We start from the raw sequence: 133,552 nt of genomic DNA on the forward strand, positions 1-133,552 counted from the left end.
ACAGAGCTTTGCCGATCTGCCAAGCATCCTGGAAAGGTTGACGACTGGTCAAGCAGGCAATGAACCCACGGGCATGCCTTTGAGTGTTCTGGCGGTGATCAAAAACGGCATGTGGTTAGCCGCCAATCATAATGCGAGCTATGAAAAGTCACTAAATGTGACTATGGACATGCTACAAAGCTTTAAATATTTAATTTCCCAAAGTATCCCACAAGAATATACTCAGTATCCACTTCTGATAATTGATCTGATCTTCACGTACTTCGAATCCGTCGCCACTGTTTCTGGTCCGGATGGCTTGAATCATTTGTAAGTTCTGGTTAAGGGTACAATTACATTTACTGTATGTATGATGGTACCTATTAAAACGTTTTTCATTGTTTTTATTGTAGACTTTTGAATGCGATGAAAACACTTGAAAGCAGCCTACCGCCAAACATCACAGAACAGCTCTACATTCCTACTTTTATCAACATCGCCAAAGCCATCCTGCAACCCGGTCAAGGTAAGGCCAACTAACTTGACGTCATTAATTTACTCATTTGCATTTTCTTGTTCAATGTATCATTGGTTGCAAAATGTGTTTTAATGATAAGACTTGTGTCAATCTTATTTTCAGGCAACCGAAGTCTCTTGTCCCTCGGTCCATCAGAAGAAAACATACCGTACATATTTGCCGAGGTAAAATATGAAGTTTAATTTAACCACGAAAAAACTGTAGAAATCAAGATTGGGTGTTTTAAATTGAGCTGTGTGGCTAAAAATCAATATGTGTTTTTTTTTACTATTTGTGCAGTATATTAATGAGAGAGATTACAGGAAAGGCTATGCTTAAAAGTTCATTTTTGTTACAACAGTAAAAAAAACGCAATGAGAAAAGGCTGTGTATTCTGTAGCAAATCCAACATTTTTGAGTGTCCAGACTGGTAGCGCATTTACTTTTTCGTCTCAGGAGGAACTGTCTTTAGAAATAATAATAATCTTTGGAGCCAGGATTTTAAGTTGTTTTTGTCAGGTGTATAATCCCCATACGATTCCAAATTATGCGTAATGATTTTTCTAGTGTCGCCTTCAGCCACTAGGGGGTGGTGTCACAGCCCTTAGGTCACAATCTTTTATCTCTTTTTGTCCAGGTTGTCAAAGTATTAGACATGTTATGCCCGCTCTTCATGTCCTGTAAACCGTTGGGGGGCTTTGCCGATCTGCCACATGTCCTGGAGTTGTTGATGACTGGTCAAGCAAGCAACGAAACTTGGAGAAGGTATTTACGCACCAAGCCCTTTATTATATATATTCTAACTGAAAAAAAAACAAAAATTCAGTGGTCTTTATATTTCTTCAAAGGCTTCAAGAATTTGTTGAAGTCCTGCTGTCATTCCTGGAGCAAGAGATTTCACACAACGACCTTGCATGTTTTGTCGAAATGTTCGAGAAGTTGATTGGTGATCAAGTCAACAGAACTAAAGCGCAGACTGGTGAGAGCAGCTAAACAATACCTATGTTATTTTACACTGGTGTGAAAGTATAGTTGAGTGACATCTACCTTGTTCATGCATTGTACAATCCATAACACACATACGACAGCCAGTCAGCCTTATACAATAACACAACTGCTTATTTTTAGCCATGTGAATCATAATAGGGCTGTACAATATATACAGTACATTTGTTTTCATTATGTTATCACATTTAGCTACAAGTCTTCTTTAAAAACAACATTCTTAGTGACAGTGGTCGATTATCTAAATGTCTCTCACACTGTGCTGCCCTCATTCACATATTTTCTTGCACTTTCTGTCTTTGTCCAGGTTTGATTGTAAGCCTTCAAACTCCAGTCATGATGCTGATTACGAACATGACACGGTCTTTGAATAGTAGCCATTTCAACATGTCTGAGGTCTCCGAAAGAGTGGAGGTGGCCATTGAGCACACGATCAGGAAGTGTGAAGAGGTAAAACATGCAGACAGTTTAAGTTTATAATCTTTGATGCCACTTGGGCTATCGATTAGGATGAGATGGGTCCCTTGCCACTGCATTGTGTTGCCCACAGCTCTTGACAGCAATGAAAGATGGGTCAAATTCACGGGATGTACATTGTGCATTGTGTACGTTTTTCAACAGGGACGGCTGATGTAAATGTATACCTGGGACCCCGCATTATGGAAAAAAACAAAACAGCATTCTCTTTTGTCCCTCTTATTGACCAATCTTATGTATTTTTTGACAAATTTTGTGTTTTAATGTAAAAAATAATAATAATGATGAATAATTGAATGAGATTTTTACTCATTTGGTTCATGAGAAAAAAAAAGCTCCGCACTGTCTCACTCTTTTTTTAAAATCTTTTTTTGCTTCAACGTTTCGGTCTCTCTGACCTTCATCAAAGCTGAAAAAGTGTGAGACAGTGTGCGGGAGCTTTTTTCTCAAGTTAAGTATTCTCTTACGCACCTGTCGCCTTCTTAGGTGTGCAGAGCTTCCACTTATCACCTTTCTCAAGTAGCCACAGCTTGTAAACGTCAGCTTGTTACTTTCCACTCAAGTATCATTTAACAGAAAAAAAAAGATTCCAGTTTATATTTCAGACTACACTCCAAAACAATGAGCTGTTACTGCCACAGGCCTGCCATCACAGGCTGTAGACCGGTCTATTAAAAAGCACTGTGCTCATAATTGAGATTGGCCACTGAAATAATAAATTCAGTTCATTTACGATTCGATTACTTGCTCAGGACTAGCTCGACCTTGGAAGCAAAGACGAACAGAATACCAGGAAGAGGATGTATGTGGATCATAATTGCTGTTGACAATAGTGTACTACCGTTCCATATTGAAATCTACTTGTGCTTATATGTTGTTGTAGAATACCAAGATAGCTTGTGTTATAACAAAAGCTTAAGTAGTTCTTTGTATGTGTAAGTATGCAGGAGGTTATTGTTGTTCCTTTGGGCGTGGACGAGTAATGATGCAGTGATACTTGTGTGAGACTAGTGCCCTTTTCTTTGAACTTTACAAACAACATGATAAAGGCTCTTGTGCCTTATCCACAGGGTTATCTTTGTCTAACCAGCAGAGCAGGTTTTATGTTTAACGTGAGTGAAAAGCAATATGACGTCTTTTTTTCTTTCTGTCTTTCTTTTAGACTAATGGCACCATGACCTGCCAGGATGTGCTGATTTTATGGGAACCAGTGAGAGAGGCAGCGGGATTAAGTCCGTCCTTTATGGCCATGTGGTGCAGCATCGGCCTGCCGCCTGTCATAGATGGCTATGCCAATGATGTTGCACAATACACTCAACAAAACTGGACTGTAAGTATTAGAGCATGTACTGTATATGTTTTTACACAGTCACTTAAGAAAAACGCATGAAAAAAGGTAAGAGAAAATAACAATCTCAAGAATGAATTGTGATCACATTTGAAATGTAATTATGACAATTCATATAAAGTATCTCAGAAAAAAGATAAGAAAACTGCTGTACAAAAAAAGGCAAATTGTAATGAAATGTAAAGATAAAAAGTGACAATAATATGGAAGTTAAATAAGAAACTAAAAATAAGAAAGTATATAAAAAGCATATGAAGACTTTTAATTGAAACAATATTTAAAAAAAGGCAACAAAATGAACAAATTAATAAAAAATATTTGTATGTTCTCTATTGACAAAAAAGCTTAAATATATGCCTACTACATACATTATGTTTATTTTTATTGATGAGATCCCATTGAACACAGCAGGGCTGTTGCTATTCTTCCTAGGGTCCAATACATTGAAATACAAAAAGACATATAACAGTGTATATTTACAACATAATTACACCAAATACTTGTTTGCAGTATCTTTATGATAGACCTGTCAACTTCCAAAATACTTTTATATATTTATTATTATTAAAGTCAACCATCAGTGTCCTGTTGCAGTTTGTAGACCAGCCACTTGATGGCAGCGTTGACACACTATGATTCAAAGCTCAAACTAACAGCCTCCTCTTTGTTACTCAACAGTGCGCAGAAAAGGGACCATTGAGCGCAGAGGCTGTGGCGGCGAGGATGGTCATGACTCTTCGCTCTTTGTACCACAATGAGATGAAACAATCACATGTGACTGATCAGTTCATCCAAGCCTTGATCGCACAGTTCTCTGCCCTGGTCCAGCAGCCCCTAAGCCTCGAGGCACAACTCAATCTGTCCAAGCAGCTCCAGCAGTGGCAGACTCAAAGCAGGTGACTTGCTTAGTGTTGTGACGTTTATGACCGAATTCAACATGAATGGTTGAAACAAGATCTCATTCAAAGCATTGTTTTCTTCCTTTTTTATATCAGGGTTTCTGTGAGGCATTCAAGAGAATCAGAAGTCATAGAATTAATTGTGCCTAAATTAAGACCTTAGATGCAATTGAAAAACATACAATTTGAGCAGGCATCAAATCTCAATTTCTTTGAAAATTTTGATTTATTATGATTCGATTTTTTACAATATCTGTGGATCAAAATATTAAAATGGTATTGTAAAGAATCAAGTATGCATTACTGAGACAAATTACACACAGATGTGAATTTAAAGAAAACATGTATTATTATTTTTTTTGCTGCACATTTCAATGTTTACAAAGCAGTGCAGCTGAAAACTTAGATAATTTTGAAAATGAAATAATGTTTGATTCATGTAGATAAGTGCATAAATGTAATAAAAGATAAAGATTACTGAATATACCAGACTGAATAGCATTCTGTCAGGCTTAAATGCATCATGATGGTTAATTTGTTGAACTTCATTTGACAACATGGAAACATAGTCAATAATACATAAGTAAAACAAAAACTGCAAATGTTGTTAATGTCCACAGTATCATCAAATTGAAATCAACATTAAAGCTACACCAAAACATAACCAGTAACTCATGTCTGTTGTTTTTCAGTCTGCAGTCCATTAGACTCCTCTCAAAAGAGCTGGATAATGAGTTCCCGTTCCTCAAACCATACATGGACGCTGTCGAGAAAATGGTCACCCACATTTTGAATAACAGCCAGCTAATAAAGGGGTCTGACGATATTTTCAATGAGGTGGCAATGATTCTACTCTCTTCACTAAACATCCCATCAAATGACACCAACCAGATCATGTCAGGGACCTTCTCCAGCAAAGCATGGGTCGACATGGCGCTAAAAATAATGAAGTCAGTGATTGACATGAAAGTATTTGGGGACAATCCGACGTTGTACCACACATTGGAGCAAATTCTGGCATCCAACGACACAAGAATGGTCATGCACAAAGTCGCTGAGATGGTGTCTTGGCTCACATCGACACAGGCGAAAGGACGTGACTTTGTTGCCCAAACTTTGACTAAAGTACAAGATGTGCTTGACTCGCTGTTGTCAGTTTTAACTAACATGGCTGATGACCTTCCGCCATACTTGAAGGTTCTTCACAACTTAGTCAGCGATGCAATTTCCTTCATACAACAGCTGTTAACCTCTGGCAGCAGCCCAATGGCCAACAACTACAACATGACACAAGCAATGTTAAGTCACAACGGCAGCAAAACACGCCACAGACGGGAAGCCTCATTTATGCCCGAATCCCCACATTTACCAAAGAGGAGTACAGTGGATGACTACATTGATCTTATCTACATCAACTATCCCACCCTGCTGATTAGTATGGGAAAGACACCCACTTCCTTTGATGTCTTAGAGATGTTCCACGTGCTCTTTGCCAATCCGGACCTCGAAACGGTTTTGAATGTAGCAACAAAAGACTTGGATTGGGGCCTAAACAACTCAAAGGAGACGGTTGATGCAGTTCTCAAGATGGCCTCACTCCTCACAACCCCGGGAATGGATTAGTAAGTTATTTTAACGGTTGATTTTTAATTTTGATACCTAATGTTGAGATTAATGTCTGATCAGTATCTCCACTCTTTACCTAGTTCATCTTTGGCTCTCTGGGAGGATATTGTTAACCTCCTTCCCGATGGCTTCCCGTATGCATCACTGCTGACAAACTTCACCAGAGCAATTATCAGGGAAAGCCCAGGTATATATATCGCAACACCAACCGCGCATAATTCATTATTAAAAATTATCTAGTTCTCTCAACTTTTGAAGTTATTTAAAGCAGCTTGCGCTTCCATTCCCGTTGATTGACACAATGCAGTTGTTTTAAAGTTTGCAAGCTACAATCAAAGCTACACAAACTTGGACTAGGGCCATCTTTTCAGTTGACCTTTATAAATATTACTCGACAATGGCCAGTCTATAAATTGTTTTGCCAATGCTGTTGTTTTTGTGCATGTGATTAAAGTGGGCCATAACTCTCTGTGTAGATATGAGCAGTAAGACTTCACACTGGCTTAGCTTGCGCTCCCAAAGAGCCCAAGGCCATATGGCCCATCTCCAGCAGAAAGCCACTCAGCACCTTTTTAAATCTCATTAGCAAAGTAGAATTCAATCATTTATCCTGTCCGCCCTCTCTAAACATTCCCTTCGCTCAGACAAGTGCACATCCATGACCCCTGTTTAATTGGCGTCTGTGCTTGTGTGATAATGTTTTAATGCATGGGATTCATTTTATAAGCAGTTGCACTTCTATATAACCTCACATACAGTCTTCAGCCCTCACTCAGTTCCTTGTAATTGCAAATGCCTCTTGCTGTTGAGCAGCCCTGCATTAAATTTTCTGTCGTAATTAGTTATTTAGTCATGTATACTAAGGGGCTTGTCACCTGCCTATGTTTTTGTCACATCTCTGTCACTTTTGCACTGGGTTTTATTTGAAGCACATCGTTTGCTGCTGGGATCCTTGTAATGGTGCGAGTCATAATGAAGCCCAGTGGGAAGTCACGATATTATGTCACCTTGCAGCGCCCGGATGTGATGCCGTCCCACCTCATCGTCCTGTTGAACTCTAATAACCTTCGCTCGCCCTTATCTCCTCTGCCTGTTGTGACTCCACAGAGAATCTGCGGCTGATGCAGGAGACATTAGACACAGTCAGTGCGCTGTTCCTGACCGACTGGACAGACCCACAGATCCTCGAACAACTCAAGCAGCTGAGAAAACAGGTCTCTGTGACAATCCATGGTTTCTATTTGTAACTTTTATTTCAATGTCTGCAATGCAGATCAATATGCCTTAGTGGCATCTTGCAACACTGTCATACAATGTCCAGTGCAAAGCAAAATTACATTATACAAATATGTCCAAATGTTGTTTTAACTTTCTCTCACATAAATTCTCAGGCATCAAAGTACAATATAAAAAAATATATATTTCATTTACCACTATTTTATCTTACAGGTGTGCTATTTGGAGAAAACAGACACCCTTCGAACCTTGATGTTGGGCTTGTCGCTGAAACCGGGCATACTCTGTGACGAGATTGTCCCAGTAGTGTATGTTATGACTGAAGGTTTATTTCGCAACATGTCCACTCTCTCTGAAGACCTCTTCGCGGTGCTTGTGGGAGACCCAAAGCAGTACAAGATCCAAACAGACTGGTATGTTATTTATTGCACATCCATTTATGTTTTTTTTCTTTTTAAAACTAATATACATTTGTTTACTGATTTAAAACACATCTATATTTTATCTTTTTTTTAATCCAAGGACATCTCAAATCTCTAAATTTTTGGGATTCAATATCAGCAGTCTGAATGCTCTCAACTTCACACGTGCTGCCCCAGGTGATTTACACTGTTTGATATTAAACAAAATGTGTATGGTTAAATCTTATCACATTATCACGTTGGAGGTCTTGGTGCTTCATATTCAGTGATGTAATGCTATTTTTTGTTTCAGTTGTGACCTTGGGTGAGATGGTGAGGAATAAAACAGCATTCATGCTGGACATGCTGGAGTTGGGCTTTGACCCGGCGGTAGTCGCACTGCTGACAGAGAGTACTTTGCCTGACAACAATTTAGTGGTAAATCACGCAGACATTTACATTGTTTGTCATGTTTTGTAATGTATTGTACTGTATTTTAGATGTATTTCAAGCGCAATATTTTATAAGTTTAGTTGATCAACTTCTGAATAAACAGGGAAAGAGTTTTTGAAAGTTTCGTGGGGTTAGCTACATGAGACAAAAAAGTTGGGGATTACTCATTTAAGCGCAAACACATTCGATCTCTCTGTGTCAAGAATAATCCCAGTTAATTTGGTTTTGTTTTGTTTTTCATTTTGTATGGATAGCTTTTGTCATGGTTGGTCGACTTGCGCAAATGTGGCTCTAAAGGCCATAACATGATGGGACCAGGTGAAAAATCCCTCAGGAAGGCTTTCTGCTCGATGAATACTACAGAGTGGTACAGCTTCAGTGTCCTCATGGCTCAACATCTGAATACAGAGAAGTTCATCTACAGAGTAAGACAATCTTTTATTAAGTCAAATTTTCTCAATGGTTGACAAAAAACAAAAAACTAAAATATGCTGAAAATAGTCTTTGATTGAGCTAAAGCTTTGGAACAGCAAGAAACACATTTTCCCACCCCAAGAAAGTGTTTTCAAATGCTACCCAACTCAAAACCTGCTCCGGTTTGAAAGTTACATTTCTATTATAGTATTAAAGCAGTACTAAGTAACTTGTTTACCTTGATAAATCCTTTTCGTGGTCCCTCTGGGGGTAATACAAGTGTTAACGGGATGATTTCATCTTTCATCTCCCCCTGGTGTGTCTGGCTAGAAAACCACAATTGCAATTTCGCCCCCACCAGGTCGGAGGTGCAATACACACTAATCGAATCACGAAGAAGAAGCTAACAGGCTACCGGGCAAAGCTAACTGTGGGCTATCGCCACTTTAGCAGTATTTACAGCCAAGTTTGAGTGGAAAAAATTGTCTCCATTGTGTAATTGCATGTACAATATCCCCTTGTCCCTTTGTCTTTTCCGTCAGCGTTGTATTTACTCTCACGGACAATTAATGAGTAAAAAAAACGCACATGCTACCACACCTGCAGTGACGCTTATGGCCTCTACGGGCATGAGTTACTTAGTTCTGCTTTAAAACAACGGAGGCTACTTGGGAACTACTGACCATTGTGTGGATATTTAATCAAAAGAAAAAAACAAACAAAATATAAGAAGAAAGTTAGCATTTTGTTTTTTCCACTTTAGATGGCATTGCCGACTGAGGTCCAGAGCTTAGTGCAGTCCATGCTTGAAATGGCGAGCTCCATGATGAACATAATGCAAACGATGACGCCGTTTATTCGTAAGCTTGCTGATTACCTACCCACTATTGAAGATCTCGACCTCGAAGCCAACAATCAGTTTCACCAGGTGCGCTTTACGCTTTCATTTGATGTAGATGCTTGTTTCTTTTGATCATTATTGTTCAATCAGAGCACATTTAAAACATGCATATTTTTTGACAGATGTCCAGGCGCCAGAGAACTGCCATTTCCGGCGGGGCCACATTTGTCACCATTTCCCGAGCGCTGTGCAGTAACGGCATCTTCGCTCTGTTTGGAGTTGCCAAATATCCCCACGTGTCAATGGCTCCTCCAACATTCGATAATAACCCCAAGAGGGAAGAGATGATTGAACGATTCAAGATACCGAAAAATGCCAGTAAGTATGAAATAATTGACAAAGTGTAAGATACTAATAAAGATGTGTTTGAGATCATTAGCAAATACCTGCAAAAAGTATAATACCCCCCTTTAACCTCTTAACCTCCACCTGAACCAAGCATGTTTTCTCCATTTTGGCTTTAATCTTAAAACGTCTTGAACAAAGCATCAAAACAGCGATGAAAACAAGGATGAAAATACAACAAAAAAAAGGGCCAAAAAAGCCATAAAAGAGCGACAAAAACGTTTCTGATATGCAACAAAGAAAGCGACAAAGAAGCAACAAAAGATCAACAAAAAACGAGCTGGAAGGCATCAATAACGCAATAAAAAAGGGACAAAAACACAACTAAAAAACACAACTACAAAGTAAAACTAGAAATGCAATGGCTGCGCCATTGCGATTGACTGCGGAAATGCGGGAAGCGAATGCAGAAATTGCATAAACTCTTCAACTTGCATAATCAAATTTGCATAAACTGGTAAGAATTCCGCAGTCAATCAAAAAAGCGACAAAAGAATGACAAAAGACACAACAACAAACCTCAGAAAATAAGACAAAGAAAACTACGAAAACAAGACAAAAGAAGATGAAAACATGACAAAAATGTGACAAAAATGTGGTGACAACGAAACAAAAAAGTCACCATCAGTTTTGTAGGTCTTAGCTTTCAAATGAGGCATTACTCTGGCCCATAAGGCTGAAAGCTCCAGTCGAGAAGCTTTTAGATTAGGGTGGTAAGAGGTTAAGAATGACAACAATTACAACAATGCTGATGTTCTACAGTGACCGATGCTGAATGAATGTAATTGAACTCTCTCTTGCACTTTCCCTGTAGCTCACTTTTGCACCAACATGTACCTGGATATGGTCAACACCACTGGGGGAGCCATCGCCTGGGCCTTCCTTAAACCGATGCTCATGGGACAGATCCTCTTCACCCCGAACACGCCCCAGACCCGAGCTATAATGAATAAGGTGAAATGTACTGTTCAGTCGTACCGTATCCCTCGTCCTGCTCAAGCTATGGAGGCAATCCCTGAAGAGTCATATTATTTGCTCGGTTATTTACTATAATATTATCTTTCACCCCCAAGATGCATGCATTTTAGGTTAAATAAAGCCAGTATATACTTTTCATTGTGTTAAGCGTATTTGAAAAAGCTCAAAAGATCCTAAATCTACTAACAATTGTAATAAAAACAAACCTTTCTTGAGTCTATAGGAAATGCTTGGTAGAAGAAAGAGTATTTTTCAGAAGAAGAAGCATGTGTTAAAAGTACACTAAAAAGGATAAATGAAGTGAATTAGATAAATGAGACATGAGTATACATTATAGTATTTAATGAAAAACACACGGTCTATTCTGCGTGCGACGTGTGTAATAAAGTGTAGAGACCAGAGCACAGGACTAAAATGATTGTATAACTAAATACACTTAGAACAAACAATTGGTGACGATGCTGTGACAATTTACAAAACTGACAGAGACTTTGATGCGTTACTTCAAATTGATCAGGGTTCATTATGGTTTTGGACTTATAAAGACTGATTGAGAGCTACCTGAGTATTCAATTCAATTCAACTTTATTCTGGACATGTAGTCCATTCAAAATAAAGTATAAATTAAGATGGCATTTTAAAAAGACAATCATGCCAATGTCTCCACAAGTCAGATTGATAGCGTGTCGCACTCCATGTTATTTTTGTGAGGGACACAATTATTTAATTTTCTACGGAAACTCATTGCTGCCAGTGTGAGTGAAACATTTTTGACTGCGCTTTCTCGTTCGAACGTAATACCATCTCGTTCTAACCAGTTGCCAATGTTGTTTTAACGAGTTGCCAATGTCGTTTTAACGAGTTGCCAATGTCGTTCTAACGAGTTGCCAAAGTCGTGTGAACGACTTTTTAAGCCCAACGCAGACTCTTGACGGTGCGGCAAAAGAGCCGCCTCCTGTGATCCAGACGCGGTGCCGCGGGGTAAACACATAGCCTACGTTTTTGACCTGCTGCAGAGGCACAGACGGGTCTCGGATGTAATAAACAGGGAGACCGCCGTACACTTTGTTTAAGGGGATGATAGAAGCAGCGGAGACAGAACCATCATCAGGGCTCAGGTGGAGCATGTTAAACTCGCCAGCCCCCTATTAACCTGCAAAAGAGAGCCACGTTTTCTCTCTCTCTCTCTCGCAACACGGACATACGTGTCTTATTTTATTAATGATAAATGTATGAATTACGAGTTTAAAGCACCACATGGTTTGAGGAAAAGCCTCTGAACTGAAGTGCCCTGACGCGCCGCCTGTGCCGAAATGGACGCGCGTCAGATGATGTGGCGCTGCGCTCTGGTGTGCGTTGGGCTTTTGGCAACTTGTTAAAACGACATTGACAACTCGTTAGAACGACATTGGCAACTCGTTAAAACGAGATGGTATTACGTTAGAATGAGATGGTATTACGTTAGAACGACATTGGCAACTCGTTAGAACGAGATGGTATTACGTTAGAACGAGATGGTATTACGTTAGAACGAGATGGTATTACGTTAGAACGATATGGTATTACGTTAGAACGAGATGGTATTACGTTAGAACGATATGGTATTACGTTAGAATGAGATGGTATTACGTTAGAATGATATGGTATTACGTTAGAACGACATTGGCAACTCGTTAGAACGAGATGGTATTACGTTAGAATGAGATGGTATTACGTTAGAATGAGATGGTATTACGTTAGAACGACATTGGCAACTCGTTAGAACGAGATGGTATTACGTTAGAATGAGATGTTATTACGTTAGAACGATATGGTATTACGTTAGAACGACATTGGCAACTCGTTAGAACGAGATGGTATTACGTTAGAATGAGATGTTATTACGTTAGAACGATATGGTATTACGTTAGAACGACATTGGCAACTCGTTAGAACGAGATGGTATTACGTTAGAATGAGATGGTATTACGTTAGAACGATATGGTATTACGTTAGAACGACATTGGCAACTCGTTAGAACGAGATGGTATTACGTTCGAACGAGAAAGCGCAGTCAAAAATGTTTCACTCACACTGGCAGCAATGAGTTTCCGTAAATTTTCAGACATGTTCAGTCTACACATAAAGCTGTACATCAAAGTTCGTAGTACGGCCAGTGTTCACTCTGGCATTGACTGACATTTCTGTGGCACTTGACTGTATCGGCTTCTTCAAAATAACATGCAGAGCATCATCATAGGCCACCTGCAGCCAGGGCATGCTGGCTTTCTTATAATGAGTCCAGAGATGAGCTGTGTACAAGGGAGTGCAGTACGCTTTAAACATAGTCAGCTTTACTCTCTCTGTACAACAGCCAAACATCTGTGCCAGAGTATTAGCCTGGGCATTGTCTGAACATGTCTTTATCATCTGACATGTCCTCAGTGATGATGTGTCCATACAAAACATCATTGCACAGACACAAGTTCGGAAATGTTCATGTTATTGTCTTCCTTGGTTTTACAAATCATAACCATAACCATGTAGTTAACGTATTACCTCAAATACTATTACTGAGTATAGTTTGTTGCATTGTCTAGAGTCTAGAGCCAATACTAAATGATCCCTTTGCACTGCTCTTTCACAGGCCAACAGCACCTTGCAGCAGCTTGCAGATCTGAGACATTACTCCAGGGACTGGATTAAATCTTCTAACTACATTGTCGAGTCCTCTGAAATGCTCACCCAGACATTGCCGATGCTGCAGGTATGAAAACTGTCTCGATAAATTCTGTGAATGTTGATCCGTTTTCGCAATACAGTTTTGGTGCAAGAGCCTGTTTTAATTCCTTCCTTTTTTTCTCCCAACAGAATTCCCTCGGCAATTCCTTTGTGAAGAATTTCATTAAAATGCAGACAGGCATGGATGTTGACTCAATGCAGGAAACGCTCAACAACTTCTGTAAGTGTGAAATTGAGTTGGGTAAAGCCTTATAATTTTATATACTTACCCCTATGCTTCCTGCAAATTCACAGTCTCTATAAAGGCATTGCACACAATTCTATCACACATTTCCAATGCCACCTTTCCTTCATATGATTATTTATGTCTGTCATACACCCTTCAAGGTCTGGCTGTGTAATGCAGATTTTAATTAGATTACCTTGATCTGCCAGGCCATATTTTATCCCTGAGACAATTTACCTTACCAGGGTATGACCGACTAATGTGTAAAATCCTTAATATTCACTCCATTGCAATTTGTTTATTTCTACAGCAAATATGACCGAGTTGCTGGAGAAAAACAAAGATCTTTTAGCTCAGATCACGACGCTGTCCACTTTGATGGTCGACCTCTCTTCCTGCATCACTTTTGATCGTCACCGAGGTTACGACACAGAAGACGAACTCAACAGAGTGGCCCAGGAGCTCGCCAAAAACCGTGATCTCTATGCAAGTGAGTAATGGATGCATATTCCACACAAAGGTTGACGCGGATATGACTTCTTACCAGCCTAACCCCATTCAAACAAGACTAAGCATTGAGTGAGAGATCAGCCAAATCATAGCACTTGTTAGGATGATTAACATGCTATGTAAAACTGTTAACTCTGTAATTATGGAACCTGTATGTAAACAGCAGGGCATACACAGCTTGTTTCATGGTAATGTTTGAAGGTCTGATATGGTTTTGACATGTATTGTATTAAAGTGAATTGTCTTCCATTTTTCAGGTGTCATCTTTAAGCTGCCAAAAGACACAGACTCCTCTAGAAAGCGCCGTTCTGCCTCCAGCGAGATCACGCTGCCCCCCAAAGTGCGCTACACCATCCGCATGCACATGGACAATGTGATGAGGACTGACCGTGCCCGACAGCCCTTTTACTCAAAGGAGACTCACATCTCGGCCGCGATGACCCTACGTTACAACCGAGGCTTTATTTACCTCCAGGAGACAATCGACAGGGCAATTATCGATATCCAGGCCAACAAGACAGTCACTGACACAGCTGTGCAGATACAACCATTCCCATATCCCTGCCATCACCGAGACGAGTGAGTTTTCTTGGATATTACTCACATAAGACATGAACATACAGTTAAAATACGCATGGTTTGTCGCAAGTGCTGGTGTGGAACAATCTGTCAAATCTCTCATTTGCCACTTGGGACCGTCAGTAAGTACTGTCTCTCACTGTTTCACACAGTAATTGGCTCCACGCTTTAACATTGAGTAGAGTATTTTTGATCAGAGGTGCACATACTGAACAGCCTGTTACAGGGCTGCAGAGGCAATCACAATATAATTAAAATTGCTCTTATAATTATTGCAATAAGCAAAAAGCATAGATTGCAATTATTTCGTTCATTGGTTCTCAAACTTTTGAGCGCAAGTTTCACCTCATAAAATATTTGACGTTTCAAGTTCATAGCAAGAATGTCACAGGTTCAATTTTCAGGCCTGGTGTGGACTTTCTTTGTGGAGTTTGCATGTTCTCCCTGTGTCTGCATAGGTTTCCTCCAGTCTCCGGTTTTCCCTACCACTAAAAATATGTACATTATGTTTCCCTCTAGGGCCAGGACTTCCTTGAAAAAGAGATTCTTAATCTCATTGGGAGTTTCCTGGTTAAAAAATGTGTCTTATGTGCCTGCCCTGCAGTGCATTTTAAGTCAGCGCTCTGATACCTCATCTACAGTATGAAGTCTATCTCCTGCTCCCTTCTGACCAACTGAGTCAGAAGGGAATGAGATATGTTATCCCTGCCTTTCTATCGTTTTGATTTATTACTCAGCAACACCATTTCTGAAATGTGAGCTAAAATATGACTGTGTAGCCAAATCACACCTGAAATTCTATGCATCACAGTCTCAGGCGACAAAGTATGGGCATTTATTTTACCGTAATGATAGATGGATCAAAACATAGCTGTCAGAGAGGCCCAAATCTCCTTTCAGTATTGTACTCTGAATCACGGGTGTGTGTCATGGTGCAATAGGAGCGTCTCATCTGCCACTTGTCGACAGCGATTTGGTGCTTTGCAGAAATGTAATTGACAGTTTGCCTCTCTTGTCTCCCCAGGTACCTAGAGGCCATCTCCTTTGTCTTTCCACTGCTGCTGATGATAGCCTGGGTGCTGTTTGTGGCTGATTTTATAAAGAAACTGGTTCATGAGAGAGAAATTAAGCTGCATGAGGTGATTGTTCCGCTAAAATGTTTGTCTCCATTTACAAGGTTGTGGCCAAATACTTCCATAATTGGCAAATTCATTTTTTCTGTCAATGCCAAGATCATGTGTTTCAAAACATTTCTGCATAGTAGTAGGAAAAAGGCTTCAGCTACACTTGGTCTGTTAAAGCCTTTTGTAATAGATTAGGTAGGTGGGAAGGTAGGTAAGTTGGTAGGTAGACACTGTAAAGTATGTTCGTGTTTTTTTTAATTTTTTTATGTTGGCTAACTGAGCTGAATTTGTGTTCGACACTGAAATATTTCACTTTTGCATATTTTTCTTGACCATAGTACATGAAGATGATGGGCGTGACTCCTTTCAGCCACTTCTTCGCCTGGTTCCTGGAATCAGCCTTCTTCCTTGTGCTCACCATCTGCATCCTGACTTTGGTGCTGAAATGCGGAAACATCTTACCCCACAGTGACGGCTTCCTGCTCTTCCTATATCTGTGCGACTATGGCCTGAGCATCCTGGCCTTCTCGTACCTCATCAGTACCTTTTTTGAAAAAACCTACATCGCGGCTCTGAGCGGCAGCCTCCTCTACGTCCTCTCCTTCTTCCCCTTCATTGCCGTCATGGCGTTGGAGACCCATATCAGCTTCTCACTGAAGACCCTTCTGGTGAGAGTCCTGTAAAATCATTAATAGAATAAACCTTTATTGATCGTAATGTGGTGAAATTTTATTTCAAAATCAGTGTGCCCTCTGCTGATGTTTTGTATCACTGCACACTTAATATATATATATATATATATATATATATATATATATATATATATACATATATAATTTTTTTGACAAAAAAAGAAAATAGTGACGGACATAAATAAATATTGAATAACAAAAATAAAGATGACATAGTAAAAACTATTTTGTAAGCAGCTTTCCCGGCTCTGCTCTGCTCTTTAAAGTAAACTATTTTGATGATTTTAGTAGACCAACTACGTTTTATTATCATTCTATTAATATTGTTATTATTATTTATTACATTTAATGATCCTTGACTTCTTTATTATTCATTTTATTAATATTGATTTATTTAATATTGATTCTGCTTGAATAAAGACATAAAATGAAAATTGTTTGCTTTAAAAACAGTTTTTGTAGATATTTGTAGATTACAACAAAATAACAATCACATAAAGAATGTGACGCATGCTTTACCGATAGTTCTTTGACTATCTGCTTGTTTTTGTGCCTTGTGTCTAACTGTGCCGTCCTTATACCGTTGCAGGGTTTGTTTTCCCCGACCGCCTTCAGTTATGCCAGTCAATACATCTCGCGGTACGAGACCCAAGGAGAAGGTATAAGCCTGAGCATCTGGCATGCATCAGATAATGCCAGACAGAAAAGAGACAGAGTTTGTGGGAATCTATCACAATCTTTTATCTGGTTTGTCTCCTTTAGGGATTCAGTGGAGCAACTCGTACTCCTCACCCATCGCCGGAGACACGGCTTCGTTTGGCTGGCTCTGCTGGCTCATGCTCATCGACACCTTCCTCTATTTCATTATTGGGGCTTACATCCGTGCCGTCTTCCCAGGTAAAATAGTTACTAGAGTTGTGAGCATGTTGTTGCAGAAAACAAAGCTGAAGTAGGAGATAGCAGTAATTGTAGAAATATTACGGCTTTTGATATAAATTGAGAATGAGCATAATAACAAGAATAAACATCGTAAATGCAAAGATCGCATGCATTTCAGAACATGTTTATAGAGATTTAAACTACTTGGCAAACAGAGTGTATACATAATAGATCTCATAAACACAGGATACTTTGTTGTTTGCAGAAGTTGATATGCGACTTGAAAAGGCACTGAGCCTGGAAGATTTAAAATTAGAAAATCAGAAAACATAAACATTGCAATCACTTTAGAACATTCGGATACCTCTGTTCTTATAAAACAGTGATTATGCCAAATAATTCTTTCTTTCTTTTATAGGAAAGTCTGGCATACCGTCTCCGTGGTACTTCCCATTCAAAGCTTCATTTTGGAAAGATTTATGCGGTTGCAGAAAATCAAAAAGCACTGGCCGTGGGCTCTTTCTTACCAACATCTTGCAGACACAACCGCCTGTGTTCCCAGACAGCGATGGAAAAGGAAAAGGTATTATTTTTTCCTGACGCAAGGCTCAATTCATGACCCATTTATTTGTTTGTGTAACCCAAGCACCTCTTCATACACACGTCTCCTGATAATAATATTTTGTTACCTGAAAGCTTGATATAGTGTTTTCCTGTCCTTGTTTCTCAGGCAAAGGCGATCTCTCCTCTAAGGCCAGTCAAAATTTCTCAGACCTGCCGGTGGGTGTTGCTCTCTATGGCCTCACTAAAGTCTATGGGCGGAAGGCAGCGATCGAAAACCTTAACGTTGCTTTTTACGAAGGGCACGTTACTTCGCTGCTTGGACACAATGGAGCTGGCAAAACCACCACCATGTATGTGCATCTATTCTCTGTTTTCTCAGGATCAGCATGTGCTAAACTGAAAACTAATGCATTTTGATCATTCATTTAGTGCATGTGGCTTTTTTGTATTTGAATTGTGCCTCACTTTAATCATCTTGAGAGCACACTGCTGACAGGGAGTTTGTTTTGTCCAAACCTGGCACAGTGTCTGTATATTCACTATGATAGAGCGGGCCTTCATCAGAGGAAGCACTTGCATTTACATTATTAATGTAATTCATTTGCTGATGCTTTCATCTTTTTAGTGTAATGGCATTAGCAGAGTAAGAAAACAATGGTTTTATTTATCTATATTGTGGTGAATAGGTATTGTAAATTTATAAAGATTAGAACAAAATCATTTGTGAAAAGAGCCAATATATCTGTGTGTCATTTTTATGTTTTTAATGTCATACCTATTGTGACCCGACACATTACTGAGACTAAAGTGGGCAATGGGGAATAACAATCTTACCAAGGTGAGCACAGTATGTGTTAAAGTTGGGTTTACGATTCCTATATGAATGCTTACACTGTTGCTGTAGTGCTGCCCCAGAGCTAAACGTAATGTCATAAAACCTTTTATGACTGCTCCTTTTGTGTTATGCTTCTGCTGATCATATACATTGACATAAATTATGTTTTTCAATAAGAACGTATGGGTCACTTAAGAGTGGTCAGATTTTTTTTTAAAGAATAAACCTGGTCCAGTGCTAGTTTAGCTTTCTAAAGGCTTTCCAAAGAAGATATTTTTTTTGTTTGTTCTTGAGGTGAATGCCCAGCTGAAAACAACTGCTGCTAATAATAAATACTTAAGCTGAAAATTAACCTCGCACAATATCCAATCCACTTTATTTAAGTAACACATGTTGTAAAAAAGTGCTGCACATAACATCAACAGTATAGCAATAAAAGCATAAAATAAAGAAAAACAAATGACACTGTGAAACAATTTTCATATTTTTTCACAGGTCAATTCTCACTGGTCTGTTCCCTCCATCATCTGGCATTGTGGAGGTCTATGGCAAAGACATGCAAGCCAACCTGGAGGAAGTCCGCCAAGATCTGGGAGTGTGCATGCAGTATGATGTCCTGTTTGACCACATGACCGCCAAAGAGCACCTGCTGCTTTACGGGCAGATCAAAGCTCCACACTGGTCCAAGAGGGAGCTCCAGGAACAAGTCCGCATGTAAGCACGCTATAAGCTGAACATAACAATTCATAATGGTTCAATATTCGGCCCATAAGAGTTTCAGCTGGGATATCAACTGGATGTGGATGTTTTTGCATTTAAATTCAGCAGTCTGACCTCCTTTTTGAAACAATGCCTTTTGAATGCACATAGCCAGAAGGGTTCACATAAATTTATTATATTCTGAGCTATAATTGAGCGGAAGAATGAGTGAGCACCCAGTTGCATCATGGGGCTGTTTCCAAAGAAGAAAAATAACTTAAAAGCAACGTAACTACGCCCTTTGTGTGGGTTGTGCAGCTCAGACCCCCTTCTTTTTAACAGATGCGAGTGAATGAACTATTACTTGGGGTTGTATGCACAGAAATAGTTTGTTAACATGAGAACCTTGTCAAATGCATCTCATTGATTCCCGCCAGGATCCTGGAGGAGACTGGCATGTACGCTCACAGGCACAAGCGGGTAGGAACCCTGTCGGGCGGCATGAAGCGCAAGCTGTCAATCTCCATTGCCTTCATAGGAGGCTCCCGCCTGGTGGTGCTGGATGAACCCACCACAGGAGTCGATCCCTGCTCCAGGCGCAGCATCTGGGACATCGTTATCCAGCATAAGAAAGGTGAACCTAAAAAAAAAAAATACGCCATGGATCATTATTGCAAGTATAGGCTTAAATGAGTGCAGTACAGGGTGGCACGGTAGCACAGCGGTTAGCGCTCGTGCTTCACAGCTAGAAGGTCCAGGTTTGATTCCCACCAGGGACGGGGCCTTTCTGTGTGGAGTTTGCATGTTCTCCTCGTGCCTGCGTAGGTTTCCTCCGGGTACTCCGGTTTCCCCTACCACTAAAAACATGTACAATAGGCCAGGATGAATGTGAGTGTGTTTGTGAGTGCGCATGGATCCAAGGCTACAATCCGGTGTGGCTTGTTTACATGCATGTGACCCATGTATGTTCATTAACATGCACTGTCCTGACCAAATAAACCAATAAAACAAACACATAAATAAATGAATTAAAAGTTCTTGAATTTTCATAGTGAGATAATATATGCAACGTAACTCAGTGGTTCTTAAACTGTGGCCTCTTCAGGTGGTCCTCAAGGTACTCTGCAATAGGGCTCGACCTACGTATCGGCCAATATAGGCACCCAGAGGAATATCCGCTATCAGCTTTTGCAAATATTTCCGGTACAAAAAGTGCACCAGAAAGAGGAGGTTGTTTGTCTAGGTTTAGCTACATGTAAAAAAGTATTCAAGTTCACTGGCGCCACTTTGTTATGTGAATGCCGTGTGAAAACAAGGTGTGAATGTGCACATTTTTGTGCACACTTAATTAACCACTGAATGAGCAAACAATTGAAAACAATGTTTGCCTATAATACCTTGGGCCTTCTTGAATTCTGCTACTCAGATCAATGTTTTAAATACAACTTAAAAATGCTCACAGTTTAACCCAAAGTAAAAAGTGACAATGAGACCAAAAAACCTAAATGCTCAGAGCCAAAATGAACTTAACAGATTTATTTCTTTGTTTGGACCTTATAGTATAACAAAACCCCTGCTTGACAAAAACAACCTTGGCAGGTTAAAGATACATACGCTTGGACATGAATCTAATTTCACCTCATGTGCCACAGCAAATATTAGCAAGTCAAACTACTGAATATATAATCGCTGCAGCAAATCATTATGTTTTGGGGGTCTTTGGTAAACGGTTTCGAAAGTTGTGATGATTCTGTTTGTGCACCTCCAACTTTAAGCAGATCTCTACAGTTCATTCCTTTAATAATGTCTTTGTATGCACGTCCTGTTAGGTCGCACTATTATCATGTCCACCCACCATCTGGATGAGGCCGAGGTGCTGAGTGACCGCATTGCCTTCTTGGAAAGAGGAGGACTGAAATGCTGTGGCACACCGTACTACCTAAAAGACCAGCTTGGTCAAGGATACAAACTCACACTCACCAAGAAGGTATTTAGACATAAATAAATGCAATTTTGTGCACTATGCAGCAATTTTTTTTTTCTTACTTTGCATAACTGCTAAAATGTCTTCACTCTATAAAACCACATAATATGCAACTAGAGTGAAAGGATTTATTTTTAAGTCAGCAATAACGTTATGTTTTGCCCGGGCGACACTGTGATAGATCTTAGCATTATGCCCAGCCAGCAAATTGCACCATTTCAAACCACACAGCTACTGAGGAGCTGGAGCACCCATGTGTGAATAAATCCTATGTTTTATCTCCGCCACATTGGGCACACAATTTGTCGTAAAAGAGTGATTTGCATCAGACAGATTGAAAACTGGAAAATGGACTAAATCCGTACAACAGTGATGCTCTGCTGCTGAATACTCACTGCTGGCTCACACCCATTTGTTTTTATACAGCCTAGTAGTCATTGAAAGTTTGAAGAGGAAACAGGGTACAGAGAAAGAAATTTTACATCCAAATCTAATCACACAGATCCACTAACTCTGTTGGTTTGTATTCCTGCAAGTATTTTAATCTGTCAGGATTTGTCATTTGCATAAACTTGAGGCAGTTCTCCCAAGGCAATGTTACACACAGTGTTTTCCACTTTCCTGCTTTACAAGTCAATGTCGAGATAATTTTGGGGAGGGAGTACAAGGCTGCAGGCAGATGTTTTGCAATGGAAAGTTAAATTGTGCAATTCTGAATAACAAATGCTGTTATCTCCTAAAATATAGATGCACAATGGGGAATCTAAACAGATAGACAAAGCTGATCTAAAGGCGTTTGTCCAAGCCCATGTACCTGAGGCCAGGCTGAAGGAGGCCCAGGGCAGTGACCTGGTGTATCTGCTCCCGCCGTTCAGCTCCAACAACGCCTCCTCATACCGCTCGCTGCTCACTGCCCTCGACTCCAACCTTGACTCCCTGCAGCTCGGCTGCTACGGCATCTCTGACACCACCTTGGAAGAGGTAGGTCAACCCTGAACACTACATTACAAGGTATACTCCTCAGGAAAGGCTCTAGGAATATGATAACCTTTCTGAAAAGTTTCCCATCTTGTATCAGTAAAGACTTTAACTCAAGTATCAACAATGTTTTTTGTTTTGTTTTTTTCATAAAACTCTATTGTTTATGTATATTGTCTATTGCTTATTTGCTGACCTTTTTTGCCTGGAGTTCAAATGTGCTGTTTTACAAGTATAAAGACTGTGCTTCAAATCTCCATACAAATACCAGACCAAAAAGTGATTTGTTATCTTTTGGGATAAGTAACAAATGTACTGCAAAGGTTGCCTACTTAAAAATAAGATAATGGTGCTTGTGAATTAAACGTGTCACTTAAATGTAAATGGAGGGGATGACCCCCACCATTTTACAGTAAAAGGTTTGACAAGCCCAGATGTTCAGCGTTGTTCTGCTCTGTAGGTGTTTCTTCATTTGACACATGGCAGCACTGACGCAGCAGGAGACGAACTCCCTACAATATCAGATACAGTGTCTGATACAGAGTCCATCAACAGCTACCCAGAGTCTGAAGGAGGCAACGAAGGCGACACAGTCTGTATGTTATTTTCTTTATCACTGGATTTCATTCTGCTTTCCCAGTATAATAATAATGACTATAATGATAATGATAATGATTAAAATGATAATAATGATGATAATAATACAACCTACTTTAATTTGCCCTTCGCTTTGTTTTTGTTTTGTTTTTTGCTCTCCAGGTTTCACTGGAGCGCCGACTGCGACCGGTGTGAAGTTGGCCTGGCAGCAAATGACAGCGATCCTAATCAAGAGGTTCCACCACAGCCGCAGAGACTGGAAAGGCCTTCTCTCTCAAATCCTGCTCCCCGTTCTCTTTGTGGTGTTTGCAATGGGACTTGGCGTCATCAAGAGCGACCTCAGGCACTATCCCGAACTGGAGCTCACCCCGGCGATTTACAAAATTGGACAAAGCTATTCATTCTTCAGGTCAGTGAGACACAACACACTCAATTTGCACGGAGGTGAATTTGAAAGAACTATGATCATTGGCATGGAACAAACATGAGAGATCTTTTTACTCAACACTTTTTATAATCATTTCTAGCTAGGATTTACGCTCACATGACTTACATGATTTAAGACAAGCATGGTTTTGCACTGGGGACCAATGCGCTGTGATAGAATCTTTATTCAACCCACACACACATTTTCATCATTATTTCTGTGGCACATCAGTGTACAGCACAGTAATAGCATGATAATAGAATGTGTATAGCTTAAGTAATACAGTGCTTAAAAGAATATTTCAGGATTTTTGACATAGGGCCTCATTTGCAGTGTTATTCATCCTCATTCATCCAGTGTTAAGAGTTTAGTGGTGCTAGGCTAGTGCATATCTATGGTATCTCGTAGCCTGCATTAAAAACAGTCTGACCCAAGCACAGTGCACGTGAAATCACTTAGAACACCAGACTACCCATATAAATGTCTGTGTTGACTGATTTTTTTTTTTTTAAATATAACCATTTTGCATTTAAAAGAACTTATATTTGAGCAGCATCAGTTTCCTGGTTGGAATGTGATGTCCAGTGTTGCCACAGATGACTTGGAAAAGGTAACAAAGTTACTTTACTGATTACTTGATTTTAAAAGTAAGTAAGTTAGATTTTAAGTTACTTTATTAGTTACATTCAGCTGCGGCCGACAACATCTCCACCGTCACAGCCCACTGACAAACCCTTTTACCAACACTCAAGTGCATTTTAACGTTAACATCAACAAAGCTGACGCACACTCAGAAAAGTGACGTATTTCCATCTCTCTCCCCGACCAGTGTGTGTGTAATGTTCTCAGGCTGAAAACATGACTTACAAAAAGGAATGTATTTTTTTCCGAAGCAAAATGACAAAATAGTAACTCACAGTAATTTGGAAAAGTAACTTAAATCTGATCACTTGTTTGGAAATAGTAACGTGTTAGATTACTAGTTACTAAAAAAAGTAATCAGATTACAGTAATCTGTTACTAAGTAATTTGTTACTGGCATCACTGGTGATAGCATTATGGGATTAGCAGCAATTGTAGACTAATGGAGATTTTAAAAATATAAATCAATACTGGAGTTATTGTTCACACTAAAACCCTTGGCCACCACAGTGTGTTAGATGTATTTACCAGCAGTAACTCAGCAGCTAACGGAGTTGTTCCACAGCTATTTTCTCACCTTTTTATGCTGTTTTAGCTACTGTTAGTCAATGGAAATGTATGCTAACAGCTGCAAAAATGGCGGATCTCCATGGTAACTCGAACTCTATAGTTTGTCTACCTGCTTTACTACACGTGGAAATCACAAAGGAGCTTTCTACAAATCAAATATGGCAACATATAGAGGACTACCCAATGATTTTGAAGAGGTTTTTAATGCAGGCTGCGAGTTACCATAGATATGCGCTAGCCTAGCACTAGCCTAGCACCACCAAACTCTTCAGATATAAGGACTGCATGAATTTTAAAAAGTAAAGAAATCTCCAGAAATCAACAACACTCTGGATAACTAGGAAATGAGGCCCTTTGTAACAATCCTGAAATATCCCTTTAAGCTTTGTTTTATTTACTGGTGATATGATTAACCCAAACCCTAACACATTTTCTAAGTCGCTTTTTGTTTTTTTATTTTCTATTTTAGACGTTCTAACTTTTCCCTGAATAGAGTTTGTAATTGTAAAAACTCTAAGTGTGTCCCTTGAGCCCCGGTAAATGGATGTATTTTTCTGCTTTTATGAGGGTCTTGCTTGCATGCTGCTTTGGGTTGCAATGTTTGGCCTTCTCCAAAATTACACTCTCCGTCCCGAGGGAGATGGCAAACCCCAAAGATCAAACAGTTTTCAAACAGTTTAATCATGAAGGTGATTACTGCACCACAGCTGTCTGATTCTGATGAAACTTTAATGAAGGCCTGATGCATCTCGATTTGCCCGGTGGGTTCGGAGCACGCGGCTGTAGTTTGTTGAAGGGCAGACAACCCTTAAGGAGAAGGAGAAACAGCCAGTAAGAGTTAGGAGATGATTGTGATGAGGACGGCCCAGGAGCGAGATCAAAGACGCTGAAATTAGGAGCGTCAGGAGGTTGTGAGATGTCTTCATTCTTAAGATGCGCAGTGCATGATCAAGGACAAATTTAGCAAAACAGAGAAAGCGGCACGGCTAATTTGTATGAGAAAGGAACCGTTATTTTCTCTCTAGACTACTATTAAGCCACGTTTGGGCAAAAATGTGTTCAAACCACAGAGTTAAAAAATACAAGGTTTATTTTCCAAAAGTTAAGTTAAGTTCCAGTTTTTCTTTTCCCCCATTTTAAATAGAAATATAGACTATGCTCGTGTGTTGAAAAATCTGTAGCCATTTGTATTCATCGTATCAAAACAGGTCTTTAAGGGACAGTGTTATTCAAATTGTACTTTTATTAGCTTTTTACCATGTTATAATGTTGTTCCCACATGAAAAAACATACTAGGTCCAATTTACGGCAGCCATACGTTAACATGAAAAGGATCTCTGTACCTCACGTCCAGCAGCTTCTCTGTAGCACAGCTTATTCCTCCTTCAGAGCACCAAGAAGCAAAAGCAACACCAAAGCTTTACTCCTAAACAGTGAGGAGTAAAGCTGTGAGGAGACGGAGGCTAGAGACAGTGACAATTTGCACGCCTGCCAACGTGGAAGCAATGCCATCTTTGAATAAGCCATTTTGAATCAATATAGCATTTTCTATCCAACTAAATTGAAGGTGATGTGCTTGAAATTAATACTATTTACCTGTAAAAAGCAGAATAACCCAGCTTTAAAAAATACTAAATCAGGACCACAGCAAGCAGTCCCCCTTTTCAGAGAACATTCACACACAGTTACTCATATTCAGCTCTTTGTTGCTTTGTATTTGCAGTAACCCGAACTCTAGCAAGCTGGCGGACGCCATGGTGTCTTTCCCTGGCCTTGACAATGCCTGTCTTCAGAAATCCAATGACCAGTAAGTATCCACCAAACAGCGGCATACTTGTATCATCTCCACACCTCTCTCTGAGGGCATTTTAGACTATTTATTTTATTCACCACTATTTTGCCCCATCAGCCCTATCTCTTTATTCCTCATCCTTACATGTGTATTGAACCCCCACAGCAAAGCATCATTGGTATTCCTTTAACAGCTTGTGTAGGTAAGGGAGATTTCCCCGTCTTACCCGACTCAAATCAATGTTGGCACTCAGGAAGCAGACCTTGGGGTGTTTTGAAATACTCATTTCTACCAAAACCAAAGGAAAATATGAGCAGGATAAAAACGGGATTTGCTGCGAAGATCTCACGATGTTTTTTTTTATTTTTTATCAGGGCTCCACCAATATTGAAAGGAAGGAGCAGTGTAAGAGGTTTTAGCCATTATTTGGAATAGCTTAAAACTTCTCTGAATATTGCTGTATTTTATATTTAGTAAATGATATATCCCACATAGTTTGGACATACTCACTTTCCTTTGTATCATCAACAAGCTAATCCTAAGTAATTATATTTTGGGTTGCACTTTACTTTACAATCTAAGTAATAGGAAGTTGAATGGGGGTAACGAGGGTAACGATGTTGCTGTTTACACCATATTACCACGCTATTACTGCGCTGTTAAATGAAGTCTTTTTTTCTCGTAGGGTCTGCACTCGAAGCACAGGAGCTTGGACCGCCGTGAATGGCACTAAAAAGTTCAGCACCTGTAAATGTGTCCACGAGACGGAGGTAAGATTGAGGCACTTGACTTTGTGTGCCTCTGCTGTAGCATCTGTGTTTGCATTTTAATGTGCCCGTCCGCCGCCGTTTTTATTGTGTCGTAAGTTGCTGTCGTCTCTCCACTCCAGACTTGTGGCGCGAGAGGTTACATCCCTCCTCATAAGCAGATCCCATCGTCTCAGATTGTTTACAACGTAACCGACCTTAACGTGGAGAACTACCTGGTGGCCACAGCAGACGACTACATCAGGAACAGGTGATCAACACGTTTTATTGCATAGTTATATTGAATTTCATTGCTTATAAAGGAATTTACAAATCGCCCCGACAACAGATCCTATTTAGTTTACACTTAATTTGACCTTGAAAACTCGTAAACGCTGGTTTAAGGCCTAGGCAAGAGACTGGATTTCTTGGACATGATTGATATCTTTCAGAGCATTATCTGCAACGATTTATGCTTTTTGACTATGTGTATTTGTTATTGGTTTTAGGTATGGCGGCTATGATTTCGGCTTGCCACTTCCACAAAACCTAAAAATGGATGTGAAAACTGTGCCCCAAAATCGCACTCTATCTAAGGTGAATTTAATGACCTGTTTTGTTTTTCTATGTCATGATCATATGTTGCGTTATACTGACAATTCAGCTCTTGCACTTTTTGTTTTGTTCATGCAACTTGACATTGATTTGGTTACTGTTTTCTTGGATGCAGGTTTGGTTCAATCCTGAGGGCCATCACACGATGCCAGCATACTTGAGCAGCATGAACAACTTTATCCTACGCTCCAATCTACCTGCAGACAAAGATCCAAGTCAATACGGTATGTTTACCAAAGAATAAAACTAGAGATGCACCGATCCAGCTTTTTTGCTACCAATACGATACCAATACTGGGTTTCTTAAAAGTGTCTTTCTTTGAGTGAACAAATTGAATTGACTGTTTTCTCCATTTTAAGATCAATAAAGTCAGATTAAATATCAATTATATCTATTCATAAACTCTTGGATAAACATTTAACAAGGATGACTTTTCTACACTAATTATCCTTGGGTATATTATGACAGGCTTTATGTTACATTAATTAATATAAACAACTCAGGTTATGCGATCAGATCATTACAAATATGTTACATCAGTTATTTCTTAAACTAAAATACAAACACTTGGCTTCAGCAGTAGCCGATTTTATTTTATTAGGCTACTTTAGGTTCTATCACTGATTAGCATGCTCCCGCTAGCTTCAGCATACGGATGTTCACCACAGCATTTTGTGCAGTATTTAAAAATACATTAGCGGAGCGTAAAACTAAACTCAGCGATTTAATTCCTAGGTTCTGTGATTATTTAAAATGATACAGCATACCCATATTCACTGAGATTTAGGTGATAAAAGTTATGTTTTTAAGGCTTTGAGAGCCACACTGGTATCGATCCATCGCAAATTTGTAGCTGATATTGTATTTTTTGTAGTATCGGCTCCAATGCATCTCTATATAAAACACTATCTAATACAAATAAGCCCAAGATAATGTTTATTTGGTGCACGCAAAGTTTATTCTCTCTTGTTTAAATGCTAATCAGCATAGCAGAATTTGCGTGGAGTAAATAGTCAGTGTTTAGGATACAGAGGACAGTTCTTTAATACTGCCTTCGTATTTGCAAGAGATTGGCCTAATAAAAGCTGATGCAGTTGCGGGAGTAGTTGTTGACTGAATCCTAAGCATGTTTACTCACGGTTCACTTCACTGCTTTAAAGCCAGGGGGTGCTGTGCGTCCTCCGAGCCCGTCTCTATGCACGGAGAATACTGATGTATGCTTATCTCTGGGGAGTGTTGCTAAAGAGAATGAGGCTGGCCCACGTTTTCAGTACAGTTTCAGCTCTGTGTATCACCCTGACCATCTGCCTTTAGGCATTTAGCACACACATACACAGACTCACACACTGACATACCGGCTAAAATAAATAGCCACTGCATGAAAATAGTTGATGCTAACAAGTGCTTCAGGGCGGGGTGTAAAAAAATTATTTGTATGTTACCTCTGAACTTTCCAGAGGGACTTGAAAAACGGGGGTGGAGGTCCAGCGAGATAATGTTTTTGTGGCTGTGGTTTATCTTTACTCCCTTTAACGTGGAGTATGTAGAAGCCTCCTATGGGATCCTTTCTTTTTTGCTCTCTGTGTACAAACTGCGTTACCTGCCCACTGCTACAAAGGCTTCTGTGCCAATGTTTTTTATTGAAAATAATGCGACTCAAGGGATTTTCAGTTTGTTTAATTAGTGGCTATTCAAAAAGTTACTTAGACAAAAATAACACTTATATTCTTGGAGAATTGAATCTTGTGTCATCATAACATCCAAAAGCAAGCATAGTAGTTTTTAAGGTTATAAGGATATTATGGTATTTAATGTTATGAGCATCATGGTGGCACAGCAGTTAGAAATCTCGCCTCACACCACCTGGAGTTGCATGCTTTATTTGTGTCTATGTGGGCTGTTTTCCCCATACACCCTCTAAATCATGCACAGAAGGCTAATATCTCCAGGTAGGTACTCCTTAGCTCAAGTTCTGGAGATGGTTCCTGGCCAGCTCCTGACAATGAGCATTATTTCTCGCTGGCCTACATTTGACATAAACATAGAAATAAATGTGATTGGGTTAGAGTTTCTTCATAGTTCCTAATAGTCTAAATGACATTACCTCACACGCGTGTAGGAGTTAGCATGTAGTGTTATAAATTGCTTTATATTTAGGTACACCCAATAATCTATGCTACATGGCGGTTTCAAATCATCAAATAGATTTCCAGCTATTGATTAAACCTATTTCTCTGTGAGGCATCAGTTTCACTGAAATAACATTGAGTTGTGAGTCTGTTCAGAGCTGCTAGCCGTGGGTGATCTCACACAGAGAGCAGAAACATGCAGGGTAGCTAAGCATCGCCAGGACCCTGGATGTGAGCAGAAATGATAAAGAAAATTCAATTTCCTTTGTGTGCACTGGCAAATGAAATCATCTTGTTCTTTATTTTTCAATTGACTGTGTCCCGGGCTAAAAGAGCATCATTGCTCATTTGGTTTGTCTGTTGAAAAATTACCTGCTTACTTTCTTTCCAGCTAAACACTGTGTTTTTGTTACAGCCATTTCTGTTTCCAGTCATCCCTATTTTGGACGACCAGATGATGAAGATTCAATGTAAGTATAATCTATTTATTAACTGTAGCAACAATAAACATCTCTGTGTTTACAATGCTTTCCAAACAGAGCAGGCCGTATCACCAAAGTCAAAATACTTCAAGGGCTGAGCATTATTTACCCCAAATCTGACACGCCCAATGGATCTTTCTGAGCTCACACTATTGATTAGTTTCTCAATAATGCGTGTTTGTCCTGAAGGTGGCAGGGCGCTAGATTGATTGCACCCAACTTCCTACAATTAGATTCAAATATACTGAAACAGGCTAAACGTCGGCACTGATATATTTTGGGTGTATATTATGCATAAAAATATCACAGTCAGACATAGTAACGTATTATGAAGTTATGAAATGTGTTATATTTAATCTGTTCTGTTTAGAATGCAAACTTTGTTAAGTGCATGCCCCCCACAAATACACTAGCACTACTGTCCTTGGTTGCCATTGTACATAGTTAATATATTCACAAATGTTTGCTATTCTGGTGCAATGTTGTGTTTACCCTGCAATTGCGCTACATCCTCTTTTCTCTGGTGGCATTGTGCTTTCTAGTTAATGTATCGATCTGGCTGCTGCTAAATCTATAGTTTGCTTATTGCTGTAAATCTCACAATGTGGTAGCTATGCCCCGGAGACTTGAGGTATTGTGGCTAAAAGCTTCCTCAGTACCTGCGTTGTCTGCTATCCTTTGCAGTCGCTCTCTAATGCCCACCACATGTCTGTGCTTTTCCTACCTTCGCGCTAAACCCGAGCATTAATGCATTTTACTTTGCAGGCCTCCTCAATGACAGGAAGCCATTCGCATTGTAAATGTTGTACACAAGCTGCTTGTTATTTGGAGGCCAGGATGCAATGATGAATTGAAGTCTGACTCTTTGTCTGGGCTCCCCCAATGGACTGTGTTTTGTAAGCCTAGCAGCTCACTACAGGCTTACCCACCACACAAGGAAAATCCGGTGTGAATGTTGTCTCTCTGTATGAGCTAAAGGCAATTATCTAGTAAAAGCTGGGGTAAATGCTACTCTTATGGCCCTGCTACATAATTATTAATGAAATTCTGTTTATTGCGATCCACATGAATAGTTCAAATGGGTTGGATCTCAGCAGGGGGTGAAATCATATACAGTAGCTATAGCTGGTTGAAATGTTTTAAAACATTTTATTGCATTTAATTGCCTCATCTAGTGAATCAGCTGTACACTGTAAAAAACACAAGAATTATAAAGAGGCATACACATTTTCCCGAAAAGTTTTAAATGGATTTCGAACATCATTAAACAGGAAAAACTATAAAAAGCATCACCGACATTATATGAATCGATGAAGAGACTGGGGCATTTTCTCCAACTTTAAGAGCAAGCGGCTTATTAAAAATGTAGCAGCTTGTATCACAAATTGGACATGGCAGGTGAAAAGGGAGTGGACCCTAATTGCGTGTCCCTTGTGTTTACAATAATTTCTTCAGCTGTACATCTAAAACTTTCATCTTGTTTCCTCACAGCGTCCAAGGGATGCTCCAGATCATGGTGGCTCTGTGTATCCTGGCAGGCTACTCCATCACCATGGCGAGCTTTGCCATCTACGAGGTCAGCGAATACCACAGCGGCTCCAAGAGGCTGCAGCACATCGCCGGCATCAGTGAGCCGTTCTACTGGATTGTAAACTTCTTCTACGACATGGTAATATGTCTTTATGTGTCATTTTGGTTCTGGTCTATTTTATGTAGCGCTATTTTTCTCTTCAGTTATAGTTTCATACATGTTATTTTGCGAAGTAATATGTGTGACAATAGAGTAAAGAAAGTGCTTTATTCAATTACCGGTATTTAGCGGAAAGCAATATCTTTTGTCATTTTAATTAGCTTTATCATAAAACAGCAGATATCTGCTAAAAGATATTTTTCCCTAGCGTCTTCATTGTGCCCTTTTCTTTTGACAGGTCATGTATCTGATCCCTGTGGCTCTGACAGTGGGGGTAATTGCAGCCTTCCAAGTACCAGCATTTACAGATCGGCAAAATCTGGGAGCTGTTGCCATGCTTCTGGTTCTTTTTGGGTACGTTTTGCATCAATAAACTGTTATGGAGTTGGTTGCTAAATACAATATATTTTTGTAGTTATGTATAGAATCACACAGATTGATGTAACCATGACTACTAACAACTAAGTAACTTGTTTACCTTGATAAATCCTTTTCGTAGTCCCGCTGGGGGTAATACAAGTGTTAATGGGATGATTGCGGGGTCTTTCATCTCCCCCTGGTGTCTGTGGCCAAAAAAACACACTTGCAACTTTCCCTGCCTCCGTGTTGGAAGCGCAATACACACTAATGGAATCACGAAGAAGAAGCTAACAGGCTAGCGGGCAAAGCTAACTACAGGCTAGCGCCACTTTAGCAGTGTTTACAGCCAAGTTTGGATGAAAAAAATTATCTACATTGTGTAATTGGGCTGTGGCACAATGTACAATATCCCTCTCTCCATTTGTCTTTTCTGTCAGCGTAGTATGTACTCTCACGTACAATTATTGAGTAAAAAAGTGCAACATGCTACGACACCTGCAGTGGCGCTTATGGCCTTTTGGAGGCATGAGTTACTTAGTTCTGCTTTAACTATATGACAGTACAGTGATGAGAAGCAGTGAGAAGGTCCCTGGTCTCCTTATGTCTAAGTGATTCTAGTAACAAATGAATTTGGATTGTTTAATGCTGTAAAAGAGAAAAACAAGGAAGACTGAGCATAACACAACTGTAAAGACACCTTTTTTCCTTAATATTTATAATAGCGCTGAAAAAAGATGTTATCCCAATCTCTATTCTTTGGTGCTGCTACTTTGGTGCCTGTCCTGAGCCCTACGTTTTTGCAGGCCAACTCAGCACTCTGCCTCTCATCTATCAGACAGATGTCTCTTTCCCGAGCAGTGAATAATCACAGCGCTCCATCTGCCAGCGAGCACCCACCTGGTCCGGTTTGCGGGCCCCTCACTTCTGTCTCCTGTCGTAGCTTGGCACCCACTGTCTGCCTACCAAGCGCCTTTTTTTTTTTGGCCCTGCCACCTCGATGCTTTGTCTTTGTCGGGCTTTGTTTGTGTTTGTGGTTCATGTGTGGTTTCTCCCGACGCCTCCTCGCTTCTCTTTTAACTCGCTCCCCCTTTTGTGTCTTATCCTTTCTGTCGGCCTGACCCGCGCACCCCAATCAAGCGAACAAGTCGATTATGTGAAAGAAACAGACATAAAAACAAAAAAAGGAAAAAAAGGATGTTCTGCCACCAAGGGAATCGAGGCAGAAGTAATTTATCTTCATCTCTCACTGAATGTTTACCCTCCGCCTTGTGGTATTCTTCAGGATTTTGCCTTTCCTCTGTACTGTATAGTGCCTATTTTCATCAGCTTCTGTGTAGCATATGCATCAAAGTGGCCTATTTTCAAACAAGGCAGTGTAATTTATTTTTGTTTACAAAATGCAACACAGTAAATCAGTGAGGGGTACGTGAAAGTGTATGCTGTTTTTACAATTTCATCTTCAAAATATGCCGCTCTTTCTCCTGTAGGTTTTCTACCTTTCCCTGGATGTACCTCTTGTCCAGCGTGTTTAAAGATGCAGAGATTGCCTTCATCACCTTCGTGTGCATCAACCTCTTCCTCAGTGTCAACACCATCATACCAACATCCATCCTCTACTTCATGAAGCAGATCACATATCAAAATACGGAGGTTTGAAATATTTTAGTGCATTTACTTATTGTTTGGTACGCTTGTTGGATTCTGAATGCAAGTGACACAGATTAAATTCAATGCATTTCAGCCCATGTTGAAGAGAATATGCTAACTAGTTTGGCCAATCTTTGAACTGAAGCCACAGCGCTGCTCCTCTTTAGAAGTTTCCTTTTTTTCAGAGCATGCTGTGTGAAACCTAGTAATGGTGTTGTGTACACTTTGAAACTTTTTCCAGTTCTTTTTATTTCACCCCCTCTGGATCAGAGTCAGAACATCAACAGGGGTGTCTTTAGCTTTCCTCAGGTCTCAGTGCCTTTCAGCAATTGTCAGCATTTTTTTGAATTTCTAGCATTTTGCCGAGTGTGCCCAAAAAGTGACCAGAGACTTTATTTCTGGTGTATTTTGTTCATGATCAAAAACACACTGCATATTTCTCAACCATGCATTTCCCTGTCTGTGTTGCTCTGTCTAAAGCTGTTTTGTTTTTCCTCCCGCAGAGCCTTCAGACAATCTTTGACAGGCTGAGCCACGCATTCCTAATCTTCCCTCAGTTCAACTTTGGTAATGGGCTTTTGGCGTTAGCGCGAACGAACCTTGAAGTGCAGATCCTGAGTGGTTATGGTATTGACGCCTACAAGGACCCCTTCTCCGGTGATGCCCTGGGCTGGATGATGATCTCCTCCTTCATACAAGGAGTGGTGTTCTTCTCGCTGCGCCTGCTGTGGAACAAGTACATCGTACGCAAAGTCAGGTCAGTGTTAGCAAATGATTTACAATGCCTTTAATATTTCTTTACCTTTCATCTACATATTAACATTTATTATGACCATAAAAATGATGGCCAGATTTAAATGATCAAATGTGGGATAATTTGCTCATTCATTCATGCTAATCCTGAACACCATCTATTATTGAAGTCTGATCAGGAGATGTCAGCTGGAACATAAATGATGGATTATTTATGGCAGAACTTAAAAGATCCCTGTTTTATATCTTCTTTTAGATAAAATACACCTTTCAAGATGCATGTGCTTATAGTTTAATGCTATTGTGTTTCCAGCCGCCTGATTCTGAGACGAAAGCCAGTACATGTTGTACCTAATGTGGATGAGGATGAGGATGTGGCTGCTGAGCACCTGCGGGTGTCCAGTGGGGCAGCGAGCTCAGATGTGCTGCAAGTGAACCAGCTAACAAAGGTCTATCAACACCTCAACAAGAAGGTCCCCGCTGTGAAGAAGCTGTCTCTGGGCGTTCCTGCTGGAGAAGTGAGAAAACAAAGCACTACACAGACACACTCAGTTTATTGTTTTTACAAAGTGCAGACCACATTGACGGAAAAACAAAACCATAAACCCCTATGTTTATTTCAAATAGTTGTACATATTTACTCTTTGTAACTAAAAACTCTCTGTCCTCAGTGCTTTGGTCTTCTGGGAGTGAACGGTGCTGGAAAAACAACCACCTTCAAGATGTTGACTGGAGATGTGAGCCCCACTGATGGCACAGCCCAGATCAGAGACAGAAATGGGTAATGTCTATTTGCAAATATATTTATGCTAGTCTAATGGCACACAGCATGCTATCTGACTCACAGTTTGTTGACAGGATCACACATAAACACATTCTGGTAAATGCGTGATGATAACTTGAAACAAGCATGCATTATTGTTGTGAATAGCATCCTTGCGGGCCTTATTTAAATCAATCAACTGTGCTTGAACGCCTATGGTTACCACGGTACACTAAATCTCGCATGCCCATAGGAACATTCTATATGTTCATCCATGTACAGTACATGTTCATTGTAATCTTAGATAATCTTTATGTTTTCTCCCCAGACGCCTGGTGGACATAATGGAGTGTCGTAACCAAGGAATTAACATTGGATATTGTCCTCAAGAGGACGCCCTGGATGATCTCCTCACTGGAGAGGAGCACTTGTACTTTTATGCTCGCCTCCATGGCATTTCAAAGAGAGATATACCCGGGGTAAGGCTGGGACTGTGTGCCATGTTTCAAAAACCCAGTGACAGCACCATCTACCAAATGACACCAGATCAGATAGGAATTCAAAAGTGCACTTCCACGGCAGGACTAGTGCCTGCTAATGCTCCGGTGAATAGTGAATGGAGGCGGGTGTGTGAAGTGTTGAATGATGTGCACAGAAAGCTGTAAACTGTCTCAAAATATAAAAATTCCTCTCTTGTCATCTAGTGCACTCCAAACTCCAGCATCAAGCTGATGCCGTGCATTTTGGCATCAACAAATTTAAATTTAAACGATTTGTTGTTGATGAGGGGATCTCATTTGACATGTCACTTCAGCCCCATTCATCCCATTCATCATCCTGAGAACTAATCAATCTTGTTTCTTTGGTGATTACCGAGGGTGCCTTTCATTCTTTCTTTCTGGTTCAGCCATCATCAGTGAGATTCACGTCACTGTGATATAGCTTCACAGCTGTCTCTGATTTATCAAAGTAATTGTGTTCAAGGCCATACATACATGGTATAGTTTTTTAAGAAATTACAGTCATGAAATCATCCATGCACACAGTATCTTGGTCTGTCTTCATGAGCAGTACCACATCAGTCGTAATAGCTTTGTGTCTCAACCGCAAACACAGACAACGATGGTCATAATGGCCCACGCCTGCATCAGGCTAATTCTCAAAGATGGTGGCACATACTGTATATGGTGACACTCTTAGGTAGCCTCACACCGACAATTTCCAAGCTACAGATAATGGGGCAGGGACTAATGGGGTCATTTCATATGAACGGGGTTTCGTCAGACGTAATGAAGCGTTGCATCAAAGCCAGGTGAAAGCAAGGGCTTTTATTACCGAAAGTGCAAAACATCATATTTTGATCTGTGTCTGTCAAATATATATTCAATTGCCGGCTGTGATCCCTCATAGATATCAACAAAGCCTTCATGCTGTAGTTTTGCCTGTTACGGTAATAGTAAACCAGCTCAAGAATGTAAAATGTATGGACGATCTCGTATCTGCTGAATAGCAAGGTCCATTAATCACAGCTTTACAGATGTCAACTGATTCCAAAATTATGCCATTATTTTTTAAACGATTGCACACTTTTGGGAAAGTTATGTAATAAATCAGTTAGACATGAATTAAATACTTGCTTAACGTAAATTGTTAGAACTTTTTAAAATTACCCCCAGTGACACTCGTTGTGGGTCTAGAAAGTCCTGCAAATAAAGCCACTTTGCGTAACATCTACACAATGGAGATGTTACTGCTTTGCTTTTGTTACAGGAAGCCAAACAGGAGGCTTAAATACACCAGGTCCTCTTCCAAATGCTTTAGATTCAGAAGCCCACTGTAAAATGACCAGCTCGTGTCTTGCTGAGCATTAGGAGCGTATTTAGTATCTCTTGTATGCTTACATAAGTATTATGATTTTGCGAACACTTACTTGCTCTTGTGACGTAGCAGCATATACCCTCAAATTTTCTGCAGAGTGGATTTAGATAATTGGACATCAACATTTAGACGGGTACACTCACAGCATCCTACCCAATAGTACAACAACTTCTGTCATGCAGAAAACAGGATTCCTTGATTGAATATTTGCTTGTTTTTGTTTGTAGGTGGTGAACTATCTACTGAGGAGGGTAGAACTCAACCCCTATCGAGACACCATCGCCGATCGTTACAGCTGTGGCACAAGGAGGAAACTCTCTACTGCTCTGGCTCTTGTTGGTCACCCACAAATCCTGCTGCTGGTATGTGTACACTTAAATTCCCAATATTAGCTTGTGTACAAGCATATACCAATGTAATGACTACAGCCACTGATTAGCCCTTAAGTGCAATAATGAAATAAGGAAAATACAGTGAGTGGATTCTTCTACGCAAATAATTGACTCTGTACTTATACAAAAATGTTGTAGGGGAGCAACATAAGCATTATAAGGATACATATAAGTAATAGTGGTAACAGTAGATACTGTACCATTCATTTTACTTATTTACTACAACGCTATGCGTCATATCTTATTTTCCAAACGTGCTGGACCTCGCTCTCTTCTCAAACATTTTCTGACTCGTTTCTCCTTCATGTGTTTGCACAGGATGAACCCAGCTCTGGGATGGACCCACGAACCAAGCGTCAACTGTGGAAGATCATCACTGAAGAAGTGAAGGGGAAATGTGCCGTGGTCCTCACCTCACACAGGTTAGAAGCACAGGACCAGGCATTAGACAGGTCTTAAAGTGGACATATTATCATGGGGCTTAAAAATTGTTATTATTACGTTGTATAAGAATTAAATAGTAACAATGAAATACAGGCACTAGAGCTGGCCAAGACTTTGACTGGGGCTCCTCCTTTTGGCAGCTGTAAGAATAATATATTAAAAAACAAACTTTCAATTCTGATTCACAGGGTAGTTTACATCTTCAGCACAGCGTGATAAACACCTAGAGCACAAAACGGCTCAGAATCAATATAATGTTGGATTAATAATAATAATAATAATACATTTTATTTGGCGCATTTCTAAGTACTCAAGGTCGCCCCATAACATAGAAACATATTAAAAGTATAATGCACGAACATTAAAGAACAATAAACAAGACAATGTAAGGTTTAGGCAGATGAATTATCCAGGCAAACATAAATAAAACATGAACAATTAAACGTCAGCAGGAGGTGATGATTAGCTGCGTGGGTGTCCCCTGTCCTTAGACAGGGCGAGGAAAAACTCAAAAACCCAGAAGGGAAAAGACCAACCTCGGGGAGAACCACAGAAGGAGAGATCCACTCTCATGGACAAACAGGCTATAGAGACCCACGGCGAATGTGTCCCTCAGTAGAGGGGCCAAGACCGCTGAACGTCTAGTTCTTGTTGGCGCTTCATTTCTTCTTTTCCAGTCCCTGTAGGCGGAATCCTCCGTTCCTCCGTGGACAGAATTCTGGGGTTTAATGATGTGGAGGACAGATTTGGGTTTTAACAATGAAGCAATTGTTTCAGAAAGTTATTGGATGAGGTGGCCCAATGATGTTGTCTTTTGTGTTGTAATTTTCAGACTGGTCTAAAACTCGATTTTTTTTTCCAACACAAACAGCACTACACGCACTACAATAAATCTTATCCTTTTACCACGAACCAAAAAACAAAGGTACACTATAAAATGTGCTTACAGTGCCTCACTCACACCGGGACATAAACATGAAACCAATAGGTTAATCTTGAAAATGTACTCACATGTTTCAGTGAGACTTTCAGAATCTCTTCAAGGAAGTTGAACACCACACACTTTTGGGTATTTTTACATCAGTCAATAATTGCAATCTGAAGTTTTGTTTCAATCATAAGTTCTCTTTGCTCACTTTTTTACACGCTGCATAGATAATTAGTGCAGTATGAACCCCTCGGTGACCTCTGCCCTCTCTTTGTCTGTGTGTCTCAGCATGGAGGAGTGCGAGGCGTTGTGTGGTCGTCTTGCCATCATGGTGAAGGGTCAGTTCCGATGCCTGGGCTCCCTGCAGCACATTAAGAACAGGTTAGTGACCCCTCCTCATTCTTCCGTCCAGCCATTACCGCCTCTGCTTCCCTGCGTCTCCATCTTTCTAACCTTCTCCGGCCTGTGTCTGCACTCTTTTGTGCTAAACAATGATCTATTTTTCAAGGAAAAAGAGTGCAACACATACACACACCCCTCCCCTCAAGACTGTACTTTGTTAAAAAAAAATGTATTTCCCTTCAGGTTCGGCAGTGGGTTCACTGTAAAAATGTACATGACCAAAGCCTCCTCTGATGCAGACGCTATCACTCAGTTCATGCAGAGCCGATTCCCCAGCACTTTTCTCAAGGTGAGCTATAATAACTCTTTTATGTGCTAAGGATTATTCATGGTTCTCAAGTGATGCACAACTGGGGACGTTGCCATAGCAATTTATAAACAATACCAAAAATATTCCATTCAAAATATTGTTTTTTTGCACAGTGTAAGGTCTTGAAAAGATAACAGGAAACATAGCAGGAGAACATAGCAGCATGTGTTTGGAACGCATGAATAGTAGAGAGATTTGTAACAATCCAATCCATAAACTGTCTTTTATTAAATCACGCTTATTATTATCTTTAATGTCTCTTCTCTGTGCTGTTCGTTATAATCAGGAGCAACACTCGGCTATGGTGGAGTACCATGTGCCCGTTGCACCAGGCGGAGTGGCAGACATCTTTGGGCAGCTCGAGTCCAGCAAAGAACACCTGGAGATTCAGCATTTCTCCGTGAGCCAGACGACACTGGACGAGGTGAGCAGACATAAACAGGAAGGCCAATGGAGCAGCAGTGTGCAGTTTTGTATGCATTTGGCTGCTGGGAGAAAACTGGAAATTGGGACATGAGATGAGACAGGACAAGGGAAAGCGGGGACAGACGAAAGCTGTGTGGGAGTGAAAAAAAAAAAAAAAAAAACAGAGTTGAAAAAGTTGAAAAGAGACGAAGAGGAGCTGACAGGGGATATGCCTGAGGGAGAATAAATTGAATATGAGTTAGAGAGAATCCATGAGCCTTATATGCAGCCACTGCTCATATTCTTCAACCAGTCAGCCCTCTGGCTCTCTGGGAACAGGGCGTACAGCGAACAGATGACCCAGCGGGGAGTCAGCTGCAGCAGATACTTTAGATTAACCAGATTACAGCGATTAATTTAAAGAGTTTTATTAGTCAAAAGGAGTAGATTCACTTGATTCAAAGCGAACATTTTGCTATGAAACAGGTACCTATTCAAGCCTCAATCTACTGAGCAAAATGCAATCTTTGAATACAAGCGATCACGATGTCATTAGTCCGGGGGCTATCGTAGGCAATTTAATGTTTTAAATAAATAATGATAGTTCTGTGATAGGCAGCTGTTTGCCCATCATTCACCAAAACGGCACGGTAGCGCAGCGGTTACCGCCTCCGCTTCACAGCTAGAAGGACCTGGGTTCGATTCCCACCAGGACGGGGCCTTTCTGTGTGGAGTTTGCATGTTCTCCCCGTGTCTGCGTAGGTTTCCTCCGGGTACTCCGGTTTCCCCTACCACTAAAAACATGTGCAATAGGTGAATCCTCCAGCCAGGTGATTCTGACCATCAGCCTGGCTCCACATCTGGAGATGGGACCCCGGGCGCGGCACTGCCGTCGACCACTGCTCCTTACGGGTTGCCCCAGCGGCATCGAAGGATGGGTTAAATGCAGAGGACAAATTTCCCTACGGGGACAATAAAGTATACAAACAAACAAACAAAACAAACAAAAACAACCAATCTAAAATTGCTGAAGTAAACAGCAACAGCGATTGCTTGTATTAGGGCCGCATGATATGAGGGAAAAAATTATGATATTTGATAATTGAAATATTTTACTAAACCATTTAAACACATTAGGCTTACCATAAAATGTAAAGAAAAACTTGTTTTGTCATCAAATTGTGTAATAACAAATCTCAGTTAGTTGGAAAAGCTTTGTGATTTAGTGATATGTTGTTGCTTCTTGTGATATTGATATGGTGTTACCTTTTGCCAAATTATAATGATATAGTTATTGTGCAGCCCTACTTTGAATAAAAGGAATTCAGCACATTTTTACCTGTTGGACTTTATAATGATCTGCCTAAACAATTTGATATTATACATTTTGAAATTTAAACCTTAGTTGAACAAAATGTTGCACTGGTCATTCACAGGTCTTCATCAACTTTGCCTTGGATACAATTGGGATGGAAACTGTACCAATTGAAGATGAGTTTGATGACGACAGCTCCCTGAATGACGTTGAAGCCGAGAATGAAGCCTAGAGTCCTGCCTTGCCAATGTATGCAATGTATCCCATGTATACTTAAATTCATTTGTAACATATACCTCTAATTATGAGCTCTGTTAGAGGTTTTTTCATCAAGGCAAAATGTTATATATATTTTATTTCTTAGTCCAGCAAATGAAGTACATACTGTATGCAAGTTATTTTACAACAATACAAACATCTCATATATAACATTTAACTTTGTTTATTGAAGATGTTTTCCTGAATGATGGATACTTGATACGATATCTGAGCACAAGCATTATTTTTCTAATGCACATTTCTGTTGTAATTTATTTTGGTATGTGATATTAAACTACACACATACACGTTCTCCATGCAGATATTTACCTTACTTATATCTCATTTTTATCAATGAAGGAATTCTCCGTTGTGCACCTTCTCCTTTAAATCGAATCCTAAACTTAGTGTTGTAATTCATTATTCTACTGTCCTATCAATGTGTACTTGCCTATTTTTATAATCCTAATAAAGCAATTATTTCTAAAGCAGCTCTTGTTTCTCTTTTCTGTGACATACACACACACACTGGTGTAATAATTTGTTACAAATGGAAGGGAAAGAAAGAAAGAAAGAAAGAAAGAAAGAAAGAAAGAAAGAAAGAAAGAAAGAAAGAAAGAAAGAAAGAAAGAAATAGTACATATGTTAGTGTTTTTGTTTTGTTAGCTAAAGTAATGAAAGTATCAAGCCTAAATCACTATTATTGTGTCAAACAAATATATATATGAGAAAAACGTTAGCTACATTATCAGAGAAGAGTTCATTCACATTATTGGATGTGGTAGTCATATATATTAGCAGCAGCAGCAGTAGTAGTAGTAGTAGTTAGTAGTTTGTAGTAGTGGTAGTAGTAGTAGTAGTAGTAGTAGTAGTAGTAGTAGTAGTAGTTAGTAGTTTGTAGTAGTAGTAGTAGTAGTAGTAGTAGTAGTAGTAGTAGTAGTACTAGTAGTAGTAGTAGTAGTAGTAGTAGTAGTAGTAGGAGACCGAAGTAGGATGGCATTTTATTTTGAAAGGGAACACGTCTTGTCTCTTACGTCATTACGTTTACGTGGCTCATTATTTCCGCAAGTATCAGGCGCGAAGGTTTTGTTTTGGAGGAAGCGTCGGGAGCTCCAGAGTGAACTCAACATCAATACAATCGTGCTATAATAACTGACACTATAACTAAAACTATACGCTGACAATGGATTGTGACGCTGTTTCGCAAACTCCGGCTTGGACAAAAACCAAAGAAGCAATCGCAAATTTTCGAGAACTTCTGCTTTGCTCCAAATGGTAGGAGTTTCTCACTCAGCTGATCTTATTTAGCCAATCGATACACCAGTACAGTAGATGTGATATAAAAGTAAGAATCTGCCCATTGATTGTGTTATGCAGTTGTAGAGCTCTGTATTCGCGGCATGATACACAGATAAATGCCAAACGCTGTGTATAAGGTAGATGTGTTTTTAATTGCATGATATATTGTTTTAAAGTGTGCACCTTTTCTTATATTATAGCTCAGAATTAATGAAGGATCCCGTTTGCCTGGGAATGTGCGAACATCTGTTGTGCAGGTAATGACAGTTCATTCGTTCTATATTTATTAGTGAGAAACCTTACTGTGTTACTGATACTATAGAGTTGACCTAGAATACATTATTGTACAAGCTTTAAAGGTGCATTATGCAACTTGTTGTGTGGAAAAAAAAGTGTGTGTGTATTTGACCTTGTATTGATCCAGCGGCTGTCTCAGTGGTCAGCATGGCACCTTTCCTTTCCATCACAGTGGTCTCTCAGACGCTCCAGGATCAGTTGTTTGGAAGGTTTTCACTGCTGACGGACCCTCCCACAAGCCGATGGGTCACTCCAAGGTCAAACATGCACAAATATCAACTTTTCTTTCCCCATAAAACGTTGCATAATACACCATGGAGTTAGAAATACGAAAAATCATGCTTACTTTTTATTGTTCAGCTGCATCTGATTCATGTTACACATAATTCCGTAGGTCCTGCGCTGGCCCCAGAGCAGGAGATGGGTGTGTGGTGTGTCACAGTCCAGCCTGGGTGAAGGACATCCAGATCAACAGACAGCTGAGCAGCATCATAGAGCTCTTCAGTGGTCTGGAGAAACTTGTTAATCCCAAAGCACTAGAGGGTAATCTTTATAGTCTAATGTTGTTATTGTTTTTTTTCTTTGTATACGTATATATTTAATTATACAGTAGATAGAAAAATAAATAATGAGGTGATATATTGATGTAGTTATACTAAACATCAATATATTACCTCATTATTGTATTTTCATTAACTCACTAAAACACTATAGAATCCATTGAAATCAGACACACATCTTAGTAAATAGAAGGCTGCACCAGAGAAGTGTGTGCAAATCCTTTTTTTGTTTTGTTTTTTTGTTTTCTGAAAAGCCTTTTAGTATACTTTGTCATTGATTTGTTGCAGATTCAACAAAACACGAAACGCCTGCCGCTAACCAGAAAAAGAATTTCAAAATCTGGTTCAGCCCACGCAGCCGAAAAATCCGCTGTCTGGTAGAGAAAACTTCTGAAAGCACAGCCCCAGAGAGCAAACCTCCTGGAGAAATTGTTGCTGCAAAGCCCGACACAACAAATATACCATCAAAAGATCTGTCAGTGTTTAATTTCACTTCATCCTCTCAAGACTCTGGCTCTAGTAGTCCTCAAACACGAAACTCTAGCACGAGAAACAGAAGGCAAACCAAAAAAAGTGCTCCGAGTAGAAAGAGAACTCCGCCGCATGCTTCTGTTCCTGCCACGCAGAAACAGACCATGCAGAAGATGAGTCGGCTGCAGGCTATAAATCAGCAGTGGGGCATCGCTGACGTGCCAGCAGCATTAACGGAACAGCCATGCACAGACCAGCCACGCAGGTCCGGTAAGAGGGTTTCCTTTGGAGGCCCTGCTGTCACCTCAGACATGTCTCATGCTCAGCAGCCCCAGGGGACTACTAATGAACTCAGCCCTGGCACTGTGACTGAAAATGTCCCGGGAACTGTGTCCAATGACCAAGCATTCGAGCCTAGCGCAGAAATAGTGGACAGTTTTGACCAGAACAGCTCGCCTCCTTCAAATGAGTTTAAAGCAGGGGACAATCCAGACAAAAAGGAGGAAACTGGAGTGTGTTCCCCGGCTGTGAAACGTTCGAGGAGTGACCAAGTCATCACCTTGGACTCGACACCAAAGCGTCCCAGGGTGTCACCAGGCAAGAGGCGGCCATCGGCTGGTCGCAAGGTTCCCTGCGTTCTCAGTTCTCCATCTTTGTCCAGTCCCGTTAGTGCCAAGGCCACCAAAAGCCCGAGAGTGGAGCTAGGAGACAGCCCGTCCTCGTCGCTGGGCAGTGTCAGCAGAAAATCTCCCCGTCTCTCCTCAGGAAGCCCTGCGGTGCTGAAGAGGAACCACAAGGGAGAGACGCCGCTGCATATAGCTGCAATAAAGGTCACCAAGTTCCAGAAAAGTTTGAGATATTTTTTATTATTATATTACGGTACTTATTAGATTGAAATTTCTGGTTCACTTTACATATACTCATAGATACAAACACACTACTGTGCAAAGGTGCTGCTGTAGGAACGTATATATTAAAACCCTTAATGTCTTTATTATTACTCTGGCTTTCTCCATATCATTCGAAGAAGCTTTTCATATAGAACAATTAGATCTAGTTGGTTTATGCCTTTAGTGCTGCAGAGCCTCTAAGTATGCAGAGTTTAATGTAATCCCCGTAAACACAACTATAATCCCTCTCTGAATCCAAGACACGGTAATCAATGGCCTGCTGTAGAGAGTGATTGAAAGGAACAGGGCGGGTCTGCTGTAGGATCAGTGGCTCTTGTGACCTCGTGTTGTTCATTGCAGGGTGACGCAGAGGCTGTCAAAAAACTACTGGACCAAGAGGCGGACCCCAACTTGAGGGATAATGCTGGCTGGACACCATTGGTACCGTGAAAAACACATAGCTGACAATGACAATAAAAAACATTAACTCGCGCTTTTGTTTATGTTTTCTCTGTTTTCCATGTTAACAAATCCAAATCTGCTAGTTTTTGAGTGAAGGGTTTGTGTGTTTTTTTCCTAAATGTCAGTAATGCTAAACTCTCTGGCCATTTCCTGGAATCATTGCTCTGCCTTAGATGCATAGTTGCTCTTCCCACCGCCTTTTTGTTTGTATTTGACCAAGCCCACACTTTACAGCCTTGAGAATGACTTGTATATTTTCATTTGTAATGTTTTTCTGCAGCACGAAGCCTGTAACCTTGGGCACCTGACAGTTGTGGAAATCCTAGTTTCAAGAGGAGCTCTCCTCAACACGCCCGGCTATGAGAATGACTCTCCTCTTCATGACGCTGTGAGGAACGGACACGCTGCCATCGTCAAACTGCTGCTGCAGCTCGGAGCGTCAACAAATGTGCTGTAAGGACTTGTTCTACTCATTTTATCCGCCTGACTGGAGGAAGAACACGGCTATTACTGATATATTTATATGTGCTGCTTGTCTGCAATATATATATGGCAGCCTTTAGAAGACATCGATTTAAAAACACACTTCATTTTACCTTGGGCCTAATTTGAGACCGCAAATCCTGCACTATCTTTTTAAACCTGAGCAAATGATTAGATGATTTTGTAACACAACACTGAAACCTATTTGCCCCAATTAAAAGTTGTCTACAGAGTTAACCCGCAAATTAACTTTTCAAAGTCACATGAGACTTTAAAGCCACTCGAGCAGATCTTTCACTTGGATGGATCCGCTGAGCTGGGCGCCTACATAATTCTCCACGCTTTATTATTTTTCTTTAGATATTATTCTCGCGCGCCGCTGCATCACCAGCAAAGTGCGCGCAAACACACACCGCATGAAGAGGGGCTTGTTTGTATTTGTGTGTTGGTGCTGGGGGTATGAATCCAAATGAATTATTTTATGGACCATTGGACCTATTAATTGTCCCCCAGGTGTTATCTTTGCTGACGCCTAATCTTTCAGAGACCTGCTGGGGCTGGTTCTTCTGTTCTCTGTTCATTTGTCAAGGTCACGTCTTTGTTCAGATCCAGTTTAATCTAACTAAAGTTTTTAAGTGACCCCAGTCGTTGATATATTAAGGTCATTGAAGGTTATAGCTATACTTTACATGTTATTATTCTTGTTTATAATACAGTGTGAAATCACAATTTTAAGAGCATGCATGACAAGTGCTGTATGGCCTGTAAAGGGAATAAGAAGATTGTTTAATACATATTATTATGCTATATTATTATGTGCCGTACATTCAATTACAGATTAGGAATTGTAGATTGTGTTCTACAACCTAGTGAAATCAATAACTTACTTACTTTTAGCAGAATCCCAACCATTTTACACATTTTTTACAAATATTTCAGTATGTCAGCTGTTTACAAATCAAATGTAGCCACAAATGTATGGTCCATGTTGTAAAGTTTGTCATTGTTTCTCGCCTCTTACTTACTCCTCAATCTTTACTCTTGGCAGATTGTTTTGGTGCAAACAGATGTAATAGAATATGTCTATGCTGGGATACAGTGAACTTTCAATTTAATTTCCTTCTCCGTATGTTTGTCTTCGCAGTAATCTGCATGGAAAGAGGCCGGCAGATTATGCAGCGAGTCGCGAGATGCTGGAGATTTTCCAGGAAGCCACTGAAGGAACTCCAAATGCAAATACAGCTCTGAGCCCCGCTATGGTGTGCATATTTAATGTCATCCTTGCTACAAAATAAACTTGCCAGGCATAATTTGAGTAATCTAGATGTAAAAGTAGACTAAGAAAAAAATAAAGTCCATGTGCTCTCGAAGGTAAGCAACAGTGTGGGCAGGAGCGACGAAACGCTGGTGGTGATTCTGTCCAGCAAGCTGTCACCGAGCGAACAGCAACACCTCTCCAAATTGGGACAGCTGCTCCGGGCAAGAACGGCAGACACTGTCACTGAATCAGGTACAGTCTGTGTTTGACAACATTCTCCACAGGCGCACACCAATCGTCCCCTCAAAGTCACTGTGATTACGGCTGTTGTACTGTACGCATATGGTGTAATATTACATGCTGGACAAGTCAGGCTGGAGGTTCATATGCAGACTATGCAGCTTTTGATCTGGGTTTGATGCATAAGTGTAAAAAGTTTAAAGCAATTAACCACAGTGGATACCGTGCTTTCTGGACTACAAGTCGGTCCGGAGTATAAGTCGCACCAGCCAAAAAATGAATAATGAAGAAGAAAAAAACACAAGTCGCTCCGGGGTATAAGCACTGTTGACAAGCCTCTCCCGTCAGCACGTTGTTCAAGCACAAACTCGTTCCTCTTGCTGTGGCCATCTAGCCTTTATCCCGCGTTTAGCTTTTGTGGTTTTCTTCTTTGCAGTAAGTGTAACCTCCGCTTTTCGCCAGTCCTTCACAAGTTTCTCCTTCACTCCAAAAATTTTCCACTGCATATTTCAGTACTTGCAGCTTGTAATCTGCAGAATAGGGTTTTCTTTTAGGGGGCATTTGTGTTCAGCCTTGGCAGATACCGGTACACAGGCCTAGAGTGCCCTCTAGCAGCTGTCAGTGTGAAAATTATATATATATATATATATATATATATATATATATATATATATATATATATATATATATATATATATATATATATATATGTGTGATAATATATAAGTCGCACCTGAGTGTAAGTCACACCCCCAACCAAACTATGAAAAAAAGTATGACTTATTGTGCGGAAAACACGGTAATAACTTTAACCATATTGAAATTTAAATATGCACCATCTGTGCTGTTATTCTGTGCTTTTGCAGCTTCGTAACCTCCCTGTATGCTTTGGTATTGGAAAACCTGGCATTAGCTTCTGTTGCATTGTCACTCACTAAGGCTTCAGTGGCATCTAACAAGTGCTTTTAGAGTCATGTGCGTCATTGTGATTCGGCAGCCCCTTTCACTCGTGCAAAGTAATGGATGGGAAAGCACAAGAGAGCCAAAGTAATTGAAATTATTCTTCATAAAACTTTAGGAGGTATTGTCGAGGAAGTGATGAATACGTCTTGAAGAAAATGCGCAAGGCACCACTTTGCTGCTTTTGACTGTGTAGGGCTCAAAGTTGTTGCTCACAGAAAGCGTGTTTACTTTTTGATCTCCAGACTTTGAGTTGTTGCAAATCTTACATCTGTGTTTTATATATTAAAGATAAACAGCTTTTTTTTTTACTTTCCCTCTCCCTATTTACATTATTTACAAGGAGTCGAGTGAAAAGCTATTATGGCAGATCTGACTCATCCTATTAAGCAGTGGTTCTTCTCACCTGGTATCGGGCCGGGACCCACCATCACCACTAGATGAAAAACCGCAATCCTGATATGCATTTAATGTGTAATATATAAAGTAAAATACTGTATTTTCCTCACAAATCATTGTTGAATAAGCTTTCATTAAGCCTTAAAACTGATGATATAAAAACAACCTGATAGCAGTAGTTTGAACAGATTCTGCAGTTTTTTACACTTTTTCAGTAGATAAATATTGAGAGAAATGTGTATGGGAAAGGCTTGCGACCCACTATAAAAGGTTCTGTGACCCACCAAAAAATTGCCCCCCCACAGAGTTGTCACTGGAGGAAACTATCTTTAAAAACGCTATTCTTTGGTGCCAGCCTTATGGACAGGACTCAACAACAGTGCACTCTGGGAGGAAATGGGTGGAAAACAGTCTCTTTGAGTCTTTGTGTGGGGAATGCTCAATCAACAGAGCCACTCCCGCACACCAATAGCAGTACACTGTAGTGCACATCATTTTGATATTATTTACTTTTAATATATTAACATTTTGAATTAAACAAATTCATGCCTAATTCCTCAGATTTATTTATAATGACTGATTTTGTATTTGCAATTAATGCTTTGTAAATGTGACTTGATTCAAAAAAGTCAAACCATCAAACATTTTTCATAATGGACTTCAAATATAAACATAAATATAAACAATGATTATTATATTATAATAACTATAAATCATTATACTATGATATATTTAATTTGTATGCGTCTTGTGTGTGTAATGTGCAATTTGGGATTAAGTTGACCAAGCTCCCAGCATGTGATGGAAATGCTCTGGTGCAACATAAGGTCACGAATCCTGCAATTTGTGTTTTTCCGCTCTGGTAAATGTTATAATTTTTAATGGTTTTAGAATAACAGTGCTGTTTCTAATGTTGCATAGCAGCAACTTAAGAGCTTTCTGCGGTTAAACTTTTATTTTTTTGATGTGTGCACGGTTTATTATACCTAATTAATGTATACTTTGTCATTTTCAGTGACTCATGTTGTGGTGCCAGACGAACAGATGCCAACCACTTTCAACGCACTCCTTGGCATCCTGGCGGGCTGCTGGGTGGTCAAATACAGCTGTAAGTACTTCTTTATTTTTTCAGACAAAGATTTCGTTAGCCACATAGCATAACTGCCTATGTCATTTTGTATTGTTAAAATGGCAATAAGAGAAAAACAATGTGTTTCCTATAAAACGTCTTTTTACATGTTTTCCAAAATCAAAACAAAAATGAGTTAGGCAATTATGCTATGTGGCTAACGATTTGAGACAAGAGTATCAAGATTATTGTAGCACACCTAATGCAGCTGTTTGCATCTCTACACTTGCACTGCAGAATTAACTGCAAATTGCAAATTGAATGGTTATTATGATTTGCAAATTGTAGTGATTGCAATTATATAGACCGTAGTTCAAGCCTCAACATACATTTTCTACAATGCAAATGTTTCACAAGGGTTCCACAGCGAATTGTTATTTTATTTTAGTTATTATTTGATTTCACCACTCATTTTGCCACTCTTTGGAATGTTTAGTGTCCTGTTCTAAATAGAACCCTGAACATTCCATACTGAGTGGCAGAATTAAACAATTCAATCAGATTTTTCACTCAAAAATAAAAGTGCCACTAAAACAGATTTTGCCACTCGCTGCAGAATCTTATGACTTCATGCATTTACCCTCTATTAGTTTAGTTTCTTTTCATATTTCGGTCTTTCCTCAAACGTTAGTCTGCCGTCCCCGTCCCCCCGAATAGGTGGTTAGAGATAGGGACTGCAAGTTCGATGTTTTAATCACACAGTGACAGATCTTAAACATATTATTAGAATATGGTCTGTAAGCTCTCCAGTCAGGAAGAGATTATTTCGGTCTGCGTAATTGAAGAAAATAGCCCTAAGCATTATGCTAACCCAGAAGTAGAAGTTATTGCTCATTGGACATATTTATAATTTGCACTGTACAGTGAACTGAATCTTAATTTGAAAGGAAAGAAAAAAAGTATAACCTTAATCGCTCTACTTTTGTGATTACATGGTGGTCCAAAATTATGCAAATCTAATGCTAAGTTACCAGTCTCCCAGCCACTGACAAGTACTAGGTAAAACACTCCTCTGCAAATGAATGGGAGAACAATGGGGAAAGTGTTGAGCCTGCAGCCTCTTTTTGTCTCGAGATGCAGAATTAAAGGTCTTTGCTAATGATTTTTACGTAGTGCTTGTTATTAGCAGATGATTTGCTATTTAATTGATCTTTGTCTTTGCACACTTTAGTTTATATGATAATTTGGGCTTTGAGTACATCAGGCAGCTACACGACTTACAACATCATTTATTGTCATTTTAAAAAGGTTTTGTATAGTCTTCCATTCCTGAACACATTTTCAGTCATTTGTGTGACATTCATTGTCATGTTATAAAGACAAGGCCATCTCTCATGAACACTTTGCCAACATGATGCTGCTCTGCCTTTTCCCAGCCTTTCAAAGCACCGACTAGGAGTGAGGAGTGATTTACTAGCAGTTGGATGGCATTTAATGGTCTTTGTAATCCTCATCGATACTTTAAAGCAAACTGGATTTCCGCATTTATAGCCCCAAGATCGCGCGCAGGTTATTATTTAGACATGCTGGCATTACCTCTTTATTAATTGCCTGTTTACCGAACTACAGTTATGGGAGCGGGCTGCGTGCCTTTGTGCAGATGTTTATTGTGGATGCCTGCTGAGCTCTGAGCCACAGTTATTCATCATTTGTACCACTGTACACCAAATCACTCAGCTGATCTGCATTCAGCCCACCTGTATTCTTGCATTTGACTTTTTTTTGGTATCGGTTTTTTTTGCCAAAACTTTGAACCCTTTGGAAATCATTAAAAAGATCACTTTGCTACACACAATTTCCAAACTTGTAATTTCTGCCTGCTCGTGCGCACACCTACTGAAACTGAACGGCAAACATGGCAGACGGGAGACTCCTGAGGAAATCTGTGCGCCTCAAGCCGTAGAATCTCCTGATGAAAGACGGCAAAGTCTTTTTTCCTCGTTTGATTGGGTGAATGCTTTGCACAAATGCTATTCTCAGTCCCAGGCTTTTTTGAACCAAGTCGACAAGTAGGTATTCAGAGGAAGTAAAAGAGTATTGCTGTCAAAGAGTTTCTGGCACCTTGGTGTGCCCTTGACTGCTGTATCCGTCAGCATCGCCTGACTGTGCATGTGCTGCAGTGTTATGTGGTAAAACAGCATGCACACTTCTTGTCTCTGTCTCCGCAAAGTGCCATTTAAAGTTTAACTATATGCGTTTTGTTGTGAAGGTAAGTATTTGAGGGCAGAGCTTTGTCTCCTGCACCGCCTCCACTCTCTCGTCTCCGCATGTGCTTGTTTTTTGACGTAGCTCTTCTGCTCCTTTGCAATGATCACCGCGGCATCCCGTCACTCCATGTCCTTGTGCCTGCCCATAAAACCATTTGGTGATTCATGGTCAGTCTGCTGTCTGACCTCCTGACGGGCTCCAGTTTAGTTGTTCTGAGCCTGACTTGGTACTAAAGTGAACTGGAAAATGTAATAAATATACAGATTTCTTTGTTTGTTTGAGTGAATCCACTGATAGTATAGTGTCTATAATAGAATATATATTGTGATGTCTTAAGAAAAATGTATTTATTTTGCTCCGCTATCCGCAAGTTGAGCCCTATTTTGCAGTAGTTTGAGGCGTGATGTTACGTTCTGAATAAACCTGGGGTCAAACAAAACTATTAACCTCTTAACCCCAACCTAAACTGAGCACATTTTCTCCACTGGTGCTTATTGACTGTGGGCCAGAGTAATGATCCATTTGAAAGCTAAGACCTTTAAAACTGATTGTGACTTTTTCTGTTGGTGCCGAGTTTGTCATATTTTTGAAGTGTTTTTGTCTCTGTTTTTGTTTTTGTTTGTTGTTAATTTGGTGTGTTTTTGTCGCTTTTTTGTTGTCTTTTTTCGAGAAGCTTTTACATTTGGGTAAACCCAAACTGGAGAAAATGTTCTTGGTTCAGGTGGGGGTTAAGATGTTAAATGGAATATTTCAATTATTATTTGCAAATAACACTACTGGCGCGTCGATGCAATGTATGTATTGTGTATTGTCAAGTACTCTGTAGCGATATATCCGTGATACGATAGGTTGAGCACAGCCCTACTCGCGCTTCTTTTTGGTGTGACTTTAGCACAGACTTGCCACACATAAAACTGACATCATTAACTCCCATCATGCTGCTGGGCATCTTGCTCTGTCAACAAATGCAAACACTTGAATTTGTTCAAAATGTTGCCTTGTTACACTTGTTACCAGAGCTCTGTCTGTCACACTGTTTCAAGTCATCGTAATTAACTGTAGCTTTCAGTTTTGACTTGCTTTGATGCAGGGGTGGAGGCTTGTCTGCAGGCAAGCGAGAGGACGCCAGAAATTCAGCATGAAGCTGGTGAAGGCCCCCAGCGCAGTCGTATCAACAGATGCAGCCTGGTAAATAACAAGCACGTGATGAAAGGGCACTTTGTCTGAAGCACTGGACTGCATTCAAATAGTTTTTCCTCACCAGATTATATGGTTTGTTCAGTTTATGGATAGCAGTGAATCCTATCATTTGGACACTAAAGCCAAATGTGTAAAATGCACACAATTAAAACTATGACGATAAAAAAATAAAACAAAAAGGTAAACTAAGAAGTTAAATAAAGAGTGCAATACATTTATTTTATAGATACTGAATATGAGATCAAAGTATACTGAATAAAGACAAATAAATCTTGAGTCTTGTTAAAGTGTTGTACCTTTACCCATGCAGCTGCCCCCTCTGTTCGACGGCTGTTTCTTCTTCCTGATGGGCTCCTTCTCGAGTCCCCCCAAAGAGGAGTTGACCCGGCTTCTTCGAGACGGTGGGGGGCAGATCCTGAGCCGTCAGCCCAAACCGGACAGCGACGTGACCCAGACGCTGAATGCTGCTGCCTACCACGCCCCCCCTGGCTCAGACCAGGCTCTGTGCACCCAGTACATCCTGTTCGACCCCCACGGTCCGCACAAGCCTGCAGTGGTTCGGAGAGGCAAGGTGTGGTCGGCCCCCTCATCCTGGGTCATTGAATGTATTGCGGCTTTCAGACTGCTCCCTGTGCCAGAACTTTAGCCAATTAATTCTGTGTACTCCTATATTCACAGTATTTTTAGCAGCTTATTATGATGATGATTGTTATTATGTTAACTATTCTCTGAATCTAAATAATTATGCTTTTTAAATGTCTAAACAATCTGACTTTTATCTTTTATGCATTACATATTCCTGTTTTATTAGATTTAGAGTTTGCTAAAAAAACATAATCGTCGCCATGAACCTACAATAAATGAAATGTTCAACATATTTCACTTTTTTAATTTAACTATTGACTTCAATGACACTTCGTAATCAAGATAAGCTTTTTAACATAGCTGTGGTTAGCACAATTAGCTGAATGCGCCATTATCCATTTATGCCCTCTAAATCAGTGGTTCTCAAGTTGTTTCTTCGGGACCCACCTTCAATGACTCATGACTGCCATGAATCCTTAAACATAATAATCACATCTTGCAATGGGGGAAAATTGGCAGTTTAACTCAGTCATGTTAATATCAAAATACACTCTTGACCATGGGACCCTGTGACCCTCTCTTAAGAGAACCATTGCACTAAAGCAGGGGTGTCACATCCGGTCTGTGAGATGATTTAATCCAGCCCCTTTCTTTTGTAGAGCAGTATGTTTAAAGGAGGGGTATTATGCAAAATCAACTTTTTCAAGCTTTACATCATGTTATTATGTCATTCCCTGATTAAAAACATGCCTGAAGTGTTGCCTTGGCACATTCACGTATTTTTGAGTAATCTGTAAAAACTCTGATGGCAGCCATTTTAGGGATAGCTTTGCCTGAGTCCTCCTAGGAACGCCCACACCTCCTGGAGACGCCTCCGAGCTTTTGTCACCAGCAGTGGTTCGTAACCAACCACTGCTCCTCAGCAGAACCCCCTCCCCACTGATGCCACAGACAGCGTGTGGAGGGGGTGTGTCTGAAAGGCTCAGAGGTTCTTAAAGAGACAGAGGCCTATTTCAAGACATTCACTACAGCCATTTTGAGAGAGCAATTTTATACAAGGCAGTTATTTTTATTTACTGCATTTACAGACCAACAGAAGGTTTCGTCATCATTGTAGTGTGATATAGACTGGTGCTATGTGATTGAAAAAAAAACATAATACCCCCTTTTTGAAAAAAAAAGGCTCTAGCCCATTTTTGTGCGGAGTTAAGATTTAAAAAAAAAGAAATAACCAGTGTGTTCATTCCAGCCACTAGGGGGCATCTTAAATTGAAAAATGGAAAGAATTCCACACGTGTCCAGCAGAGGCCACTGACATAATAAGAGATTAGGATATAAACAACACATTATAGCCATGTGGTCAGTTTGCTCCAGGGCGGCTGTGGCTACAATAATAACCTACCACCATCAAGTGTGGGGTAAATGAATACTGACTTTATGTATCACTGTAAGAAACTGATAAAGGTTGATAAAGCGAAATAAGTGTAAGCCGTTGTTTATGAGGCCACAGCCCTTGACAATATATGCAGCCCGCGAGCCGCCGTGGGGGCTGAATTTCGGCCCAGGACCAAAACGAATCCGAACAACCCTGTACTAAAGAGTCAATCCTAACTAAGGTTTAGTTTAGGGAAAACAATGTTCTGTCTAGAAATTGGCAGTTGTCGAAGCTGGAAACAAAACTTTCTTGCGTCCTGACGGTGTTTTAGCCGATCTCTTCTGCCTGAAAAGTGGCTGTGTTGCAGGTGCCTTAAAGGGTCTTCTATACTGGCCATCTTCCAAGTTGCCATTTTCATTTATTCACGGGATTAGTCAGGGTTGCACCTAATTGCTATTGATTGCTATGTGCTGCATAAAATTGCTTCCCTTTTCGCGCCCACAGTGGGAGGTGGGAGAGGGCCATTAGCAGTGAGGATGAGATAGAAGCCCAGGTCGACTTTGTTGTAATGAAATGGAGTGGCTGTAAGTTATGCTCTCAACCAACCCTCACCATTATCTACTAGTATTTTCACTCACAATTCCTTGCACTTTACTTCACAATATGAGTGAGACTTTGCCCTGCACTGTTCATGAACCAGAGATCGCATCAGGACTAATGCGGGTCTAAAATTTATCTAAATTGGACTAAATTATGTCTAAACTTAAACCCATTTCCAAAGTATAAATGAACTTCTGTTTAATTAAAATGAAGTCAAAGATTGCAGATGACCCAGAGTATCACCACACCACAGTTTGAGAACCGCTGGGATACGCCTCATTCTTCATTACACATTAATCTGTATGTTATGTAGCAGGAGTCGGTGAAGGGCGTTTTCTCTTATGTAAAAGCTTGGAGATCTCTGCTGTTGCAACTGAGAGCACTGATATTTTCTTGTCCAGATGTACCATACCATTTCATCTATTTCATCATCTTTGGCAAGTTTCCCAAGAGATAAATGGCAAGAAAAAAGACTATCCAGACTGTTTTTTGGCGAATAACATTTCTTTTCAAGTCTGCTTAACAAAATAGGGGTTGTCTCAATCAATAATACTCTTTTTCTTTCGCAACGACTTTTTTACTCCACCTCAGAATTGAGAATACACATTATATGTTTGAAGATATTTACATATGAACAAGTGGGGAGCACCAAAGGATCGGATTTGGGACATTTTACCGACTTTCAATAACAAAATGCTTTTGATTTGAGAATTGTTTCCAATCACTTAAAATGTGCAGATTTCTATTTAAACTGCAAAATGAATCACAATGTAATCAAATTTACAATTTTAATGATTGAATTTAGCAATGAAGTATTGAAACCTTTTGTTTAGACCAGTGGTTCTCAACCTGTGGGGCGCTTGGATTTTCAGGAGGTCAGTTCACAAAAAAAAATGATTTAAGCAAAAATTAATTCTAAAAGGAGAACATGATTGTCAGGGGGGCACAGGTCATTAAAACACTTATTTCTGGGGGGGGGATGCTTGTATTGGCAATTAATTTTGTGTTTTTATGCATTTGTGGGAGCCACCTAACTCATCAAGGGGGAAAAAAAGGTTGGGAACCACTGGTTTAGACCTCGACAAACATCATGAACATGTGATTCTTTTGAGTTCAGCCGTACATGTTTTAAACTTCAGTTTGTGTCAATGCTTCTGGACGTGTTTACTTAACTAAATCTTGAATTTGAAACAAATCTTAAATTATACAGTTGCATTGCTTGCCTAATTGGGTGTTTTTTCCAAAATTAGGCCTAATTTCTCTTAAGATTTTGATTCCATGTAATCAGGCCCTTGGTGCTCCAAAACAATACAATACAATTGATTGTATAATAACAGTGTTTTCTCATCCTACACCATACTGGTTTTCAGGCACACTTCATGTAACAGTTTTGTTGCTGAAAAATACAATAACAACAAAGGGAGGAAAAACAAATATCATTTTGAGCTACAGTAAATTAGTGTCTCGTGAAAAGAGCAGATGGCATACCTTTACAAAATGCCCATGTACAAGCCTGTGGTGTGTGTGCAGCACAGATGGATTCACTTGAGTGGACATTCGCCAACCAAACACTCCTTGTACAAACATTTTGAGCAATTATTAGTGTCCATGTCCTGCTAGCGCTTTCTTGGCTCGAGTACTGAAAATAAAAGTAATGTTTTCACCTATTTGGCCTTAAACATGGGTTTGCAACGCTCTTAGCTGCTGCTCTGTTTGATATTACAGGGCTTCACGTCACAATTGAGGCTTGTTTGGAAACATTTTGTTGCTTTATCCTGTAAGAATTTATAAAAGTAATATTGTGGCATTTGTGCATCTGCAATCAAAAATAATCATCTTCAATCTGTTTGTTGTTGAAAGCTGAAAGCTCTGCCAGGCCACAGCTTGGCAACGACAAAACTACAATTTAAGCGCTGAATCGTTAAAAGTCATGTTTTTTGGAGATGCCACGATGTTTGTCTTTGAGCCGTGTCGAGTGGCACAGTTACGAACTTTCTTGCTGCAGTGTTTTGCGATACATCTGCAGGGAGAGTGATTGTTTGCAGTTCTGAGTTGATAAGATGAATTAAACTTCTTTCCTTATTCTTGAAACGTCTCAAGCAATGAGAGTGTGATTGATTAGCCATAGCTGTCAGTTTTACTTTTATGAGAGTGGAGATAGATGAGGGCTGTGTCTATACCGAAAGACACTAAATCACTGCAGCTTAATGATAAAATGAATGTTCTATGACAAGGCTCCACCCACATTCATTCCTTTTGGCCGTTTTTCCAATCTCCTCATGTCCTGCCCGCTGCCTGGGATTTTGTAGTAGAGTTTATTACAAAGATTGTCCTCTGAATTAGTTTTAACAGCGATACCTTTGAGTTCCTTATCCCATGTTCATTTTTAGCTCATTACAAAGTGCTGCGAGCTAGTATTAAGTAGACCATCCATCACAGCCCAGGAATAGGGTCTAAAAGGTTAACGGGCAAGGCTTTCTGGAAATAAAGGGGGGGAGAAAAAATCTTGTGATGTATAGCAAGAGCTTATTGGACTTCACCGTGGAAATAATGAGTTTTATTTATCATCTACGAAAACGTTGGGCCTTGTTCTGTTTTTGTAAGTGCAAAAGTACTGCAAAGAAAAAAATGTGAACACAAATGAAAGAAAACACTCAGCCAAGGCACTGGTCCTCCATCGTGCAGCGATAAAGTTACTATATTAGCGCCCTGACCTCGACTCAAAAATCTCGCAATTTCAAAGATTGCACAAAGACTGTTATTATTAAGCAGCACAATAGCCTTTTCTAACATAATATCCTGTTTCCATGGGGTCTCATTAAGTTAAAAAACCCTGTAGTTCAGACTTGTTCTGTAACGCCTGTGACTTTTTGATTTAGTTTTGCAGATCATGTAGCCGTCTCCTTTCAAACACTTCTGCGAAAGTTTCAAATGTGAGCGTTAAGCCGAGTCTCGCTTTTAAAACATCAATCACAAAAGATATATTAGATCATTTTTCACCACCCTCCCGAATTGCACAACCCTAGTTCAGCAGGAAATCTTCCCTCCGAAACCAAGTATTTCTTGGCCTTTACGGATCTGTTCATATAAAATATAAATTCATTCATTAAAGCAACAGGATTTCTTTCAAATAAAACCTTGCGCACAGTACTGTCCCTCCAGGCAATGAGTGGGCACTTATTGGAGTCTTCTGAATACAATTTTCTGGCTTGATTCAATGCTACTATATGACGAGGGCCAAGTGAATCTCAAATGCATAATCTCGAGGTGGGATAGTCACCAGCTGAAGAGCCTCAGTTTCAAGTGGGTGCTGTGGGTGCAGATCAGCGTACTGGGCCTATGAGATAAATACCCCAGTTTCTGCTCTCGTGGGCAATACTTGTGAATTTGATTACAACTCAGCCGCGTTTAGACATATGCGTACTGCCAGATTTTTCCTCTCTAGTTTTTGTTGTTTGCCCAGCACGCTGGCTGCATTATCGCCAAGCATACAGCTGGGTGATTTTTTCCACAAAATACTCCTTGATTAAGGGAAATTGAGACGAGCTGTTCTTGCTTTGCTAATTACTTTGAGATCACAAGTTCAAGCAGTCGGCTTGTGGGGGGTGGGGTGTTTTGAAAGATGTGGACTTTTGAGGCTGAGAAAGTTGTTTTGGTGAATTATCTCCAAATTTGCTGCCTGCTTTTCTGAGAATCATAGTCAATTCAAAGCTGCCGTGGTATAACCCTTCCTGTTTGCCAGCATCTCCATCTGTGCGTTATAATACAATAAGACAAAAGCGTGGTGTCTGAAGCAGAAAATGCTGAAGCTTCATGTTTGTTATAAAAGATACAGGTGTGTGGAGGTGAATTCCTGCCATAGTGATAAAAAGTCTTGAACACATAAACACATGTGAGTGATGTGCGTCCTGTAAACAAGCTCTTTAGAGTGAAATTGTGAAAAGCACTCTTTAAGTGCTCTCAGCAGTAGCCAGTATATGACAGAACAAAAGCGGTGTTCAGTGTGCTTACGGTTTGTTTTCCTGCTGCTGCTTTTACAACACCTGTGCGCTACCACGAGCAGATGAGGAACAAATGAACGATTCAACACGGAGACAGTCTGAGAGCAGCGATCAAGCATGTCAAGTTTCAGAAAATATATATGATTCAGAGTGAGCCACGAGACCAGTTCTCTCCTCTGTGGCTTCTGTGTTTGTGTAGCTCATCAGCGTCCCTCTGAAACATCCCCCGTCTCAGGTGTGGAGGAATTGTGCTCCTGCCCTGTCAGTCATACAAAATGGTGCAGTATCGGCAGGGCCTTGCCTGAGCTGTTCTCCTCAGCGGAGTCTCTATGACAGCGCTTGGCCGTTGAGGCACTCGCGTCTCAAGCACTGCGCCGGCTTCCACCAGTCCCCATTGTGGCAGCGGCAGATGGTGCAGTCGTCCACCTTCACTTCGATCCCGGCTGGGATGATCGTCGTTCCAGCAAAGCAGTTTGGACCTGCCGTACATGGGAGGACAAGGGAAGGGGAGGAAGCAGAGAGAGAGAGGATGAGAAGGACAGGAGTGATGCATGTCTCTAGAGGTGGCTCCTGCTCAAGAGGGGGGAGTGAATGCAGGCTACAGATCTTTTCACAGGCACGCACCGATGGGCTTGTTTTTGCAACACTAAAGCGCTTTTGTTAGTCTCCCCTACTCCCTCGACATGGAGCGCTTTGCATCCTAATGTGCCTGGAGCTGAGGAGGCTGCCAGGCAGTGGCTTGGCAGTACAGAGAGGCTGGAGTACAGAGACAGAGAGAAAGCTGCTCTGAGAGGCAGCCGGAGGACCATGTTAATCATTTCAGTCTGAAAAGGCCACAGCACTCCTCAGCTAATCCATGCTCAACTATCTAACATGCAAATGAACTCTTCCAAAACTATTACAATAAATAAGATGGCTGATAAATCTTTAAACCGCAGTAGGGTTTATTTGTTTGAGTTTGTACAATTCTTATGCAAACCAAAGAAACTGTGTATTCTCTGTTGACTACAATATGTGCATGGGACCTGTATTTAAATTGATTTCATTTGTAATTTTAACAATTGAAATCATCCCATGAGGTGATTTTTTTTCCCTCTTATGGTGATATAAAACTTAACATCTGATTGGTGCGGGACGGTGCCAGGGATTCGCCCTGGTTTTAATCATTCAAATGAAGCAATCAACAGCTCAATTGGTGTAACGGTGACTTTGAATAGCGCTCCATATTCAGTGCTGTGGAGCTGCCAGAGGAGGGATCCCTGGCTGAGCGCTCATAAAGAGTCATACGTCTCATAACCCTTTAACACTAACTCTCACCCTCTTTAAGTGCATCAGTAAAATTGATCTATGTCCGGTAATGTAACCTTATCGGGACCAGCATCAATCAGTAAAGTTTTGACCTGAACACACCAATGGCAACCACGCTGGCCTCTCAAATTGAAGCATTGTTTAAGATAAGATAAGATAATCGTTAGCCTCAAAGGATTGTGGATTTGTTACTGTTATTAGACATTTTATTATTGTTATTTTTTAATCATTGGGCAGTCTAGAAGTGCGGTGAAATTGATTTATGCTTTTGGTCAGACACTGGACTTGAAATGGAATTTGTTCTATAAGTTTTCTGTGCCACAATGGTTTACAGAAAAGTAACTAGTGCTTGTTAAAATCAATATAGCAATATGCTATGTTACATAACTTAAATATCACTTCAAACAAACGTCAACTTAAGCATGTTGTGCAGGTGAACAATATTGGTGGTCAAAATGAAATTGGATCTAAAGAAATGGTATTGAGCTTTTTTCTCTTCGCTTATGAGTCCTTAAGATTTCAATGCATTAACTTCCTAAATTGAACTGTTAATTCGTCATTGCACCAATCCCAGACCATCTAACACAGATGTTCACTCCATTTTGAGGGAATAATCATTTATACAAACTGTACTTTTGAGATAATTCAAAAATAGATTGGTATTTTATTGCTAAAATAAATCCGCCCACTAAAGCTAACCTTAGCATGTGTCGTAACCATAGTGATTGGCCCTTGGCCTGTTTGAACTTTACAGCAGCTTTCCCCTCAGAAACAAAGCCCGCGCTCTGTAGTTTCTGTAGTTTCCTTGATGTTCAGCGCAAGTCTTTTCCAGTTGGCAGTAAATACCATGCAGCCAGCCTCGGCCAGTGACAGCAGCAGGACAGCCAATATCCCTGTGCAGAGGCGAGTTTCCCAGGACTATATGGACCTGATAAATGCCCTTTGATCTGAGCTTAGAGGAGACGAGAGCAAAGTGTGGGCTAAGGCTGAGTTCCCATTGATCTACCTCCAGACAGTTGGCGCAGGTTACAGCACCAACTCACTGCAGGTAGACGAAGCAAAAGGATGAGTTTGACCAATGCCAAGTCTGTTTCTTGTCAGATCCATAAGGCATAAGGAGGGACATATAGTTTCATGTTATTGTCAACACTAAGGGAGTTTATTCACCCATTTCATTATGCTGTACGTCGCAATCCCAGCAAACACAATATTGATTAATTAAGACACTTTGGAGGTTATTTACCAAGTGTTTGCTCACGTGCAAAATGAAGAGAACGTGCAAGAGGGAAGCAGCAGCATATTAAATTGGGAATCATTTACTCAAGAAGAATTATCTCATAGCAGATTTAATACTGTTTCAAATGATAAATCAGGTGCACCACGCCCACAAAATACCATAGGCTATCTCATCCACACACGCACAACTTGTCAAACATTATGTCCTTTTTTTGTGGTTATTATGTAGCCATATTTTACATAATAACACATATCAAAGGGCAGTACCCAAAGACAAATAGACGTTTGCTACAAAAAGGTTAGTGCGATGTCAAACTGTCCAGGCACATCAATCATTCCCGGAATGGATCTTGAGTGGTTGCATGTTGGAAGAGCTCATTAGTGTATTTTGATCAAGTGTAATTACTCATAGCCTTGAGGAACAAACTGCTTTCATATACACATTCATCAACATATGCCTGCACAAGAACATGTCAATCAAAGACGATTTACCATCAGATAACTGATATGTCTGCAATTCCATGCAGGCCTTTCTGTGTGGAGTTTACATGTTTCTTATGTCTGGATGGTTTACCTCCGGATGCTCCGGTTGCCCCATCAACCAAAAAAAGACATGGGACTCCGGGCACCACACGCGGCTGCCCCCTGTTCCCCACAGAAAGAATCAAAGGATGGGTCAAATGCAGACGACAAATTTCATTGCATAATGGCAAATAAAGCACCTTTAAACATAACCCACATCCCATTTTTTGTATTGCCAATAACATTCACGGTATAGTTGGCTGTTCGACAATGCTTTAAAAAAAGGTACCACTTTGACTGCACGGTACAGCGGTTAGCACTAGTCCTTCACAGCTAGAAGGTCGCGGGGTCGATTCCCATGAGGGACGGGGCCTTTCTGTGTGGAGTTTGCATGTCCGTGTCTGCGTAGGTTTCCTCCGGGCACTCCGGTTTCCCCTACCACTGAAAACATGTGCAATAGGTTAATCCTCTGGCCAGGTGATTCTGACCATTAGCCTGGCTCCAAATCATGGAGATGGGTTCCTCGAGTGCCGACCCACGCTTGCAGCTCACTGCTCCTACAGGTCAAATGCAGAGAATGAATTTCCCTGCAGGGATTAATAAAGTATACCTTAACTTTATTTGTGGAAAGGTCGAGACAGTGCATGTTAATGAAGACACATCGGACTCATGCATACATCATTGTAACCATGGTCTAATTTCCATCCGTCATCTCTCACTCACACTCCCAAGCTCACTCATCCTGGCCTATTTTGAATGTTTTTGAAGAAACCTGCACAGACACAGGGAGAACATGCAAATTCCACACAGAAAAGCCCTGTCCGGCCGGGGATCACACCGGGAGCCTTCTACTTGCAAAGCACGAGCGCTAACGTGCCACTTTAACTATATCTCCCCCATTCCACCAACCATGTTTTTAAAAGGTTCCTATTTTTCTATTCAGCAATTACTTAATTAAATATATCCCACCCCTTCTGCATTTCGAGCCAGAAAGCATTGTTCCTTCTGGAGCGGCATCAGTCAGACTGGGAAGGACTGTGGCTGGGAGATAAAGCTCCCACCGGCTGACTGACTTATTGAGTTGTGCTTCTCTTTGGCCCGTGTTGCCACTGTTTTCTCCAGCCAGAAACACCAAGAAACGGAAAAGCTGACATCTCAATAACCTATAGCCCTAACTAAAAAGATTGCGCGCCCGGCTAGGTTTAACAACATTTGGACAGCTGCTGCAATAAATGTGACCAGGATGCTTTAGCTGTTTCATTGGCTAAATGACAATTCATTTATGACATGTATTTACCCACCAAATAGGCTATTGTCTCTATTTATTCATGTGTCTAAAATTAATGTGCAGGCAATGGTGTGTGATACTACAAACTATTTTTGTTTTGTTATTCAATCTAATCAATCTAATCTGTTTTAGACATTTTCTTTTTTTTTTTCAATAGTTTTTATTTTAGTTCAAGAATTCTAACATGGGCGTCACCTATCTACTATAAAAGCTGCTTGAATTCAGCTGTCCCATCCTATTTCCCTCACTGCAGGTCTAAATTCAAAGATGTCTTTCTTTCCCCCCATCTCTCGCTCAAAAAGGGCTCTAAGTAGGGTCCTTTGCGTCTCCGCTTCCCTCCCGCACAGCTCCGTGTGTCTGCCCGAGCCTGACCAAACCCCCTTAGGGAGGGCACAAACGGTCAGGCCTTCCCTGAAATGCCAAGGGTGTCACTGTACGCTGTCAGCCTGGATTAGTGGCGTGCTAGCAGCTTGTTAGCGGGGGTGTGTATCGGGAGCACGTGTGTATTTGTGAGAAAATGCGATGGCGCAGGGAGGTAAATGAGAGAAAGTGTGAAAGAAAATGTGGGCTGCTAAAATGGTTTTTCGAAGTGGCAGAAAATTCCTTCCCGTTATAGGTCAACCGCTGCTGAAGGAAAATATGCGAGGGTATTTGGGGTATTTTTTTTTTTTTTCAAAAAGGCTGTTTCTATTTCTGTGTCAATGTTATGAGACACATCCACAGGCACATAATCACATCAAGTCCATATTTCCTGGAAGAAATTCTTGACTTTCTGTCTCACCTTTGCCATTTTCAAAACTCTGATTGGTCGTTGTGATATTTAACCCGGGGGTTGATAGCAGAATCACAAGCTATATTCCATTAAAAGTTCAATAAATCATCATTACACTAACTTTTTTTTTATTTTTACTTTTTTACTGACCTTTTCGCAACAACCATTTGTTTTTTTCCAGTTCAAAAACATGTCAAAGCTCCGGCCCCGTCTCTCCCTTTCAGACCTTGAAAAGCTGATCCAATGCCCTTCTCGTCGGGACCCAGCCAAATGCATTCAAAAGCATCAACATGCACAAAAAGCCACTGCCAGGATCCTGACGAGGACGCCTAAATACGAGCCCATCACTCCTGTCCTCCGCGACCTCCACTGGCTTCCCATCTCTCAACGCATCGAATACAAAGTCCGTCTGCTCACATATCAATGGATTCATGGCCATGACCCCAACCTTCTCTCTCTACCTAGAACCAAACTGCAGACAATGGATGAGAGAGCACTACAGGCACCGCCCATAAACTGTGGTTCCCTTGCACCACATCCGAGGAAACCCTGGAGTCTTTTAGGAAAGGGCTACCGGTAACTACAGTATTTTTCCTGTTTCTAGCACTTTGACCTAATGGTATGCTGTGTGTTATGAATGAATGGTATCATTATTATATCATTGCAACAATACAACAATAGTCGATATAACATCATCCATTATTTTAGGCCATGTGTGATTTCTTTTAAAAAGTTTCTCAAAAGACTTCATTATCAAAGGTGTGAGGGCAGTTGGTCTAAAATTGTTCTGGTCTAGTGAATTTGGGGACCGGAATAATTGTGGAGGTTTTAAAAAGTTTGGGAATTTTAATTTGGAAAAGTTGGTCGCACTTCATTTTACTTTACCGGGAGTGTGTACGTCTCCAGCTCGTCTCCATGGAGATGTCGACTAAAGTCAGCAGAATGTGAGATTTAAACAGGTTCAATCCTAATCCAAATCCATTCTTTGATTACCCACTGTCTTTTTTGTGTCTTGCTGGTCATTGGGAGCATGTTTTGTGTTGATGTCAACAGTATAGTCCAAAAAGTTACGCAGTGTTCCTTTAATTTAAGCCTAAAACACATTTACATTTACTTTATTGATTTATTTATTTTAAGCTTAATAATTGTAGTTTCATTGGCAATCGCATTTCAAGGTAGATCAAACTTAGAGAGATTCTCTTAAGTCATGCAGTTCTTCTGCCTATATTGTTATTGACCCTGTGCATAACTTCAAATCACAACAACGCCGCCCAAGAAGTGACTTCCTGTTTCAATCCAGCACGCCAAAATAAAAGCACATAGCTCGTCTCATTAATTAGTTCAGCAGGTACTTGCAACATTACAGGAATATACACATTTTAAGTGTTGTGTCTGTTATAGTTAGACAGAAAGAAAGTTGAACTAATGAACTGCTGAACTAATGAATAAGATGGTGTTTTTATTTTGGCATTCTGGGTCGAAACAGGAAGTCACTTCTTGGGCAGCGTTGTTATGATATGAAGTCAATTGCACTCTGTACAACTTGGACCTTGAACATGGTTCTCAACTGGAACCATGATTTACTGCATACAGAAGCTCCACAGCCTTTAGAACTCTCATTCCTCAATGAATGAGAGTGAACTTATTCTGGGTTTTAATAAACACTGACCTCGGACTTCTACTCCAAATTCCATGCAATATGTCCCTTTAGAAAAACGGAAAAATCCTTCCCTATTTCCTATTTTCATACACCCACTTATCCACAGGTGAAATGTTATTTACACCGACTCATCATCTTGGTGAATTTATGTAATATATTTTGTATCTTGCATCTCTCTTTTCGATGGCTTTGATTCCACCCAGGAGCTGTCTGCTGTTGATTATTGGAGACAGGCTCATGCAGCAGATGAGCTGTTGCTGTACTGTACTTTGCTCGTCCCTGTGGATCGGCACTGCCAAAGGCACATCACACACACACACCTCGCCTTGTAAATGGCCAATGAACCATCGGAATCCTATATTTCTAATTTAGGGATTGCCTGTGTGTGACAAGGGCATCAGGGCACCGGGAGATAAAAGACTCTCCCAGGGCCTATTAGTCCTTTCTAGCATGGCTTTAATCAATGGGCTAATGTTTACTCTGCTTAGTGTGTCATTTATAATTAAAACTAGTACTGCTCATTAGCGTCCAATGGGCCCTTGGTAATAATTTTAATTCATAAAACATCAATTACATCCTCATCCTCCAAAGGCAAGACAACAAGCATCCGCTGGTGTTATAGCCCAGATAAAGTTTAATCAAAGTGTAATGCCGTGTGCGGGGTGTTGCTTACCGTTTTTGCAGATGGGACAGCACTGCTCCGGCTCGTAGATGGGGTTGACGCACTCGGGTACGGCACAGTCCGACACCACGCAGTGCACCTCGTTATTTGGTTCGCAGCGGCACCACTCGCACGGCGACGGCTGGGAGCACAAAAGAGGACAGTCAAGTTAATTACTTTTCCTCTTATTGCCGCTATTTTGAGAACTTTTCACCGTTCAAAAGATTTATAATTTTTGCTTTGAATTGTTTCTTGCCAAGGCAACGGTTAAAGTCATTTATCACTTGAGACCCATGAATAGGTGAGGTTCTTTAATGATGACCTAATTTCAGAGGGAGAGCAGCTGGTAATGTAGCTGGGAGGAACAGTAAATCTCCAAACAGTTTAAAAAAGGTTTTGAGTTATTACGGCCACAGACTTGTCATATTAGTCTTATCACTTAAAGTCATGAGATAACTGTGTATTTGACTCTAATTTTCAGAACTATTGCGATCATTTCTGTTGACGTGCATTATGGTAAACGTCATGCTTGCTTTGTTTCATTGTCCCTGTTTTTATTATACTTTGTCACAGCATTTTCGATTTATCCAGGCTTAGAACTGACGCATGCAGTACAGGTTCAGCCTCTTTGCCCTATGAGGAAAGTCTTGTTTTTGGAAGTATAACCACCACTGACTAATTTTATTTCTGCTTGTTTTTTATTCATTATTGCACTGTGAATTAATTGCAGGAGGCATACCAGAGCTGTGCTGCTCATCCAAAGGGGAAAAAAGAGAGAGGTCTGTTTTTTTTGTATTATTTAGAGAATCCCAGCCTGTTAGTTTGAGGAAACAACTTTACATTAAAATCAAAATACACGCTGCACTAACTTGGGCTTTAGATAATTGCCTTTACGTCTGCCACTGAGAGAATTTGCTTTTTAGCAATCTGTAAAACTTGGTGAGTGGCAAACAAAGTAAGCGCTCACAGCCAAGAAATTCCCCGCATAAGTACAGTAGACTGCAGTCACTATGAAGAGATATCAAGATTGTCACCAAATGGAAACATGATATGTGTCAAAAACAAAATGACGACCTGCATATTTATTCAGTAACTGCAGTCCCATTTAAAAATAACTTTGAGCACAAGGGGTCAGCAAAAGAACAAAGCTGAATACTTGTGCCCTCTGATTCAGAGCTTAGCATGCCGTTATATAAAAGTGAAAGCTTGTATTCACATTTTTTATTTTAACCTTTATTCAACCAGGAAAGTCCCCGTTTCTAGGGGAATCCTGGCACCGGAGGGAAACCTACTGTACATGTTTTAGTGGTAGGGGAAACCGGAGTACCCTGTAGACATTGCTCGAGGCCAATTCAAAATCCTGACCAGCCCAGTCTCTCTCTCCAGTCTTTTTCATACACAGACATCATTTGAAATTAAATATAAGAATATGTTTAGAAGATAGAAATGCTGGGATACTCAAAGGAATAATTCTAAACCATAATTATGCATAATTATGTCCTCTTAAATGCCGTCGTTCTTGCAATCCCTTCAGTCACATATCACAAACGTACTATAGTGATATTTACTTTGATATTCATAGGCCTTGCGATAGAAACACTATTAATTATTTAGCATTCACCCCTGACTAACACAGTATGAGGGAAGATCGGTTCTGTATTCTCCGGGTTACTCTGTAGCCAGCCTTATCTCCTTGCGTTGTGTTTGCTCTTTAGGAACAAGATTAGCCTTAGATCAAGCAATAAACACAGCCTTAAATTCACCCCAGCCTTTAATGTCGGCAACCGCTCTGATAAACAAAGAAACTTCCTCGATAAATTATTCACAAAGACGTTTATTGGCCTGCTCATGCTTCGACACGGCAAGCCCTGAGGTATAATTCAATTGCTCTACAAGAAACTCCTTATAGGTTAGATGGAGTTTGTTGATCGTCTTTCGCTGCCCAAAGGTTTTACGGCGCCGCATCCGCGAACTGTAAACAAGAGCCGCGCACATCCTTGACTCCACCTTTGCAGCGCCTTGACCGACAAATGAACTGTGGCGCAATTATTTGAAGCGGGAAAAAAACGCAGAACCTTGTCAGATTTTTAAAGGTCAGCAGTTATTAGAGTTCAGATATTGTTTGGCAAGGTCTGATGAGTTAGTGATGAAGACATAAGGGGCGTGCTGATGATACTCCATCCATTTTCTTCCGCTTTATCCGGGATGATGATACTCTATGTTTTTATAATGACAACTCCCATAAACATTCAGCTTTTGCGTCTATGAATTGCGTCCATTGAAAGTAGCACATGAGCCCAAGAAAGCTGAGAATCCCTGAATCTACAGACTTCATAAGCGATATGTTTTTAGCAGCAAGTGATTTTCGAAAGCAGACACAAGCTAAATGGAGTTGCCGCACTGCTCAACGGAAGGACGTGAAGTCATTTTCAAGTGCAAGCTCCGAAGTATTTGAGCTGACAAATTTTCATCCAAGACAAACTGCGGGCTAGAAACCGGCTAAGGCTTTCAATAATTTGCTTTGCATGTAGCAGCGAAAATGTTATTTATTCAGACGTCTGCAAAACTTTGAAAGCAGAGCACATAAAGTTAGGAGTCCGTTTGAGCTCACACGCCTGAAATCCATTTATTTTTGGTACAGCGCAGTTATTAAATCATGTATTGTATCTAACTCCTTGGGTAACTAACGGCAACTGTCAGTTATTGTGGCCCCTATCTCTCAATGGTCTGTGGTTATAGCTGTGTACCGGTACTCATAAGTTTAGTTGTGTTTTTATGAATCAACAAATACCAAAACTGTTGTGTTGAAATGGAGTTAGATGAAAAGTAAGAATAAAGCATACAATGTGTACAAAGGTGAATTAATTATGAATGACTATGGATATAAATGAAAACTGCTCCGACAACACTGGCTAAACTGCTGCTTTTTTTCTATTAGTATTACAACAGGGCTTTCCAACAACTGTGTGATCCTGTCTGATTCATGAGCCAGCTGTCCAGCCCACATTATTCCTTTTACAACCGGGAACTGTCCTCAGACAAATGTAGAAAGCAAAACTTAAAAGGTCACGAGAGCTTAAGTGCGGCGGTAGTCTATGTGCCTGGAAACTACACAGTGCTACTACTTTTTGAGAAAAGCTTTTGTACAAACCCTGTATTCCTCAAATATGCCTTGAAGCATAGCAATTTAAAGCAGCTCTTTAGGCTACTGTATGTATTGCATATATAAATTACCACAGAAGTACAACAATTAGCTGAGTGGTCAAACTGGAGCGAACACATTTTTGATTAATACTTGATCTTGGGCCAAACATGCAACAAGGAAATTGCTTTTGGAAAACAACAATGAAATATCATTTTACCAGTGTCAGCTTTTGGCTAAGTGTCTGTTATGAGTAATACTATCTCCACACAGCGACAGAAGACAATAGATCACGGCAATCCACCATAGGAGCTTTGTCTGAGGGGGGCTGCGCCAACTCTTCAGACTATGGTGATTACAAAAGGCACATTTTTGTAAGAGCCTTACGGAGATGCTTCAGTGTTATTCGACAATGTAGTCCAAGTACCATGCAAGTAAAATTCAAACAAAGATGAGATTAGATTCTGCCTTGAACCTGAATGAACTCAGCTTCCCAAGATATCAATAAACAGTGAGCTGCTATGACTAAATACAAACAATGAAGCTCATCACATCACTACTGAGTCTAAGTTTAGCCATGAGCCAAACTTAAGAAGAATCAAGATGACCTGAGAAAGCAATAGGGCTTTTCCTCTTCTCTTCATTTTTGGTAAGCTTGACAATGTTTGTCACACCCTGTCCCGATCTTAATGGCCTCGTACTGATCGAATGGGCAGCAGGTCAAACAAGGCAGTGCAAAAGTACCGTTCAGAGGAGCTGACATTAGCCAACACACTTGGTACTGGTGTTAAAAATGAGTGAAAAAATATAAAGAAAAAAATCACAGCAAATCGCCACTTCAGAAATCAAAAATCAAGACTGAGAAGAACATTTTTACATATCAAGTGACATATCAAAAAGAGCATGCCATCCACAAAACTCGCAACAGGGAAAATGAAAATCAGTACTGAAACCAAAACTTTGTCTTATTAATTTAATGTATTCATTTTATTGATTAATTTGAAACAGGGACAGCACACAATTTGCATTAACCTACAACAGGAGAGCTGAAAGTGTGCAAGGTTGAAGCACAAGTGATATTTATCACCTGCACTGCTACTGCTGCTGAAGCTGCTGGGAATCTGGAACTACTTCTACTGAATAATCTCTACGTCATCTGACCTGGATTTAAAGGTCAGAGGGTGACCTTTAAATCCAGGTAATATTGATTCTACTGATGAAACTCTTAAAGCTGATTTATTCACAGTAACAAAAAGTACATGATGTACAACTTGTTTACAAGTTTTGTTTTGATTCTCAAGACGATTATCCAATCTGAAAGCAGAACAAACACCCCACACTTGGAGTTGCCAGATCCTAAAAGCAGTTAAGAAATGAACATATAGGGGCTTTCTCCAACCAGTCCATACTTAGTGCAGACCTCCAATAGTTAATGTGAAGCTCATAAGGTGTGTCCCATAATTAAATGTAGAAAGAAATAGAGCATTTCCAAGTACATGCTGTTTTATGCTATGATTTATGATACTTTGTTCTATTTGTCCTCAGAACACAGACGCAGCAGGGCTATGACATTGCATAAAAGTCAACAATTCAGACCTCAAAAGTAAACATTTTGTGTGTCAGCTCTAAAACTGAGCCAACTGCCCCGTGAGATTACACTGGGCCAGTCAGTCACTTATTGTCCTTGGCTTTGAAACCACGCAAGATCTTGACATTTTATTGCATTTGTTTTAAGCCTGTCCTCTTGTCGTTTTGACTACACAAAATGGGCATGAAAAATGTGTCTCTTTTTTGATCTTTTAATGTTATTTTACTGTTATAATGCCATTTCCTAATAATGACAATAAAAAAAAAAAAGTATTTTGCAACATTTACACAGGTTTTTAGTTATGTTTACTTTAACTTGGTCGTTTCTTCAGCTGATTTCAAGCTTAAGACTTAGCGGGCCCGATCTTCCACCTAGCGCAACAACAGCCTTGCTAGAGATGAAGTTGGAATCTTGTGTACAAACAACTCTTGCTGTTTTCCTTTCACTCTCCCCTTCCTACATTAACATAACAAACAATTTCTCCCACTGTGGGCTAAACACTGTCCATCTCCCGAATACATTGATGAAACTCCACGACACAGAAACGTGATCAAAACACCTGTACGTTCGTCCCAACAACCACCGCCCCCACATCAGCAGAAAATATTACAGTATTCAAGCTTGGGGAACAACGTCAAAGTCCTACATCCACTGTATGGTATTCCCATATTGAATATTGTTTCACAGCATGGTTTGCTTTTGCTAGTGCCACTACGCTTAAACTAATTCAGCAGTTATACAAAAAAGCTATGAAGGTACTTGATCACAAACCCCAGTCTTTTCACATATATTCTCTAATTAAGAAATATAGTTCTTTGAAAATCTAAAATGTTTCAAAAGGAGTTGTCTTGTTTATAGAGTGTTACATGACCTGGCCCCGCCTCCTCTTAGAGAATTTATTAAAAAAAAGGAATCGTGAGACCAGCACTCGATCAACAGTCAAAGTGGACTGTGAAGGTTTCGGAGGTGCACATTTTCTAAAAACGTGTTTCCATTAAGGCTTGTTCCAGTTGAAACACTCTAACTATGACAGTTTTAGAAAGCACCACCTATGTCTCATTTAAGAGACAACTGAAAGAATGACTTCTTTGCCAACAAAGGTGTAAACATTGTACAGGTGTGTGAGTGGGAGGGACGAGGGGAGTGGCATGACAGAAATGCACTTTATGAATTCTGTAGTTGTTGTCCTTGCCTGTTTTGTTTGTAATGTACTGCTGTGTGTTTTGTCTTATGTGTTCTATATTTTGAATGTTCTTTCTTAGTTTTTATCTCATGGAACTGTGGATGGAAACTAGCCTTGAGCAAAATCCGGCATATTTACAGTACTAGTTGTCTGTTCATTAATATGTACTGTCCCATTCAAATAAATGAAATGAAATAAATGAATGAATAAATGTCCGGCCCATTTACTGCATCAGGTATGAAGCTGAAGATGTCACATAGCACATCCTGACTGCACAAAAGCACAGTCTCTAGTCTACGATTAGAAGCACACGATTGAGCCCAGAAGATCAATACTGGTGCATCCAGGTTTAAAAACGAGCACAATTATGCATAATACACTTTAATAGTCGTTGAACTTCTTTAAAACGATTGTTCACAAACTCATACACCTGCCTTGACCAAGCATTCATTATATCCCAATAGCAAAGGCTATAAGGCCATGATTTTTAGTGAGAAATATCTTTCATTCCACATACAAAATAAATGCTTAACTGTACAAAGATCAAAAATTAATGGCCTACAGTACTATGGAAGTTGATCCAAGCTATATTTCTTTTTATTCCTCTTTTACCATTGTGAATGGCGAATGAAATATTTTGTATTCATCCCAAATGACCTTTGCACACAGCTACTGCATCTTTGCAATGGGTTAATGAGATTGACCTATTGAGCAATATGCATGGAATGTGTATAAAACACTACATTAAATATAAAGTAATATAATTTGCTCCACCCATGGGACACATAGCTGAGATTCCTTCCAACTTATTCAGCTGTGGACAGGGGCTTTCAATGTGTCCTTTTGAGGGAGGTCTAGCGTGAAGCGGATCAGTCATGCCTGTGCCCCGGCTCAGAAAGGGAAACAGTGCAGAGCTGAATTTAGAAGCGCTGCCACATGTTTCACTGTCCTCTGTCTTATTGGCTGTGTATTCAAGCAAAGTGCCCACTAAGGAAAATATGGGATAAATATGTGACTAACAGGACACAGCCATGGCCAAGGAAACACACAACTGTTCGCAGAAACATTTCAACCGCAGATTTAGTAACAGTTTAGTCCAATATGAATGTGTCTGTTTTGGTTTGTGCCTCCTGTAATTAAAGAAATTAATTGGAACGTTTATGCTACAATTACAAGTTTCTATTATATCAACAAGTTGCCTTATAGTAAATCAAGGCTATGATTGTCTAAAATAAATCCCGGTAAAGATCGTAAGCAGGAAACTATGTTCAGTCATGACAAGTAATAAAAGGAACCTCCTCTATGCAAACTAAGGGCCCTCCATATTGATACAGTGCAATTTGGCTTGGACCAAAGGAAACAAGTATGAGACTAATATAAAACACTTGACACAAGTCACCCAAAGCATTTCGCAAGGGCCTAATATTCATTGTGATCACCACCAAACACTGACTCCAGCAATGCTATTTTTAACTTACAAAAATCAAATAAGACATAAGAGACATAATGAAAAGTTGTGTTTTTAAGGTGTTGAGAACCAAAACTAGTATCGGTTCAGTATCGGATATTTGTGGCGACACCCGATATCAAATTTTTTCCAGTATCGGCTCCGATACCAGTATCGGATCGGTGCATCTCTAGAAAGGATGTAGCAAAATATCATGTCTCCATAGGATTAGGATCTTTTATGTCAAATCCACCAACCCTGTAGTTAGATTTGACTTTTTCAAACATGTTCAGAAATGCAGGTAAGTCTTTTAAAGGTTCACAGTTTAGCCTTATCTCTTGGACATGGAAAGATTTCTTCTAAAACATAAATCACACATTTAATTGTGCAGCTCTGAATAAATACAAAATGTTGATAAAATGTTTGGAAACTTACTCTGCAGTAGGTATACTGTAGTATCAAGGGTGTTCTTTTTCAGTAAATGTTTCCTCTGAAAGTCTAAGGGATAAAAGTAAAGTAGTAGAAGGTGTGCTGTTGTAAAAAGCTGTTCTTATTTCGTATGAATTAGTTCCCTGTGTAAGCCAGCCTTGTGAGTGGGTCTTAATTGCACTTTGCCTAACACATTAGCATGTGTCTCGTGGGATTTTTTTTACTGCCATTCTATTACTTAACAGTTAATTAAATGACATGGCTTGCCCTTAAATCATTACTGTGTCATAGTTGTACCTTAATCGCAGCAAATGTTACTGTCCTGTCCTCAATTTCATTCTTTTCCCAGGACAGCCGCACCACCATACAGAGTTGACGGTTACGAGATACTGTAACTCTGCTTCCAGTTTTTGAGCTCTCTGTAAAATGTGTGAATGATTGATGATCCCTTTTCAGACAAAGGTGGAGATAACACAGGAAACGGACCAAAGCTTCAGCTGACTCTTCAGATTGTGCGTATGAAAAAAAAAAAATCTACACTGTAATTTTTCTTTTCTTTTACTATGAGACATTTAAAAATAAATCTCTGGTTAAACAACTGATGAATGCTTTCCATCTTATTTCTTATCTTACAACTCCACTCCAAACAAAGAACAATTCCAACTGTGTTTGACCAAAGAATTACCTATAACTTACATTTTTCTATCTTTAGTTTGTGTCTTGTTCATTCTGTTGGAGTTGGAACTGATACAATTCACAAAGCAATAGCGACACTGTTTGTCTGTGGTTGATCTGTGACCACGGGAAACAATCTTTTTGACTGGCAAATATTGTGCCTCTGTAAAGACAACCCTTCATCCCTGTATGAGCACAGCAATCAGAATCTCACCTCCATTCAGAGAGATCTTTAACAGCCCCCGATTCCTCCACCGTCTAATATTGTCACAGCTCACATCTCCCTGGCCTGCTTTAGCCTGTGCATAGAACTGAATCTTAATGAACCCACTGACAAAAACAAAAAGCACAAATACACACCTATACCGCTACACCTGGCGTACCCCCCCACATTAATATTAAACACGGTGAAGCACAAAAGTGGATGAGCTGGCATGGAGAAGCCTCTGTACTTTGGGGCTGCTGATACTGGAGTTAGATTTAGCCTAAAAAAAAAAAAAAAATTGGATGCCGGTGCACTGCTGAATAGCGCGTTGTGTTGACTGAATGCTGGGCTTGCACACTGTGTGGTTTTTTGAACAACGCCATTGCACTGCATTGCAAGAGACACTTTGGGGCAAGATGCAAACATTTTTGTCCGCGGCCCGGCAAAAGTGTATCTGTCAATGAATAATTTAAAGGTGATATAAATTTGTTCTGCTTCCCGCTGAGAAAAGCAATGCCTGCTAAAAAAAAACAAAAAAAACAATGTGCACTAGGATGAGTCATTCTACATTAACCTACTGTATATTATCCTTTCTGCCTAAAGCCAGCAAGTGTGTAAAGTAAATTACTGAGCAACTGCCATCATTTATTACATTTGCAGAGTAAAGACTTGAAAAACGCAAGCCACAGCTGAATGTCCCCGGAGCCCTTCGATGCTAAATAGAAGATCAACAGTAGTGAATTACTGTCATACTGGGATTTCCTGTACTGAGGAGTGGGACTCATTAGCGTAAAAATGTTTTGCGTGACATGAAAGTAATGTTCACTGTTAGAGTGCACACTGCCGTTGTGTCTTTGGGCAAGATTCTTTCCTCGCCTCGTTAATGAATGGTGCTGGATGATGGCACAGATTCGCAGCCTTTCCGTCAGTCTAACCCAGGGCAGGTGTGGCTTCAGTCGTAGCTTGCCACCATTAAGTGTGGAGTGATTGAATAAAGACTGCAGTGTCGCGCTATAAGAGGCGTGTCAAGCAGAATACAAGTGTAAGCCATTATTTGTCTTTTTGAGTACAGACTACATGGTAGCAGGAGCAAATTACAGAACAACAAGAAGTGTACATGCTTTGGGTGAGATTGAACTTTCTGCCCTCTGGTTGCAGGGTAAACGCACCAACCGTACCTCAAGATCTCAAGATCCTAACCTGTTAGTTAACTTCTTAACCCCCACTTTGACGGAGCACATTTTCTCCAGTTCGACTTTACCCAAATCTGAAAACTTCTTGCAGAATACAGACCAGTATATGTATGTAAAGACATACATAACTGATCTATGATTTTCTTTTGTGTTTCCATGTGTTGTTGCCGCTTTGTCGCCACTTTATCAACAGGCCAACAGTGGCCCAGAGGGTAGAGTGGGTAGTCTTATGATTGGAAAGGTCGGGGGTTCAAATCCCGGCTCCTGCAGGTGCAGACTGTCATTGCGTCCTTGGGCAAGACACTTGTGTGAGTGGTTGATAGTGGTCGGAGGGAGCGCAGATGTGTGATTTGGGTGTGACTTGTGTCATATGAAAAGCGCTTTACAAATAAGATTCCCTTCCCCTCCCTTTCCTTATCGTTACTTTTCGTCACATTTTTGCAGTTTTGTCACTTTGCATTTTTGTTATGTTTTTGTGTTTTTTGTTGTTTTGTAACTTTGTTGTTGCCTTGTTGCTTTTTTGTCATGCTTTAATCACATTTTTGTCGTGTTTTTGTTGCTTTTTTATCCTCATTTATGCCTGGTATTCGTCGCTATTCTGACACTTTATTCAGGAATCATTTAGATTTGGGTAATGCCTGGATACCTGGGTAAAAACTGGAGAAAATGTGCTTGTGTAGGTGGAGGTTAAAAGGCAAATTGCAGCAAATTGGTAGTTTGAACTTTTAGCTTTCCTTTAATTGATATTCTTTTCCTTATCTATTTCTGAAGTAACAAAAATATCGAGTACAAATCAACCCCGAGGGACTATGACTCCTGTGAGACTGTGTGGTTTTCCATCATAAAGACACGGCACAATTAGTGTTAGCTGCTTGAACCGTGCACCTGCCGCAGCTCATTAACTCAAACCTCAGAAAGGGTAGGTATCCAAACAGAACCGGCCTCCTCCGTTCTGCCTCCTCGATCAGGAGCACAACACACACCACAGCGTCAGCGCACCGGGAAATGCCAATGAGCAAGACACCAAAGGTTAAGCTGTCGACGCCTCTAACCGAAGCTTATTTGCAGAGGGATCTGGGCGGCCTTTCGATTTCTTCAACACTGCAGGGATCCCGGGCTTTCATGTTGATACGTGGGATATCAGCTAAGGCACTGGAGTTAGCTTCTCTGTGTGGTCGTAGCAAGTAGGGATTTTCTCGCCTTTCATTTCAGTCGCTGAGTTGATCAATAACTACGAATGCATTTATACAGAACAGGCATGAATGCAGCCACTTACTCAACACGTGTGGTCTTGGTTATGACCCACAATATCATTTGTTTTGCTGTATTCTGTCCTCTATTCATTATCAGCATCACCTTTACAGACTCATTAGCCCTATGTTGTATTAGCACAGTAGTCATAATGAGCTATATGCACTTCCGATTGGACTTTCCGAGGGGGCGCCTGTCTCCCCTACCCGTTATTTTCCTATTATGAATTAATGTCTCACACAAATAATAAATACTTCATGATAATGTAGAGGGCGGCGAGTTAGCATGTGTATTTTCTACAAATAAGAACAATGGGTTAGAATTCGCCTCACAAAAGATAAAAAGCAGCCTTGTCTTTTTAGCCCAAATCAAGGTTAGGGTAGGTCTGAGCTTCACTATTGATGAGATTGATCTTAAATTAAACTGTGAGACTTAAGCACTCGCAGCGAATCTGAATGTGTGGGCTTGCATTTCAATGTGCGCAGTTCACTTTATGCGGCTTTGAAGCTGCACGCCTCCTAATAACAACATCACAGCCATCTTTAAGTACCTGCTTTTCTGTTTTTTAATGCATTCGATTTGGACTGCTGTGTTTACGGTGTTTGAAATCAAGAAGAACTGCAATCTGTGAGAGGCCAAACATAAGGTTACTGTAGTAATGATGGGTTTTGTGTTCAAAAAGCTTTCTAGCAATTACAAATATGAAACATCTAAGGAGGCAAAGCGATATCATCCTCTCTATATTTTTCCTTTTGATTTGAAATAGTGTCTAAAATGTAATAACTGTAATAATAAATAAAAGAAAGGATGGATGGATGGATACATAAATAAAAAATACAAACAGGGTGTTTTCTGATGATTTAGTTCCAAAGTAGCTTAGATGTTGCACAGAAATGTGTCTATTACTCAAAATATCATATGAACTTGAACCAAAAAAAAAAAATCCATTCCAGTCCATTTCAAACCCACCTAATGCATTTCTTTCATCCCAAAATCCTTCGCAGGGATGAGTTTATTTCATTTCCGGGGAGCAAAATGGAGCGTTATTGTCACCATGATGCTAACTACGACTAGCCTTATAGTTCACAATCGATAGAAATGCTTGACATTTAGATGCACCGTGCACAGTGATCTTTTATTGCCCCTCAACTGTCAGCTTATACTGAAGGGGGGGCAGAACAAATGTCATTCCGCTACCAGGAAAAAATGCAATCATTTCAACTTGTTCTTATATTATTTTTTACTGAACTGACATCCTGTGGCAAGAGTTACTGGTGCATCTAACTCGGTTGGGCAATTATATACAGCTGGCGTCTCTGATTTGTGTTAGATTACACATTTCTTCATAGGCCCTGTATTAGTTATCGCACAATGCATGTATCTTCCCATTTAAATAAACTGACACTACGGTTATTTTTAATACAATAGCTCATGGTACTTTTATCCAATGATTAATCCAGTGATCCATTGTGCATGATCGTCAGGCCTGACATGTTTTGACCGGTTCAAACTCTAATCTCTAGTCTGGCACATGTAGCCCGCAGGACATCATGTGTTAGGTGGTTATTCCAATGTGCGAAAGACACACATCAGAACAAGTCTGTGTAAAAATAAAGCTTTTTTTTTTTCACTCAATCATTGAAGCCAACATAAGGTGTTTAATATAGGTCAGGGGTCTCCAATATCATTTCCCTGTGAGTTACTTTTACAAAATAAAAACCTCCGAAAGCTATATGCGTCGAGATTACTTGACTAATGTAATTTAGGTGGTTTACCCTCTGAACAGTAAGTAGCCATGATAATATTTCAACACAAACAAAGAAAATGAATTCGTATACATTGGTTTTCCTCTTAACACTTTACCTGAATGTTTGCAGGTTTAGATTAAAATGTCAATTGCCATTTGATGCACAGAGAGAAAAGGCAAAAATGTGACTTGACTCATGAGGCCTATGTAGAAATGTTGAAAGCCTTTGGGGAGCTGGCACTGGAGATCTACTGGCAACTCCAGAGCTACAGGTTGGAGTTTGCTGACATAAACCAGTTGCAGCTCAGTGATAGGCTGGTGATGTTGTAAAGGAATTTATAAATTATGTAATAACATCTGGATAAATCATATGAATCAAGTTGAACTAAACATCACTAACATGAAATCATTTTCATTTTCTGCTATTATGCTACGTATAATCTACATGAAAGGGGATATTTCATAGATTAACATTTAATTCAAAATGCACTTCAAGATACTCTTGTCATCACTTATACTCATATCAAGCTCATATCATATAAATCTAAGTATAGTACAGCTTGAGTCACTCACTGCTTTTGTTTTTTACAAATCAAAGTACAGTATAAGTGTAGCCAGGTGGTTGATGGGCATTTCCACCCTCTGCTGCAGCAGGTGTGGTTGGTTTGCAGTCTCACTACAGGGAGAGAGAATGTACGTACACGTAGTAAATGCGAAGCTGAATGAAACAGCTCTCCCTGCTCATGCCAAATGCTTCGAAGCTCCAAGCCTTAAGTAATATGTCAAATCAAGCCTTTATCTTGGAACATTCGCCAAATCACAACTTTGAATAAAATGACTATGGGCCAGTCCAAAGCCTGGATAAATGGTTGTCTGAGGAAGAACATCTAATGTAAAAAATAAAATATAATATACAAAGATTCACTATAACATTAGGGTCTACAATAATAAAAATGGCTTGCACTTTCCTTTAAAAGCTTGTCAAGCTTAACAAAATGCTACATTGTAGTCACCCCACAGTTGTTTTAGTAAGCAGCTATTGTAGCCACAGCTGCCTTGGGATAGGCCGAGGCTTCATATCTGCGCTATCGACTCACTCACTCACTCACTCACTCACTCACTCACTCACTCACTCACTCACTCACTCACTCACTCACTCACTCACTCACTCACTCACTCACTCACTCACTCACTCACTCACTCACTCACTCACTCACTCACTCACTCACACCACATACACACAGGCAAGGCAGATCAAGGGTCTTGCTCATGGACACAACAACACGTTGTACCAGCTAGAGACAGTTTTCAAAGTTTAGAATAGCAGAGATGCCATTGAGGATATTATGATGGTATCCAGGATATTTCAGTAACAATGGGAGTTAATCACCGAGATGAGATTTCATCTTATTCATCTTATTTCATTTTATTTTTTATTTTTATATATTTACCTATTTTTTTGGCAGATTGTGCTAAATACTGTATGTTGATGAATCAATTATTTGATGCCACCGCAGTTCAGTTGGGTCAACATCCTGAAGTTATTCATACGTGCTTATGCTGGATGAATGACTCTGCACTTGTACACGGATGTAGCTGTATGTCGATTAAGAACAGAACAGCTCCTTTTATACGCCATTGACAGTTCAAAGTATTTTAATGGCTCTCTCACAAGAGTTTGACGTTTAACTGTTCCTTTATCTGGCACACAAATGGAACTCAGGCTTATGCTCTTCTAATTATGAAATGGCCATGGTCCTTTTCTGAACTGACACGCCAACATAAATCCTTCCTCGCACCTGATTGGATAAAGCATGACTCATTGGATGTCTTTGGTCCAAGATGGCAAAACCTTGGCTGTAAAGATAAAAAGCTATTGAGTTTTGGCTTTATTAGAAAGTAATAACTCAGGCCAAATATTGTAGACTGAATATTGATTGCACAGCTCTCTCTGATTTATGTGATATACGCAATTACATGGTTCTCTATCCCAGCATCGGTAGAATTCATTCTTGCCTCTTTTTATGCCCGTGGGATGACTGTATAGACCAGTGTTTCCCTATAAAGGGTTTAGGGACCCTGGGTACTAGGATTTATTTCAGATCTAAAAAGAAGCCTAAACTGAGAGATTTTCTACTATGTTTCAAAGTAAAAGGTTGAATTTGAGATTAATCAAATAAATCTGAGTTTCATAATGATTGCAGTAATCATAGGGTACTAGTGTGAATGAAAAACTCAGTGGGTTGGGAACCTTTGCAGACGACTGTTTCGTAAGCATCGTCTGGTAACCTCATCTTCTCTAATAGCTCTGCTATTGTTAAGCCCTCTGTCATATCATATCTTATTTACCACCTCCTGTATCCTGCTGGTGCAGAATATCAATGAGGGGTTTCAACATGGGCTGCAATACTTTCATACATATTCCTGTTGTAATGGGTTTTCATAAATAACTGAGAGACAACGCCAGACTTTGATACAACACGATAATATAATACTAGGCAGGCCCATGTCACCCCAGCTCTAGGCTCATAGTTTGATGTGTCTTTATGGACGATGTGAGAAAGAGGATGACATCACTGAAGGCAGCCATCTTTGTGCCTTCAGCAATCATTGCCGATACTTAAAAAAAAACATTGTTGAAGAGGAGTTAGCAGAGGTGGAAAATCGTATTAACACCGGGCGGCTCCCTTTGTATTGTCCACTTTCAAGTATCAGCGCCACAGGTAGGCTTCAGAGTGGGCGTTTTTACAAGATATAAACGCTATGAGACCAGCACAGATCTTTATGGCAAAAAAACAGTTGGCATGTGCAAAAGGTCATGGATATAAATTGTGATTTTGTCTGAGCTTATTGCAGGACTCCAGTCACACGGAAGGCAACCATTTGAAGAATGTTTTGCTGTTGGCAAGAAACACAGAAGTACAATAATAGAAGACTTACCTTGAATTCCTCCAAAATCTTGTATGTTTTCGCTCGATACTCGCAAAAGTTTTTCACTTCTTTGCACTCGGGGCAGCAGCCATTGTGCTCCACTTTGGTGCACTTGGGGTGTAGTTTTGGGCACTCGGGCTGGTCACACACAGGTCCGTCCTCCGTGCACACGCACGGACAGTTCGAGTGTCCCGGATAGAAGCGCTCTCCCAGTTTGTACACAAACCCGCTGTCGTCCACGCACCCCTTCCCGCGGTAGTCATCAAACACCATATCGACGCCCTGGTGCTCCGCCTCGTCCGCCACGTAGTCCTCTGAGGGGGTTCCCACTGAGGCCGGGGCCACAGCTGCGCTCAGGACCAGCACGAGCAGCACAGCGGCCCATAAGCGCACGCGCAGGGGCAGGGGAGGGCCCATGCTTAGCGAAACTGACATCCACATTCAGTACGAGCGTGTTCGTGGCATCCCTTCAATCTCGCGGTGTCCGCTTCAGATCCACTCCGCACTGCGCTGACATCAGCGTCACTCCAGAGATACGGGCTGCGGCGGGAACAACAGAGAAGAAATGTGCACCCTCGTCACTACACCTGCTTACACATGCAACACCTAGCCCCTACTCTCTGTAGTTCACTAACCTAGACTTTACACACTCTATACGTGTCAGTTATTGCATGATTGTATTAATGCACTATGCAGATCATAGGTCCAGCACCGGAGCAGAACAGGTTAAATCATGCATTCAGAGAGTGTCTGGGTGGAGTGGGCTCATCATTGCATTCTGCTCCACATGCCTGCCAAAGCAAACCTCTGCTGTGGTTTGGCTCAACTACGGGGATACAACAGGTAGTCATTCGCCTGTAACCATTTGCTTTATATTCTGCCTGTGTTACAGACGAGACGCTGAAGCTGGCTAACAGCCTTTGCTGTTTAGTGCGCAACGCTTCAAGACAAATACACGGGTCCTTACTGGGAAGGAAAGCACAATAAATGACTGAATAAATATTTACCTTGCCCTTGAAATCATTTACTTATTTATGAAGTGACGCTGCTACGTAACAACAATTTAAACTATTTATATGAGCACACTCACCGCACTACAACAAGCTCCGATATGCACTTAACGTGACGCCACAAAGCCCAGCTCATAGAAAGAATCGCCGTTAGTTTGCTCTTGAAACCTTTGGCAAACTTCACTTTTATCCACACGGGTAAATTCAGCACGATCCTCTGCGCGATATTCCTCCCAGTCGGTTGAAGCAAACGGGATTTGGAGCAATCAAACACATTTCCACATAAATCCAAATTAGATCTCACATGTCATCGACTAGCTTTTTTCGGTTTGGCGCACAAACCAGGATTTAAAAGGGCAAAAAGCATATCAAATCCTCTGGCATTTCCTAAGCATCCGAAGTCTATTTCCCCAGTATTGCAGGTAGACATTTGAACGCAGGAGTGTCACTGTTGGCGTACACTCATTCCACATCGACTCTTAAAAATGAAATATCCACGAGGTGGACAAAAAGCTAGGTGCAGAAGCAGTTTCAAATGGTTTTCCACGATTGAGGAGAAGAGCGAGACGGAGGAGAGAGCGCTCCGAGTTTCAGCACCTTGGAGAGCGACGACCCTCCTGCGTCCGGCACAGAGCGGAGCAGAGACTAGAGCGCCCCCCGCATCCCACTCGTCACCCACGGACACGACAGCAGCAGCAGCAGCAGCAGCAGCAACAGCAGCAGCAGCAGCAGTAGCCAGCGTTATGAGCACGCACGGGTTAATCACGACGAAAGGGGCAACGATTAAATATGTCGCTATTTGTGAAGGAGCAGCTGGTAAACAGAGAAGTGTTCAGTGCGTGCGCGTGGATCTGACCTGCAGCGTTTGCCAGTGCCACAGCAGCGTGCGGCGCCTGGTGTGCGCACGTGAACATATCCCATAGAAGTGCGGCAGCTCAACCTGTACAGCAGGAGTTATTGTTTTTGTTTGTCTGTTTTGTTATTGTGGCTTTTATTTTTGGGGGTGGGGGTCGGTGGTCGCTCTAAGAAATAAAGTCCCACTACCACCACAGTTTGAGAACCATTGAAATGGGCTATTGAACAAAATATATTCATATGTAGTTCTGACACAAATACTACTATAATGTCTATATTATCAAAATATAATATAGAAAAAAAAAACATAAATATTTAAAATGATTTTTAATTTATATTTCTGCGTTTTTTTTTATAGTTGTTGGGTGTCATTGTGATACTACACGGCTCCCCGGAGGCGTAGACCAGAGAGCGCTCGTTTGAAAGCATGACATCTCTAGTTTCCAACACAAAAGACAGCAAGTCTCTATCACCTTCTGTTCAAAGGTTATGTCAGAAAATCTGCGATGTTGTCAATATTGGGTTAAAAAATAAAAGCGCAATTCGGCGCTCCCTCCAGCAGATGGTGCTCTAGGCGGCCGCCTGATGAACAGAAAAACCACAATTGCAACTTTCCTGCCTCCGGGTCGGAGCCACCAATACACACTAATGGAATCACAAAGAAGAAGCTAACAGGCTAACGGGCAAAGCTAGCAGCGGGCTAGCGCCACTTAAAGAGTATTTACAGCCAAGTTTGAGTGACAAAATAATCTCCATTGTGTAATTGGATGCACAATATCCCTCTCTCTTTTTGTCTTATCTGTCTGCGCAGTATTTACTCTCACGGACAATTAATGAGTGAAAAAACGCAACATGCCACGACACCTGCAGTGGCGCTTGTGGCCTCTAGGGGCATGAGTTACTTAGTTCTGCTTTAAATTGAGTGTTGCTCTTTCTTTTACCCCCAGGATCACCTCAAACACAATGGCCACATTCATTTAGCCTATCTTATGCAAAGATGTGTGACCCAAAAGACCATCAATTCATTAGTCATTGCTAAGTGAAATCGCACTCATCTTATAAACTGTGACCTACTGACCCGCCCTGTTCCAATGGATGTGGAGCAGCATGGCTTTAATGTGAGCAATGATTAAAAGCTGCTGTTGAATGTAATGGTAGGGCTCTGTCTGAACACCTGTCACTCCCCAGGGTGAACTAGACCTGAGTGGGACAATCTGCTGCGCGCCGCACAAGGTCAGAGCCACCACTGCCTCATTAACTCAATGAACTTAAAGACTCAATGGGACTCCTATCACACTGCCTGTAGAGATGATAACTTTTAAAACTATACTGCAACACATAGCAAAAATTTTACCATGTGTTGCAGTATAGTTTTCTCATCACAAATGGTGCAGCTACTATATTGACCCATAAAGTCTCAGATCAGTGGCAACAATTTTATTGAAGCTGCCATTTCATTCTTGGAAATCTAGAAAATATCGCATTTCACGTTGTTACATAGTTTCTCAATTAAAACTAAAATGTTTTTATAATATGGACTTCAAATAAAACGTTTCACAAATCCAGCTATTTCTGATTGTCCTGTCATTTGGAAATTACTCAAGATAGCCTCAAAATCCATTGGACCACCTTGAGCCTCGTTCCTGCTGTAACCACTAGGGGGCACAGGGCGGCGCACACGATGATTTCAACACGTGTTCAACAAAAGTAGCTTGCAGTTGCTCATGGGATTCCATCTTGTCCAGGTAAAGGCGTTCACAATTGAAGATACAAGATAGTGGTTTTTAATTGCTAGTTCATAATAGGCTACAGCATGATTGTTTCACAAATCTACAGCATTACTTTAATAATAGTCTTAGGGTAGGCTGCTGTACAGGGAAAACGCTGTTTGCTACCTTGTTCAGCATAGTTGGACAGTGTTGGTGGGCTGTTTACTCAGTCCTTCTAAAAAATAATCTAGTTGCTTCTTCTGGTGATTACTTAATTTCACAAGCAATCTAATGGCAGATTACTAATAGTTATTCTAATAAAAAAAAAAGGATCAAGCAAGTCTGTTAGGTCTGCAACAATCATGAAAATCCACCAGTTTATTATACTATCATACTGCCAGTTCGTCCTTGAGTTTGTTTTTCCACAGTTGAGAACTGCAAACGTATTTCCTGCTTATAACCGACAATGGACCACAGTAATCTTTGCTTTAGATGATACCACAGACTTGATTGTTGATTTTCTAAATTTCTTACATTTTCTGAGAAGAATTTCAATTAAGTCTTTTAAAAGTTAGATTTGTAGAGTTTAGTCGGTTACCAAACTTTTCATTTACATGTTAGGTGTCACTACTGTTTCCCATAGATTTCTGTTATACAATCGTGTACCCTAAACTGTTTTTGCCTCCAACAATAGGTTATTGCATTTAACTTTAACTCATATTTCTGTAGCAAAAGTAGTAGTAGTAGTAGTATTGGTAGTAGCAGTAGTTTAATTTTTCTCTCTGGGATACTCGGGGCTAATATCAAATTCATGGGCTGTTAGTGCTCCCATCACTCTGCTTATGTCAGACCCCAAGTCGATGGTATTGACAGGGATCATGAGGAAGTTAGTTGCAGGCGGCAGCTGTTTGAAATCCAGATCCAGGGGAAGCTGCAATCACAACAAAACCTGTGGCAGTCCTTAGATTTGTCAAACTTAGGGTAGCACTCACAATGTGTATAATTACTGTGTCAGTGGAAACAGTAGGAGCAGGCTGAGTGAGCGCACGGTTACTTGTCATCAGATTTGACATTAGAAGACAATAATAAAGAAGCCACTTATTAGATTTACCAAAAACAACAGGTGTCTTAATTTGCTGTTGCTTCGAAACAAAAATTATTCAGGTAGAGATGAAATAAACTATTAAATTGTTCAGTTAATGTTCTTGCCTCACAGCTAGAAGGTCCTAGGTTGGATTTCAGCCGGACGGGGCTTTTTTATGTGGAATTGCATTTTCTCCCTGTGCTTTTCCTCCGGCTGCTCCGGTCCCCTTACCACTAAACATGTTCAATAAGCCAGGGTGAATGAGAGTGTGAGTGGGAGCGCAAGTGCGGGACGATGGATGCAAATTAAGTGTGACGTCTTAGCATGAGACCCATGTGTGTTCATTAACATGCATGGTCCCCACAAATAAATAAAAAAGTTGAATGCAGATCGAACAGTCAAAATCAGTTTAATTTGGAGTGCGGAGAAATGTTTACATAACTTGTATAGATAAAAAGAACATGGTGAGCATTTTGTCGCCATAACAGATGCTCAAAGCATGTAATTGTTTTTCAATAATGACCTGTTCTTATAGTTTCATGAAGAAAGTGCTATAGTGAAGTAGCGGTACCAAAGGTTTGACAAATAAATAATCACCTCAACCATTTTGATGGCAGAAAGTAATAATTTCTTCCTTGGCTTTAAAAGAAAAAAATCCTTTCCAAGTGTAGCCTATTATACTATACTGGTACTTGCTATTCATTTCTTCTACATTGTATCGTAGCCTCATAACACATTAGCTCAAGCTCTTCGTCCCTGCTCCTCTCATAAGAATCCTTCAGCTGTTTTCCTTACAAAACCGTGCATACATTTCCAGTCGCTAGATGAAAATATCTTCTCTCCACAGACCTCGAATAAATCATGCATCCCTGGACCATCGCACCCCTGTGTGCTCAAATGTGCGCCGCACACCGTCTGCCCACATACCATCCCCCTCTTAAGTGAAGCATCTTGGCCGTTGACCTGGTTACAGAGGGAAAAAAAAGCACAACTCTCACCGGTTTGCATAGCCTCTTGTCTCTCGATCTTACACCACTCTAGGCTACAGAACAAGTATATATCATTTATTAAATCTGACATTGCACTTGAGTATAAATGCGGGATCTTAATGTGAGATGTGTTGTCTCCAACCGCCAGGCCTGCTACTCCGGCACGCCATGGTCCATTAGGCCTTCACTCTGGCTCACGAAAAACACAGGGCAGGATGATGGGAAAAACAGCAGTGCGCAGGACACCCGCTATTCGCGCAATATATACCTGCATTTAGGAAGCAGCCTCATGACGTTCTGCTGAGGTGTTTATTTTTATTTCAGTCGTTCAGTGCAAGTTTAATTCCAATTACCCGAATGCAGTGGCCTGAAAAAGAGGTATGAGTCATCAAAGTCCTCCAACTCAAAACAGTGCGGCTAAATATTCTTAAAGTAAACATGCGTAGCGTTGCTGCCACCTGGGAAGAAGTAAGTTGGTAAAGGTGTGTGAATTCCTTTTTACTTACTGAAAGGAACAATCACTGACTTCACACAAATGGTTCAACGGTAATTGAGTGGCTAGAACTTTTGCCATGTAAGAAGGTCCATAGTTTTCTGTGGACCTTGGTTTCCACTGAAGAATGGATGAAATGCACAGAACAAATTTTGAAATTTTCCAATGACTTGTCTAACATGAACATTCTGGCGCTGTAGATTAAAAATACCAAAAATATGCTTATACTTACTGGGGATGTTGGTGAGAGAGTCAGAGTAGAGATCCTTCTTTCTTAAGTCTTTGGCTAGCACACTTTATCCTCTGTATTGATATTTTTTTGGGTTGTCAGAAAGGTCGTAGAGGATGTAGGCGTAGAATGGCAGCTATATCTCTCTGCCCCAGGGTTAACTGAACAAAAATTGAGTGAAGCACATAATAGTAAACTACATTTATCTTTAATCAGTCGGTATCTTTTCCATTTGAAATGCTTTTTGTATTTGTTCATATAAACACAATATACAGTGCACTCTTGTGAGATTCTGCTGAGGTGTTTATTTACATCTCTGTTACATTTGCTGCAAGTCAAACAAACCCCAAGCTCACCGCCTCAATCAGCTAATGGAAAACTCCCCCTCCCCACCCCCCCTCCTCTCTCCTCTTACCAGACATCCTGACATCTTTCTACTACCTCCCGGCAGCTACACATTCACTACAGCAGAGCGCCGTACAGAGCGTTATAATGGTTTCACCATTAGGGCTACATTTATAGGCTGCTAGCAGGTCCCAGACATTGTGCTCGGTCACAGCTATTCACGCTACTTTATTAAACTGAATGCAGGAGGGAGAGAGAGAGGAGTAAGGATAGGACACAGATAGTGGCAAGGAGTTTGGGGCTTCAGGTGAATGGAGACTTTTCGTACAAGTGCAACATAAATCCAGTTCTTGGGAGATGGGAGCTCTGACTAATAAAGCGATGGAAAGAACTACTCAAGCAGGAATTTTATATTAAACAACGTTTTATGGCTAACACTGTAAGGGTTCTACTTTGTGGGTGACAGTGGTGCATAATGGTAGAGCGGGTTGTCTCATGATCAGAAGGTCAAGGGTTCAAATCCCGGCTCCTGCAGGTGCACATTGTCGTTGTGTCCTTGAACAAGATACTTGTTCACCTTGTTCCAATGTCTACATACATTGGTGTGTAAATGAGAATGTGAATGCTTGAGTGGTTCCTTGCTCTAAAGCGCTATATAAGTTAAGACCATTTACCATTTCTATATCCAAGTGTACAGCTAAGGAACAGTCTCCTGTAGATTTGGCATTTTCACAAAATTAGAATTAATTACAATTATGGATCATATTCCTAACCTGTTGAAACCTCACTAATAACCCTAGAATAACATTCCAGCGTGTGTTGCAACGTGTGTAGAAGGAATCTGCAAGCACAAAACATTTTTTTTTTCATGTTTTTTCTCTCTTTTTTTCCCCCACAGTGAGCCATGCACTGATTCCTCCATTAGACAGGTTGCTCTGGGCTGTTTTTGACCTGTACAGTCTTTTTGACCCTGCTAAGAGCTCACCGTTCCACTGGCATCGCACTGGGCAATACTGTCAGGGACAAGATGCGGATGGTAAGTACGTCTGCTCTGTCATCATGATTAGAAACCACTACTTCAAGAGGAGTCTAAGTATTTATTAGGACATGGGAAATGGGGAATCAAACTATAGTAAATCGGATCATCATGCACATTATTGTTTTCACACAAGTGACTTTCTCATGTCTCATTTTCTCTCTGAGAAAACCCTTTCTTTTTGCCTGTGTCATTAAACAGAACCCTCAACGTTCTGGACTGAGTACAAATCATTTAGTACCAATACAGACATGTCACTCGTGGTCATTGTTGTCGCTGTGCTGTGACATCACTCACATTCCATTTATACCACCTCATGCAGGCCGGATCTTATCATATCTCTAAAGCTAAGAAGGGATGAGCGTTTATGTGTGCTGCCTCTCTTCAGACCGTCTATCCTAAGGTCAGCTGTGGACATATGTAGCTTACATGTCCGAGCATGGATTCAATGGAAATTTGCCCCTGTAAAGTGCTTTGGGTGACTTGTCAAGTGAAAGTGACACAACAATAATATTCTCCATGTATGTTATGGAAAGTAGCTCTAAGCTAAATCTGGCATATTTACATCACAAGTTTCCTCTTCATAAATATGCATTTCCCCTTTCAAATGTATAAATGATGCATGAAATGATCCTTCCTTCCTTCCTTTCTCTATATACTCTAATCTCGCTAAAGCATGACTGTCAAACTCAATTCTTGAAGACTTTTACGGCAACATACTAATAAGACTGAAAAGACCTTCTGCATTATTGCATTAGATGGATTCTCCTTCAGAGTCCGACAGGGAGCTTTTTTGATATGTTCGATTTGGTGTGTGGTTTTTTAAGTGTTTTCAAGTCTGCCTGTCACACTTCTCCACACTATTCCCCCCCCCGATCTACTCTTCCCTGGGGTCCTATAAGCCACAGCCTGTATTACATGGCACACCGATTCGGACATTCAAATCGCCTTTGTGGAGCAAGGGACTGGAAATTCATTGGCTTTTTGGGAGGAGTCAGTTTGATGGCAAATCGTAAATTGTCGGGCTGGGAATCACAGGATACTACAGAATTCTATACGTGATTCATGGCAGTGAACCCCATTTCATGCTGTAAGTTTCTGTTCTGTTGATTAAAATCTGCAGGCACAAGAAATACACTGAAAAAATAAAAAATGTAGTTTATCAAAGCCGTAGTAAATGGGCCAGAAATACATGTGGATTCTCTTTATTCTTCCTGTATGTTTTAAGTGCATTCTGCCATGTTCCACCGTGTTGTACTGTCTCCTGCTCCCAGAGGGCATCTGTAGTGGCAGACTGATGCTTGTGTCTCTAAAGGGTGATGTGATGGTGCTAAAGCCGCTGCAGGGAGGCTCTGAGCACTCAGCCTGTGTCACGCTGAGGTTGGTCGCTTCTTAATGACTGCTACTTTAGACATGCAAATAGAGCTGAAGTCGAGAGATGGCCCCGAAGGAACACTTTGGCATGTGAGCTGAATTTTGAAGTACAGTATGTTACAGCTTTAAGTCTGAAGAGATGTATGAAGGAAGCAATTTAAATGCTTAAGTTAATGGTCAATGCACATGGGCAAATCAGCATTCAACACAGTGGTGACAGTGGCCATTTTTGTAGCCCTCGTGAAGTATTATCCTGTCACATGTTTAGTTGCCATCTCTTCACAAAAAACTATTTAAGTATTTTAGAAATGTCCCAATAAATTCACTGGTAATAATAATAATCTGCAATTACTCATTAGAGGTGAAGTGCTAAACGGAAGGTGCTTTCTCTGCAGTTCAAGCTGAATTAGAGTCCTGCTTTAAAAATGAGGCAATATCTCTAACGAGGAGATATTTCTGCGGGCACCCTCTGCATATTATGACGCAAGATGTGTGGCTTCCTATTTTTCGAGCTACACAAGTGATAAAATGAATAGTAGTAGTATATTTTAGATCCTTAAACAATAATGGCCATGGTGCTTTTATTAGGCTATATGATTCTGTTAGACCTATGACGGTGAATGTTTGTGAAAGTCCACGAAACAATGTGTCACATGTCTGTACACTCTTTGGACCCGACCTTGTGTTTCTATACACAGACGATGTAGACTTTTGTGCTGACTGGGGGGCGCTATGTGGAATCTTCAGCTTCATACCTGCATGGCGCAGTAAGTGGGCTGGACAGACTCCCATGGAGATGTTATGCACCGCAGTGGTCCCTTCCCAAGCTTTTCCTCCTGCAGTCCGGCCCCGTGCTCTTCAATACTAGCGCTAGTGTGGGATGTATTTGGTATCTGAGACACATACAGTGGAGACACAAAGGGAGAAATAGTTTGTAGTTTGTCCTGCAATGTGTGAGGCAGTAAAGAAGGCGAGAGCAAAGAGGAGGCAGCAAAGCGCTCGTCGAAGTCAGTGCTTCATAGAACACACCACGCCACCGACTCCCTTTTTTCCCCCTAAACGACGTCCTCAGGCTACCGCCGAAAGCACTGGCACTTCAGGCCCTTTATTCTATTGGCAAGACTTGAATATGTACACTCACAATATCTGCGTGTCACATGCCGTGTGACAGGCAGCATGGACGTATAAGAACTGAATTATAGCTTTATGACAGGCAAAAAATAAACATACAAACTGACCAATGCCTTAATGTTGTAGCAGTGCTGCATTTTTTGCCTTGGAAAACAAAATAACAACAGTGATTGGCAGAATAGCTATTGACCACATTTTAAGAAGAAAGCAGACACAAAAAAAAAGAAAGATTAAAATTAACAATTGAAGGGAATTTGTTTTGCAAATCTCATCCCGGCTCCAACACAATAATTAATTGATTTCTGAGTTCTATCAAATATTCGTGACTGTCCAGTGCGGCAATTGTTTGAACCACCCATTGATGCACCAAGAAACAAGATTTTGCTCTACATGTTTTTTTAGATTCCTGTATACAACTGCTTTTTCTGAGACAACTAACGAAAACGTAAACGCAATATGATTTGTAGAATAACCCCGCTCAATGCACAAGTAAGCAGCATAACAGTGCAATCTATCACACGCGTTACCATACTAAAAAAGCACAAATTTCATTGTAGTTTGCAATAATTCATTTCTGCACGCAGTGTCGTGCTCGTGCTAGACCAGACCATCCACAGCCTTTGGATATATTTTTTCCTGAGTAATATTTTCTATGCAAATGGCTTGTATTAGGTGGAACATCTGCTTGTTGCTTCATAATTGGCTGATGGCATGCGGCAATGGTTTCTCCCGTATCTCCATCTTCCTCCTGACCATTTCTCATGGGTGTTGCTAGCCTCTGCCAGAATCAAACCCTGCACACCGCGGGGATTTAGATCTCCTCAATCTCCCACTCTGTTGATCGCTTCCCCTCTGTTTGTGTCTGTCTTCCCACTAGTGATTCAGCGAAGCGTCGAAGTGGGAATAGTTAGTCACAAGGTGCAGACACTCGGTCTACAGATGGCAGAAAGTGGGTTTGCGCACTGTACTAATAAGACCAGGTGTTTCGCCACAAGAGACGGCGCATTTTAAACAGCCTCGCAAATCCGATCCATTTAACAGGTAAGAGCACGTAAGGAGCACCCACCCAAGCATCTGTCGCCATTTTAATATGCATGTCCTTATCCATTTATGAAATCACACGCACACACACACTCGTATAGGAATCCAGTGATTTCCCCAACTTGTTGACTAATTGTGTAGCGAGGAGAACGCTGACAAGAGTGTGACGAATAGATTTTCCCCAGGCTCTGCATATTCTATTTACATAATGAACAGGGTCAATAGGCTCCCTGATTTATTTGTTATTGTACCAGTGGAGTCAATGGCTGGACAAGTCCTCGATGTAAGCCGTCATGTAATGCGCCCAACATGAGACAACGAGACGCTGTCATTAAGGTGCACTGCCGCTGATGTGCTTGTTAGCAGCATTGACTCATTGTGGGGCTGTAAAAATAGCTAACAGCCCGAGTCGGAGAGACATTACCAGAGATGCTGTTACCACCCGACCTGAAAATGTTCAAGAGCAACAAGTGGAGCCTGATTTTTTGAGGGCTTTTGCCTGGAGAATATATTAGTTCAGTCATATCAAAAAAGTCACCAAGAATGTTTTGTTTTCTGTGACTTATTCGCAAGCATTGCTTCATTAATATGTTGGACAATTTGTAATTACTCTTCGAAATATGGGGTTGATCAGTTATTAGCGCGGTGAGTGAGACAACACGCTTTTATTTGCAAAGATGTGCACAATACGGTGGTCGGCACGTTATCTCTGTGAATTCAGAGAAACGCATGGTCCGTCATGGTGGCTTACCGTGTGTGAAAATGTAACATTTTCTTCTGCCAAATCAACAGGCAAATGACTACACTATTTGAATTACTGGTGAGAGAAGTTGTAACGTTTGTTCTGAATGACACGTGATTTAAGTGCCACAAACACAAATAAAACATAAACTAAGGTCCAGGTCAAATTTATTTATAGAGCACATTTACAAACAGCAGGCACTGCCCCAAAGTGCTGTACAGATTCATAAAATAAAACAATCAACATTTAATACAAATAGAAAATAAAATCAACACAAGAAAATGCTCAGCTCAGCTCGTGCCGAAGGCCAGTGCAAAAAAGTGAGTCTTCAGCGAGCGCTTGAAACTCTCCAAAGATGTTGCAGTTCTAATATGTAAAGGGAGAGAATTCCACAATTTAGGGCCAGCTACAGCGAGGGCTCTGTCCCCTCTGCTCTTCCGCTTAGACCTGGGATGGTCTAGAATATATTTTTCAGCGGACCTCAGAGCTCTGACAGGACTGTGCAAAGATATCAACTCTGACAAATAAGGTGGAGCTAATCCATTTAGACATTTAAAAACAAAGTAGAGGATTTTAAAATTTATTCTAAAACCAACAGGTAGCCAATGAAGAGATGCAAGCACAGGGGTGATGTGGTCATATCATGATGCTCCTGGAGGCGCTGAATCGAACATACATGGGTCTCAAGCCACACCGGATTGTAGCCTTGGGCTAATTTCCATCCGTCGTCCCCCATGTGCACTCTCAAACACTCTCACATTCATCCTGGCCTATTGTACATGTTTTTACGGGGAGAACATGCAAACTCCACACAGAAAGACCCCGTCCCTGGTGGGATCAACTGCTGTACTACCGTGCCGCCCACAAGTTAAGAATAAAGTTAAGAATAAACTACACTGGACCAACTCAAAAGGGACAAGTCTATGCCATATCTAAACCAAGACTTGAAACATGATGACTAAGCCAGTAATAATGCACATCATGATACCCACACTTTGGTTTAAATTCTGCAGTAGACTTGTATTTCACTCAGGGCTGGGTCACATGACTTATTGATCAATCTTTATCTTTTACATTAAACATAAATAAATAAAGCTTTTACTAGACAAGATGGAGAGAATCCTTCCCACTCAAAAATAGCCCATTATATACTCTCCCAAATTCCAAACCAGGAGCTGGAGGAGCCACAGAATGGGTGGTAGACCTGACAAATAAAAAGCCCCATGATGATAATTGAGGTTGATCCAAAGTTGACGTTGCCATTTAGATTAATATTTGATTAATTACACAGCACTATTTAATTGTATATTACAATCTCCCTCTCTTATCCTAGTTCTGGCAGCTCATATAGACTTAGATTTTAGACTTTCTTACTTTAATATATAGCATCTTCTGTCACTTAATCTTTCCCTTGTAAAATATCAGATGGTTTAAGTGGAGCTGGGACCTGTGTCTCTTTGATGGACCTATTTAGCTTTGATGTGGACTGTGAATGATCGGCCTTGCCCAAAATCAATACCTTAAACAAACTTAAGAATTTTGAGTCTGTCTGGGCATCCGACTAATAGCGATGTGTATCTAATGGTCAGGCTTTATAGAGCAGAAAGGAGCTGAGAATGAATGACCTCAATTTGTCAAAAGCAATTTTGCTTCATAAAATTTGAAACACCATTATAGCTCTTTCCACACAAACTATGAACTATGCATACTTCAGTCCTATGATTAAGTTGATGTTTTATGGAATGATTTTTATCTGCATTTTTGTAATTTGATGTCACTGTGAAGCACATCGAATGGCCTTGTGTATGAATAAGCGGATTCGGCATCTCACCGAGCGCAAAGCATGCTGGTCCAGGTTAACAGTCAGGCCTACCCAGATCGTATCCCAAACTGTCTACATGACCGAGTGTGACACAGATATTGAATATTTTAAGCGTTAAAAATCGTTGTTTTACAAGAATTCTGTAAGAAACGGGGACACTGTTACTGGAAAGAGAAAAAGAACTTGTGGCCCTTACTAAACCAATAAATAAATAAAAAACAGTTGTTGTATTAAGTAAATAGACGTATCGGTTACAAATAGCATTACTAGTTAGCTATATGTCAAACTTACTAATTTAATCCATTCGCGTCACTACGTTCTGGATCTTTTCTTTCAGTAGAAAATGTGATGAGTATGTATGGTGGCTCGCATATACAACGCTGTGAGGTTCCTTTACTGCACTCGTGAATAGAGCAAAACTCTTCCATATATGTGGACAGTCGCACTGCAATGGAGAATGAATGCGAACCTGGCATATTGCCGTAAAACAACTTTAAGCGACATAATAGTCACTAAATAGCCCGGTAGTTCTGTATACATGTATTTATATTTATAATCATTTATGTCCCTGTATCAGACAAGTATTTCATAATCGAGTATGCTATAAAGGAAACTACAATAATTAAGCTTTTATTGATTGCGTCGAATCCTTTTCAGCATCAACTCAAATACCCGGAAGTGGAACTTGCTCATTGAGACCCAAAGGCACAAATAAAAGAGATAAACTCCTGACAGGCTGTGGCTGAGCCTTAAAAGTGGTGCTACGTGGTTCCAGAGAGGCAGACACAGATGCTTAAAGCGTGTCAACGCATGTGCTGGTGGGGTGCTTGTGCATAAGGATTATCCATACCTTGTGCTAAAAAATTTGCTGCGTGCGGCCAGGGCTGCATAAACATTGTGCTACTCGTGAATTTCCATGTTTTACAAATTCTAGATTTGTTTGTGCAGAATAGCTGTGCTCCACTATGCATAATATCAGACTGGATCATTCCTCTGCGTCAGTGGTAGCCCTTACTTTTTTGTCCACACTTAAACGTTACTGATAAACAGATGAGGGCGAGTGCATCAATGGTCTGAGTAAACTTGTGAACGAGGCTGAACATGCATGAAAAAAGAGAACTAAAGACTTGCTCCACAAGAGTCTTCATCAGGGCATGTAAAATTAGTCACACTAATTTCACGTAGGCCGGTTCAATATTATGTAAAAATTAGTCAATTTTTAATTTTGTCCTGACAAAGACCCTCGAGGTCGAAACGCGTAGCTTGGTCCATGTTTCAATAACAGACTTTTATTTTTGCTATAGACTTGCGTGCCTCTGACTTTTTTCCTATTGACTGCTTTCTACTTGACACAGCTGTCCCACAGGCAAGTCTGAAGTTCTCTTTTTCACACTTAAATATTACTGTTGGGCAAAGTGATGCACACTCCCTGGAGTGGAGACAACCCAGCTCTGGCACTTTCAGAGTGGCCTCGGGCGCCAGGACATTCCCCTGACACATTCTATTGAGATCGCTTTCATCGGCCTGATCTCATGCACGTTTTAATAACAATAATTGACTGTTATATAGTTCTGAAGTTATTTATACCTCTTATAAATCCAAATGCACCAGTAACAATCCTTCCAAAGTTTGATGGCGCGCAGGCAATTCCCGTTAGTAGCTAGTACTATATAAATAAAGATCTTCTTCTTCTTCTTCTACTACTAGCGCTAATCAGTTATTTGCGTTTCAAAGTGGCACACAGCGAGAATCTCTCTTTGCTGGAGAGGGTGAGACGGTAATTCCGGTCTGTGACATCACCCTCACTACTTTGGGTACAACTTAAGTTCAGCAAATTGGACAAACAGCCTATGTGGCGGGGTCATGATGAAGCAGAAATGGCATCAGCAGGCTGGACTGTGCAAGGATGTGAACAACAGGTAACCTATTTACAGAACAAAACTCCTTTATTCCCTTCTGGACAAGTGCGCACTGTGCACATTTGGCAGGAGCGCACACAGCCAGATGCTCACGTCACATGACCAGAGCACACTAAGTGTTTGTGAACAGGAGCAGAGCGAAAGCCAGATGCTGATTGCTGGTCAGTAGAGTTTGGAATTTGTCTTTTAGCCAAGAGACTCGGATCTACTAAAGTTTTATCAGCACTATTTTTCTCATCAAGACAGTTTCACTTCCGGGTATTCGAGTTGACGCAGTAAAGGATTCAATTTAATCAATAAAGGTTAATTGTTGTATTTTCTTTGTCTGGAGTGTCTGTTATCAATTAAATGTCTGATATAGACAAATGAAAAAAAAAAGGTCAGTATTTTTTTTATATTGCAACAGTACACAATGATTTAGCATTTTCCTTTTAAATTGAAAATACAATGAATGCAAAAGTACACAAACCCATAGCCTAGTGTCCTGGGCAGACAAGATAGTAGAAGTAGTAGCTTAAGTGGGAAAATGAATAGTAGTACGACTGTCATATTGGGATTTTGTATACTTTGATTTGCCCGGCTAGTAGCCCTGTCACTCTTACTCTGTAGAAAACATTAGCCAGATTACATATAACACTATATTTTCTGTTAATTTAGAAAACCTGATGATGGCTCTCTGCTAACTTAAAGCCTTCCCATCTGGATCTGTAGCTCCTTCCCCCTCTCTCTCAAACCCCGTAAGCAGCAGCTCATTATGGCTTCAAGTGCTACTGTCTATTGTAACGCTGGGTAATGTTTCTCTTTGCAATAAACTGAATCATTCTTGGCAACCCCTTGGTTGCTTCCCCAAGATGACAAGAACTGAAAACCTAAATGTCTTCTTGGGAAAGACAGCAGAATCCATTCGCATCACAATTACCCTACAAATTAATTCTTAATTCCTATTTTGGCATTCAGCGGCCTTTGTGTTTGCTCAGAATAATGTGATGCAGGACCATTAACAAGGCTCTAATGTGAGGCCAGCCTGTGAATAGGGCCGCGCTGATGTTTTGAAGTCTCTGAATATGAGTCTGCATGTTCTGAAAGCCAGACGACCTGCTTAATGATCCACTCCTTTGGCACCACAATGAAATAAAGTGCTGCAGAGTGTACAATAAATGCACGTTGAGTATGTGAATCTGCAAGTGTCTTTCAGCATGAACATCTACGTTTGGTGTATATGTTGTGCAAAATGTTGGCTTAAGATAATTCAGCCGTTTCATTTAAAGAGACTAGATGGAAGTTGTCATTTTTATACTCTCTACTGCCCCCCCCCAGGTCTTACACGTAACTTTAGTTTCTATATTAAGCTTGTGCATGACGGTGCTTTGGACCCGAATGAACACCTTGTTGAGTGACAGTGCAGGATTTTAGAAGCAGTTGTGGTGTGTTCATTCTACACATTAGGACATTACTGGAGCATGTAGGGGAAGGAAAATACTTTAACATTTTTAAACTCTGTCTAGTCCCTTTAATAACAATGATGATAATGGCTTGCATGTATTGTGCTGTACAAGCTTGTTTTACCAAGTTTCTCAAAGCGCCACCCTGCAATCATTATTCGTCCATGCCATACTCAGTGGTGGTAAGCTACTATTGTAGCCACAGCTGCGCCTGGGGTAAGCTGACTTAAGCGAGGCTGCAAATCTGCGCCATCAGCCCCTCCAGCCACCACCATCGTGCTGCCTGTGATTTATTGGACTTATAATTAACCTACCTGTTCTCCATTGTTCAATTGAATCAGAGTTTGGCATGGCACTTCCATAACAATGATGATGATATAGCTCTTTTCCAGATGCTCGAAGTCGCTTTACAATTCATTCACTCCATACTCTGTGATGGTAAGCTAAGTGTATGTAGCCACAGTTGCCTTGGGGTTGACTGATGGAAGCGACGCAACCAATCTGTGCCATTGGATCCTACGACCACCACCAACCTCTCACTCACACACTACTTTCACCCAGGCTTCCTGATGTTCCCCGGTGGTCTCCCATCCAAGTACCAACCAGGTTGCCTCAAATTCCAGACTCACCGCTGTACCAGCGATTGAAACTACATTTCTACTGTGGAACATACGCAAGCAAACAGGAAGTGGAGAAAACCAATCAGCGAAGGGCAATCAACTCTGTTTTTAGCAGTTCTGCGCAAATTTTCAAAATAACTCAAAATGATTCACAAAACTTACCTACTGTCGATTGTTCTTTGGTAATTTACCGCCAATTGTAAAAAAGCTCTCCTGTGCGGCGTATGGAGATTGTTATTGAGGGGACCTCGACGTCCCAAGAATGAAACTGCTCGCGAACAACATGTGACCACAAATAAATGATTCTGATTGCATGGGTTTGACTTTGGCAGCAGCAGCAAAAGCAGGCGCCTCCCAGACTGATATCCCCATGTATAAAATATACAGAGGGGTATCATTCTGGATGCCAGGCTACCAACCAAGCCCCACCCTACTTAGCTTTCGAGATCTAACGTGACCTGGCATGTGTAACTGCCTACATTTGGATCTTGTGGGACAGTCGGTACTTGGATGGATGTAACTATAGTTAGGAACAGAAAAAACAAACAATAGGCATTATAAATAAAATGAAAAAGACACATCTCAAATTTGATCAAGGAAGGTACAGCATAAGAAAACTGGGCTATTTGAACATGAGCGGCACGTAACTTCTGAGTGAAGCCTCAGAAGGTGCTGCTCTTCCTGTCATGTAATTTCCCCTGGAGTGAATAGCTGTGTCTAGTCCAAATAAATAATGGCAGGCAGTGAATTACTAAGGGACAGTCACGAGCATCATGTTTAAAACTTCTCGGCAGGAGCAAAGAATTCACTTGAGGAAACTTCCATGCTCCTCACGGTGTTTTTGTCTTGAAGCTAATGGCTAGCAAGAAATACAAATTTAAATAGTTCCAAGAGTTTGAACAAGCTGCTCAAAAAATAATGTGTCTCTCTTTAGTATAAATACTTATTAGTTGTTGGATTTTTGTGGTGTTGTTTTTTGATACTAGCCATTAGCTCTGAGATAAAAAAGTCCTAACACATAAGCAGGGACTCCCCATCAGTAACTCACTGTCTGTGATGTTTACTTCAACTATTCGTTGATTTGTACAAGACAACGTTAATCCTTATTGGGAAAAATAGGGAGAGAGGAGGAGATCGCACTCGGATGTCACTCTTGTGCATAGAGAATATAGAAAGGCCTTACTGTCACCATAGCAGACTTAGCTGTGTAGTAGAATGATTTAGAGTCGACAAAAAGAGTAGCTTTCTACGTTGATTGCTCATGTTCATCTTAGAATTTCAGTGGCATGGAAAAACAGAAAACTCCTTTGAGACTACATAGACCATATGAGGGCATTGTACAACCATAATCTGCAGAAAACAGAGCGAGCCTCCGCCGCAAAAACACAAGCTTATCAACCCAACTGACAAGATGCGTGGCTTGGCTTCCTCTGGACAATCTCATAATGACGTGCGCTGGTTTACTGCCGCGTTTATTCACTATGACCTTCACTGGGACTTGGACCATTTTGCACATAAATTCAGTTCAACTCAAGGGCTATTTGTTCCATAAATTTGATGTCCTTTTAGAAAAAACACTGACAATACAAGTGTGTATCTGCCTGGCCATTGCAATTCATTTGAAAGGAAAAAAACTAAAACTGGTGAGAGCAAGCTTTCCTCTCTGCATGTTGTCCAACTGGAAATGTTTCAAAAAGATGTTATGGAAATAGGACAAAGATGCAGATGTTCCATATGAATATGTAAAAGCTTGAATATAGTGAAAGCAATCTATTGTAGAAAAGGCAGCCAATTCAAAGTACCCAATAGACTTTATAATAGCTGTGATGAAGTGGAGGACCAGTAAACAGCCCTGAAATGGCCTCTTAACAAATAACCACATGATGAATGCTCCTTCGCTAGTATTAATCATGTTCTAGAGAACATAACTTCAAGTAATGACAAAGTGTGTATTCCAAATATATGCAGTGACATTAATCTGGTGTTTAAACAACTGTATTGATTACTTAACAAGCAAAAAGTGTATATTTGTGAGCGAGGGGCATGGTTGTACACTCAAGAGAAGGTTTTTCCTGACTCGTTATTGCTGTTCAATTTATTTTTACTAAACCACAAAATAATGTTAAAATTTGATGGCTAAACTGCATGTGGTCTGACTAATAGTTACAGATAATGATGCTTAGGATGTGATTTAATCCTGACTCCAGCTGCTCACATATTTTGCTTCTTCCTCTCATTTCTCCCACTGCTAACAATTAGTGATTATCTTCCTGTCTATAACAGGGATTTGTATTTTGTTACATAAGCAAATGATACAAAAGTAAACAATTTGTATTAATAGTGCAATGCTGTGTGGACTAAAATGAGAAAAATAGTAACTTAACCTCGGGGCTATACTGTTACGGAACCAGGACTTGCATCTTGTCAAATAACCAAAAATAACGACAAAATGAAAACATTATCTAGACTATGACATAATAAATCATTAACGACTTCTATAGTGTCACTAGGAAATCCACATACCACAGTGATTCATGCTTGGGAACCACTGGTTTATGATTTTCTGTGTTCTGTTCAAACATCTTTGTATTGAATAGACAGACTTGTGAATGCCTGTTAAGAATGTTTTTAGAATTTTTATGTGTGGGTGTGCAATGGGTTCAGATGAATGGGGTATGTGCGGAGTGTGTTCACATCATTGTATGTGCACACGCCACATTTGTTAAAATAATTGCTGCTTTGCGGAATGAGTGGTGTGTGATGGGAGGCTGGGTCCGGCCTGGCTGGGGACTGAGTGTGGAAATGAGCTTTGGCTTCAATTCTGCGTTGACTAAAAACTCAAGACATTTTAACAAAAATATCCTTGAAATCAAAATCTGACAAAAACATATTTTTATGCCCAAAGTTTTGACCGTTCGTTTCAACAACAACAACAAAAACAACAACCCCCCCAAAAAACAAAACAAAACAACAAAAACAGGTATAGGGCTTGAGTCTGACTTTTGTCTTGTGGGCTCATTATTCAGGAATTATTACCTAAAAGATTGTTTTGCCGAATGCCATGACTCGGGATGAAAATGCACTATATCTCAATTAATTACTGCATCACATTGGTTCCAGTGTGCCCCCGCAGAACCGTCTGAATCCTCGGCTTTTTATTGAGCCAAACTAAAATACCCATTGGGGCTTGTTAATGGTAACTGTCATCGGGGCTGTAGTCTTGTGGTTCTGTTGCGTGCACAAAGACACAGTGTGGCAGTAGCATAGTGTATATTGGCGACAGTCTGCCTGATAAAAATCACACGCATGACTCCATGAAATATTTAGCCTTTAATCAATATCCTGTTGCATTCACAATGTTCCAGATTCTATGTTATTATTTCAGATGTGCCTATTACTCAATTATAAAATCCATTCGTCAATCCTTATCATTAATACTAAGGATTAAGCCCAAAGGTTTGCCCTATTAGTGTGTTTTGGTAGTATTTTGTATTTTTAAATACATCTTGATCACTGTGGTTTGAAATTTCAATATCGGTCAATATTGGCTCTGTCCCTTTAACACGCTGCTTACCTCACACCCTACAAAACAAACCTTGTACATTGTTACTCTTGGACATCTGGGATAGTGTCAGATGGTTGGTGTTGTTTTTTGTAACAAAGTGCCAGTGACACTTTTGCCTCTTCCTTCTTTGAAGGAGGTAAGCCCCAAAGCAGGAGCTGTGCTGGAGAGCCACTGGAGCCTCAGTGTGTTTTTGTTGACGCAAGAACATTGTAGTATGGTAAAGCTCTAAAAAGCCAATTTTGTTGTGAAAGTGAAAAGATAATGAAAAAAAATAAATCCCATTTAGTCTCCTATTTTGCTGTCAGAGAAGACATTGAACTCTATGTCAGTTTTTGCTTCATGTGGATTCAATTAGACAGATATTTACCACAAACCATAACAAAACATTTGTACAATTTAAAATCATATTATAGCATCAAATTCTGGCTGGTCTCCCACCTCCATTTTAGACTAAAGACTCTTTAGTTTAGGTTGTATCCAATTGATGTCAAGTGAATGTAACCTATTAGACTGGCTTAAATATATGAGAGAACACGCACAGCCCTTTGCTTTGACACCAAAGGCTGGTTGCTGTGCTAAAAGTTTACATTAGTGCTTTAAAGATGTGCAGCAGTGGCTCGGGGCGGACCCCAGAGAGCAGCATGTGATGAGATAGGCTCTAGTTTGAATGCGTGATCAAAGCCCTTACTGCAGGTCACTTTGCAGCAAACGCTTAGAAACTCTGCATATCAATACATGATGTATTTAGTATACAGGGTTAGTAACAGAGCACATTCAGTGACACATAACCTCAGAAAACAGTTGTACAATGTTTGAACTCGCATGTGAACTGATGAATTACTTTGTTTTTACTAAACACTACATTGAGAGGTGCTCAATACTACTACAAACATTGATTTTAGCTGTTCTGGTTACTGCTGCTTGGCTCAGTAATTCTGTAGTATTTATCGAGGTCTGTTTTGAGTGATTTGAGAGATTTGCATACTGTTCTATCAAGAACACACAAGATAATCATAAATACTTGGAAATTGGCCGAAAAGCTGCTATCTTTGACTTTTTAATGTATCAATTACCGGTATAAAGGAATTCCTGCACACCATTAAATCCTTGGAGAAAGTTTATTTAAAGGGGGGTATTATGAAAAATCGACTTTTTCAAGCTTTACATGATGTTATTATGTCATTCCCTCATTAAAAACATGCCTGAAGTGTTGCCTTGGCACATTCACGTATTTTTGAGTAATCTGTCAAAACTCTGATGGCAGCCATTTTAGGGATAGGTTTGCCTGAGTCCTCCTAGGAACGCCTCCACCTCCTTGAGACACCTCCGATCTTTCTTAACCAACCACTGCTCCTCAGCAGAACCCCCTCCCCACTGATGCCACAGACAGCGTGTGGAGGGGGCGTGTCGGAAAGGGTCAGAGGTTTTTAAAGAGACAGAGGCCTATTTCAAGACATTCACTACAGCCATTTTGAAAGAGCATTTTTATACAAGGCAGTTATTTTAATTTACTACATTTACAGACCAACAGAAGGTTTCGTCATCATTGTAGTGTGCTGTAGACTGGTGCTATGTGATTGAAAAAGCATAATACCCCCTGTTTAATATGCAATGATAATAATAAGAATTTATTTGCCTGCGGAAGACCTTGTCGGGTGGAAACGTTGCATATTAAAAAAAATTCTCCAAGGATTTAATGGTGTGCGGGAATTCCTTTAAATAACTTTGCTTTCAGCCTTCACCGTACACACCCATCGCAAATCGATGTGTAAGTCTGCTAGCTTTTTCTACAATATATCAACTATACACTTTATAAAAGTAAAGCCAAGAGATGCATTCAAATGAAAATCTAAACTGACAGACAAGTGTTGAATAGTTGGCTGATACTACCTTTTGCATCTCACAAGTGGTGTTTGCATGAAACAAGTTTGTTCAGCCTCCTGTTTAATTAAACTCAACTGCTGCTTTGTATCGCAGCAATCAGTTTATGTATCCTTTTTATAAAAAGTTGTTATGCTATTTTAATGGTAAATGCTCATTCAAATAGTTATACAGCTCATTCTACAAATGTTTGTGTTTCTTAACTGTATTACAGTTCAACTAATATAATAAAATGGTCTTTACATCTAAAGAGATTTCCCTCATAACCATAAAGAGGTAGAGTACATATTCTAGTATTGCCAACAATGGGAGTACATTGTGCAGCATCACCTCAATTGAATTGTGTCTCTGGGTTGAGCTACGGCGCAGAGGGAAAGGAGACTGAAAACAGTTTAAACTCGCCCCTCTATTGATTTATCCTTTATTGTGGGAGATTTATGAATTATTGTAAATCTGATGGTGTCTCTCATAATACTGCCACGGGCTTTTTAAATCAAGCTGACAGTCTTATTATTGGTCTCGGGCAGAGGAGGCAGCGTAGCATGGAGGAGTGTACCATCCCGGGTCGTAGAGGAGGAAATATTACCATACCCCTTGGTGCTGGGAAGTTGTTGCAGTCGTACAACGTCCCCAAACAATTGCCAGTCGACTTGTCATCACTCATTCTGATAAAGCACCACATGGACCATAGAGCCTCCACTGTCTCCCCCACTGCAGCCATTGATGTTGTATGACCACTATTCTGCTGATAAAGAGTGAAATCGAGCGATGATCAGTGTAAATGGTAATGATAACGACGGGACATGTTTTGTTAAGCATTTTTTATTTTTTCATCCCCTCAAGATTCCTGTTGTTATTGACCTAGTATGCTCCAAGCGAGTTTGGACCAGAGAGAGACCACTGTGTAAATGTCCACTGAGTCCCAGGGCTGACAAGCAAACCGGAGCTGGGATGTTGCTGCGTCTCCGAGATGCCCCTTGCAGGTGTTCCCAGGCCAGTGGATAGACATAGGAACCGACCGTGTTTCTAAACGCAGACTTGCGTAGCCTTTTGCGCGTAGTAGGAGCGCCCTAGTGAGATCTTGCAGTACATTGTGCTGGTAAACGTCCATTGCCAATGGTCTTGTCGTGTAGAACAACCTTTTTCCTTGAACCAGACTCTGTGGCCAACAAGGGGCGAGGGCATGGGAGAGGGGTGGTGGGGGAGTCAGGGTGAACACGTGTTTTTGTATGGGTCGTGTTAACACAATTACGCCCAAGTGATTGCCAACCCGTGCCACAGCGGGACCGGCTGTACATCTCTTTCTCTTGAGACAGTGGTCACGTACAGCATTGAACTTATAAAAGCCTATAATGCTAAAGGAAGAGCATGAGGCAGCGGAATGTAAACGAAGAAAAGAATATGAGGCTGCCATAGGAGAGGAGCACTCAGTGCTGCTGTTAATAAACCACGCCACAGTCAACCTCTTCTTTTCTTATATCAGCGACATCCTATTGCCAGTGGCGCAGTCAAAGAGCACAACATCTGCGCCCGTGGAAGATGACCATCGCATTTGGAACAGCCCTGTCCTTGGACCAGCTGGAAGATCTGGCCCATAGACTTTCATTTACACTGACAATGCTGTTTCCTGAATAAAAATATCGTATTTCTACAGGGCTACACGTTCAATTGCAATTACATCGAAATACCTATTTTAATAGCCGCAATTTGAAAATTAAATTAATTTTATGATTTAGGTGCAAACAAGTCACCAGTTAATTCTTATTTTCCATAAGACTAGAAAGATTGAACATTACACTTCCACACAGGTTTTCGGTAATAAGGTCAAACATAATAGTTTTGAAAAGTTGTACAATATTTTTAATGCTTACACCCACATGCCAGCAAGAACAGAAAATATTCCAAGTGAGTAAGATCACTTTGTGGTCACAGAGAAAGCCAGTGCTGAAATATACATAAGAACAAGATAAACAAAGACAAGGGCCTCTTATGCTGTCAAAATGCACTTACCAACTTCTCATCCGTATGTATGTAAAAATGCTTGATCATGGCTGTCACGTGCAGTTGAGAGATTTGTGCTTCGGAAGTACAGGCCTTAACACTGAAGCCCCAGCAGCAGCATGCACGCCTCATGAATACTACTAACTACTGTATGTCCTTAAACTGTGTATTTTATGAACCCCCATTACCCTGAAGTATGTGGATTACGCTTTGGTTTCTAATGCACTCCTTCTTAAACCGCGGTGCACATTTGTTCCACACAAACCACCAAAATGTTTCAATTTTTTGCAAGTTACCATTTTTTTTTTTTGGAAGCTCGCTCTCCTCTCATGCCACAAGTCAATGCATTCTGATAATTGGGCATTTTTCTCCCATCCTGATTTATGAGGCGTGCTCGAGATTAAACAGAAGTTGTCCGAGATTCTCATTCCACTTTGAAGAAGATAAGATAAAGGCAAGTGGAAATGATTCAGACACAGTTGAGGGCACTTAGCCATTTCAGCTGGTGACGCCTAATATGACAGACTAATTAAATTTTCAATCAGCTTGGAAAATATATTATCGTTAGCTTGAAATGATGACACAAAAGCACATAGTTTTCATTCGAGAAACATTTGCTTAAGGGCTTTGTGATTATGGACACATATCATTGCAATGATATTGCTTATTGTTGTTGTACTTTATTTTTGGTGGAGAGAGAGAGAGAGTGGGGTGAACCATAAAAAAGAACACAGTTTTATATTACTTTTTACACTGCCAAAAGTCTCATTAATATTTGGAAGCATAGCCTTTAAACTGTATAACTTAGGTCAAACATTTTAGATGTCCTTCCACAAGCTTCTCACAATAGCTGGCAGGAATTTTGGTCCATTCCTTCAAACAGAACAGGTGTAACTGAGCCACATTTGTCGCCACCTTGCGTGCACAATACCTGCCCATATATTTTCAACTGGATTGTGATCAGTGCTTTGTGATGGTCACTTCAAAACACTGACTTTGTTATCCTTAAAGCTACTCTAAGCGATCCTATTTTGTCGGTCTGGCAACGTTGCATTCCCATCAAGCATTGCCAGAAGCGCCACACTCGCTAACAGCAGTGGCCTTGTGCCGCAGAAGGAGACCGGCGCCACCCTCACCTCGCAGCACACCCCCAACACACCCCTCACCCCCACATGCCCCCACACCAAGTGAACACAAACGAGGTAACAAGAGATCGCAAATGTATGGAGCAGCAGACGCAGCAACAGCTAACAGTTTAGCATTATGGCAGAAGTTTACAAAAAGACTGTAAACATCTGACCGACCTGATGCAGCTGAAATCCTCATCAAATGTCTGTTTGTTTAATAATCCAATATCTACAGGGAGCTGTCAGGTCTTTTTCCTCCTCATGATCACAAAGCAAAGCAGCACCGGACCGGAGGCTGAGGCGTTCAAGGGTTGCGGCGAAAACAAGTTCTGCACTGTAAACTTAGTTCTTAATGGAAGTATTATGTTCTTAAGGCAAAACAAAAGACACTTTCATGAAAGTTGCAGTTTAGCAAATAATGTAAGTTGTTGTAATGTTGTCCTTTGCTACATTTCTTATTCATGCTGAAAAATCAGTTTTTCACACAAGATTATTGAGATTTTCGTAGCTCATTGAATGCAGCGTGTGGTCTTAATAGTGTGGAGGGGAGTGACGGGCATGGGTGACGGGGGAAAGCCAGGTGAGGGGAGGGGGGGGGGGGGGGGGGGGTGGGTGGTAGCAGAGCAGGGTTCACTACTCCACCTACTGGCGAAAAACATTCAAAAATGAAGCCACTTTGTAACCAGTTTGGCAGTTTGCTTTTCAAATTGTCCATTTGGAAAACCCATCTGCGCCCAAGCTTTGATTTCCTGGCTGATGTCTTGAGATGTTGCACCAGTATTTCCACATAGTGTTCTTTCTTCATGATGTCATCTATTTTGTGTAGTGCACCAGTCCCTCCCGCAGCAAAACATTCTGGTTTCATGTCAGACACAGAAATAAATGTATATGTCTTTTCATGTAGTGTATGTATACATCTCAGCAAAAACGTTCGAGAGAAGACTGTAGTACAATTTGATAAACCAGGTATGACAGTTGCTGGGTTGCTGGGTACTCGTTTTAGGATCAATTTGGTGATCAGTAACTCTCTTTAAAAGCTCAACATTATCCTGTCATCAAGAAGTCTCCATGGTGACAGGATTTTGTATTGTTTGCAAAGTACTTTCAATAATTGCAGGTTTTGCGATGTGCAAATCGTGACTGATCAAACTGTGATTTCTGATTGATGACAATTAATTCTGCTGCCCTAATTTACTTGAAAAGGACGTTGTTGTTTTTTTTGCACAGAAGGAGAAAATCATTTAAGAATGAGCACGTCTAATGGTCACTGTAGTGTCGCCACATGACAGGCTGCGAAGGTACCAGACTGATAGTGTGGATGTGTGAAAATGAACAAAAAAGGTATGCAGCCAGCATTTGTCACTGCGATAATGTCACAGACGTGTCCAAAATGGATTCTTTTATCTCAAACACACACTGTCTACCTTAATCACATTGTCAAAGGTAGTGCAGCGGTTTCAATGAATACAATATGGAGACAGTGATAAAAAAAAAACAGCAAAGGTAAATACAGGAACCAAGTCACACATTAATTTAATAATCGTTTTGGTTACCATGGTAGAAACTGGCGAGTTGCTTTTGAAATAAAAAATGCAAGGAATCTGGCACCTGCTTGTTGTTGAAAGCTTAATAATACAGTACTTGCTGGTGGAGCTCGTTGTGGCTGTGACTACACTACTTCAGTGCAGCACAGCCTCCATTCAAACACGTGTTGTAGCCGCCATCGACTGTCTATTGACATTTTTTATTAACAAGGATTTTCTCTGAGGTTTACACAGCATCTTTAAATATGGAGCTAGTAGAAATTCAGATGGGCTCCTTTGATTGCCCCACATTGAATTACCATTCGCCTCAAATACCTGCCAATATTGACTGGGGCTCCATGTGTGCATTAGTGATCGCTCTTGTCTTTTTCCCTTGGGTCAGCCACATTGCTCCGGGTTTAGCTTAATGCTGATGGGACCAAAATCTGTGGTCACAATCCCATTTGAGCAGTCACTGGTGCTCGGCCTTAAATGCTTTTCAATCTGCTGAAGATCACATTAGGGAGCTCCTTCTTATCGACTCATCCGAGGAGTTTATGTCTTCATCTAATTAAAGACATTGCCTTCTTAATAGCTCTATGCTTAGGCTGATTTATTTCATAAGTGTGAGAGAGCGTCCCCGACATGACTCCAGTGAGATGAGGTAGTAATATTTTCTTTTGTCAGGTAAAAGGTCCTGAAAAGCGGAAGAGTAGGAGATTAAGAGAGGTAATCTCAGTATGGATTATTGCATAGATGCTTTGCCATTGTGCACTATCATTGACTTGCTTGTTTTAAAATAAAGATGGCAATTTGTCCCCCCCGGGAACCGCCACCTTAATGTGGTGGAGGGGTTTGAGCACCTGCATGATCCTGGGAGCTCTGTTGTCGGGGGATTCGTACCCCTGGTAGGGTCTCCCATGGCAAACAGGTCCGAGGTGACGGGTCAGACAAAGAGCGGTTCAGAAGCCCCTTATGAGAGACCAACAGGCCCGGTCAGAATAATGAGGTCGTCCTTCTGTGGACCCACCACCTGCAGGAGGAGCCATAAGGGGCTGGTGCAATGTGATTTGGGCAGCTCCAACTTGGGCAGCTCCAACAGCTGCCCCCTCGACCCGGAAACGGAACAGTGGAAGAAAATGGATGGATGGATGGAATTTGTGGCGCATGCTCTTGCCTCATCAGGAAGGGCCTGAGTTAAAATCTCACAAGGCCTTTCTGTGTGGATGTCCTCCTGTGTCTGTATAGGTTTGTATTGGGTTTTCTTGTTTCCCCTTCCTCCAAAAACATGCAGGTCAGATACTTGGAACCTTCTCTACAGAGATTTAAATAAATGATAATTGCGAATCCACCTAACAAATTTGCAACTTTCTACCTAGATTTGTAATTTCTGCTTTTATTGTACCTTTGTTGTATTTTACCCCCAAGTTAAGTGGCAACTCACACACTGGCTGTTTTCCCTGACCAGTATATCTACATATTTTAATATTGTCCGTTAAAAACAAGTTACTAAATGTTAAAATATTTATGCTTTTATTCCTCGATGCTCTCTTTGCGTTGTTAAAGCAGAACTAAATAACTTGTTTACCGTAATAAATCCTTTTTGTTGTCCCTCTGGGGGTAATACAAGTGTTAATGGGATGATGGGGGGGGGGGTCTTTCATCTCCCCCTGGTGTCTCTGGCCAGAAAACCACACTTGCAGTTTTCCCTGCTCCGACCCAGAGGCGCAATATACACACGAAGGAGAAGCTATACCCGGCTAATGGGCAAAGCTAACTGCGAGCTAGCGCCACTTAAACAGTATTTACAGCCAAGTTTGAGTGAAAAAAAATATCTCCATTGTGTAATTGAATGTACAATATCCCTCTCTCCTCTTGTCTTTTTTGTCAGCGTAGTATTTACTCTCACGGACAATTAATGAGTAAAAAACTGCAACATGCTACGCCACCTGCAGTAGCGCTTATGGCCTCTAGGGGCATGAGTTACTTACTTCTGCTTTAAAAACAATTTTATTTTTATACTTTTATTGACACAATTGAAGACCTAGTTTTGACTCGATTTAAGTAGCAACTCATAGACCTGGTTTTAGTACATGGTAGTACTCGGAAACCATGTTTTTTCTTAAGTGTAGAAAGGTTTGATAGAGACAGAAAATGACTTTGCTTTGATTGTCAATCCAAGAACACAATTTAACAAAATCACATAGAATTTCATGCTCCCTTTACCCCACATCATGCAGTTTGTCAGATTAAATGTTTTGGCCGCTGAGTTGTTACTATGGTTTTGTCTCCTCTGAAGTGGAGTCGGCTTGGATGTTTGGATGCTCCTGCCTGCCTTTCCCCCCTTGCACTCCTGTGGCAGACCGCACTGACAGGATCACAGCTGTGGCAGGTACGAGGCAGGTCCAAGGTGTCGACTGCCGGGGCCGCGCCAACTCGACCTGTTTGTGCGCCTCTCCGCGTGTCATCGCAGCGGGCTCCTATTTAGACAGAGGAATGTGAGATGAGGCGCCATGTTTTATGCATGTGGGGACGTAAAAGCAGTGGCAGGCAGGCGCACTAACCAGACAAGCCACTTTCACACACCAACGCGGGCTCGGCTGTTGTCACCGCTTCCTCCCGCTGCACTACTTTCAGGTTAGATTCGATTTTTAGCGTGAAATGTTGTCTCGAACTGGCTTGCTGGACATATAACTGTGGAGGGGTGGGTTAAATGCTTAAATGCTGTGAAATAGGGCTCCACATGATATCTGCAGATAATTGTTCAGCAATGTTAGGACAGCCAATGTCCACATTACAAAAAGTCACAATATATGGCAGAGTCACTAAGGTCTGACCGACACATTTTTACACATTCTAACACGACCTAAAACAAAACGCATGGTAACGGTAAAATGTGCAAAAGTCCTTTGGTCCTTGTGTAGTATATTTTTTTTAAAGGAACAGGCCACCGTTTTTCCATACTGAGATATGTTCTTACCTGAGCTTAGACGAGTTGATACGTACCTGTCTGGTCTTTGTGCATGTCCTCAGTCACGCAAAACGACCAAAGATGTTGTTAGCATTTGGCCTCTCCCAGCATATTCCTATAGCTTCCTATAAAGACGAGACAGGTCCGTATCAACTCGTCTAAGCTCAGGTAAGAACATATCTCAGTGTTTAAAAGCGGTTGCCTTCAACAACGTTCAAGAATATCACTTTTTTCTTTTTTTTCTTTTTTCATATTATGCATCCCACAGATTAATGTACTGTACACAGAACTCCCAAGTAATTATTTTTCTTTGCACAAGTGCGGTGGCTTCGCTGTTGTACCATACTGCAGCCATTCGCAAAAAAATACATGATTAAGTTGGGGTGAAAAGTGAATACCGCAGTGAAACGAAAAGGGAAGAGACACAATGGTTTATAAGAGTTGGCTAAATGTGTTTTACTTAGCCTGCAGTCTAATAAAAATAGAGTAAAAGTGCTGCTTGCTGGGTTTCTTTTGTTAGAGTGGAAAATAACACAGGCTTTTGGAAGATTTGTCCTTGTTTGTAGTATGTCTTTCGGCATTTCGAACCAACCTTATTAAACTGTAAGCTTGTAGCACAGTATACACATATACACAGATTGATTTTAACTCAACAGGGTGTAGACTCTTGACAGATACTGATAAGTAAGCTAAGGTTTTAATGTCACATTCACAGTCAATGCACATTGTTAAGTAAAATGTGTTTTTGTAACAGCCTCGAATAGTTTAAGATAAATTTTGCAGATTACAAATTACACGACAACATAACAACAGATTCAATTTAACATGAATGTGAAAAATATTGGCAAACAGATGCCATTTGGAAATTTCCTTGAGACATTTTTGATTTTTAACACACATTTGTTGTCTGAACGGTCCCCCTTGGCAAAGTCATATTACCTCTGCAACCCAGTCTGTTTCTTGGCAAATTATAGTTAATGTTACCCATCTGCAAATTGTTATAATCCATGTGCGCCTTCTTTAATATGTTTTAGCACCCAGACGGCAAATGCACTTTCACTTCTTGCATGGTACTTGTGCCTGTGTGACACATCACAACAATGCCAATATCCAAAGGTCATAGAGAATGGGAAGCAACAGGTCAAAAACAAACACAAGAGACAAAAAAAAGGATAAAAAGAAAAAAAACACCCAGAGCAGCAGGAGAAAAAAATAGAGACATGGTTCACATTACCGTACCTGCCAGGAGTCACGGAGCAAATACAAAGAGCTTTCAAAAAGCACAACGCAATAATAAAACCACATACTAAGCTCAGACAGTTATTTGTACACCCCAAAGACAAGATTCAACCCGACCATAAATGCAACGTGATCTGCGAAATTCCATGCAAAACTTGCAATAAAACATACATTGGGGAAACAGGACGGACTTTCAACACTCTCAAACGGGATCATCAAAAGGAGTGCGAAAAGGAGACAGTGGCACGGCTAACCAGAGCAATAAAACAAAAGGCAACACACACACAAGAAAACCTCAAATCGGCAATATCAGACCACTGCAAAAGGGAAAATCACATGATGGATTGGGAGGGGCGAGGATCGTGGGCACGGAAGAGCACAAGTACAGGCGTTGGATCCGGGAGGCCATAGAGATCAGAAAGCGAGGAGAAAGATCCATCAACAGAGATGAGGGTGCCTCATCTCTGGCGCACACATGGGACACACTTCTTCACTAACCACCACTCGGCGGCAGGCGTGGCCACACTGACAGGTTTATTTCTTATGTCAGTGTGGCCTGTCAAGAACATCCCAAGAACATCCCAATAAGAGACGCATCATGCACGTTGGGAGACGCCTTCTGAAGAAGACAGGAGTAGAGCTCCCAGTCCGTGTAAGGCATTTGAACAAAAGCATTTTTGTTATACCTGTCTTTCTAAAAGAACTTTAAAAACAAAAAGGAAATGTGACATTAGTCTTGAGGAAACTCTTTTCTGCATACATTTATTGTGAAAATACATAAACATTTCTTCATATGTTTAACGGTAAATGCCTTTCTACCTGCTTTAGGCACCCCTTGCACTTTACATCAATGAACCAGTCACCCATTCACTCTCATTCATTCACCAGTGAACGCAGACACTGGCGGCCACGTGGGTGAAGGGTCTTGCCCAAGGACACAACGACAGTGTGCGCCCGCAGGATTTGAACCCGCTCTGCTCTCTGCGCCATCGTCGCTCCTATATGTTGACATCCTTATTCACATTAACTCTATCCTTTGACTTTCCATTTATTAGGCAATCATAGTAAGTAAATATACAATGACTACTTAAGTCACATTCATATTCTGTCATTCAATTTAAATGCAATTCCTTTCAACAGCCCGTTAAAACCACAGCGTGGGTCTGGCCTCTCTTTGTGTATTGTGCCAAGAAAATTAGATGTCTTCATATATTTGAAGTGGATTGTCTCTCTCGTGCCGTGAATAAATTATGATCTGCTGATGATTGGATTGCTGTCAAGAGATGGAACAGGAAATGAAAACCAAGGAAAGGGGTTACAGTGGGAGAGAAGCCTTTGATTAATGGTTTTGTGCAATTTGGGCCGCCATTTCCCCCCGACTTTGACGCACATAGGAAGTAAACAGGGCTTTGGTGGAGAGTTGCGAACCCTCGGCATCATACGCTCTTTGGTGTCTGTCTGAAAGGGTCAGTGATTGACTCTGATTTAGCCTGGTCCCGGCGCAGAGGAAATGAATAGATGCCAATCACACTCCCCCTGTTCTGACAGCAGGACTGCCCCGTGATGAATGACGGCCCACTGCACCGGATTTATACCAGTCCACAGAAATAATTACATGATATATGGCAGATTTGTGCTGCATGTGCAAGCCACGCTCTGCACTTTATGAGAGCATATTACAATAACACACAAGGTAAAGCCTCTAAATTATTATTCCTGGTTGGGTGCACACTTTTTAGCAGCTGTGCTTAATCTGCTGTACTAACAAATGTATATTATGACATCAGAAAGTGAAGAATTAATCATATTTAAGTAAAAGCAGTGTTGTGTTAAACGAAAACAAAAGTACAGCGCAATTTTCAAGATAATGAAAAAGAATAGAAAAAAGTTTGTATCAAAGAAGTATTATGTTCATATTACAAGACCATGTGCTTTTTTCATGCAAAACTGATTCAAGTTCAATAGACCTTCATCAATGCTAGAGGATTTCCTGATGGCACACACTTAATTTCTGGAATTGGTACAAAGATTTGTGACTCACTGTGTCTGAATGTTGAAACTCACACATTGTTTTAAACGATGGAATTTCAATAGTGTTTTTGTACAGTTGAAACGCACATATCTAGAATATACTTTTGTTCGTTGAATTGGACGGGTACCACCACATCACACAGTGGAGGTGGTCTAACTGAGCCCGCACAGGTTGCACACAGCTCCACGGTGAGTTAGTGCCAGTGGCTTAGGGGACGTTTGCCCAATTTGCAGAACAGATGGGGCAACAACCTTCCTCTGTCATTTTACAGCGAGCGCCGGGCCTTTTGGGAGAGGTTAACTGAACAGTGACCTTTCATCAAGGCTGCAGTAATATCCCAAAAGCCACTGTACATCAGGATTATGCCTCACCTGTGCCTCCCAGCTCCCATTTCTGGATAGAGGACTACAACAATCATGGCAGGATTGATCTGCTGCTATTACAACTAGGCTGGGTATAGAGATGGTGGCCTGAGCCTGCAGCTTTTCCCTTTGTTTTCATAACTGTTAGGAGTCCTATTTTGGCAAAACAAAAACGTGTGAACTTCTACCCTCGTACGCCCTTCCTTCTACCACCCAGAGATTCTCATTTCAAATGCGACAAGGTGTAAGCCACCAAAGTGTTTCCTCAGATAAGGAAATGAAACAGGAATCAGTGTTATGAATATAAAAAGTTTATTTACAGGAAATCTAAGTGTAGTACAGCCTAGATTAACTCCCTCCGCACTTCAAATTCTCCGGTGTTACTGTTTCTTCCGTAGCGGTCGTGCTGTGGGACGAGAAGGACGCAATCAGTGACCAATACCCATGCGAAATACAATCAGCCCACACAAACAAACTACTCAGCTGTGAACGTTCCTTTACTTAGCTGTAGCATGCGTGATATCACAACTCCAGTAGGACGTCTCCCCAGCGTCTCCATCTGTGATCAGTCTTCCCCTTTCTCCTGGCTTCCTGGCTTCTTCTTTCCTCCTCTTGTTATTTTCTTGTTCCCGTTCCTGCAGAGGCTTCTCCCCTGCCCTTCCCTCAGGTGTACTTTTTATGTTTTCAGTCCAGTGAGACGTGGCCAATGGACGAGTCAGGGGTTTTCTGAGGATTTGTCTTGTAAGTCTTAGCCATAGGTCATTGGTTGAGAGTAGCCTACACTGAAATTCCCTATTACTAAGTTCATACACATTGCACAAAACGAACAGAACTCAAATAGTAAAAAAAAAAAAAAAAAAGCACTACAAAATAACACAACAGAAACAGTAGGTCTCTAACCCAAGGGGACTGCTCTATTCAGAGGTATCTTCTGACACTCATACTTATGTTAATTATTTCCCCCTTCTTTGCTGCATAATTGGTAAAAATTGAAATCATAAACTGCACTGATATGCAGTCCGAGAGGACGATTCGTCGTGGGGAAAATCTTAGGTTATAGATAGGGACAAAGATTAAAAATGAACCGTTGTACAACCACATTGAGTTATGACAGACATTAGGCCGTGCCTGACATTTTGGAAGGCTCATCGCAGAGTGAGCCATCCTCTCGCTGCAAATAGGATCTCTGTAAGTGTCCTGTCGACACCGCACTGCAGCCAGAGTCATAAGCAACAGGCCAGACATGAGCGGGTCCGACTGCACATTTTGCAGGACTTTTTCTGCAGTTTTCCGCGGAAATATACACCGCTAGCATGCGGCACTTGCCTCAGCTAAAAACACACCTTCGGTAGCCAGAAACTGATACGACAAAACTTTGGTTGAAGCTACGATTCTCTCTTTGAACCATCGCACAATGGAGACGAGTACAGGCTCACGTTTTTACAATCTCCATGACTTGCAATGTGACCTCTAAAAATCTTATGAGACCAAAAAAATCGAACAATGTACACTGCTACTGTTGTTGATATAACTGGTACTCAAATGAAGCTCAGTCAGGTCAGAAAAATGATATATTTGAGCAAATTAGATGGTATATGGTTGTAAAAAATAGTGCAGATGAAAAATAAAGTTGGGATGGAACCACTGCCTTAGAAAAATAAAACAAAAAACACACAAATGAACATTTGTGTGTGTTGCATTTCAGTGGATACTATACACTTATACTATACTTGTACCTTTCACTGTCATTGGGCTTGGCTCAAAACATTCTCAAGTCACACTTCATGAGATGTTGGGCCATAAATGAAAAAAGGCAACATAGCCAACCAACAAAGCACGCTTAAAAGATGGATGCCTTGGCAGAGACAAACAACTGATGATGTGATTTAATGGAGGAATATGTAGCGCATTATTTTGTAGACTCATGGGTGCTGTGCCTACACCGAAGTCCAGATTTTTTGAAACAGCAGAAATGGTTAAATATTAAGACTTGTTTACTATTTGACTGCAGCAGTAGTGTGCAGATACAAAATGCAGGACTGAGGCAGCCATCAGGAGTTCACTCCCCTAAACAAGTATATAGGAGCATATTATTCAAATGGAGTGTGTTGTTTAAAAGTAACAATGGCACTTTTCCACCATTCGTCTCTCACATTCATGAATAATTCCATTCTCTTGTGGTTGACATCACCTTTTGAATGAAAAAAAAAAAACAGATGTGATTTGAGAGATAAATAGTTGAAAGATTAAAACACTGTTTGAGAAAATCGCCTTGTTTATTTTGAGCTAGAGCCACTTTGTCTTATCGGGCCACATCTCTCCAGGGTGACTGCTTGTATTAGCAATCTCACAATGTTCAGCTGTGACTGCTCCATCCACTTTGATTTTCATTGTGCCTATTCCAACTACTGCGATATTAGCCATTCTAGGGTTGGCAGTGGAACACAAATAGTGGTTCTTTTACTGGTGGGTTGGGACCTAAAAGTGGGTCCCATCCATCGATCTTCTTCCACTTGTCCGTTGCCAGCCCCCCTATGGCTCCTCCTGCAGGTGGTCCACGGAAGGACAGCGTTACGATTCTAACCGGGTCTGTTGTTCTCTCATAACGGCTTCTTAACTGCTCTTTGTCTGACCCCTCAACTAGGGCCTGTTTGCTGGCTGGTGATGATGGATTGAAGGTGGGTCTTGATGTTTTACCAGTTGACAGCCACAGCATGATGGTCATCTTTTGGGGTTACTGGGGTTATTCAGTGATTTCAGTTATTGAAAAACACATTTACATGTTGCTGTCTTTGTCACACAATGGATTCTTTGATTGCTGTCAGCTTTCCAAAGGTCCTTTTCTACTGACAACACATTATAAAGAAGATACAGCATCTTCACCCAATCAGTTATTTCCATTGTTGTATTTGACGGAGGCGAATCAAGTCATAACGGACCATAGAGCAATTAAATTCGAAATGCTTGAAAAAATGTTAATTGCAGAGCTGATTAGCTTCCACAATTGTTCAACTCCTTACATTAGTATTTTGAAAGGTCCGTAGGAAATAAAGAGACAAGAACTGACAATGCACCGTGTTGTTTGTAGTTTATATGATATAAAGCTGTAAAGATGTTCTCTGGTCCCTCCTTTGCCAAGTGGATCACACAGGGCATTACTTCTGTCGAACTGTCTCTAAATTATGTTCGAGTGCAGCTTGCCTTATCCTCCTTCATTATCCCACAGCCTAATGACTCAAAATCTAATGAGAACCAGTTAATGATCAAGTCTCCACCCTGGTCTCTTTTCTAGCATTAACAATTCAAATGCAGATTACGCAACGTCGGGGGAAACGTAGACATATATAAAATTTTAACATGGCTGACTCTTGGATGTCTCTATAAAGGATAGCAGACCATAAAGTTTTTTTTTTTTTGATGGCTCCAAAAAAAAAGGACACTGACTCGCCGAAAGATTTGATTACCGACATGTTTATTAATGTTTGTGTGTGATGCAAGTCTAGAAATGTTGCTTTTATTTATTTATCAATTTACATATTTATTAGTTGTGGATTTGCACAAGTGCTTTGTGAATACGGTTTGACTTTGTTAAGGACTGGAATATAGAGCTCCGTATTGCATTGTCAAATCTGTTAATAGGATTCCTGGCGCATTCAGTAACATTTCCAGTAATGACCTTGCATCTAACAGATTTATCCAATAGCTCTCTTCTCTACTTGTTAAGTTTTTTGCGAGTCTATGGACAATGTTTGCTAGCGTTTGTGGTATCACTCCATTTTTAACATTGATTCCTCCATGAACTCTATTGTGGAGTGAGGTGGCCCTTATGGTGAGAAGCAATAATTTGAACTGCTTGTGTATTCAGAAGACTGCACCTATCAAAGTGCTAATCCTGCTATAGTTCTTGCCAAAGGGCGTGCAGACACTCTAGGACCTTGTTTTGCTTGGGTATAAAATCCTCAAAAATCCGTTACAACATGTGCACCGGGCAAATGTGAAGCGCCGCTTGTGTGAATGCTAAGATCTTCTTCAAAAGCTTGTATAGTCTTTGTTCATATTCACCTTTACCTGACATTTCTGTGCCATTTAAAGGCATTGTCACCAGGGTACAATTGTAATGCCAACCATGCTGCGTAAGTAATAAAACACAGTGAGGCAGTGTGTACTTGGCCTCATGTTGTAATATTTAGGGGGTCATTTATCAAGATGGGTGCTAAATAGCGAGTGCTGGCTAGAAAATAACATTGGCTATTTGTGGGCATGTTGCACCTAACAATTGAAATGGCCCATATTACAGATTTAGGCGACCAAATCTGATGTGTAAATGAAAGAATGCTACGAGATAAGGTTGTGTGTAAATGACCCCCTTAAAGGAATAGGCCACCGTTTTTCCATACTGAGATATCTCCTTACCTTAGCTTAGATGAGTTGATGCGTACCTGTCTGGTAGGATATAGCATAGGTATAGCTCCAAATGTTACCCACGTTACCCCTATTTAAATACAGTTACGTGAAACGTTACACGATCCAAGTCACACAAAATTAAACGTACTTTTCTCAGTGGATAAAAAGGGGCACTATGTTGTGAGGCGTAAAAACACCTGGAGTACCACTTAGAAAATTACATGTTTAGTTTTGTGTAACTAGACTTGGATCGTGTAACTTTTCACATAACTGTATTTAAACAGGGAAAGAGGGAGAGGCTAAATAACAACATTTGCGTGACTGAGCGCACCCACAAAGACCAAACAGTTACGCATCAGTGTCGAAATGTCGAAGAGTTTGCTCGCTTCTAACTTCACCCCTGTTTGGGTCCATAGGAATATGCTGGGAGAGGCTAAATGCTAGCAACATCTTTGGTCTTTTTGCGTGACTGAGCGCACGAGCAAGGACCAGACAGGTACGCATCAACTCGTCTAAGCTCAGGTAAGAACATATCTCAGTATGGAAAAATGGTGACCTGTTCCTTTAACCTCACACACTGTTTTACACAGCACACTATGGGAAATGTTATTAGTGCAGTCACATGTCTTGTAACATTTATTATACCTTGACCCAAACTTGTGCAGGGATAAATTGTATTTTTGTCACCACATCATTTATAGCTTGTGAATATTGTCAGTGTTTTTAAAAGCAGCAGCTGTTTGAATAAGTCATGGTCAGTTCTCTTTTTGCCAGAAAAAAAGTTCAGAAGGTGGAGGTCACTGTACTGGCACTTCTCTTGCTTGGCTATAAATTGTTTTTGCTTCTTTTATTGTAATGTACCTCGGCCAAGGAAACTTTTGCTGGCATTTGTTTGTTTTTAGTTTGGCCAAAGGTCAAAATCTTTCCTACACCATTGTCAGATTCAAAACATTGATTGATTTATGAGCTAAAGTAAAGCATACCCACGTTATTGGAGATATTATGATATATTTCTTTACCTTTGGGACTGGATTGAGATCACCATCTTCAAAAATGATACTGTATTGTCATTTGTTTTTAAAGAGGGGGTATTATGCTTTTTTCAATCACATAGAACTGTCTATAGCACACTACAATGATCTGACCCTTTCCGACACGCCCCCTCCACACGCTGTCTGTGTCATCAGTGGGGAGGGGGTTCTGCTGAGGAGCAGTGGTTGGTTACTCGGCCGGTGACGAATGGTCAGAGGCGCCTCCAGGAAGTGGGGGTGTTCCTAGGAGGACTCAGGCAAACCTATCCCTAAAATGGCTGCCATCAGAGTTTTTACAGATTACTCAAAAATTCATGAATGTGCCAAGGCAACACTTCAGGCATGTTTTTAATGAGGGAATGACATAATAACATGATGTAAAGCTCGAAAAAGTCGATTTTGCATAATACCCCCCCTTTAACTCTTAAAAATGTAAAAGACGACATACAGATTATGTTTTTGTTCCATATTTCACTCAGTCTTAAGATCTATTTAATGTTGCTTTGTATCCTCACTTGCCAAATTCCTGTGCCGCAGGGTCACTACCTCTACATCACAGTGCACAATCGCTGCCTCTTCCTGCCCTTTATTTGCCTCCCTGTATTGGAGCAATTTCCTTTCTACAGTGCCCTTCATATTTGTCACCTCTTATCTGCTGTGGACAGGCTGCAGCTTCCACACAAACCTCTAGGGAGCGCTGTACTTGACCAGATCATTTGAAGAAGACCTAGATAGGCCAAGACCTCCAACTCACACACTCCTCAGTGACTTTGCTGTTGGTGCAGCATGACATTTGCCTGTCACTGAGCAGCACAAGGGTCCCCTGTACAACTGTGAATACCTAATGGTGGACATACAGAAAAGGGGATGGAGCTGTTGGTGAAAACATGGGAATAAATATGAAACTTGAGTCGCGTAGTCACAGCTTTGGCCAAGATTCAATCTAGAGACTTTGTAGTTGAGGGTAGGGCTATGTCTGCGCTGCATAAATCATTACCTCAAACCATTAAATGGAGGTTCAGTAATTAAATTAACTTTACTGTCATTATACAATTGTACAAGGATAGAGTTATTGTGTGTAGAGATGGTGCCTTTCTTAGTGATGACTTACTCACCAGGGATCAAAACTTGTTATCAAAGAAAATAAAATCATTTCAATTCCAGTTTTCAGTACCAATTGACGTCACATCCAGGGATAATAGGGCGCCCCACCTCTAGGAATAGTGCTTGTGAAATTGCTTATACTACGGGAAATGTGGAGTGAGCCCCATAGCTTTGTATGGAACATTTGGGTCCTTAGATCAGAAAAGTGAGAAATCCCTGGTCTATGAGAAAATAATTATGAATATCCTCCCTACCATTTTATGAGCCTGTTTGGATGAAGTTGGTATTTTTTGGCGCAACAGTTTCTTGGAATTTTGTGTATCAAAATGGAGATCTAGATCCATTCCAAAAAAGCTACTACTTGGCAAATTTTATCTTAAATTTAGTTTATATTTAGAGCCACATTGCCAACAGATACAACCCGTATGCTTTGGCTTACCCATTTTACTCTTAAATATTGTTCCCTTTATTGTTTTTTAGTAGCAGCAGTTTTTTACAAGGGTGTAACATGCCACATGCCAACTGTTGAATTTTCTTGGCAATTACAGTGGAAGTTGACAGAGTTTGTGCCAGACCTTGATGACTATTTGTTGCTGCCAGTAATTTCCATCGGGTATTTCTATAAAAAAAAACAATGTGTTGACAGGTGCGAAGTTGGTTCTGTGCTTCTTATGTGACAAATAAAAATAAAATGCTCTTACAGTCCTTCACACAGTATGAGAGATATGCTCCTGATTCATTATCAAGCACGCAAGAAAAGTTGAATTTGACCCCTGTCTTGCCTTTGACATTCACGTTCTTCAAGACTCCTCAAGTGTATGCAAATGTTTGATAGCGAGGTATAGGGGGTGAAGATTAATGGCTCTTTGGCAGAACAGTGGTCCGTTGTTAGTATTCTTTGTGCTCGTATCTGCCAGAGACGGGTCTTGTCGGATACAAGGGAAATGTGACCCTGAATCTACTTTAACTGTTAATGTCCAACGGTCATTCAATGCACTGTCAAAACTGTGGAAAGCATCTACAGATTAAAGGGAGACTATTACAAATTGACCAAACTGAGTACATTATGGCACCCTGTCATAAGAGTATTCCATTATTTGGGCTATTGCAAGGCAGACATTCTATAAGCTCTTTGGAAAACAAGTCAGCGTTTCTATTTGCAATTTTATTAGTACAACAAGATGAAAGTGGGAACCTTTTCCCTTTGCTCTTGGACAGACACCACAGAGAGCTGTTCAAAGGACCTTCAAAGGCCCCGTCTTTCTAAGCATTAGTCTGGTTTATTGCCTGCTTACCACAGAATTCAACATTAGTCCTGATGCAATATTCACGCATCCAGTGGTTTTAAACTGATCATTGTAATTATATTTTTACAACACAATAAACCTCTAGCTTACTATTGTTTCTTTCCAGGCAGTTTTGTTGTGGCTTCAGTATAAAACGGCTGGACGAAAAAAGGCCCCAAAAAAATATTTTCTTCTTCATACTGATGGATTTCAATTTTATTTTTTTTAAATATTGAAAAACAAGTATAGTTTTCAGTCAAAGCAGAACTAAGTAACTCATGCCCCTAGAGGCCATAAGTGCCACTGCAGGTATTGTAACATTTTACGTTTTTTTACTCATTAATTGTCCGTGAGAGTAAATACTACGTTGACAGAAAAGACAAAGAGAGAGGGATATTGTACATTGTGCCACAACCTAATTACACAACGGAGATCATTTTTGTCACCCAAAATTGACTATAAATACAGCTAAATTGGCGTGAGCATACAGTTAGCCTTGCCCGTTAGCCTGTTAGCTTCTTGTCCATTAGTGTGTATTGGGGCTGCGGGTCAGAGCAGGGAAAGTTGCAAGCGTGGTTTTCTGGCCAGAGACACCAGGGGAGATGAAAGACCCCCCAATCATCCCATTAAGACTTGTATTACCCCCAGAGGGACTACGGAAAGGATTTATTAAGGTAAACAAGTGACTTAGTTCTGCTTTAAAGGTTTCGAAATAAGTGTAAGCTTAAACTATTGGAATTGGACCTTGATTTAAAAGTATGATGATTATTGATGATTAAAGAAAAAATGATCTGAAGAAGGCTCTGCTGAATCGATTGAATAAATATACTTGGACATCGGCTACCTGAGTGTGCTCAGGTGCCGCTTTTTTGAATATTGATATTGTAACCATAGATTTAATCACAACTGCTTATAGTCTTAGTAAATGTTTATCTAGATTTAACAATGCCCTTGTTTCCTTTTAGTCTTAATTGGGGGATCAGCACAACACAACTTGACGGCAGCTTATTTAAACTATACAAATGAACTGAAAAAGAAAAAAGAAATGATAAGAAAATAAAAACTACTCTATTCATTTCAAGCAACCTCCTGGAGTGTCGGTCCCGACCACTCCCAAAGCAGCAGCTCCAAGCATGAACCCCCTCTCCTGGGATGAAGGCTCTATTATATGATTTATTGACTCAAATCTCGGGGGAGCTTGTCCGCTGAATTTCTGTTGGACACCACTGCAGTGCCTATTACGAACACTGCTCAAAGGCTCTGGGCTCAGGACAGGCAAAGTGGGAATGTGTCTCAGAGGGACTGCCTCACTCCCTGCCCGCTCTAACATTCTCCCTGAGCTTGCTGGAAAAAAAATAAGCGCCACCGTTAGAGCCCGGCTGGATAAATGCAGATGTTAGAACTGCCAATATCGGCTCACATTACCACATCAGATATTTGAAGATTTGCCTGTGAACAAGAAGCCGTTAAACAAAGAAATTAATCAAACATTAATCATGGTCAGTGTGCCTTGACTAAGCAAACACTGAGGTAGCGGCGAATAGCGTGTCCAAAGGGCTGACTGCACTCTCCCAAATGAAAAATGCCCGAGAGCCGAGCCCACTCATCAAGCTGTTCAAAGAAAGCAATATTTTGTAAATGAGCTTTACTCTTCAAACCATTAGGTCCGGGGTACTTTCTTGAGCGAGGGGCCTTAATAGCCTCCTGCTTGGGACAGGTGCTGTGCAAATTGCCTGTCCTAAATGATTAATGACAAGGGGCCTGGTCCGTTTTGAAGACTGAAGCGTCAGACAGTAGAGAGGCAGATTGAGCATCTAAATGATGGGAGAAGAAAGGATCTGAAGGGGGAAGTGACTGTTCTGGCTGGGCTCGTGAGGACAGCAGGTTTATGGATTGTCGCATATGGCACAGGCAACCTCTGAATGATCAGCTTTAATTACTCAACTCCACTGTTTTCGAACAAACCAAGCCATTTGGATACTTTTAGCAACCGTGTGTCCCGAGGTGTTAAGGATCTCACATTTCAATTCTTTAACAACTTTGTATACTTCTAGGTTTAGAATCATAATTGATTGTTTTACCCCTAATAACTTACCTCTTTCCTACCATATCTATGTATCCATCCAGGATTCGAATCAGCTCTACGCCGACAATGATATAGACTGCATCTGTGGTTCACTTTTTCTACTGTCATAACTTGACATTGAACTTAATATCTGCTGTGGGAGACAATACTACTATAATTTTGTTGGCATATATCGTCAGTCACTAAAAGCAAATTATTCTGACTGACTCATTCATTTCCTATCAACCAAATAGCTATATTTGCATGCATTCAATCTTAGCATTCATTCACAAATGCGCTGTCCAAAAAGCATGAAACTGGAGGGCACGCTCTCAAATGAAAGTTCAAGAGAAGAGGCTTCCTCTTTGCTGTACATTTGTATTCTCCCATTATATTCGCACCACTGAGGCCACGACTGCTGTCAAGAAGCTGTCACCTCACGCTGTTTTCGGCACCTCTAAGGCCACAGTAACAAGAGGCCACACTCCGTCCATTACCCCCTTCTATGTGCCTGTGTGTTTCCTATCAAATCTGAGGTCTTCATTGGCACTGCATCGTCTTAGCAGGTCTGTTGCTAGCTATAAAGCCGGACCATTGCTGCACGTTATTGTTGGAATATAAAGGCAGTCTTTATCCTTGGGTTCTCTGGGGGGGACAATTTAGTGGTGGGATACATGCGGTTGATCGGTAGGCGCTCTGCATCATTCGAGGAGCTCATCCTATAATCTTTCTAGGTGGAGTCTCCATGTCCTCCCTATGTTACTATGGATTTATTGGCTGACTGCTTAAAACGAGAAAGGCTTGTGTTTTTGAAACAGAGTAGATATTTTTAGAACACAGACATTAGTGTAGTTTGCATTTATTCTATATGCCATTGGCTCGTAGTTGTTGGGCTTGAACTAATAATAACATGGATAAATAGAAGAATATTGAAAGAATGAAACTGTTTAATTTTTAGGAGTGACTGATATGCAGTCCCCTAAACCAGGACTAAACTGAACCAGGACTGAACAAGACTAAATCAGGACTACAGCAAGACCGAAAAACATGCAACGCAAATTATGCCACAGACATTTTCTTGACAATGTTTCTCAAATTGGATCTTGGTTAATTTCCACTCATGACTCCTGAAATATAATGTAAAAAACAAACCAAAAAAAAACACCTTGGTCCCAGTCAGGAATTTCCTTGGCATCTTCTAGCAATATATTTTTGAGGATACATTGTTTTTCAGTGACATGAAGGGGCAGTTTTCAAAAGTAATAATCCCTGAAAGTTTCTTGTCAAAGCCAATAAATCACAGCTCTAAAGCTTTGGGCTTTCATTGAGGCACTGCAGACCGATGACCCTCACCTACATTGGGAATGTCATTCTGCAGACAGTCTGAGGCTATATGATGACAACGCCATTTTTATTAAACCCATAAAAGAGCTATATCAAGTACACATTGCTTAACCCCAGCCTCTGACAGTGTTATTTACGGATACTGTGTTGTAAAGGTTTTACTATTTTGGCTCTTGGGTAAACACAGTCTTTTCAAAGTCCATTAATTTGAAAGCTTTTAAACACTTGCTGCGAAAGATGTGCTGAGTGGTGGGACAGTCCACCTCAGCAGTGGTGTCCCAGCTGTGAGCCAAATTGCACATCCAGCACAAACTATACACTGTTACAATCACCGCCATCATCACCTCCGCTGCTGCTGGCATTTCACGTATAGATTCACCTGAGTGCAATGGGCAGCCAACAGACCCTGTGCAGCGCTCATTGTCTGTTAAAGTAGGCCAGGAATAGCAGCGTGCAGGGAGAAGTGTTGCTGCCACACAGACAATGCCACTTATAATTATTGTATCATTTTGTGTGTGCTAGACTTGTGTGTTTGTGACCTGCTACATGTTTTAATTTTTTTCCCCCCTCGGGCTGGTAATCACAGGGTAACGAATGGTTGGCTCCATCGGCTCTGGATTTGTGCTGCTCCTGGGAAGCTGCCTCTCTGAGTCAGTGTTCAACAATAGGTGATATATGAGTTACAGGCATGCTGTCTCATGCCAATAAGGATGGTACTGAGGCCCGGGCCATGGGCTATAGGGAATGTCTGTCACTTTGTGGATGCAATGACTTGTCAAAGATGTTAATTGGATAATCTGTTTATGTGTAGCACATAGTATAGTATACCGTGGTTGCGTAGATTAGCCAAATGAATGAAAGTGAAATACAATTTGACAGATAATGCAGTCGCACATATACAAATTTGGTTGCTTCAAAAATGGCCAGAGAATTTTGAGTGTGTTATTAGGCCATTAGTGTGTGTGAGTGGGCAGTCTACACGAGGCATTATGGTTAGAGGCCAAACAAACAGTGCTGCCATGGCCCAGAGCATGACACATAGACAAACTTAATCCCATCCACTGTTTCAAACACAAACACCAGTGGAGAATACAGATGTTAAATAATCCAGGTAGCATTATGTAGCCGATAGCTTAACCCTTTGCTTTTGAGTGCAGTACGTCAAAACCGCGTGGATGCATCGGTCCCGATGAAAAACGTATCTGGACCAGTTGGTCCAGGGCAAACTTACAGGAGTTTTCCAGAGTTTTAATACACTTCTCTTTGGCGTGGAGCTGACATTTCTGCATTGCACTCCCTGGTAGCCATTGGAACTTCAACAAAACTTTGTACAACGGATTCCAATGTAGACTTTACACCTCCCAAACACTGCTTTAAAGCTTGGCTCCAAAGAGTTTTCTTTTTTCTAAAAAATAACTGTCTGTTATGTAAATTATACATGAACGCCGTGCCTTTTCAAACACATTGAAACCTATATTCTATTTATATGAAATCACTTTAAGGTGTTATGAAACCCCAACACTGGCATCATTGTGAAATTATGCAAAAGTACACATTTACACACATACACTTTTTCACAATTTAATAACGCTAAAATGTATTAAAAAAAATAATAATGCTAAGTTACTCTTATGCACTGCCACATTCACAAATAGCCACATAAAAATGGTTTAACAGAGGTACAAGAGGTTCCACCAATGGTAACTGTGCTGTTTTGGTAATAAATTAAATGGCGAAGTTGCATCTAGCCCCTTTAAGATTAAGTGCACATCCTATCAAATTTAAGAAAATAATACAACACTTTTTTTCAAAGTTGCTCTTATAATAAATAAAATGAATAATATACATCCGTCGTGTCTTTTCTATATTTGATTTGATTTATTTGAGCAATTATTTACATTATATACATTCATATATTTACATTCACGTCACATGAAGCCAAAGAAAAAATAATAACTCAAAGGGAGTAGGCCGAAGCAAGAAAGCTTATATGTGCCTACCCCATATTCAAGATACTATTATGCGCTTCAGGTTTATTTGTAAGAAAATACAACTGCATGTTGTTTTCATGGACCGGTGCTTAAAAATAGCACTGGTCTGTTCAATGTATTGGTAAATGTGATTGGTAAATAATAGTAATAATACTACATTTTCCATTACCTTATCCTTTTGAAGAGAAATCCAGAAATCTTAGCTGTTTGACGAAACAATCCCAAGATCTATACGATTTAGTTCCCCATAATAAAAACATATCTGACAACAGCGTTCAGCATGTGCACATAATAATATCTGATGCAAATGCATTAGCTGCTGGCCCGCTACATTATGAAGGATAATCCTTATCCGAGAACCACATGCAATGTTCACCACCTGCTGCTGTGTGAAGTTACACCATTACACACCACAGCTGATTACAGGAGGACAACAATTGCTATTAGCCTTGATCTACAGGATTTGATAGAAAGAAAGAAAGAAAGAAAGAAAGAAAGAAAGAAAGAAAGAAAGAAAGAAAGAAAGAAAGAAAGAAAGAAAGAAAGAAAGAAAGAAAGAAAGAAAGAAAGAAAGAAAGAAAGAAAGAAAGAAAGAAAGAAAGAAAGAAAGAAAGAAAGAAAGAAAGAAAGAAAGAAAGAAAAGCTTTGTCTATTTACTGTGAACACATATAGTAACTGGCCTAATATGGGGAACCACGGCGATACATATATGAACACTAGTGCATTGAGACTGACATTAAGTGCTGAGATGGCAGGGTAAGAAATCAATCTTTTTTAATCACCCATTGCTCCTTGGACATCTCCGGTGTGAAAATCCAGCCTGTCCAGCAACTTCATGAGCAGCGTTTTCTTGGTGGTACATTTCTCACGTCAGGTCCTGGTTTGGTGCAGCATATTCTGCTTTCACTCTCCAACAATGACAAAAAACAAAAGTAAGCGCATTGTTGAAATTAAAGATATTGACACAAAAAGTTGACACTCTGTTTATTGTAAATAAACACTTTATTGTAAATAAACAGACCAGGGCAATGTTTCAGAAATATTCATGCATTTTCCTGACAAAGGTTTAGTCCCAAAGTTATTGCAATTTTTTGAAGTCCTTACACACCTGGGTCCATAAAAGGGGTGCAAATGAATTCTGCAATTGTAGTGTAGTTATGCCAGATTATACCAAAAGATTTAGTAAAAGGTTCATACTACCGCCTCTGATTAAACTATAACTGTTTGTTCTTTTGTTAAGACAAAAAGGTTTGTTTACCTGCTTTACTAGTTTCTATCACTTCTATCTTCCTCAGAAGCGCCACCTGCTGGTTGAGGTGACGTGTCGTAGGCAGCACACATCATGAATTGGGACAATGCCAGGGTCATCCGTGCTGAAAGTAACAAGTACCACCGCTGGATCAGAGAAGCCATCGAGATCAGGAAACGTGCACCAACATCTATGAACCGGGGCGACGGAGCGAACACCTTATCCCACACCTGGGATGCCATCCTGGAGAAGGCACCAGTCAGTAGGGGGCGTAAGCTCCCCCTACTCCATGTGAACTGCCTATGTCACCTCACCTCCACCACCAAGTGGTGCTTCTGAGGAAGATCACAGGAAGTGATCGAAACTAGTAAAGCAGGTAAACAAACCTTTCTGCCTAACCAAAAGAACAAACAGTCATAGTTTATACCAAAAGATTCTCATACACCAGGATTTCTTAACTAGTGGTTTTAAATCCTAAAAATGCAGACTTTCCCGGTACATAAACCCCATATCAAATGAAGACTGAACACTCAGAGACGACACACTTTTGCAAATGCATCAATACAGTTCTTTTTTTAAAAACTTTTTTCTGAACAATTGGTTTGGTTTATTTGGTCGGGACAGTGCATCTTGAGGATCTTACATGGGTCTCATGCATGTAAACCAATGGCCGCTGGTGGCTCTGCTTTTTGACAATGGGGGGCCGCCATTGCTCTGCCATTGCAGTAGTACCTCCATATAGCCGCTCGCCCCCATTGGAAAGCATTGTACTTTAGATATGTTAAAAATAACTTTAAAGCCTGGTCCCAATTTTTTTGGATCTGTCTAGAGCTAGATATTCCTCCTGTGATAACGCAGGGTTGTTAAAATTAAGGAGAGCAGACTGGTTTTCGTAATACAATTTTTCTAATTCTCGTACTAATGAGGGCCGGACTGTTAGCAATGCAGCAGCGCGAACTACACGT

The 133,552-nt window shown here is 40.6% G+C and overlaps 4 protein-coding genes and 1 long non-coding RNA gene across 5 annotated transcripts; 4 read left to right on the plus strand and 1 right to left on the minus strand.

Annotated features, from left to right (window-relative positions):
* Positions 1 to 404: 404 nt before the first annotated feature.
* Positions 405 to 1,432, plus strand: LOC306968201. The gene is made up of 4 exons (XR_013793241.1): positions 405 to 505; positions 620 to 681; positions 1,134 to 1,261; positions 1,345 to 1,432. It is a non-coding gene; the product is annotated as an uncharacterized lncRNA (long non-coding RNA).
* Positions 1,433 to 1,855: 423 nt separating this feature from the next.
* On the plus strand, positions 1,856 to 19,427 carry LOC306967595 (glucosylceramide transporter ABCA12-like; the record flags this gene model as incomplete). Its single annotated transcript, XM_079562677.1, has 24 exons — positions 1,856 to 1,951; positions 3,141 to 3,308; positions 4,005 to 4,222; positions 4,918 to 5,847; positions 5,932 to 6,038; positions 6,959 to 7,065; positions 7,301 to 7,500; positions 7,610 to 7,686; positions 7,802 to 7,926; positions 8,196 to 8,366; positions 9,119 to 9,283; positions 9,379 to 9,574; positions 10,416 to 10,555; positions 13,206 to 13,325; positions 13,430 to 13,520; positions 13,837 to 14,016; positions 14,294 to 14,615; positions 15,640 to 15,754; positions 16,078 to 16,407; positions 17,021 to 17,090; positions 17,194 to 17,328; positions 17,729 to 17,893; positions 18,041 to 18,224; positions 19,205 to 19,427. 24 exons carry the CDS (start codon positions 1,856 to 1,858, stop codon positions 19,425 to 19,427), a joined length of 4,635 nt encoding a protein of 1,544 aa, XP_079418803.1.
* Positions 19,428 to 19,655: 228 nt separating this feature from the next.
* Positions 19,656 to 41,988, plus strand: abca12 (ATP-binding cassette, sub-family A (ABC1), member 12; the record flags this gene model as incomplete). Its single annotated transcript, XM_079562678.1, has 25 exons — positions 19,656 to 19,696; positions 19,846 to 20,042; positions 21,238 to 21,395; positions 22,140 to 22,373; positions 22,831 to 22,966; positions 23,130 to 23,376; positions 26,330 to 26,413; positions 27,084 to 27,168; positions 27,288 to 27,415; positions 27,654 to 27,741; positions 27,875 to 27,983; positions 30,305 to 30,359; positions 31,863 to 32,040; positions 32,300 to 32,415; positions 33,909 to 34,071; positions 34,572 to 34,825; positions 35,135 to 35,339; positions 35,493 to 35,602; positions 35,913 to 36,063; positions 37,690 to 37,824; positions 38,173 to 38,276; positions 39,515 to 39,607; positions 39,812 to 39,917; positions 40,225 to 40,362; positions 41,780 to 41,988. The coding sequence occupies 25 exons, from the start codon at positions 19,656 to 19,658 to the stop codon at positions 41,888 to 41,890; spliced, it is 3,426 nt and encodes a 1,141-aa protein (XP_079418804.1). The 3' UTR covers positions 41,891 to 41,988.
* A 1,045-nt stretch (positions 41,989 to 43,033) lies between these two features.
* On the plus strand, positions 43,034 to 54,522 carry bard1 (BRCA1 associated RING domain 1). The gene is made up of 11 exons (XM_079563195.1): positions 43,034 to 43,191; positions 43,416 to 43,472; positions 43,907 to 44,055; positions 44,361 to 45,373; positions 45,794 to 45,874; positions 46,176 to 46,348; positions 47,523 to 47,637; positions 47,750 to 47,888; positions 50,251 to 50,343; positions 53,663 to 53,760; positions 54,083 to 54,522. Exons 1-11 carry the CDS (start codon positions 43,100 to 43,102, stop codon positions 54,416 to 54,418), a joined length of 2,346 nt encoding a protein of 781 aa, XP_079419321.1. The 5' UTR covers positions 43,034 to 43,099; the 3' UTR covers positions 54,419 to 54,522.
* A 3,060-nt stretch (positions 54,523 to 57,582) lies between these two features.
* vwc2l (von Willebrand factor C domain containing 2 like) lies at positions 57,583 to 85,432 on the minus strand. Its single transcript, XM_079563504.1, has 4 exons — positions 84,662 to 85,432; positions 83,581 to 84,111; positions 67,793 to 67,922; positions 57,583 to 60,812 (listed from the first exon to the last, which is right to left on the minus strand). The coding sequence occupies exons 2-4, from the start codon at positions 84,010 to 84,012 to the stop codon at positions 60,661 to 60,663; spliced, it is 714 nt and encodes a 237-aa protein (XP_079419630.1). The 5' UTR covers positions 84,013 to 84,111; positions 84,662 to 85,432; the 3' UTR covers positions 57,583 to 60,660.
* Between the last annotated feature and the right edge of the window lie 48,120 nt (positions 85,433 to 133,552).

Source organism: Gobius niger (assembly GCF_951799975.1).
Source record: "Gobius niger genome assembly, chromosome: 9".
Taxonomy (NCBI): Eukaryota; Metazoa; Chordata; class Actinopteri; order Gobiiformes; family Gobiidae; genus Gobius; species Gobius niger.

Excerpts from the sequence above, each read along its gene's own strand:
- bard1 (XM_079563195.1), top strand. The coding sequence starts at position 43,100 with ATGGATTGTGACGCTGTTTCGCAAACTCCGGCTTGGACAAAAACCAAA. Across the intron at positions 43,192-43,415 it reads CTTCTGCTTTGCTCCAAATG|CTCAGAATTAATGAAGGATC; the intron begins GTAGGAGTTTCT and ends CTTATATTATAG. Across the intron at positions 45,374-45,793 it reads TGCATATAGCTGCAATAAAG|GGTGACGCAGAGGCTGTCAA; the intron begins GTCACCAAGTTC and ends TGTTCATTGCAG.
- vwc2l (XM_079563504.1), bottom strand. The coding sequence starts at position 84,012 with ATGTGGATGTCAGTTTCGCTAAGCATGGGCCCTCCCCTGCCCCTGCGC. Across the intron at positions 67,923-83,580 it reads AGATTTTGGAGGAATTCAAG|CCGTCGCCGTGCGAGTGGTG; the intron begins GTAAGTCTTCTA and ends TTGTGCTCCCAG. Across the intron at positions 60,813-67,792 it reads CTGTCCCATCTGCAAAAACG|GTCCAAACTGCTTTGCTGGA; the intron begins GTAAGCAACACC and ends CATGTACGGCAG.